Raw genomic sequence first — 114040 nt, 5'->3', positions numbered from 1 at the left:
TCCCTCCCTTAATCTGTATTGAATACTTACACTACAGATCCCTCACTTGAAATATTTTTTTTTTCTTTCCCCAAACTCGAACTCAAGACTTACTTTAAAGCTTCTAAAAATGTTTTATCGTTTGAGTGTGCTTCACTCCAGTTACAGATGGCAGCATAAAGTACAGCACAGTAAATGGCATATTTGTGATTCGGAATCCAGTTTTGCAGATAAAGGAGGTTAAACAGTTCATTTAAATATGCCTCTTTGATATGTAACTGAAATAGATTCAAACACTGAGATTTCCTCACCATTATTACTCCTATTTTCCAACACATTAATTGGATGTAGGTGGTCAAATCAAGAAGATCAGCTTCTCATCATGTGTTCTGATTTTTTTTTTACAGCTAAAAATGCTAATGAATAATTTATGACCAAAAGATTAAATCTTATATGAACAAAACCAGACATACATGCAACATTGTGTAAACATACTCCCACCCTTTCAACTTGCCCAGTTACCTTCAGTCCATCTATGTGCTTACAGGTTTTTCTACAGCAATCAGATCTGCAAGATCTATGACTCATTAAATCTATTGCTATTAGTATGAGCAGGCCATATTTAAATTCCATTTTTCAATGGGTTATGAACCAAAGCGTATTCATTACCAGAACTTCTCCCTTTCTAAAAGCCTGATCCTACAATTGGATCTGATTGGGCACCTCCCTATGGCTATATGTTGCTTTAAGGGGATTCTGCTCGGGTGCATGGGTCCTCTAGAACCAGAGCCTTCAGTCGTAGCATGATAAAGCACTGCAGGATTATAGTAGTTTTCCTAAGACAAATAAAAAAAGACTCATGTATCTTCAAAGCTCATTTGTATCAGTAACATCAAGACCTTACCCCTCAATTTAGAAAAAGAGAAGCAGGAAGCAGTTATCGAGGTGGAGGGATCCAGGCATCCTACGATAAAATTCAGTATTTGCTTTCAGTGCTGCCCTCTTCTTGCCCTACCCAGAGCAGTAGGATGGATGGGATCTGATTGATTAAACCAATTTCAGAACCCTCAGCAAAAAGAGGGTTTCAGTTTAGAAAGTGGTAACAGGAGGACTCTGGGCACGTCTGGAGTGAAAAGTCCACTAGTAAAGCTTCACAAGCTGAGCGATATTTTCCCCCTCTTTGAGAAGTAAATGTGTGATTTGAAAGTCCGCACAGAACGGATTGCCTTCCATGGGACGAGCACTTGACAGCTTAAGGTATTTTGTGAAACTTGTGAGACTTACCTTTCTCCATCTGCATCCTTCACTCTGCTCTAGTGGAAACCTGCACCGCCACACACCCCACTCCCCTCAACCCATCAGCCTGGTGACACAGCCACAGTGTTTGAGCCCACTAATACTGAACGTGCTATAAGTACTCCCAAGCTGTAGGGACTAAGGGGTTAATCCAGCTCACAGGCATACATTAAACTGTGCTAAGAGCATTCCACAGAAATACCATCCTGAGCTAGCAGCCTAGAAGGAATAGCTAACCTGACACATGCTCTGTCTGGGCAACAGACAAATACACTCGCTTCTTAAACTCAGCATCAACAGGGCACTTTGCGGGGCAGTCACGAACGCTTGGAAAGCCATGGGCATAGAAAATGAGCTGTTGTACAGACAGCTGCGTAAAAAAACCCCACCAACCCCGGAAAGCAGTTCATGCAGCGTTGGCTGTGAAAGTTGTACTTTGCTTCAAGCAGACTCACTTTGAGACCGTACCACCTGTCCAAAAGGCAAAAGTATTTCCTCATTTATTTTAAAAGCTGCAGCTCTGCCCCCCCTCCTCTTTGCATAAACATGTGGTATAGACACGCACTTACAGGAGAATAAAGAACCCGCAGTTGTAAGTATCCCAGCCATTGATCTCTATCAGGCTATATAAACCAGCAGCTTTAGCAGTCTCTCAGGAGTTTGCTGTAAAAGCAATTGGAACTGCAATTAACAACAGCACATCTTAGGATAGGGAAAGACTTCTAACTAGAAGCTAATTAGGAGGGCAAACACTGAAGCTTGTTAGCTGAGATGCTAATGAGAATTATACTTGAGTGGCAGCAGACTAGCTATTCAGAGTTAATTAGAAACCTCAGCTGATAGTATATTGCTCTTAAGAGCTTTCAAAACAAACAACTGGAAAAACTGTCCTGCAGCTAAGGATCCAGCATGCCATGTTGGGTAATTCATGGGCACGGGGAACAGCCAGAAAATTACACTCAGGCATCAGAATAACTTAGCAGCATGTGAAAAAGGTAGAGAGGAGGTTTTTAGGGGGTGCACGCCCTCCTGGATTTTCTGCGACAGTTCTGTCCATCGGTGGCAAACCTGATGCCGCGTTACACTCGGCCATTTACACTGCCCGGCGAGAACGGCGTCCAGTTGCACAAGCGGGTGAGCGGGAGGGCTGCCGCACGCCCCAAGCATCCACACCAGTCTTGTGCAGAAGCAGGACAAGGACCTGGGCTGGTTCGACAGCCCCTGACAGCCTTCCTATCCCACCCACCAGCCTCTCCCATCCCAGGCAGGGAAAGCTGCTGGTGTCAGCTGTACCAGGGCGAAGCAGCAGCCGTGTTGCAAGTTGCTTTCACCGTGCCTCTGCCTTCCCGGGGCACGGCAGGGTGTTACTCTCTCCCCCTCTTTGTGCAGCGAGGGGGCGAAGAGTAAATCAAGGCACTTCCAGGGGAAAATCTGTTAAACGTAACATCACCGCAATGGGGATTGTGAAGTGTGGCCTTACCTGGGCTGAGTTGCATGGCTGATTCCTGCTCTGAGCAGAGCCAGGGAGGCAAAGCAGAGGGGCTGCCTGTTTAAATGTTTCCTCTGTGCCTGATTGGAAGCGCAAGAGCCAGTCAGGGGCAGGGGAGAGGCTGCTAAACTCAAAGTAGGTTGCTTGTTTCAGGAAAAGATTGGATACTGGAGAACCTGCAGACTGGTTTGCAGCGCATTCAAACACATGAAAAACGTGTCACAGGGGAGAGAAACACTCCCGAAGAATCAAGGGGATTTTCCGTTTCGCCAAGGCCCTGTTTGCATTAAAAGTTGCAGCGATTTCAGCAAAACCTGGTTTTAATTCTGTTTATTGAAACCAATTGCAAACCCATGTGGATACTCCTAAATAGATTCAGCTTTCCAAAAGAAAAACCATTGCAATGCAGTTTTCAATTAAAGCACACAGAAGAGCACCCACAAACGGTTTTACACCAGTGTAATTGAATAGATTTCAAAGTTTAACTTTAGCTAAACGAATGTGACTTTTAATGCAGATGTGACGTAGCAGTCACTGGCTGATGGTGTGTGAGAGGACGGGGAACTCTGCATGCTGAAACCTCCCTGCAAGAGTCCTGGGAGTGAGTATGTGTAAATACACCCTTCACACAAGCTTTTCAGTGGAAAGTGTGTGAAAGTACCGAGAATTAAAAGTAGACACTAACATTGGCAACTATAATCCATAAATCCATCCATTTCTTAAAGCAAAAAAAATTCCCAGTGCATAAGCAATGTTCTGAAGAGACAAATTTACTTCACAAAAGCTATGGGAACCATCGTTTTCACCTGATGTTTTTGAAGCAAGAGCCCCGGATTGTGGTTATGCAGGTTTAACAGGACTCGTAAATGCTGACTGAAGCTAGAGGCAAAATTCCCCAAACACCAGCGATGTAGCTCTAGGCTTGACCACGCAGCAGCTCGCGGGAGAACCTTTGAATCGTCCCAGCCACATGGCTCAGCTCAGCAGACAGCAGTCCGCCGGTGACCGGGACAGGATCGCGGGTTTGGCAAAGCCATTTCACAAATCCAAAAACTCACCTGCAGCTGGTGCCTGCGATCCCCGCGCTGGCTGGAAGCACCGGCTGGGGGTCCCCTCGCTCAGCGCCTCGCGCAGCCGCTCTGTGCTCGGTGCAAAGTGTAATAAGGTGCTTGGCAACTCAAAGCAGGCTAAATAAAAGACATAGGAAAGACTAAAATGCAAGGAACTTGTATTAATGCTGCAGGGAAGATTTACTAGTGGGGAACTAAGGGTTTAGATAGCAAAACCTCTCAGACAGTCCTAACAAACTGCTGTCAAGCTGGCGCAGGTCCTAGAGGCAATCTAGCCAGCACAGCACAGAGATGAAAGGCAGCTGCCTTCCTCTCCTTCTCAGGGCTTATTCCTTCCACCCCCCCATCGCTTAGTACTTCTGGTAGATTTTCCCCATATCAAAGAACTTTATGGAAGCAACCTTCCCAGAGCTGCAGCCCCAACTGGAAGCAAACCAGGGCAAGGCTCCGGGTGCTTCCCGGGTTCGTATTGCTGACAGTAAGCAGGTACAGCCACAGGCCCAGGTGGGCAGAGCTCAGATTTGGCCATAGACACGTTTGTGTCTGTCCTCCCTCAGTGACCACAGTGCCTGGAGTGGAAGGCTGTGGGTGTCTGTGGGACACTGGTCGCGTACACAGCATCGTCTGCAGGATATGGTATCTCCAAGGAGTGCTGGACAGTAATTCCAGCGCCTGAGTTGACAATGGAAAGTACGTACCTGTACTTAAAAGGTCAGTTTACCCAAGACTGAGCCTTTTTCACAGTTAGCAGGCCATGTTGGTTTTTTTCCTGTGCTTGAGCATATTGATGCTTAGCTTGCTTTACACCAATGATCATGTCTTTACTGATAGCAGAGGAGCACAGCAGTGCCTGCCCTTTCAGCGCTGCAACTGGGCAAACGTACCCTGTCCGCCAGAAGCCTTATCAGCCTGGGCACGGTCAGCCCTAAAGCTGGGATCAGAAGGCACCCTCCTGTGCTACTAGGGGCTGCGTTCATCTGTCCTGAGTGCCACACAAGCTATTCTATCTACCGCTGCATATTGGCTCATCGTACACAATCAGTGTCTACAGGGGAGCACAAGGGTCACCCATTTCTCTGAAATGAAAGCTACCTGAAAATGCTTGCTAAACTTTGTTTTCACCAGATTACCTTCAGCCTTTGGCTTCTGTGCTTTCTCAAACTCTTCTTCGGTTTCTCAACCTCTTTATCAGGACTAATACCTCATGCCCAATAGATGTACTTGGATAGCAGAGCGCTGCATTTGGCCATGGCACAAGTTAGACAAGCAATTCCCAACGTAGCTCGGTGTGCCAGTTTCTCCATCCCTCCTGTCTCCCAGACAGGCATTTTGGTGAGACGTTGTGATGAGCACCTATAACATACTGTGCTGAAACCTCACTGTATTGTATTTGTTTTGGACCAAAACGATCATTGGCTCATGCCAATGCATATATAGGTATGAGCCAGTGGTAGCATACATACAGGGATGCCTATAGTGATAATCCAATAGTAGTGGGTTGGGGGTTTTTTTCAGTATAGATACACATAAGCCTTAGTCCCCACCATGTCGTCAAAAACTCTCCTGGCTGGAACCACAGACCGAAGTGCCGTATTTGCCCTGCAGTGCTCAGGATATGCTCCCTCAGCTCTGAGCACTTGGCTTCCCAGAGTAGGGAGTCTTCTGACCGTGTCTTTCAGCCCCTGGGGAAACTATAGCAAAACTGGGTTCTCCGAATACTTTTTGCTGCCTTGCTGAACAATCTCCTTTCTCCTCAGAAATCCCCAAACACAGCAATCATTTTGCTCCCATTGATTCAGTAGGGTGACATAGTCTTTTCAACATCCTAGCAAGCGTATGCTCCAAACTGTCACTTTCCCGATTTGTTATGTGTGCGCTTAATTCCCATCTTCCCTCTGCAGGGATAAATGCACAACTCTGACCCTGAATTTCATCTATTTACCTTCTCCTGACTGTGATTCCCTTTCAGTATTGCTAGCTCCACGCTGGCTTGCACACAGCATCCAACTCCACAAGAGCCCAATTTTCCTTTCAGGCTGATGATCTCCCGCTGCAGCAGCATCGGCTCCCCCTGCGAAGGAGTCCTCCGCGCCGGCCCTCCTCTCCCAGCCCACGCCGCACACCTGCAGCAAAATGGCACAATCTGTTACAGATTTTACCTCTTTTTCTCCCCCCAGCACTAGGCTGCTGCTTAGCTTGCATTGCGGCTCCCCGGGGACCAGTGGTTTAGCTCTGCAGGACACACTACTCCAGGTCTCCGTCTTGTAATGGTTTTAAATTTTTATCATGCTCAGAGCACTGCCTGCTATCTCTTCTCTTAAGTTTTCATATGCACTGGGGAATTTCCTTTGCTTGGCAAATCTTCATGGGTTTATCAAGGATTATTTCTGGGTTTTCTAATGATGGGGTTTCCAGTAATGCCTCTGAATTTACTTCCCCCCCCAGTAATTCGCAGGCTAAACTCTTACAACTGACATAATGCCCCAGAATTGCAACACTGCACCTTTAGTCTTAGATCACTCACCAGTCCTCTTTTTCTTCAGGGAAGAAAAGAAGGGAGGGAAAAAAAAGTAGTATCAGGAGCAGAAGTCTGTTCTTTGTTGAAGCCTTTGGCCTTGGGTCTTTCACAGGAAAGTCCTGCAGTTCCCTGGAGAACTTGGACAAAACCCCATTCTCTGCTGCCACCTTCACCTCTGTGCCCCCCAAGGGCAGTGGCTGTATCTTGGTTTTCTTGTGCTGCTTACTTCCCTCTACATTTATTTTTTGGTAACCAAGTACAGCTGTTGCACCCCATGGGAGATGACTAAAGGAACCTTCAGCCTAAAGGAACTAGTGAATCCATGATGCTATTTTCCCTATTCTATGAATTATTTGAATTTTTTTTTGTTTGGATATGTATTATTAAAACAATTTGTCCACAGTTTAATATTGGTATGTTTCTGCTTTCACTTGCGTTAAGTAGTCCTGTGTTTTCTGCATGACCTTAATCCCAGCATGCTTGATTTCCAAAACACCCTGTATGCCATTATTACTTTGTCCTTACCGTACTACAATCTTGCCATCATTCGGTTTTCATTTGGCTTCGCTTGCTGCAAGTTTCTCTTCTCTCACATCAGGTTGAGGAAGTCTCCGCAGCCCCACATGCTCATCACTGCATCCCTGCCAACTGCTGTTTACGGGAGCAATGCTGCTTTCCCCGAGCATGCAGTGCTGCTCTCCACTTCACAAATTATTTTTGCTGCTTTGCACTAGTCACACCTGCAAAATCTCACTTTCTGAGTCACCACTTGTGCCTCACCACAGTGCTTTCCATCTCCCTGCGTTCCTCTCGTCTGCTGACTTTTCTCATTCCATTTTATCTCCTCCTCTTTGCATCTTGCCTTTGTACAAACATAGGTGCACTTTTCAAAGTGCTTTTCATTATGTCTCTGAGCTAGCTCATAGATCTTCTTTGCTTGCATACTTCCTTTCCAGAAGTTTTACGTATGGGTAAGTTATACGTATAGGCTGTGGGAGATGGACAGGAGCATCTACATGTTATAGTCTGGGCAGAAGAAAGTTTACTGTGCCCATACCCCACCAAAACAGCAAACAACTGTATTAGTACAATGCTGGGGCAGAGCTAACACACCCTGCTCCACACTGGGGCTTTTTACCCTGGGCCTGATCCTACAAGAAAGGCAGCGCTTGCAGTGATCGCTGGGCTCACATCTGCCAGGGTTATGCTTGTACAAACACCATCAGCAAGGATCACAGACGCTAGTGAGCTAACAAGTTCAAGTACCCTCCAGCATTTTTACTCAAGTTTTCATTCCTGTTAATCACTGCTGAGTTCATCTGTGAAGATTTGTGAACATCAGCCACCTTGCACAGCTTGGCCACATGACTGTTGTTTTTCCTGATTCTTGGTAACACTTGTCAATACTTTTCCTAGCAAACCTCATTAGAGGATTTTTTAATTTTTCCTTCATTTTTCAGAAATAGGATTTTACCTTAGCTTGGCAAGTCTGTTCCTGTTCCTATCCTAATCCTGCTAGAGAATGTGCATCGCTCATTACCCTTAATAACACATCTACTCTTTTTTTGCTTTTCCTTTTTCTGCATGTCTGGCAGTTTCGTAGCTTTCCTCCTGTAAGCTGAATAAAGCTCAGCTTCTGCACTCGTTTCTTTTCCTACAAGTCCAGCTGAGGCAGAAAGCCTAGGAGCCCTCACCGTGCCCTTCATTCACAAAGCAATTCTTAATTCCCGGTTGCATCCACTTGCCACAACCAGCTCACGTCTGCCACCGGGTGCAAGCACAAGAAGGTACCTGCTGGAGAACAACTCCTCGCTTTTATTCCTTTGGCTCTCCTCAACCACGTCCTGAAAGGAGAGTTCTCCCTCTCCAGTATAGAATCCTGTTGCAGAACTCCCTGTCAGAGTACTGTCGTACAAACGTCTGCCTTTTGCCTGCAAGATACCACATGTTGCGAAAAACCCCAGTGAAGTATGTACACATTTAATAACGAAATACCCATTTCACGTTTAGACCCAGACGAAAGGACAGGTAACAGCAACTGGTAGCAGCTTGGATATTGCTGCTTCAGCCTGCTAGGACTGTGTTTTTTCCGTACTATTCTAAATATAAGTCCATACTTCAAATAAAAACATTTCACAAGGAGTTTTATAGTAATTGGGAAAGCTTTCATGTCCCATCTGAAAGGGCTCCTTGAAACAGATTAAGAAAGAAAACATCAAGAAGACATTAGGACCGTACCTCGCTCTTTCATCAGTATATATAGTTCATAATGCACATCAGGTGCCACAGTAACTGCTGTTCAAGGTTAAAGCAAGGTCCTTATGAAAAGGACAATTACTCTTTAGTGACAGATAAGGAGAAGAAAGTCAAAGCCAAACCATATGAGAGGAGAGGCGGGAGTGCTCAAAGTTAAGTGAAAAAGCTACAAAAGCCTTTACCTCGGGAAGAGATCACTTCAGAACCTGGCTGTGAATTCCGGTTTTTATCTGCCACCAATAGTCCCCCGACAGGCTCTCCCTCCCAGCCCTGAAAGGCAGTGGCTGCGCAGCTCGAGCGAGCCCCAGCGCGGAGCAGACCTCTCCTCCGATGGGAAGTCCGCGTGGCTGGTGGGCGCCGGGGGTAGCAGCAGGACATGCAGCTCACAGCTTGACCGAGGGGGCCGTGCTTGCACTGTGCTGGGGTGCTGGGTTTCATTTCAAGTTATTATTAAAAAAAAGCCTGGTTTCAGCATCCTCGTTGGGTACTAAAAGCATAATAAAAGCACATTTTTTGAAAGGAAAATGAGAACCAAAGCTCATGTCCGATATAGCACCAAATCTGCCGGAGAAGGGATGACTCTGCAAAATTACTCAAACATCACTTTGTTCAGACTTGACATAAAAACATATTTGAAGGCTCTTGATAATAGCCTTACTCTTTTTATTATGTATTTATTTTGACATACCCTGATTTGCATTGCAGTTGTTTTCCAGAATCTTTTTACAGATCTAACGTTCTCTCATGATGGAAGACCAGAGAAAAAGATGATAGTGACCAGAAGAAAAAGATGTCTCATCGCATTGTCCAGGAGCGCTAAGTCAGCACACCCGTGAATGCTTACGTTGCCTTCTGGATCCTTGATAGCTTTTGGTTGTGGGACAAACAGCAAAACTTTCAACTTAGGCATGAATCTAGGTGTAGTCATAAAAATTTCATGTATTTTCCTTTATGCAAGTTTCAGAAGTAGTCTTACACCGCAACATTCTCCCCAAAAAATAATTCTTTAAATTCCCTTTCGATAATGCTGTAGCCGTGTGTTGCTCTTAGTCCATAATAAAAAGAGCTCGCAGACCTCTATATGCCAGCAAACATTCCCTCCTAGAACAAGCCCCTCACAGCAGTTTAGCATTTATGTTTCTCAAAGAAATAAGCTAGATCAGCAAAAAAAAAAAAAGTCTTACATCTACAGAGAAGTGTTCTAGTAGGCACAGGTGTATGTTGATTAGATGTGCAATTCTCCCACCCTCTCCTCTCTCCTCTTCCAGCTGACAAAGCTGAACTGGCCAAATTTAAGTTCACCTCTGTGTATTTGGACAATATTTAGCATGAAGGGGCCTGAGGCTTCTCGACACCACCACTGTTTGGCTGCCTCTATCACTGGCCAAGATGCACTCACTACAGAGGTGGAAATACACAAATCAAAAAGCAAAACCCTATGGAAATGAGATTATTTCAATTTTGAAACAAAAAGGAACAAAGAATTGGAAGGGGCTTCTGAGATACCCAAACTTTCACTCTCAGTCAAGCACAAAGGAGCCAGATGTTACTGTGTCAGAAAAAAAAAGTCCAAGACCAGTGTCCTGTCTCTAACAAAGGCTGAGAGTGGTCACCTGGAGATGTGTACAAGAGCAGAACAAGCATACAGGAGAATTCCCAAAGCATTCTCTCAGCCTTCAACTGTTCACAGCTCAGGGACTTCCCAAGGCAGATGTGCTTCCTGTGTATTTAGTAATCTTTAATACTGAGCTCTCTGATCTTGTCTAATCTCCTTCTGAAGCTATCTAAACCTTTAGCATCCAAATATCCATAATTTTAGCAAGTTCTTCAAGTTAACTAGTTGCTAAGTGAAAAACATCTCTCCTTTTGTTTGCTTTCAGCACGGTTCCCCCTAACTTCATGTCATACTTCCTGCACACTGTGAAGGAAGAGCAAAGACAGCGCTGCATGGATAAAGCAATTCTCAGGGCTGTATTCAGCCCCAGTATGACTGTATGTACATAGGACTGAGATATAAAAGCTCAAGGATTGCACAAGACCAAGTCATACCACAGAAATAAGAAACTATCCCTTTCCCAAAAAGCATTTTGGGCAGGAGCCATCTTCATCCTACCAAAACCCTTTTCCTAATGATTTCCCAGACAGCAGGACTGCTAAGCACTACTCAACATTTAAATATTTAGGAATAAGCTGTACAATACTAAATTTCTACAACTGATCTCCAGACAAGCTTTTTGTTTTTTTTTTTTTTTTTTAAAAAAAATCATTATATCAAGAGGTCAGTTTACAAACCCAGAAACCACCAGTGTCTGATAAATCTTAATGTTGCATATGTTGAACTCTGGTACATCACAATTGTCTAACTTAAAAATAATGTCTTTTCAGAGAAATAACTTTCTGGAATGTGATGGAGAAAAATTAATGCAAGAATATTACCTGTGAAAATTCAAAACATCAGGTTGTCACTAGAGAAAAATACAGCAATATGAGGAGGTGCAACTGTAACTAGAAAAAGCAGAAAAAATTTTATTTTTTTGAATGTCAGGAGGGAAAAACACCCCACACTTGCTTTCCTCAGCTAGATGAAAGGCACCAGTATATAAAGAAGATAGATAGTTCTGGCTGATTCTGGACTAGTCATTTACAGGGAGAAATGGTAGTTGACAGAACAAATGAAGTATTTATTTTTTTTATAATTGAATGTAAAGGAACACTCATGTTAAAGTCTAATTATAAAGGTGAAAAACACTACTAAGAAGCAGTTTCAAGTTCTGCAACCTTCCTTCATCTTGCCATCAGAGCTCACTAAAAATGCGTTTCCTTTCCTTGCTGCTCTATAAACACCCATGGAACCAGAGAAAACTCAATGCAAAAGCTGGAAGCAAACTGGGAAAATGCTCTCAAACCTTTAACAACAGGCAGGAAACATTTTCAGGCATAATGTGGTGAAGCAGACACAGCCACTGAAGATGAAGAATAAGATGATGATGCTTCCAATCATTCCTTCACCGGGCTGTACCTTGCAGCCATGTTACATGAAGCCATTTCCTGCTCTCTCTTCAGCTCGAAGGTGCTCAGCCCCTTTCTCAGAAGCTGTCAGCCTGGCTCTGTCCTACAGGGCCCTTGAAAGTGTCATAGGTGCCCCTCTGTCCTTGGGTGCACCACAGCTGTTTGGTTTCAAGGAAGATACCATCTTCAAGGTCCACAAACTGTCTTGACCATATACATCGATGAGAAGGCTGCACGAAGAAAAAGTAATGATACGCAACAGACAGCAATGAACCATCCAATTGCTTGGGGTTGGGATTATTTTTTCATTGCTTTTTTTAATGAACATTGATACTTTTCCCTGTCCATAGCTGGCCATCAGCAGACAAAAAGGTCCTTTACTCATATATAGCACACACCGGGCTGCTGCACGGAATCCTATCCTTGCTTCCTGCATCATGTCCTGGAGATTTAAAGCAGAAAAGCACAAGAAAAAAAACCCCCACATGTCAGACAACCCTCATCACTACCTCTTTTTGGGTCCTGCTAAAACATCAACTCTTGATCATTTTCGTTTGAATGAATGCCCACCTTTCATGACAGGCTTTGAAACTCTTCAAAATATGTCATTTAGGGGTAAATTCTTGTTTATGGCACTCAGCTTCCAAAGTTATTCTGTCTACGTGAGATTTTATAGCCAGTAAAGCATGACTGAGGACATGTGAAATAATAAAATTTGCTCTCCTATTCTGAGATTTTTTTCATGCAATCAAGCTACAGAGAACAATGCAGTTTAATCATCATTAATTTGGGATTGGCATTTATGTTTCATCTAGTGTTAATGCAGTCAAACTGAGAACAAAAGCAGCATATACAACGGAGAGCCAGACCTCACTAAGAAGTTAATAATTAATAACCACTTTGATGATATTTAACCCATCAGCAAAAATGCAAAAGAACATTAAGCACTATAAATCTCACTGCGACAAATTGAGTTCCTCATACTTTCACCAGTACATATGCTCTAGCAATCTTTTCAAGTGCAACACGATAACTCAACATAACTTCTTACTACACTCTATCATCACCACTAGATTCATCATTAATTTCAAAGGTATAATATGCAGTTTGGATTTTTATGGCTCTAAGAAACATAGATTTGCTTAATCCAGTCATCTGAGTCAACTCAACTTTAACCTGACCAAGTTTGCTGTATTTTTCCCATGCAGGGATACTCTCAAACACCACAGCAGGCCAGTGGTACAATTGGAAAACTAACCTGTCAGCATAATATAAGCCTCTGTTTTACCATTGATAATGTAACTTGGTCCCCGATAATGTTTTCTGAAACAGCAGGTTCCTTTCACTTTTACTGTTAATGCTGCCTGCAGGTTTCCCAGCTGCCAGATCATGTTTCTCACATATTTTTAATATTATCAGATCACACTGCAATGGAAACACGTATTACCCACAAGCTCACATTTAAGTAACTGTGCACTATATAAACATGTTGCTTAAGTGAGCATAGGTAGAACCACAAAAGCAGTAAAGAAGCAAAGGTACAGATAGAAGTGTCATTTGTGAAAGCATTTGATTTTGGTATTGGTGAAGATAAGCATCTGAACAATCTTCATAGATTATTACATTAAGTATTAAAAAGTTGCAGATTTATTCAGTCCCCTTCTTAGGATTCACTTCTTCAGGACCCATGGTTCAGTCATAAACTCCAGGTACTTTGGATCACTCAGTCTTATCTTCTGTTACTTAGTCATGTACCAATCTATTGATGACATACAACTTTTATTTTAAAGCATTACCCATGTAAAATATTTATTCTAGGGGTCAGGGCAGAGGAAAGAAGGCAAGAGAAGGAATGAGCTTAAGCCACACTGCCAAGAGATTTAAGGATCAGATGCCTCGAAAGCACTTAAAAATACCTCCCAGCTCTCCAGCATCCAGTGTTCATTTAAAACAGTGTTAGTTTGAAGCAGTTACGAAGGCAAAGAACAATGAGTATGAACGAAGTATAATTAAAAGAATATCTGCCCAAACTTGCCTGAAACAAAAGTTAAAAGATGAATTGTGTTATTTTCATAGATGTTAAATCAAATGCCAAAGATGATATTTGAAATGCCAACATTAACAAGACGTATCAAGAAAAGAAAAGTTAAGTTAGCAAGCTTTACACGTGCATTTCCATTGGATGACAAGACAGATATTTCAATCCTAGAGACGTTTAACAGCAAAATAGGGATGAAAACACACTTAGCACCTCTTCCTCAAGGGGAGAAAGGGGTAGAAAAAAGATGTATTTAAGATTCCCATTTGGGGATGTTATTGCAAGTGTGGGGAACACTGACTTGAAGTTTTACAGTGCACGTAATTCAAGATGAGCTAGTTAGCAAAAACATGCTATTTAAATGGTCTGACTTAACCTGGCTCACAACTCTGTAGGCATCTGGGGCATGGTCAAACCCAACCCTCAGGGATGCATTTTGCTTGGAGACCAAACACTGCAGCCTGGCTGAAAGAACTCCAAAATGTAAATAATGAGGTAAAACAATCAGGTTGCACTCAATCAAAATCTACCCATGACATTTGCAGTTTGAAGGATATGAAAACAGCACCTGGGGTGCGGATTACTCTGCCATGCTTGGATGTATACACCATGGGAAAGAAGAGAAACAAAATTAAGGGAGAATTATGGCTGCAATAGAAGAGCAGGAGGTTTGGCTCAGAAGATATCATTCTATATAGTGTATAAACTTTTGCATGTTCCTACTTCCAACATTTTAACAAACCTAAGAGTTACAAATCTTTTCATCTCTTCAAACAGTTATGCAAAACTTATGCTATAATTATGGTATAATTCTACAAGCAATCAAAGCTTTTTGTCTTGTAACTGAGGTGGAGACAAGCCAATTCCAAAATAATCACTGCAATACTCTTAACAGCTGCACTGACTAAAAAGAAGAAACAAAACAATACCTGTACGGGACAGGAGAGGCAGTGGGAAAAGTAGAAAAGTTATAGTAAGTTAAAAAGTTCTCATCTTCTAAATGCAATGCTTCATCTCCCTGTGCCTGGCCATTCATCTTTAGGGATAATCTTTCCAAAAATTAAAATGGGTATTCTTCTCTGAGTGACAAAAAAAATGAAGACTTTATTATTCAAACAAGTCTTCAACTCTGAAGACAAAGAAACTTACCACCGTACAGTTCTGTTCCTTGGCTCTGTGGCTAAACTAAAAGGTGATAAGACTGGCTGATCATTTGCTACTAACACTGACAAGGAAAAACAAGATATAAAAAAATTATTTTGACTAAGAACGAAACCAGCACGTGCTTTCTACATTAAGCTACTACTGTAAAGCTTATTCCAGAATTTCCAGAGAACAGCCGAGCACAGCAAAGTTAATCAAAACAAGATGTCTCTGAGCAGTTGAGTACTGCAAGAGATCCTCCAGTGTTCAGCAGCAGGACCACCCAGAAATTTCTTTTAAGATACAAGCCTAGCAGCTGGGAAACCAAGCTTAGGCAAGTTAAACCATTTCTTCTCCTGTGTAACACTATCCCCTCCCCCAGGACTGCTGCAGAAAAATACACCCTCATGCACAAATACAGCTGTACACTTAAATTTTGCGTTTTCTGATCTCATCTTGAATCCCAGAGTTTTGGCAAGCATGACTATGAGATACAATTAAAAGCTCAACTGTGATACTTCTTTGTTAATTGCAAACAGCACTATGATTGTGAAGCATTTGCAGAGAGTTCAAGTATTCCTACATATTTTAAAAAATATTCCATATTTGATAGTTGCTGAAAAGAAGAGATACTGGGGAAAAAACTATAGTAAGAATGCATTAAGATTTTTTTTTAAATAACCAGAGAAAAATCACTTACAGTAATAGTTATATTTTATTTTCTCTTTTAGTTTCAATGTGCAGTATTTTCAGCATTTTTTTTTAAACATACATCTAAAATTATATGCTTTCCTTTTCCTTTGAGTACAATTGCTTTTGGGGTTGGGGCTCCAAGCTTTTGCTCATCATTGCCCTCAAACTATACAAGACAACACCACAGGGTGCGTTACCTTATCCTTCGTCAGGTTGATCCAACTTGATGGTATGCACACACAGACTGATGGGAATGATCAGCTCACACAAAATGCACATGACATAAAGCAGCGCATGCTTCACAAAAGCTTTGCAGCATTTATGCCCAGTTAACTTGAATACAGCTAAAACTTGACATACGATAGAAGCTCTCCTGGGTATGACTGTGGGATTCTTAAGATTTTCAATGGATACTTTAAGGTAGCATGCACAAAGAGTTCACCTGAAATCTTAATATTAGGTAAAATTAGCATATTGGTCTTCCCCAAATTTTGCTACATTGCTTTCTCTAGTTCTTACAGCAGCTTGCTTTCACTTTAAAATAATTAAACTACCTAAAAACTACCAAAGTACTTTGCTCTCTTTTAACTTTCATCAGTTGTATCCTTCTAACCAAAATTGTTTTAAAAGTAAAAGAGCAAAGCACCTACCATTGTCACTTATTTGATTTCTACCATTAGTAGAAAGTTCAGTTGGGATTGTACGTGGAAAAAGTCTGCTTTATGCAATGAATGTACTTGAATCAGTTCCCCTTTTTCTCCCACCCCATCTCTTTCAACCACCGGGTAAGATCCCGAATGCCCAAATTTAATTAAACCGCTTATTGCTATATATATTGCTCATTATAACCTAAAATTTCTTTTATTTAGGAAGCATAAATGCTTAGCTATGACAGTTCCACAAAATCGTAAGACAAACCAGGTCTGCTGCTTTTGGAGAACTGCCTTTGCAGTGTTTTTGACACAACCTCCTCATCTGCTATATAAAGTTAACAGCCATTTAAAAAGGAGAATGGTGAGACAGAATGCTCTTAAGGCAAATCTACTAAATATCAACAAATTACTGTTAACCCAAAAGGTTCCACTTGTTCCCCACTTTGTTTGATCTAAATCTGTTCATTCATTACTCAGTGCTTTAGGAATGCTGCTGGTGGTTAAGAAACAAGCAATGTCTTGGTGCTGAGAGGGCATTCCTACCAAAGCAAAAGTAATACACAATCATCTACTAGACGCTTTAGGCAAGAAATGACATCTGAGTATACACTTTAGAGAAGATTTGAATAAACTTACATTCAATTTCAACTGGCAAAGACCATAAATAGTAAAGAAAATACTTTAAATCCCACAAATAAGAACTGGTTTACAATGGGTTGTAGTTTCCAGCTCCTCACTCTTGTACTCAGTGCAAGGGAGGGGGTATGCTGAAATGAAACACAAACTTTATTTAATGGGCCAGTGAGTAGCTGGCCCAAAAACTATTTATAAAAAGTTGGCTAGCATACAGTGTTCTTAAAGGTGGGCCACATTATAGATGTAGCAAAGTAGGTTCTTTGACAAGTGAATCGTAAGTGAAGTTTTAAACATTCATCTGTCTTAAGTATGCTCCCAATCATGCCATACCTCTAATCTTGTAAGGTTGTAAAGAGGCCAGTTCCACTGCAAAGCACATTAAAAGAAACTGTTTCCTTTGGTTAGCTAGGACACCAAATGTAAGTCTTAAGCCCAAACATATTTCTACCTTATTCTCAATGAAAAACTGAACAACCTGAGTTTCAGAATGAGCTTTCTGTCTACAAGTTAAAAACATTCTGTAAAACAAAGTTTTGCCTGAAGTTAATCTCAAGGGACAAGTGATTCTTTCCTTTTTTTTTTTCCCTTTAAATGCAAAATCAGCATTTCTTAGTGGCTGTTGTTTTGTTGTTACTGTCCCCGTTGTGAACCTCTTGGCTCTTGTCACTAGAGGCAGGCAGGAGTGATTTTAAATACAATTTCACTCCAAAAGAAGTGAGGGTGGGGAAAGCGTGTCTAGGAAGTAGACAGCAAAGTGTGCTGCAGGTGAAATGTTAGATTTGAAGCACTACCAGTGTGTGTTTCCACACTAGGAAGACCCTTAAGTTACATTCCCTTCAGGTCACTGGGAATTTTGTAAGAGGAGGTGCCCTTCTTTAGACACTTAGGACACATTTCAGGAGGTATACTATAACAATCTCCAAGAGAAGAAGTTAAAACAGATGGGAGTTATTACTACCAGTGAATCTGTGTGAGGTTAGAACTGACTGCATCAGCTCTAAAGCTTGACTTGAAATGGGTAATGCAAATATTTGCTTGAAGGCCAGCAACAGGCATTTGAGTAAAGAGGGTCTGTCACATCTGATGTTTTTCATTCAGCCATGCTGACTGCTTAATTCAATGTATTCCTTCACTGGTTGGAAAGATTCTATGGCAAGTCCCAAATTGGTTTGGGAAGTTTCATAAAGGGTCTAGCTCCCGCTATCCGAAGGTAAAGTAACCAGCTATTCTGTGTTAATCATGAGGAGCTTAAAATGATGAAGAATTTAACAGTTTGTAACACAACATATACTGTTACATTGTGAGAATGTGACTAACCTGATGCTTAAAAAATATATTAAAATCTATTTTAACATTTGGAAAATAGCTTACAAAAATATCTTCACTTAAAGTATATATCATACAAAAACTGACTGGTGTGTGGGTTTACAGTACAAAACGATTATTGGTGGTTACAAAAGGGAAGAGTGATCTATACTACCCTTAATGAAAACGCAGGGCATTATATCTCACTGCCTTGAATTAGTCTCTTATCAGAATTAAGCTAATTTCCAATATAACTCAAACTTTCAAACAGTATCTATTTTATTAAACCTTTTTCTGAACTCCTGTTCAGTTTCTTTTACAAATCACCACAGTGCTGTGGCCCAAGAAAGAATATTAACCCAGCTAAGGGCAGAAATAATTGCTCTAGATAGTAAGATCTGTAGAGAGCTAAATACAGCAACATCTACAGTTGTTTCTACTGCCCATATTATCAGTTTCCTCTATCAGTTTCTAAAAGGAAGTGATACCAGTGGACAATTCCTTTGTAATCAATTTATGGGCAGAAGCAACAATTTTTGGTCTAGATTGGAATTAGTTTAAATACATGGGTTTAATAAATACAAATATACACATCTGTATACATTAAATGTTGTCACATGTGTATAATTTCAACATATACATTATATACAGAAATACATACAGTACATGCTCCTCCTGACAACACTATCTCATTTTTCCAAGTGTCACCAAAAGGTGTGATAAGAGAATGAAGAGAGGTTAAATATAGGACATGACTGAGAACCAAGGTATCACTTCTCTATAATTAAAGAATTATAACAAATACAACTAAAGACAAATGCTGCACTAGATTTCCCTATGTAATGCTTGAGAATCAATGCGGTTCCCTGGGTGGTGAGTAAAAGCTAAGTCTGGCCCTGTGTGGTGTCCTGAAATTCATGGATATTTTTGTACTGTGTTTGTGTCTAAAGCATTATGTATACAACAGGTAATAAAAGAGGTTGTGAATTAACACCTTAGCCAGTCCCAAAGTAGACCACAGCAGCCTTCTGATTCTTAACTGCTAGCACAAATTTGTTTACATGAGAGTGGTCTGAATCCAGATGACTCCATGTTCTCAGTTAGGAAAGGTCAAATAGTTATTGACTACTGGGGAGCTTGCACCATTTTGTCTCTTAAAATGCTCTGCAGCAAGTAAGAGTAGTTTCTTAAGTATGCAAAAGGCTGATCCAGAGTAACTAGTCCTCTCTTTTACCATTATGTCTCAAAATAAAGGAATTCAAAAGAAGCTACAGCAAAGTGGATCACAAGAATGCCTCCTTAGTACAGTCTCTCAAGACAAATTAATCAACATATTCCAGTTTTAAAGCACTTTAAGAAAAAGTGAGATGCAAAACAAGATGTATTCTGTACATTAAGATGGATTTCCAAAAAGGAACATGAATTCAAGCACAAGGAAAAAAAAATGAGGACAATACAGATGTCAAGACATTCAGTAGCGTGTCTTCTGTTCATCTCAAATTACAGCACAGCTCATGCACCACACATCTTACAATTTTACATACTGTACATGATATAGAAATATTTAAGTTAAAATTTCTTTTACTGATATACTGTACTGAAATTTTAAATCCTGAGAAGAAAAAAGAAAAATGTGTGGTTACGTATGTGCACTATATCTCTGGTATCACCAACACATACACCACAGGATATCAGAAAGTCCAGAGAGAGGAATTACATGCTGGAAGTGTAAATCATGAAAGCCATTTTCTCTTTTCCTTGTTTGGGAGAGACATTAGGAAACAATTTCTATTTTGTACTACATAACAGTATATACAGGTACATAAAACTATAAAGCTTTCTAATGACTGCAGCTTGCAATAACAGTCTTTGTCAGTTTCTTACCAGCTGTACGAGTGGCTTCAGCTGAACATTAGGAAGAAGAGTAATACCAGTCACCTTGCATGTAGTACTTGCTTGTATTTTACAGTTAGTAAGTATGTCTCAGGTTAGTCCCAAACACCACTTGAAAAACACCGACATATTTCTTTCCACGCACAGATGCCTGGTGTCAACAACAACAAGAACTACACTAGACTTTCCAGGTGATTTCCAGTGCTGCAGAGCACTTGTCCATGCATTCTGGAATTAAAACTGACAGGTCCATATTTATCACAAATGCAACCCCAAATACCTTCTTGATCTTGCATTCCCCATAATTCACATCAGATTCCAACACTAGTCATGCAGGTCCATTACACATCAGGATGTTCAACATGCTGTGACCTTGTGGACATTTTGCAAACAGGTTAGTAAGCGATGATATGGGGTTCCTGGAGATGCCACCACCTCAAACACTGACTGAAAGGCCCTCCGATCTAATTCTTCATCTATCTGATGTCGGTAAAAATCTATGGCCACCAAACAGAAGATGTTAACATCCACTTGCTCTGATTTTCCCATTCTGCTGATAATATGTGGAAGACTGAAATATAAGTTAAGGTCATAACATGACAGAAGCTGCTTATCTTTTAGTATAGCAGTTTAAACACTGTTCTGCAATAAAACGGTGTGTTTGAGTTCACCAACAATGTTAAAGTGCAAAATACTGTCACGTAGCAATTAAACTGCTACTACAGAAATCCTGTTTGTTCATTAACTTCACACAATTTGTTATCTCCGAAATTAATTTTAATCTAGCAGTAGTTTTCTTTATCCACTGGAGCAAACAGTGCAAATCCGCACCACAGTTGCAACAGCTGATAGCCAAAAAGCATTGCTGAGATTAAGTCTCATTAGGAAGTTTCAAACATGACATATAGCCACTTTTTTGCCTGGTCATGAAATGCAACAGTTATTTTTTCTGTTTGTTTGGGGGTTGTGTGTGTTTGTTTTTAAATAAACCCCGCACTGATACCACCTATGTGTTTTAGCTGTTCCAACTTATTTGGCTGATGTCATTCCACTGCCAAAGCTCACTATTACTGCAGTGCGGCTCCAGGGCGACAACTGCAAAACACAGTTTGCATGTAGAGGATAGTTTTCTTTAATTTGATGGGTTTTTTTAAAGATGGTTTTCTTTGAGGGTGGTTTTTTTTTTTAATGTATTTTATCTTGCAGAAGGAATGTAGAACAAAGCTTTTAAAGGTCACTGCAAAGCTATCTGGTGAAGCTTTTAAAAAGTCCTTCAAAGTAAGGACTTTCCCAATCATCTTGCATAGTCATAAGGAAGAGATCTTAAACCAGTAGTTTTAGATAACTTCGTTCTTATAATCTGTTTAGAAGTTCTTTTTTCCCCTCAAACCTGAGGCACCAATAGCACAAAGTGATATACGCAACTACTAACTGCAGTAAATCGGCCTTTTTTTCCTGTGTTAAACTTGTACTCTTATCCTTCAAGGCTATTAATGTGCTTTACAGAATCACTATATTTACCCAGAAATAGCACACTATCTTTTTAGGATACATTGCTGAAATCCATTGACTGGTGGAAGCACTGACAAAAAAACAGGAGAGACTCCACATTGCCATTGCCACAGGTGTTCTTTGTGTGAAATTAGAGAGAGACAGCATCACCCAGTCACGGACCATTGAGGACTGTCCAGTACTATGTAGTGTCTGGAATACCTGCAAAAATATTTTACACAGGAATAAAGACATGGTAGATGGACATGGGAAAGAGTTTAGTTTCTCTTGTAAAGGTTCTCTCCAGCTACAAAGCTGAGGTTCGCAAACTGGATTCCTGGAAACAACTCTGAGTCTAAAGAATTAATGAACACAATGCCTAGACATTCTGCAAAAAAGTCAGCCAGGATCCAGCTGGACTAGTGACATCTGTGCCAAACTGAAGTAAGCATACAGAAATGCAAGATTTGTCTGGTGTCTATATTTTTATAGATCAAATGTGGTGCACACATGCGCTCTCAAGTGATGCATGAGTGCTGAAGAGCAAAATACCCAGAAGCCCGACTGAGTCCAGAGGGGCTTGACTATAGAGTTCACAAGGCCAGATGACCTGGCCTGGCTCCTCGAGGTCTAGAGAGCCTGAGCGCCAGGATCACAACTATTAATCTTCTCTTTATTTTCCCATTATCAGTGATTGAACTGTGCTGCTGTAAGCTTTGTCTTCTGGGCAACATGGTGATTCTAGCCCTCCATGTTGCCCGGAAGACAGCTCACAGCAGTACAGCTCAATCACTGCAACTGGTTTGTTAGATCTAACAAAATTGATATTTGCTTGTCCGATTGAGCTGTCAGTTATTTAGAAATCTTCTGAAACACTTAAGAAAAAAAAAATATAAACACTACCTTATAAACTACTGTTGCCATGAATTGCGGGTAAGGCTGCTGATTGGATAAAAATTCTCCAATAACTTTATTCATTACATCTTGTGGGGGGAAAAAATCATCAAGGAACTGTGGAAGGATCCGAGCCACCACTCTAGCTTCAAAAGGAAATCCCTTCCTGATCCTGAAAATAATAAAAAAGAACCTATTTTATGATTGAATTCCAGTAAATATCTTGTTCTTTTCCAATTTAATTAGCAATAGAAAGAACATTTATTTTTTTAATCTCTAGATAGGCAAAAAAGTCTTCAACACTGAGGAATCCAAGTCTTCCTGTAATCTTACTCTAACAGTCTACCCTAAGAGGTCCATCAAAGCTATCAGAAGTTGTTACAGGTGTCGTGTCCTCCTCCCCGCTTTTTTTTTTTAAAATAGTCAACATTTTTTTAAGCTTTGGAATTGCAGAGACAATATTTAATAACAGGAATGCTGAAAAAACTAAACAAGAACAAAAAAGGACAGAGAGATCACTACTCCTAGTTATCAGGAAAGAGACTGTTTATAAGCAAAACACTCATTTCCATTTGTAACATCTTTGCATTTTTTATTCAAGACCAGGATGACCAATATATTGAACAGGAAAAGCAAGTTGTGCTGCACTGTAAAGAGAGGAAAAGATACTCCAACTTAAAGATAATTTTACTTAAATAACACTGATTGGAAAATCTTCCTAATAAAGGCTGTATCTGTTGACATGTCAAGATCAAGTTACCATCATGTTGTTAATTCCCTGCAAAACTTATTTTCTGTTTGTAGTATTTACGTCTGTTTTGCTAACTCCCAGGAGTGATATTTTCAAAAGCACTCCAGCACTGCTCTAGTTCTGTCCTCACTGAATGCAGAAGTGAAACACTTAGCCAGTATTATGGAATAACCACTGAACACTTTAAAAAATGTAAACCATTATCCCACAAACTACTATGCAAAATCTAACATGCTATGCTCATTTCAGACAGCTTGAGATTGTCAGATCAAAACAGGGGGTTTGAAATATTTCCATTAAATGAGTTCCATGTGAATACAGAAGTTTTACTGTATCCTTCCACTGCAATTACTTAACAGCCTTGGAAAGAGCAACACTTGGGTGGGGGAAGGGGAAAAAATGTTTTAAACTCTTAGGGTGGTTTGAAAGATTATTTCCCATAAACTGGATTTATATCCTTGATCATGCAGAAGACATCCTGAAAAGCACTTAAGAGTCTGACCTGAAGGGAGCTGGAAATACATTTATAAAGTTATTATGGGTTTGTGCAACACACAGTATCAGTTAGAACATGTCTGTTTCCCATTTACATTCCTGTACATTTGTGCTGCCTTCAGCAATTCCATCAGTGTTACTGTGTACACTAGAAGTATCAATTTTAAGCAATGGTAAGCAGAAAAACATCATTAATTAAATATTAGAACTGTCAAATAGAGAAGTGACCACACAGTGCCAAACAGAATCATTTCCTTCCCAGTGCCCCATTACACATGTTTTATCCTCTTACCTATCAAAGAGGACAGATACTCGTTCCATAGCTACGATCACAGATTCACTGTCAGGAGCAGCAGGATTTGCATCTGTGGTACGACTGGGGCTAATTTTTTCCTTTCCTAAACCAAAATAATTTGTTACAAGTTTACTGTGAATACTAAAATAAGATCTTTTTATCCTTGGCAACAAAAATAAATGAAGAAAATTAGTACTGTTAGTAAGCTAGTCTCTCAGCACATCAAAGGTATAAAAGAAGTAAATACCTGTGTACATGCAAGTCAGCATTAATCCAAGTGCTGCCATTGCTCTGTGGGGGCTCTGCACATTCACTCTGTCAACACTCAGTTTAACTAGCGATTCACTATCCAGCCTAGAAAGTTGCTCTGAAAGAAGGAGTCGTTCTAATCCTCTCAGGACACAATGATAAATAACAGATGGCGTTGATTCATCACTTCCAGACACCATGACTCCACACATCTGAAATAAAGAAAAAAGCCAACTACCTCTTTTTGAGGTGCATTTAGGTCACCTTTTAGCACCATACCACTGCAGCTAGTATGGAACTGCATAAGGTATTAAGAAAACCTGATGGAACTAAGCCCAAAAGCATACCTACACCACAAATATCAAGTGTTAAAAATAGTTATGTGGTGATCCCAGGTTACATGACCACCTGTGACTGGAGGCATCAGAACATACCTGTATAATTCCTGCAGAAAATTCAGGCCCTACATCAAGTGGGTAATTCTCGATCAAATAGAAAGCAGCTGCACACATTACCAAGATGTGCTGTTGGTTATGGACATTCACACAACTGTAAATAAGCAAAAACACTAGTGGTCACTTATGTCAAAGTTGTCTAGGTCACAAATAGAGACAACATAAACAATCCTTAGAAAGACTAAGTATTTTTTCACATGAAATTTATGCAGTTTTTAAAAATCACACAAAGTATCACACCAAGATGCCATAAAAGCGCACTGGTTATCACAGAAATCCAGTGCAACAACTTTTTCAGCAATATAATTAATATAATTACAAGCTATCATTGCCTGACTTGTTTAGGAGAAATAAACTCCATTACCAATCCTGCGAGTCTTATTCAAAGAGTATGCCTTTTGACAGAAAAATAAGGTTTAGGGAACACAATTTACCAAAGAGACAAAAGTCTGAGCTATCAAACAGTTTTCTCACTCTCAAATATCCTTTTGCTTCTGTAAATCAAACCTAAAATTGGCTGATATTTTCAATGAAAATGCCAAAACCTGCTTGATACAACAGCCCGCTCTAAAATGTACTGGCAACAGCAAACCATAAAGAGCCCTTTTGTTCATACATAAGCATGCAACAATTTGGGGTGGGGGGGGAAGGGGCGAAGAGTCTTACTGCGCTACTCCTCTCAAATTGGAAAGCAGATACTCGCTGATAATTGGAATGAGTTGCTTCGCTGTCTCATCAAGCAAGTCACACTCAAGGATATAAAGAATTCCATGCAGAGCTCCAATCCGACTTGGCATGTGGGTGCTTCTTAGGGTTGATTCCAGCAGTCGACTTACTGGTTCAGCCACAGCTTTATCCTAATACATCCAACGAGAGTATTCATTAGAACTCAACACTGGTTCAATACTGGTGACTCCTGTCTTTTGGAAATATTTGGAACAAATTCAAGAGCAGAAAATATGGCATGAACCAGAGCCTGGCTTAAAACTACTCTGAATAAAGTGTCACAAGATTAATATAATCTGCAAGTCATCTCATCTGATTAACTAGTAAAACTGATGCTACTTTGTTTTACCTGTGAAAAGTTATCTCATGGTTTAAAGCCAAAAAAACCAAGATAAGCATTAGTTCAGCAAGTATTGTGTGCTATTAAGAATCCTCTACATATAGGACTTGGATGGTTGGAGTTTTCTGGCCTTCTAGCTAACCACAAAGGATGCGTCTGTCCAAAACTGACTGGTAGATGCCTATAGTCTGCATCCAAAAGAATACTCTGCCATCCACTCAACTCATAGTACAGCATTCCATTTATTTGTTCTTCGAGACCACTGGCGCTCAGACCTACACATCTTTCTTTCCACCACTCCCATGATCTGGAGGAGGGGATCGAGTGCTCCCTCAGTAAGTCTGCAGACAACACCAAGTTGGGCGGGAGTGTTGATCTGCTCGAGGGTAGGAAGGCTCTGCAGAGGGGAGGCTGGATCGATGGGCCGAGACCAGATGTATGAGATTCAACAAGGCCAAGTGCCAGGTCCTGCACTTGGGTCACAACAACCCCATGCAACGCTACAGGCTTGGGGATGAGTGGCTGGAAAGCTGCCTGGCAGAAAAGGACCTGGGGGTGTTGATCGACAGCCGGCTGAAGATGAGCCGGCAGTGTGCCCAGGTGGCCAAGAAGCATCTTGGCCTGTATCAGAAATAGTGTGGCCAGCAGGAGTAGGGAAGTGATCGTCCCTTTGTACTTGGCACTGGTGAGGCTGCGTCTCGAATACTATGTTCAGTTTTGGGGTCCTTGCTATGAGAAAGATACTGAGGTGCTGGAGCATGTCCAGACAAGAGTGATGGAGGTGAAGGGTCTAGAGAACAAGTCCTGTGAGAAGCGACTGAGGGAACTGGGGTTATTTAGTCTGGAGAAAAGGAGGCTGAGGGGAGATGTATCACTCCCTACAACAACCTGAAAGAAGGTTGTAGTGAGGTGGATGCCGGTCTCTTCTCCCAAGTGACAGGACAAGAAGAAACTGCCTGAAGTTGCACCAGGGGAAGTTTAGATTCGATATTGGGAAAAATTTCTTCACCGAAGGGTTGTCAAGCATTGGAACAGGTTGCCCAGGGAAGTGGTCGAGTCACCATCCCTGGAGGTATTTAAAAGACATGTAGATGTGGCGCTTATGAACATGGTTTAGTGGTGGATTTGGCAGTGTTAGGTTAACGGTTGGACTCAATGACCTTAAGGGTCTTTTCCAACCTAAATGATTCTACAATTCTACATTTAGACTTCAAACATCAAGCTGGCATCAGATACTTCACTCCCTGTTATGAAACTACAAGTTATTGGAATATGCAAAATCTATTCTAAACTGTTAGATTTGAAAAGCCTTTTTCTTACAATCGATTTTAAGTATTTAGTAGAAATTATTTGTTTTACCTTGTCCCTGTATTCATGAAGTACCTAAGATACAGGCCAGTTTTACAGTGTGTGCTCTCTAGTTGATCTTTTTAAGCAGATTTTCTACAAAACTGAGCACAGGACAACAAGCAGCTCTTGATGGAATCAACTTTTTCTCCACTCCCACTAACCTGTTATATTCAGCTGTTTGCTTGTGAGAAGGTGTTATTAGTTCACTGAGTGGGAAATTACAGCCTAGTCAGAACAAGAGAATCTCTAAAATTGCTTCTGCATGTTTGACATCACTTTCACAGCCCTCCCTTGCACAGCTCCTGCTGCAACAGCTACTGGAAGCCCTACTCCAGAAGTCTTTCAAAACTTTTCTTATCACTTTTACCCGTGTAGTTTTATATTAGCATTTCTAGAAACTCTCTGTGAGACTATCTTCTTCCAAAAGAATTTGTAATTTTTTTTTCCTGATTTATCCTACTTTGAAATGTCCATTGGAAAATGCTACTGCTCCCTGGTCTACAGATTTAAAGACAGCAACATATTTTATTAAATAACTTGCATTAATAATGTTCTTTCCCTTAGTGCGGAACGATGCAATGGAGGGAGGAGTAAGGGAAAGAAAAGGGATACCTGACTATCATGCTACATATTCATCACATGCACTGTCCCAGCCTCTCATGAGCCATTCACCTGTAACACAAATCTAGCAATAGCTGTTCCACAGTCCTCATTTCTGGCCTGAAATGTAATAAATGAGTCCAGGGCAAAGTTAATGCTCAACTGAATAACATAAACCAAAAAGCACATTAAATTAAGCTCAAAACTCAAAAAAACCCAAACCAAACTCTTTAAATATGGGGCAGCTGGAGATGATGTCTGCAACTTCTGAAAGCCCAGAATACATATCCTATTACTTCTTATAGCCATGCAGATCAGCTAAGGGATTTTCTTAGAGACAAACCATTCTTACCAAGTACATCAGATTTTGCAGCAGAAGCTAAGGATGAGTTATCCTAGACACTCATGAATTTGCAATAAACATTCAATGAGAATTTCTTACCATTCCGAGAACAGCAGCAGCTTTACAAGTGGCTGGTATCAAATACTGTACAAGAATCTCATCTTCTGATGGATGCACCTTTCGCAATTCTGTCAATGTTGTATACATCATCTCAAACTGATTCCTTTCTGTAAATAAGTCTGATACTGCCAGAAGCTGTACACAAATCAAAATTGAATAAAAAACAGTCCATTAACAGACAGCCAAAAATGGACTCTCCCTTCTGTTATAATTGCCAGCAAAATATTCCTCAATTGATCTATTAAATGCATAAACATTCACTGAAGTGTCTGGAATAATTATTGTTGTCCAGAATTCATTCTACCATCCATCTTGGGTAACAATTACCTCCAAATGGCCCTTTTTGCCAAAAAGTTTACAAAACGAAATCCACTATAGTAAGTAATTCTGGAAAATGAACAAACATTGCCATTTACAATGTACTACAACACCCCAAAACACACAATATATACTCTCTTGCAAAGATAGTTTCATTTTAAGTCTTTTATGATAGTGAATAATGGCTATCAAGACACATTCCACACCTGCGTTCTTTAGTTTTGCTTCTACACTTCAGTAGTCAATTTAATCCTCTAATTCATTGTTGTTCCATCTTCATTTTCTTACAAAGAGATAGGATAAGCAAAATCCTGAAATCTACTTCTAGCAAGCAGTCAAGTAAAATACCAGCTATCATTAAGTAACAATAAGGTGTTTGTAATGTAGTAGCAGAATACGAAATCCAGATGCTTATACAGTTTATATCAGTATAATGTTATAGTTGCTCAAGTTATATTTCTGTACTGCCCATATAATAGAACTGCCAAGAAAAATCAGTGTTTCCCATATATTAAAAGATGCTTTACAAATGCTGCTTAGCTCTGATTATTTGGTAACATATACTCAGTTCTGACTGAATAATAGTTTAGACTTACTGATCGCACCACTTCGCTAATCAAAATGACTGGTGTTCTCTTGCTAGGGTTTGATGGCAATATCCACTGACTATACAGTTCAAGCAAGAACTGAGAACAAGAATGTATATCTACACCAGCCCGATGTTTCCTGCAAGGCACAATAAGCAAGTGTTAAAATGGCTGTTCTTAAGCCCTGCTAAAATACTGAAATAATATTGAAAAAATATTGAATAAATATTGAAATAATACAGTTATTTACCAGCATCCAATTTATAAACCCAGCTTATTGAACTCAACATGAAAAGATAAAAGCTTATCTATAAGTCAATGGGGAGACAAGAAAAAAATAAGACACCTGGTGTTAATAGGAGATGTTGGTGGTGAGGAAGGAGCAGGTATGTCATTTTCATCTTCTTCATCCTCACCCCACTCTTCTTCTCTCAGTGGAGTGATATTATTTCCTAACCATATGGAGTGTATAGAGACCTTGCAACACAAAAAAAAGAAAAGAAAAACAACAGAAAAGAAGCACAACATTTAACATCCTCATATTCAGATTAGAAAAATCTTAGAAGCCCAATATATTTTTCATTTAAATGACAGGCAACACACAGCCTCAATTAAGTGATGTGCAGTTCATGTAAATGTTATTTTTTAAATTTTTTTTTTTTAACCTTTTTGAACATTTTAGTTTAACTCACTTTAAACTGTACAGCACAGTAAAAACAGCAGGACCATGTGCTTAGTACAGCAATACAGGTGAGCCCAGAGAGTTGTGGTGAATACCACCATCACTGGAAGTATTTAAGGAACATGTGGACATGGCATTGTGGGACATGGTTTAGTGGGCATGGTGGCATTGGGTCGATGGTTGGACTTGATGATCTTACGGGTCTTTTCCAACCTTAGTGATTCAGTGATTCTGTGATGCTGAAAGCAGTATCTGGCTAACCTGTAAGCACGCACTAACAATGTGCATTCATCATCCCAACATCAACATACCAGATCTAAATCTAAAGCAAAGTATAAATATTTACAATTCCTATCAAGCAAGAAAATAATTCAGAAAGAACTGCAATGACTGCTGTTTAATAGAAAACACATTCCTAACTCTTCTCAAGCCATAACTCAGTGTATCTGATTGCAATATAACCTTTCTTCCGAAACCAGGCAAGACTAAGATTTCAAGTCCTTTGACTCAGGCTAAATAAACAATTATCTACAAAGAACAAAACTTCTTAGTTGTTCTTTAAGTTTTACTTACAAAATTAAAGTTTCAGAACAATAAGACCTGCTGATGGCATTTCATAAATGATCTGTCTGAAGATTCCAAAACAAAATCAGCACTTCCTGTGTTTCAATATAGGTATTAATTTTTCCTCTGAAGTTATTTATCTTGCATAGCTCAAGCCTTTTTTCTTAGACAAAAATTCACCCTTACATAGAATTCTTTCTCATGTTAAGCAAAAATATACACACATTTATTTATTTTTCAAGCAGGATGTCTAATGTCTAGTATTGTTATAGAGGTAACAGTTTTTGTAAATAATACATAGGGTCTATAAACCTGCAAATACTGAACGTTCAAGCCATTTGGAATCTCAAGAGAACATACAGATGCCTAGAGACAGACAAGTGATCATTTAGTCTTCCCTATGCAAAAGATCCCTCAAGAAAAATAATGTCATCTGAGTTTAGTATTTAAGTTTTTTTCACTAATATATACTATTCAAGTAGTGAAACAAATATTACATTTGAAACTTTATATATAAATTTATGTAAAAACTAATTTTTCAAGGAGATAAATAACTGGATTAGGACTATTTTTTTTATTCACTGCATGTAGTGCTAATTTTCCAGCTAACATCATCCAGGGAAATTTATGTCCCTACACCGGGTTTATTTAAAATGAAAACAACATTGCTTATTTTATGTCCAGTGATTTTTCATTTCCTAAGGACTACTGCAAGCATGCAACAGCAAATTAAAATCCAATAGTTAAAGTGGAAGCTAACACTACAAGGGCTCTTTAAACACACAAGGCTGAAAAGTACAGCTAAACAGCTGACTCATGGGTAGACCTCACACACAAGCAAAAATTCCATGAGAGGTGGGACAGCTGGCTGAGAGGAGTCACCCAGTTATGATCTACCCTGCATCACCCAGAGCTTTTAGTTTACATTTAATGTAAATGCAATGCCTCTTAACTGAATTTTCACAAACTGGAAGAAATGTAATAAAAGTCAAGTTCAAAGTTAAGGTTTTAACAAACCTGTCCCAGTTTATAATCCATATCTCCTATTTCTCGTTCAGTATTGATCTGCAGTAAGAGTTTTTCATGGCTGATAAGAGCACCTGTAACAGAAAAGACAAGTTTTTAAAACATGCATAACAAAGTAGATGTGAAAATGACTTAATTTCCTGCAAACTGGATTCCAAATAAATTCCGAAGGTATCTTTTCTATTTTTTAAATGTAAAAGAAATCCACTCTCCACTTCCCCCGGCACACCGGCACTTACCTGTAGTAGCAGGAGAAAGTGATGGAACAGGGTCCCAAGCTTGGTATAAGTGATGAGTAGCAATATTATCTCTCTTAGATACCATTGCTTGGATTTCTTGTTCAACAATTCCCCTGATAACACTTAGCTTCCTCCCAAACCTAAAAGCCCAACAGAAATCAACTTAAGCAGATTTTCCCTTACGGTTTTGTGCAAGTCTGACTAGCTTACTCAAGCATAGACAAATAACATTGTAATTTTCATTATCAGGTATGCTAAAACTGAGAAATGTTGAGAAATACATTTTGCATGCTGTTTGCTAGATTTTAATAAGATATTGTCCTTTTCAGATACTGTCTTTTAACTCAGTAGGTTCATGATGTTAAGTCCATGTAACTTCTATGTAAACAGATCCATTTGTATACACTTTTGCTTCGAAAATAGAGTCTATACATATTTTTGCTACAGCTAGATTAAGCAATTGTAATTATGTATTAATCACAAGTATATCTTTTCAGCATTTTAGAGCAAGTAAAAAATACCTTGTGTCCAGAGCTTTTAAAGCTTTGTTGCGGGGCTGCTGTTCCAAACAGCTAACTGCTGGATTGCCTGCAACAGGTATTGTCATTGCACTCAGCACCAAGGAAGTTATGGCTTGTACTGCAAGAACATTAATTTGGGTCCTCTCTGTATCTTCCTGTAAAATGAATTTACTGTAATTTGAATTGTAAAAAACAGAACCCTGAAAGTCCTGAGTATCAGTTTGTCACCTTCCACTAAATTATCATTAATAAGCCCGACATCTAGACTTCTACCCCTCCAGAAATCTAGCTGACATAAGCAATGCACACAAAGCACTGAGACTGTAGTGGCAACACATCCTTCCATCTCATCAGCCATTCTGCATGCATCCTCTCTTATCCCAACAGCATTAAAACCTCAATATGTCCATTTGGGACCCTTCAAAGTGTTTAGTTTCTTTCTTTGCATCTACCCATTCCTTACCTGTTGAAATAAAGCATCAAATAAGACCAAATCTGAGTTGGAAACCTTTCAGAGAAGGATCCATGTTAACTGTTTTTAGTAACTGCCCGTTTAGGAACAAAACTCAACCTCATCATGAATTTTCAAGCAGCATTTTTCTGGGCATTGTTATCCAGATGCATCCAGTTTCTTCTAAACCAGAATGCTACACATTCAGTATTTAGCACCACTGTAAAAGTGTGAGAAAACTGTAACACAACTTTCTTAAAATATTTGGTTAGATTCAATCTATTATTCATAGTTGAGGGACTGCCATTTTTCCCCCAATAGAAGTATTTGGAACTAGACACAGTGCGTCAAGTGCTTTGCCACTGTAAATCATCACCACTGTAGCAGTCTGTTTCTTTTTCTTAAAAAAAAAAAAAATCTTAAAATAAACTTCTGGCACTGTGGGTTGTAAATTACCCTCCCTGTGTTGATGGTAGGAAGAATCTTCGCAGTACATTTAGCTTTTTTGCTCAGAACTGTTTATCATCAGTACTTTCACTAAATCAGATTTTTTACAAACTAAAATCAGAACAGCAGCACAAACACTTGCAGATTCTGAAAGGGAAGATGCTTTGCACTTTTTTTTTTCATTGTATAGATTCTGATTCCTTCCTGAAAGCATCAGACCACAAGAGAGTCTGAACCTTTTTAGATAATATAAGATGGTAACAAATTTTCAACTTTTTTTTTTTAAAAGAATATTGTATTTTTATTTCAGAAAATATTAACATACTGAAATTTTTAATAGTGCTTAAAATGTTTACAATTTTGAACATATTAGTTTTCCTTGGAAAGTAAAGGAGCAGTATTACTCCTGTTCTACAAATAAATGCTCTGTACGTGACAAATAAGGAACTACCAATAGCTAGGTTGCCTTAAGTCTGATCCAACATGGCTACTACGTAGAAAAGAGTTAAGACAAAAATTCTGCAGGCTGCACAACAAGTGTCCAAGTCACTCTAACAGAAAATGCTAACCCAGGGAAGAGGGATGATGACGCCCTACTCCTTTTTGGAGTCTGACACCTAGGAAGCAAGGGAAACAAACCCCTTTGTCTGCTACCCAGGATCCACTATTCATAGGCATCTACCCTCTGAATTCTTCAAAATGCTTTAGGCTGTGCACCTACCATCAGGACCGTTTGCAATTTGGGAGTGAATGCTATATGAGCTTAGGGAAAAAAAAAAAACCAACTTTCAGATCAAAGAGCTAGAACCTAGTAAAATCAGTTCGCTAGCAGGTTAAGACAAAGACGGAAAGTCTCTTTCATGATAGCTAAGTTCACTCATCTTTGTTTTTCGTATAGATAAATTTCTTCGGCTGATCCCTGAACGCCCTCCACTGAATTTTGAACACTTACCTGAGGCATCCAAGTTAGAAGCCCAGATATCCAATATACAGTCTACAACTGGGAGCCAGAGAGACATGGGCATGCATCTCCAGGTCAATTTCTAGTCAAGAATCTTACAAAAAGTCTTACCAAAGAAATTCCCCTTGAAGCCTGATTATTAGATAGCACAGATAATTGCAGTAATACATACCAGTTACAGTCAACTAGTGTATTTCCTAGAGGTACAGTTCTCTCACACATTGTTTCTCTCAAAGTTTTTGGATTCCTATTGTGCCTAAAGCCAAATATCTAATCAAGTAAACTTTGAACTGTGTGCATGTTGACTGAGATATTAATATAAAGTCGAAACAGCTTCACTAAATTTTTTCCATACTATTTAAATGCTTGCAGAAGGTTTAAGCCAGAAGATGTCACAGAACTCATAGGGATATGAAGACAAGGAAATATAAAACAGAAATAAATTTCCTAGTTTTCATCACTACTTTTCTACTTCACAGGTTTATTAATAGAAACATTTTTCTTAGTTTAAGTAAAATTTAATTTAAAAAATTCAGTGAAAGACATCACCTCTTGTTGGTTCTCCTCTTGGTCCATTACAATAGGCTGAGTTACAAGCACACCAAGCAAAGTAGCCCAAGTCTCTTCAAACTGAGTACGGCTGATCCATCCTATGGAAACAGAGATAGCCATTTATGTCTTAATACAAACTTAAACATGGAACAGCATTAAAAAACAATACATCGTTTCCATAGATTTAGTTTCGTACCATTTCCTATTTGTTTTGGCATTTTTTATAATCACTACAGCTTAAAATTCAAACTGTTCTATTTTAGGAAGTGATGAACCCATTAGAAGGGTTCTACACATTATTATTTAAAAGGTCCTGTTCGGATTGTTTCTTATACACATTTAAATATTTCGATTGTCCAATTTGCAAAGCATTGAGATCAGGTTTTCACAACACAAAATCATCCAGAAAATTGGCCAATTCTCACATGAAAATAAGTCATGGAGATTCCCATCATGATCCAAGAAATCTTCATGCCCTAAAAGCAAAGTGAATGAATTGCCTAGAAATAGGCCATTAAACTTCAAGCATTTCTCAAAAAGTTTTTCCAAACAGATTTTTACCTATAAAATACTGCAGAGGATTCCTGAATAATACCTTCCAGTTTATACTAATGATATCTACAGAATCAAAAATGAGAATGTAATCTTAGGCATTATAGCGATCAAACAGAAATCAGTGCTACACCACAAGTCAGTCAGTTAACCTGTAGATCGTGGGGCGGCGGGGGAAACACACCGAAAACCCAAAGAACTTTCGTAAGCCTATGGAAAATTTGATGCATTACCCTTGACAATCTCATCTGTTGACAAAGACTTGAACTCTTAAGCACCACTGCTCTCAATCAGTAAACCCTTACATATCCAGAAGCTTTAAAGTGACAGCATCTCATTTAAAATATTGAGAGTGGGGCATTAAAGTCTATTTATATACTATGCATGAATAAAAAAAGGGGGAAGCAAAATATTCTCAAACATACTACCAAGTGTATGCACCAGAAAACAAGTAGCCATTCTGTAAAAGCACACTGAAATCACCTCCCTGAATTGGAATAGTTTTTGGCTTTATTTCTGTAATTAATATTTTTTTCCCTGCTTTAAGCAAAATGCAAGAATTACTGCAGCACAATTACTAACCTGCTCTGAAATATTACTTCTCTTCCACATAAGCAACAGAAGTAAACAAATGGTACCAGATTCAGTTATTCAGTAACTTCACAACACAGGTAAAAGCCCAATAAGAGCCAACTATATTAATTTTCAATTTTGTACATACCAAGTGTATTAATGCGATAGATGAACTCCTTAAAGATTTCTTTTTCTTGAAGAAATTCTACTGGGATTTCAGGAAAAACTGTGCCAAAGTCACCTGCAGGCTTTGGTGACCAGCCTAATTTCCAGACCTGAAGAAATATAAAAGAAGCTCTACTTACCCAAAACAGAAATAGTATTAACATGACAGCTATAAATACATATGCACCATTCAAAAGCAATGAGACGTCAGTAAATACTGTAATTCTCCAAATACAAAAAAAAACTTAGAGAAAGATCAAATACCTAACACAGTTACTATACATTTTACACTGTATTTCTAATTTTGGAGGGGCGTTTCTCAGTACGAATTAATTATTCAGTCCTACTGTCCAAGTTTGGATACGAAAGCAAGTAAGTTCCTGTAATATATTTCAGTTTAGAATTTAAGTGCCAGGTGACTCCTAGATTGTGCAGAAATGATGCTGAAAGGTAATTCAGGGAAAACAGTTCACATACTATTGATGCCTGGAAAAAGCATGAAGATACATCTGAGAGTGGGCAAAAAAAGTCTCAAATCAAAAAAATCAGTATCTTTTGACATCCCCTCAAAAACAGCGTGCTGAGAAACAGAGAAAGGCCAGAGAAATGGCCTTGCATATATTAGGAAACCCCCTTTTGCGCTACCTAATAAGCATCTAGAAATGTTTCCAATCATGGGTTTGAAGTTATCAAAACAAAGTCATTTCACAGTACTAACAATACATGGAGGTAATCACAAGGTGTTCTTAAATCCATGTTACATCAGCCAAGAAGAAAATGTTGAAATACCTTGTCCAAAGCATCCAAGATGAGTTAGGAAATAACGGTAACATGCAATCCAAAAGTATCTGCATGGTGTACCATGGTATGGTACCACACACAAATACCTGAGTTAGTTCAGACACTACTTCAAACATCTCAGCACCACTGCATTATTGTGGCACTTAGCATGACAAAAAATGAATTTTTTAGTTCAGGTGTCACAAAGAAAGTAGCAGTATAGATTTTGCACTCTTTCCAGGGTAAGCAATCCCACTAGGCAGGAGGAAATATTAGCCTTAACAAAGCACCCAAGTCACTGCTTGCTTTTTCTTTCTTTAACTACCAGCTGGACATTCTTTCACATAAGAACGTAAGGAGCAACTACGCTCCTTTCTAATCAAATGTCTGATCCCAAAGTGGACTCTTATTTGGAATTTTTACAATGTTTTGCTAGTCAGTGTTTAAAAAGACCAACTAGCTGATCGAACTAACTAAAGGTTGAAGTCCTACTGACATAAAACTTAAGATGCAGCACCATGTTTGGTTTTCACAAAGTTGTTCAATAGCTTTTAAAGTCCTGACAACAAAGCATAATAAACATACCAAGGGAGGTACTCTTGTGTAACTGTTCACTAGAGGCAGCCTTGCTAAACTGATGATGATGTTCTTGAGGACCGGAGTAAGAAATGCTGGGATACTGCTGTTTCTTTTGTGCCCCAGTGCCAAGACAGTCTGTAAGCATTCCACCATCTCAGCTACCATTTCACAAGCTGCAGTAATGTGTTTAGTTTCTTTGTTGGGAGAAAAAGAAATTCAGTTTTACAAATCTATTCAAAAGACACATGATTTAAAAAGATACAGAAAACCAAAAAATGCTTAATGAAAGAGTATGTAAGCTAAAAAGGACAAAACCACAGTAAGGATGTAAACAAAGAAATACTCTACAATATTTCAGCTAGTCGAAGAGTACTGCTACCACCCTCCCTGCAATGGCTTGCATTGTTTGCCAGTCTCAGTGCTGGAGATTACCAGTACCTGCGATCTGCCAGCAGAGCAGCTCAAATGCTAACATCAGCAAGAACAGGCCACACTGAATAGAGCGTTAGCTATAATTTAAAGTGACCAAACTCATCTGTTCTATGAGAAAACAGTCTCATAGCTGGGTCTACACTACACCTAACAAGCAGGTAATTTCTGTAGATGGAAGTGGTATCTTACTGTACCAGCATAGCTGGATATGGAAGTCAATGCTGTCCACACTCACAGACTACACTTGACCTTCACATCAACATAGTGCTCCAATACTGTAGAAGGGCAGATAATTAATCTGCCATTCTTCAGAAGAAGATTAACAAGTCTACCTCTCCCACATGAAATTCAAAAATCCCACACCGCTTTAAAAAGCTCAGTCTGCAGCATGCTGCATAGCTAACAGAATCCCCCAAAAGAAAAATCTGCATTAATATTTAACTTTCAAGAAAAATCAACTATACCTGTTAAAAATATGTCAACCTACATTTAATAAACATTTATCAAATACAAATAAGGTCTCAGATGAACTGTCATTCTTAAAAAAATAGTAATGGAAAGGGTACCTACAAATATTTCTTCAGTGAAAGTTTAAAGCAAACATTGTTTACTTACTCTGCTTGTTTGAGTCAACTTCACCCTCACTTAAGCCTTTTGAAGTGTTCTTCTTTCTTTCAGGACTAAGAAGTTGATTACCAGGTTCAACTGCAACTGAATTAGACAAAAAATATTTAGAAGACGCAGCCATTATGTATCTTATATTCCATTTTTCTCCTCAAAATCACATAGCAGTCAAATATTTACATCTCTCCAAGGCACCTCCCAAGTTCAAAAGAAGTGAGAAATTAAACCAGTAAAAATAAATTTGTCAAAGAAATAATTAAAAAGGACTCAGAGGAAATATTCCAGCCACCTAGCATTTGATCAGTGATGACTGACAATTTATTAAAAAAATTCTCATAGGTGTTCAAATTGGACTTACCTGCTTCTATGATAAATCTAATGCAATTAATTAAGGAGCAAGCATATGTCACGTTAACTGCAGAAGCTAGCAAATTCCAGAGACTAGGCTGCTGTAAAGTCAGACAGCAACAATCCAGAGCAGCTTGAAGATCTATACTTAATGGAATCCGGTCATGCACTAAATGCCATGATAGTGCCTGTGCAAAAAATAAAAATTTCCCATTAACAGCAAGCTCTCAAGGAACAACAACTTAAAACTAAAGGTGTGGGGGTTTTTGTTGTTTTTTTTTTTTACTCAGCAATATGTAGAATTTTATTAGCAAGTTGTATTGATTTTTTTCCCCGAGAGAACAGAATTTATTTTAAGTACATGAAAATTACAAGCATTATATAGTGTCTATTCAGTATCCCAAAAATCAGTGCAGGGCCATTCTCCCAAATGCCAAGATCATTCCATCATTCAATCAACCTCTCCTTGTAAAAAGCTGCCCTTGTCCCATAAGCCCATCTAATTTACTAGAACGGGCCAAATAAAATAACCACTGAAGAAATTTCTACAGTTAAGACAAGAAGATTGTCCAGATCAAAAGTTACTCAATGGTGACCAGTTTAAGTCAAAGTTGCTCCCTTTCCCAACATTTCATCACATCTTTAATTATGCTGTAGTTTCTCACCTCTACTGACATAACCACGAATTTCAGGATATCATCCTCTTTGTCAGGAGGAACACGGAGACCAGCTGGTAGTTTTGAGAGTAACAACAAATACTGAGCCAGGGCACGACAAAGTGTCATCACAGACTGATACATCACCTCATCTCCTATAAAATAAGACTAGATGAAATACAGCAGTTTGAGGTTTTTTCCCCCCTCAATAAATGTTTTTCAGAATTATTTCATAAGTACTTTTATGCCAAGTATCTTGATTTTTGTTAAATAGTAAGTTCATGTATTCACAAGACATCTGCAAAGTACCTTTGCAGAGGAGAGAATAAACTTAAAAAGACCATTATTTCTATTACCAAAGATATCACTTAGTTTCTTCCAGTAGGCTGATGGCTCAGTTGGTAATAGTGGTTGAAAAACCTGGTGGTTGGCAGGAAGGTTTTGTATTGTGGTAGACACATGATCCAGAGTTACCTTCCGAGCTGTTTCAAAGAAACTACTTTTCTGGTCTTTTGACATTTCATTCATGCCAAGGCTTAAACAAGGCGCTAACAAGCTTAAGTTGAATTCCTGAAATTAAAAAAAGTAAACAAAAAGTAAATAAAAACTAAAGAAATTGCTTTTAAAGAGAAGCTAAGTATCTGAGGGAACTATTCTGACATACTAATATGGTGCTAAATTAATGAGTTAGTTAATTAACTAATTATGACCTCTGCTCTATTACAGTGTAACTATACGATAATTAAGACCATATTTGTTCCACATTTAAATTCCAACCACTACTGTACTGGAAAAGAAAAATCAATATGCTTATTCCAGAATTTCAGAACAGTATGTGAAAAAAGCTTAAAGATGACCTATATACAAGGAATTGTCAAGTAATAAGTTCTCAAACAAGTCAAACAAAAATCTTAAAAACAGTTTCTACTATTACTTCTGCATACCATCAGCAAATGCAACGTAGAGAATTTGAACAAAATACATTCTTAGAAAACAAAGTAAGAGATACAAGTTGTCCTTTACGCCAGATTTACTATCTGTGGCCTGTTCATGGCGTATTGCAAGTCATCTAGCACAGATATTTAAAAGGTTACAGAAATATCTGGCCTGTAAGAGACTGTATGGCAAAACGAGAAGAGTATGTACAATGGTAAAACTGGATTTTTGTGATTGCAATACATAAACTAACCTTCACTTCCACTCTATACACCCAACCTGTACTACTTGAAAGCTACTGTTAGCAGCATTGCTAGACACAGAAGTGAAACATATCTACTATTTCAGTTTCCAAAATTAAATGAAATTCAAGAAGTGAACTACCAGTATTATATAAATTTGAAGTGTTTACATTTAAGAATCTAATCTATTAATACTACCAGTAAGAACATCAGAAATAATTACATCCTTTTCAGCTGATGGTGTTTCATCTGACAAAGAAGTTACCTTGCTGGTCATGAAGGAGTTCAGGTCAGGCTGAGGAATCCTATTTACCAGCTCCGCGCCTTCTAGCAGTGCTGAGTCAGACTTGATGCAACACTGTGACCTCACTAGTGACACATACCAGTCCTTTAATAATTAAAAAAAGAAATTACATATTTGTTTTCAGAAAATACAGTTCCAGGGGCAGGGAAAGACTTGCTCATTGGCATTGAACCGTGGTTCGTTTAAGAGATCACTAGTCCACATTAATGTCAAAAAAACCATAAAGAAAAAAGCAAGGCAAAACAGACAACTGGTGAATGGACCATCTTAAAATAGACCAACAGATGTTCACTGGCAAGTTGTCCATTTCCATAGAGCCTGGACAGAAAATGAGGAAAAAAGCTTAACATTTAGCACAGGTGTATGTATTAGTATCCTAAAGCTGAGGAGAGTATCTAGAAAAAAACTGGAATACTCAGTAGTCAACCAAACATAACAGTAATAGCAAAAAACCAATACTATAACCAAGGAAGAAAAATCTTCAGATTCAAATGAATCAGCAGATGAAGATAACCTCTATCTTTTAACACTCATTGAAATCACAGAACCACAGAATCACTAAGGTTGGAAAAGACCTGTAAGATCATCAAGTCCAACCATTACAAAAAACAAAACAAAAAAAACCCAAACCCCACACAAAAAAAACTCCACCCCCACACGAAAACCACCACAATGACACATCCACACGCTCCTTGAATACCTCCAGGGAGGGTGACTCCACTACCTCCCTGGGCAGTCTATTCCAGTGTGTTACCACTGTCTCAGTAAAGAAATTTTTCCTAATCTCCAATCTAAACCTCTCCTGGCACAACTTGAGGCCATTTCCTCTTGTCCTATCCCTTGTCACTTGGGAAAAGAGACCAGCACCCACCTCTCTGCAACCCCCTTTCAGGTAGTTGTAGAGAGCGATAAGGTCTCCCCTCAGCCTCCTCTTCTCCAGACTGAACAACCCCAGTTCCCTCAGCCGCTCCTCATCAGACTTGTGCTCCAGACCCCTCACCAGCTTCATTACCCTTCTCTGGACACGCTCCAGCACCTCAATGTCCTTCTTGTAGTGAGGGGCCCAAAACTGAACACAGTATTCGGGGGGCAGCCTCACCAGAGCCAAGTACAGAGGCACGATCACTTCCCTCATCCTTCTGGCCACACTATTTCCGATACAGGCCAGGATGCCATTGGCCTTCTTGGCCACCTGGGCACACTGCTGGCTCATATCCAGCCGGCTGTCAATCAACACCCCCAGGTCCTTTTCTGCAGGGCAGCTTTCCAGCTACTCGTCCCCAAGCCTGTAGTGTTGCCCGGGGTTGTTGTGGCCAAAGTGTAGAACCCGGCACTTGGCCTTGTTGAACTTCATCCAATTGGCCTTGGCCCATCGATCCAGCCTGTCCAGATCCCTATGCAGAGCCTTCCTACCCTCAAGCAGATCTTTTAACACTCATTGAAATAATTGAAGACCATCACACATCATTGCAAATTTACTCCTTAAATTATTAGCAATGAGCCTACAGGCTACAGGTTAATAACATAACTAATTTAGCTAAGGAATATAAAAAGGCTCAGTTATCCCTTTCCTGTGCTTTCTTTCTCATAACTGGACATCCTGAATTTGCTGATATTAATTAGAATGCAACTAAGCCTGTCAGAGTTCAAGGAGCATCTGGACGATGCTCTTAGTCATATGGTCTAGCTTTATGCAGTCCTGCGAGGAGCAAGTAGTTGGCCTTGATGATCCTTATGGGTCCCTTCCAACTTGATACATTCTATGATTCTGTGAACTACGTAGGGGTTGTGGAGGAAGCATACAAAAACTACTTCTTTTGTGCAGGATTTACAGTTACAGAGGAAGGAGGAGATTTTTTTTGGCTAATGTGAAGACAAAGCCAAGCGTAAATGGTTTCTGGGCACAAACAGTATTTCCTCCTGCTGTCTGAGTAGCTCTCAATCTCTCTCTTAGGTCAATGGGTTCCTCAACTACTTATCAGTCTCCTCCAAACTGTCAGCTAATCAAATAATTTTTGCCTCAGTTACACACATTTCATATTACTGTGTATCACTGTAGAACACAAAGGAATAAAAAGGAGAAATTCTGTGCCATGGGACAAACTAGAAAGAGTAGAAGACACAGGCCCTAAAAGTCTTGCTCTTAGTCTCCCACCCCGCATCTAAGTACATGAAAGACAGAAACAGTTAAGTAGTCATGTTTGTTGTCTGAAGGTAATTTAAAGCTGAGAAGTAGCAACCAAGAAGTAATGCTTAATTTTTAAGAAACAACCAACAGTTATCAGCAAATGAATAAAACTGATCACTGCAGTAAAAACATCAAGAAAACAAGAGTATATATATGTCTCTACTGAACCTTATATAAAAATTTCCATTAAAGCTATGCAAAGAAACAACACTTGATAGTTTTTCACAGCACCGTCAACGTAAAAAACATGTACATGCATGCTACTTATTCATCCTAAGCTCAACAGTCAGCCAACACATATGAAATCATTCACTGATCTATATTTGAGATTCATTGACAATTCTGAGAACATTAACTGCATAGTAAAAATAAGCTGTATTTAAATATTTTGTAATGAGCAAAAGCTTATTTAAAGCCAAGGCACTTTTAGTGACTCTTTCTAAGCATAATCTTACTTTGTCTAGAATTACATTCTCTAAAGCTGGTTGGTCTTCTCCATCTAGTGGGTGTGAGGTAACCAGAGGTGAAGGACTAGTTGTGTCTGGTGCTACCATAAGACGAAACCTATCCAAGAGCGAGTAAAGTCTTTGGTGTCTGAAAACAGAAGAACACATCAGCAGAGAGCTAACTTACTCAGTTTTGTAAATCATTTAAAAATAGAAAGACATCCAGTGAGCCAATTCTAATCCTGGGAGAGAAAAGCAGTAGAGTCTTAAATTCTCTGTTGGTTATATGCAGTCATATGATGCAAAAACTGCAAATTTCACCAGCTATCAGTAGCCACAACAAATGAACTCAGCACCACCAACAATAAAGATGTAAATTTAATTTAGATTTAAGATTTGTACATGCTTAAGCATAAAATGCAAACTGTTCAATTTTCTTTATATATATTTTCTTTCTATCTTTTTAGTGAGTAAAAAGAATCAAATTTAGCATACAGATGATTATATTGCAGACAAATATATTCTAACTAAACAAGAATCCACTAAAATGGAACTTCTTTTTTCTTAAATATATTAGGAATTCCAGTTTGTGGATTTATGTCAGTGTCAGGAGTTCGTGTTTTTTTGTTTGTTTGGGTTTTTTATTTTGGTGTTTTGTGGGGGGGTTTGGGTTGTTTTGTTTTGTTTTTTTTTTTTTTTTTAATTTCATTACCGCTATCAAGAACTTGTATAAAGTAATTTGGAGACTCTGGAATTAAAAATTCAAATGTAACATTACCTATGAAGGAACATTACTATCAATCTTCTCCAGCCTTGGGATTTAGATTCTTTCCCCCTACTACGTTCTTATTTCAGTCAACTGATACTAACCACACACAGCAATGACATTAAGATGAGTAAATAAGGCTCTTTCCAACATTAAATAAAGCTTTTTCAAAAATTAACTTATTTTCTCCTCTTTATAGTAGCAGTTTACTTTTAAACTGCCGGCAGACTAAACAGTTAAAACTTAACACAGTTGTCAGGGCAGGGGGGGAACAAACCAAAAAACAAGCCCACCCAGCTTGGACTCAAAATTCTGCAAAAGTTTGAGGAAAATAAAGCTGTTTTCAGTAATGTAGTATTGGTCAAGGAATTAATTTGTGGTTGCTGTCTCTCAAAAGTTAAATACTGAGCAAATGTGGGAGAGAATTTGATGCTTTTGAGCCTTTAGCTTGCTTTAATTCTTAAGTAGATTGCAAATTCAACTCATCCAACACGACTGTCCTTTTGCCAGAATATGCCTGCATCTCATAAGAGGTGCTTTACTCCTGTTTTATCTCCAAAAAGGGCCCGCTATCTTATCTTTAAGAAAAAACCCAAACAGGAAAACACAGTGAACACAATTAGTACAGAACATTACTTAGTTTAGCATTTTAACACATATTGGTATCATTTACCTTGTTGCTAATCCACTGTTTTGAAGGTATTCCTGAATTCTATCCAGTTCTTCAACTGGTAACTGAGTAATGCTGTTCTATAGAAAAGAGTCACAAGAATTTTATAGGCCAAAAATGAGTAAAATACCCATAGGTGCTTTGAACGGATTAGGAAAATTATAGACAAAGTGAAATGTAAAGATTCATGTATCTATATATTGAAAAAAAAATTTCCTCACAGTGAAATCACTTAAACATCATCATATTTTGATGTTCTTTGAATCATTACACTTGATTATACTGCTAGCACTACCCAATCTTATTTACAAATGAATATATTTATCTTTACCTGTAATGTTGCAGCCAAAAGCATTTCTACCCGACGGCAAGCCAGTGTGTCAACCATGCGAGCAAGCACACGGAATGGAGTACACAGAAGCTTATCAACATATAATGTTAAGACAGCCCCAGACTGGCTGAGATGTATTCCCTCTAAGCACTGTAAAGTCTTCTTCAGAGTTGTGGGCTAGATGTTGAAACAAAAACAGACAAAAGAAGCACAATCAATTGGAACACAAAGATCTTAAAGCTAAAGGGAAAGGCATTTAGAAAAAAACCTATAGCAGACAACTAGTTGAACAATATAATCACCTGTATATGAATGGGTCTGAGTTACTGGGTTATTTAATCAATATGAACACTACGGTGTTTGATGTCTAACTGTAAAAGCTTACTCGTATGAAGAGCAAGCAAAAAGTAGGAAGCAAAACTTTTAAGGAAAAAAGCTAGACAGACATAGGTGGTATTGTAGAAAGCTTTGAACACAGTGAGAAGCTTGAACTCTTGCTGGAAGAGGGTAGGAACATGAGCATAGTCAAGACAAAAGACAGTACAGAAATCCTGACAAGCATCAGAGATTTCTTGAGCACATGTTTAATCACAGAAACAGTAATCGCTACTCAGAATTAAAAAGGGGTGCAAAGAATTTTAAATTTTTTATTTTTTAAATATGAATACCAATTCAGCACCAATAATCCAAAGGGAGAAACACAAACAAACTGGTTTGACTCATGGAACCAATCTTGTTTTAGAGCAAACTGTAAATATCAGCTATTTTAACTTTACTGACTTTTCTGATAGTCACCAAACATTTCACAGAATGACTACATCTTCCATTCAAACATGTTTAGTTTAGTTTGTTGTACCAATTCTCAGACACTAAAGCCCAGATTCATCTCACCTAACTTTAAAGTGTTTTACTCACATGCTTAAAGCACCAATGCAGTTGCACTAGATTTGCACAGAGACAACGGGAAGAGACAGGAAACCTTACCAGGCTACTCAGGGTGCATAGATCCCCCATTAGCTCTAGAGGAAGCCCAGGAAATTACATTTTCCATCCAGTGAGTTCCCAAGATTAAGAGGGATGCATACAACCTTAGATTCCCGTAAAGTATCACCCACTCCTTTTAATTTGAAAACTACACTGAATTTCTGAAGCAGTATTTCCCTCACCCCGAGGCTACAACTTGTGGGGCAGATCAATGGGAAAGGCATGAGCTTGCAAATCATTTTCATGTTGTTAGGAGCTATGAAGATGGACTGGTTCCTATTCCTGTCTCTAGTTAGTAGTTCCGTTATTTATGCTACCAAGGTACTGAAATCAAAGACAAAAGTTACAGCTTTAAGTTACCCTTCAGATATTTATTATGTGGGGGTAATACCCAGGAAGGAAGAAAAGCAACTTAACCAACTCTGCCTGAATTCATAGATTTGATGGATTGGAACACATCTGATACTTAAATTGCTGATATATTAAAAATGCAAACAGTGAACCTTGTAAAGAAGTGACTTTAAAAATAAAATTAGAATTTGATAAATGACCCAGAAATGTCAGAATTTGCATACTTATCAGTTAAACTTATGATGAAATATAAGTGACTTTATTCTTTTTAAAAAGTCAAAAAGTTAAACTTACAGCTGCGAGATTCTCACACCGTGACTGAATGGCCTGGATGAAGAGACCACTGGCTGCTGAATTCCTGTGAACAGCACTAATAAAGTCTTGTACTGGAGGCTCATGGGACAGATTAATCAAGTCTTGAACATGATTCACAATAAGCCACGTCAAGTGTTCTGAATCATGTAGGTTTTGACACTAAAGGAGAAAAAAAATAAAAATCTGATTTCAGTAATACCCATGTTAAGGGTCTAATTACTAAAAACTTTATCTGACACAACATGAAGTTTTTCATATATAATTCTGGTAACTATTTTAAAATAATGGCATAAAGTGTCTATAATTTAATATCACCATCATTATTTTTACATGATAAGTTTTCCAAATGTCTTTGATCCTGTGGCAAATTAAGATATTTATAATGAACTGGTAAATTATTTTTTTTTAACACGAAAAGTCCAGGTTAGAAACAAGTAAATTGAGAAGGTCGATTCAAAGATGCTGCTTTTAATGAAATGCTGTTTGAAATAAACATGCACACACAAAGTCTTCTTGTCCAATGTGACTTTCCATTTAGGCTTCTTTTAAAAGATTTATTACTACTGGCTGTTAACACAAGATGAATAGATTTGCTTTCCAGAAATTAAAGAGATCTGTCAAGAATTAATTTTAAACGTACAGAGGCTATGTGTATAACAACAAGTAATGCAACGCAACATGAAAAGCTCTGTAGAGCTAATCAGGTGAGGCTGAGAGGCTGACACTCCCCAGGTTTTGAAGGGTTTTACTGTGGACTACCTCTAATCTGATTCTGGTGACTGAACGTCCATTAGTACTTGAAGCACTTCTTAAACATAGCTTTCGGTTTAGTTGAATCTGAAAGAAATGCAGTTTTCTTGCCCCAAAACCGCTCTGCAATGCAAACCAAAGTGCAATACTAGGTATTACGGGAAGATTCACTTCAAAAGTTCCCAATGAACTAAAATGCTAGTATTGAGGAAGCAAGAGGCCAAAGCCACAGGAACTGCTCTCATTAGAGAGCCAAAATGGAAACGTTAATGTAAAACCTCTCCTCTTAAGGTATAGAGACAGAAATTTGTTGTCTCCCAGACATTGTGCGCTGATAGTGATATTGGAATTCTAACACTACTTAGTATGTTCCTAGCACCTCACAAGTAAGAGATACAATACCCAGCAGATAATTCTATTACCCACCAGGTATCCTTAACAAGCCAAGAGAACTGTCAGTTCAGAATAGAAACAAAATGCCAAATGACGTCATACCTAAGCTTACAGAAGCACCACCTGAAAATAAAATTACTAGTTTCACAAGTCTTCATTTTTTTCACTCGTGAACCAGACAGATTCAGTTAATGCACATCAGTAATAAAAGACTGTCAGCATAAATAAGTAACTCAAAACCCTAGTTATAAAATTCATTAAAACTTACAACATAGTCACAAAAAAGAATGAGCGCTCCTCTTCTCACTATCTCTCGATTGCACATGCCACGTTTCGATTCTGAATCCGATTCATCACTATCTCCAAATATCTGAGGGCTAAGCAATTTAGTAGTAGAAAGACTGTGTCTCCTGCAAGAAGCACATTATATTTTATTACTACATTTTATTACTATGGTTACTGAAACATTAACAATCAAATTGCATGGAATTTCCTACCAATGTCTTTACATAATATTTATTTCCCTAGAAACTTCATTCAAACATTATACTACTTTGAAGTAGACACTTCGCTTTCCATGAGCTCTTTACTTTCTAACAATTGTACTATAACTTTTTTGTTCCATGCTTATTACTTCCTTGGACAGCCTGAAGAACTTTTAAATAACCTGTTTAGCTCTTCAGAAGAAAAACACGGGCTATTGCATCTCTGGTAGGATAACAGAACGTAATACTATATTTTCTTCTCAAGCCAAACCAGTGTTCTTGAGCACTTGGTCTAGTGTCAGACTGAAAGTGATGCCCAACCCAGAAAAAACAGAGGTGATATTGGTAAATCAAAAAAGGTAACTGCAACAAATAGCAGATGTCACCTTAGCTGTTTTAGTTGCCCTACTTTGCTCAGAAGCCTGGTAATTTCATGTTTCCTCAAATTACAATAACATTTTTTCACATCATGAGGTTGAACTGAGGCAAGAACCTCACATTTGAGCAAGTACTGACCCACTCACGTTGTAGAGCAAGATTAGTCTTCCCTAACATTCACTGCACAAGCATCAGAAATTTCTCTCAAGTCAGTTGTTAATCTCCCTCTACAGTTAACACAGAGGGATACCCACCCACACAGGGGGTTATCTTCCTTACCCCCAGAGGATGAATCATTCCAATGCCTGACAGGTGGGATGAACTAACTTCAGACTAAGAGAACACTAATTTTAGACCAAATCTCTAAATTTCAGATAACTGACATTAAGCGAGGGTACTATGGTGCCTGATGCTAATGAATCAGCATGGTGCTGATACTATGTTTTGATAGCATTTAGTAATAGACCCACTGAGAACAGAGAACAGATATAACTATAGTTTACTGATCAGATTGTATTTGCATAAAGACAACAGTGTATATCATCTGCCCTGGTTGGTTATTTGCTAGAAGGTGAAATACGAAGTCTCTATAGAGAGTATGAAATCTGAAATACTAAATATTTTGTTACAGTTATTTCCATAATTTTAATTAAACGTGGTACACAGATGAAGCTTTCTTGGCTTAACAGTGGAGAGATTACCTGGCAGTTCTTTTGAGGAACAACTGACCGCAGGACACATTTCCTTAGTTTGAAGGACATACTGATATCAGAACAGACAATACGTATACATGTAAAGTAAATGCAGAGCTATCTATTTCAGAATCCAAATAGTACTATTCAAGAGGATGACAGGCTTAGCAGATAAAAAGCTAGATTTTTAAAAAATATAATTTTAGCAAATAATAGTTGAGACACACTACTACTACTAGGGATCAAAAACAAATCTTACTTTGGGGTTTGATGCACTTCTGACCACCAGTTGTAGTTGGTATAATTGACAAGAAGCAGGATTTGACACCAGAGGAGAACTAAAGAAGGATGAGTGGGAATCATGGACTGAACAAGGTCACTCAAACTTTCAAGGGTATAGAAACTCCCATCAGATCCATCTCCTGTAAAAAGTCTGGTGGCTGCAGCTGTGATTCTTCTAAACATCCCTAAAAACAATAAAAGCATGTTAGAGTAACTATGCTCTAGTCTGAATTCTGAAGTCTTAAAATCATTCAGAGTACCCTGAGAATACAAATCTTGTTTCATAAGCCACTGCCATTCCTGGAAGAAAGGTATACCCTAAGTGGTTTTACAGATGTAGGGCAGATCATGGAGTTTGCTTGAGGGCAGTGTGTAAACCAGTAATGACCAGCTCCCAGATTCAATAAATAATGCTTTAAATCAGACTAGAATTGTAATGAAACTTATCTTCTCAACTTTTTCTCTGTCATGCATCAAAAAGTTTCTGACATGTGAAAGCCTTTACCAAATTTAAAATTGTTAATTATAGACCAGGATTTTGGGGGTTGTTGTTTTTGTTTTGTTTATAAAGTAAACCACAGAAGTTCTAATTAAGAACCAGGCTGTAACTACTATTCTACAAGCTAAAGATTGCTTACAAGTCTCCTACTTCAGATGAGAGTATCCCAAATAAATTTAGTTGAAACTAAACTCATACCCTTCCATACAATTTCTAAAAGTGCAAAAAGTAAATGCTTTTAACTGGAGAAAAGTCATTATCCTGCACACTGAACACTCAGCACAAAAGGTGCATTTCTGCTTTCTGACTCGATTTCTGTATTCATATGCCAAAATGAACGGAGGGAAAACAAGGAAAATGGGCAAACTTAAAGTTGCCTAAAGGTATAGGACTTTTTGAGTTTCTAAGAGAAGATAAGAGCAGGGAAAAAAGGGTTTCTTCAGAACCAGTCAGAAACCAAAAGCTAATCAGAATAATGAAGGAGATCCGTAGTGTTGCTTGCTTGCATTACCAGATATACAGAAGAATGAAGCTGTAAATTCCACAGCCATGTGGACCAGTTTAAGTTGCCCCCAGGACCCATAAATACACAATGTAAAGAGAAAAGAATGGGAAAAATAACAGTCTTAAAACTCGGGTTCCACTTACTAACAAACCAGTGCTATTCCCAGTCCAGCTTCCTGCATTTGCAGTAATTGCACCATCTAGTGACTTTCTACAGTCATGAAAGCCACTGCATGCTAATCTTTTCACTTTGTCCATGCCTTTTATTTCTACTAACTTCAAAGTAGCACACTGAAAATGTTCATTTCTAATCTAGTAGCTTCCTATAGTTGAATACATAGGGGTCAGCAATGCTCACATTTTGAAAAAACTATAATGGGTGAGAAGACAAAACATCCAAGTAGAACAGTGGTCAAAAATGACAGAAGACCTTAGTCTATGTTCCCAGGCACAAGTCACTATAAGCTGCACCTGTAGTTAGGAGAATAAAACTTTAAGAGAAAAAAATATAGAGGCTTTAACTGAACAAAAGTATTACAAGACCAGGTACTTAGTTAACCCTAAGCCTAAACCTCAAAGAAAATGCTACAACATGAAAATACTCTGTTACACCATACCAGGTAACCACATTACTACTAACACTTAGAGTTGATTTGTAGTCTCAAATTCATTTCTAGAGATCATGCAATACACATAACCAAGGGCTCTGTATAAGTATTTTAATATTTAGTTTTAATTTTGCAGGAACATCTCTACATAGTTCCTGGCAAGACTCACAGTGCAGCTTGGAAGCAGCAGAACTAGCTGAGCCTTCCCCATCCTTTATCCCCAGCTCCCAACGTGGAAGAACCTGCTTCCCTGATTTGATGCCTGATTTCAATTACCAGCTTGATTTTCTGATTTCATTGGTCTTGGCTTGAAACCATTTAATCACTTACTCCAAATCACCTTGGCATAAGGAATACAGAGAAACTGTCCGAGCAGCCAGGGATCGATTAGGAAAGCTAAAGCCCTGATAGAATTAAATCCGGCCAGGGACATCAAGGGCAACAAGAAAAGCTTCTATAGGTACATCAGTGATAAACGGAAGACTAGGGAAAATGTGGGCCCTCTCCAGAAGGAAATGGGAGACCTGGTTACCCGGGATATGGAGAAGGCTGAGATACTCAACAACCTTTTTGCCCCAGTCTTCACCGGCAAGTGCTCAAGCCCCACCGCCCAAGTCGCAGAAGGCAAAGGCAGGAACTGGGAGAATTAAAAACCACCCACTGTAGGAGAAGATCAAGTTTGAGACCATCTAAGGAACCTGGAGCTGTGCAAGTTCATGGGACCTGATGAGATGCATCCAAGGGTCGTGAGGGAACTGGCAGATAAAGTTGCTAAGCCACTATCCATCATGTTTGAGAAGTCAGGGCAGTCAAGTGAAGTTCCCACTGACTGGAAAAGGGGAAACATAACCCCCATTTTTAAAAAGAGAGAAAAATGGAAGACCTGGGGAATTACAGGCCAGTCAGCCTCACCTCTGTGCCAACCAAGATCATAGAGCAGATCCTCCTGGAAACTATGCTAGGACACATGGAAAATAAGGAGATGATTGGTGACAGCCAACATGGCTTCACTAAGGGCAAATCGTGCCTGACAAATTTGGTGGCCGTCTACGATGGGGTTACAGCATTGGCGGATAAGGGAAGAGCAACTGACCTCACCTACCTGGACTTGTGCAAATCATTTGACACTGTCCCTCACGACATCTTTGTCTCTAAATTGGAGAGACATGGATTTGATGGGTGGACCACTTAGTGGATAAGGAACTGGTTGAATGGTTGCACTCAAAGAGTTGCAGTCAACGCCTCAATGTCCAAGTGGAGACCAGTGACAAGTGGCGTTCCGCAGGGGTCAGTATTGGGACCAGCACTGTTTAACATCTTTGTCAGCGACATGGACAGTGGGATTAAGTGCACCCTCAGCAGGTTTGCTGGTGACACCAAACTGAGTGTTGAGGTGGACAGGCTGGAGGGAAAGGATGCCATCCAGTTGGACCTTGACACGCTTGAGGGGTGTGCCCGTGCAAACCTCATGATGTTCAACGAGGCCAAGTGCAAGGTCCTGTGCCTGGGTTGGGGCAATCCCAAGCACAAACACAGGCTGGGCAGAGAATGGGCTGAGAGCAGCCCTGAGGAGAAGGACTTGGGGGTCTTGGTGGACGAGAAGCTCAACGTGAGCCGGCAACATGCGCTTGCAGCCCAGAAAGCCAGCTGTATCCTGGGCTGCATCAAAAGAATGACCAGCACGTTGAGGGAGCTGCTTCTGCCCCTCTACTCCACTCTCATGAGACCCCACCTGGAGGACTGCATCTACCTCTGGGGCCCCCAACATAAGGACATGGACCTGTTGGAGCAAGTCCAGAGGAGGGCCACAAAGATGATCAGAGGGCTGGAGCACCTCTCCTACGAGGACAGGCTGAGAGAGTTGGGGTTGTTCAGCCTGGAGAAAAGAAGGCTTTGGGGAGACCTTCTAGCAGCCTTCCAGTACCTGAAGGGGGCCTACAAGAAACCTGGAGAGGGACTTCTTACAAGGGCATGTAGTGACAGGACAAGGGGTAGGGGCTTTAAGCTGAAAGAGGGTAGATTTAGGTCAGATATTAGGAAGAAATTCTTCACCATGAGGGTGGTGAGGCACTGGAACAGGTTGCCCAGAGAAGTTGTGGATGCCCCAATCCTGGAAGCATTCAAGGCCAGGTTGGACGGGGCTTTGAGCAACCTGGTCTAGTGGAAGGTGGCCCTGCCCATGGCCAGGGAGGTTGGAACTAGATGGTCTTGAAGGTCCTTTCCAACCCAAACCATTCTAGGATTCTATGAAAAAGAAAAAAGATTAGAGGTTGTTGGGACACAATGCAGCACAGAATCATGGTATAGATCTAACAGTATTCTGTATGCACTTTTTTGTTATTTGCATCTGTTAAGTAGTGAAGTACTGTAACTCCCATTTCACACTTGAGGCCATAGAATGCAGAGTTCCTTGTCCCATATCTGTAAGGAAGTCTATGAAGAACCAGGGACTTGTGCCAAGACCTTTTAAATAGCAGCCAACCACTGTTGGATTTCAGCTGCAGGGTGAAAGTCAGAAGGCAAAAAGGACAGTCATAATAAAGAAAGAATAAAAGAAAGGGAAGATAATGCCACTGTTAGGAAAAAAAGACTAAGGAATCAGGCTAAGTAGTTATTAAAGTGCCAGAGATCGGATGTCTAGCAGAAGACACCTAAGGCAGAATTCACAAACGTGAAGAAAGGAGCTCAAGAGCAGCTAGCTGGAACAGTACTACCTTTCCTACTTCTCTGGTTTTGGTTTTTGGTTAGTTGTTTGTGGGGATTTTAGTATGTTTTTATTAATTATGACAAAAACCAGAAACCTACCTTGTCATGAGTCTGAACCAGCGGTCTATAAGTCAGTATTTTAAAACTGGACATACCTACCAACCTCCAAACTGAGAAAAAACATGAGAAATACAGCCACAAATTTGGAATGCTTTGCATTTTTGGACTGGAAACTTTTAGACAGTTAAAAGGAGAGATGAAATGTCACTAGTTATATTTTGTTCCACATAGACAAAGGAAATGTAAAAATGTAAAAAAAATTGCATGCACAAGCACAAAGTTTGGGAGGTTCTTTATACTAAGTAGGATACAATGTCTCCAGCACCTATGTATTCCTTCTCAGTAGTTCAACGCATTCAACAGTTGTCTCAGAACTGAAAAACTCCTCTGTCACTGCATGCTGCAACACAAAGCATTGTTTAAACTATTACCTGATTTGAAGATATGTATTAAGCACATAAGCAGCGTGCCCAGCTCCTGGCAGTAGAAAGTATGTTGCTGCTCATTCATGTCCACTTTCAATTGTTTGGTAACAATATCTTCCAGTAGAATGCCAACCAGTTGTAATAAGAACCTTGAAAAACCATGTATACAATCAACAGAAAAACTATCAATGCAACATCTTCTAGAATAAGATGAGATTTGCCTATGAAACTCAGTAAGTTTGAAAAATAAGATACGAAGCCCTTGTCCATTCATCCTAAATAGGATGCTAAACTAAATGCTACAGAACAGGTTGACCTAAAACATATATGATGCTATAGGTACAGAGACATGATCACAAGCACTTCAATAATTACATATTGGACCTGGGTTATCTACTCATCAGCTAAAGTCATGATAACATGCATACACCAGCCCACCTCACTCACACAGCAAACATTCAAAATACTATGGTGCCTTTATAGCTATCTGCAACGAGCTAAAAAACACTCTGTGACAGTTACTGCAGCTCAGCTGAGGAGGGGTAACTCAGCAAGTCACAGTAATTCATCTGTTTACAACCTCATCTATCCACACTCTACCACACAGGTTCCATATCAAACCTCCAGCCAGGGGAAAAACAAAAGATCAAAAGAAACACTAAAAAAGGGCATTTGAAGAAAGCCATCCTTGCTCCTGGCCATAATTGTTCCTCAAGTCACTCCTGTTGGACATAAGGTCACATTAAGGGAGTCCAGAAGCCCCTTTTCCCTCTACCCATCACTCTCACAGTGAGCTGAATGATAAGAAACAGCATTTTCTTTGTACCTGAAGTTCCATACTTGACTAAAAAGTTCTTTTCGTAAACAAACAGCTATTTCAAATGCTTCCCACCACATTAAAACATAATGCCTTAATGACAAACATTGTATGCCAACATAATACCATTGCCATCTCTCCACACTTTTGGCTGAAGTTTCATCACTCTCTGAGGACATCAGCATGGGAAGCTAACTAGACAAAGCTAGCTCTTCAAAAACAGGAAATAAAGAGCAGGAGTAACTTAATAGATTTGAATCCATCTGCTGGCAAGGTTCTAGTACAGAACTTGGGGTCTTACTAAGGGGATGACTCATCTTTCAGACTCCACACAGGGAGGAAGGAGAAGGTTAACCACTTAAATTTTGGGACCTGATTTTAGTAAGTCCAAGATTCACCCATTTTAACAGCTCCATCAGGTCCTTCACTTGGCTCAAGAAGAGGTATCAGAACAGTCCAAAGTCCCTACTACAAACTGCTCATCTCCTCCCTCTACTGTCCACCTCATTATTACTTCCTGCACACACACTCCTCCCATATCAGCTTATTAACAGACTTTATTCCTATCAGATAACAGTTCTGTATGTGCGTATATATTGCATAATATATTTGTAATTTCTCAGAAATCTTCAACTTTCCTCCAAGTATTCAAAAGACAAGATACCTAGAAAATGTCTCTTCAGGCAGATATTTAGCCTGTTTAACCTCAGTGCGATCCTCTGGTACGGCTACATTATTTTCTCCACATCTCAGTCTGTTAATTGCTTGACACGAAATCAAATATGGTGAGAAGGAAAGCTCTTGTATACGGGATAGAACAATGTCTTCTGTTGACTGTGAAATCAGAACTCTAAGAATAGCTAAAATTCCAGAAATCCATAGCTGGACAGTGCTCACTGATGCCTAACACAAACACAGAAAAGCAGATTATTAATACAGTGAATATGGTTGACAGTTACCTTGAGAATAGCATTTTGGAAGACCTGAACATAGAAGTTATTTCCTGCTTGCTCCATTCTCAAATAGGTCTGATTTTATGCAACAGCTAATGAAAATGTTTAACTTGAAAAGTATTTAACACAACATAGGAATGCATTCAACTTTTCTAAAGCAAGTCTTAAAAAAAGAAGAATTAACATATTCTCAACTATAAAAACAGTACAAATACTTGAATAAGAAAAAAGTGATTTACCTATTAAATTGCTTTCTAGAATTTATTGCAACAGTATGTTTCTCTACCTTCCTGATCCTCGAATTAAAAAAATAAAGGCAAGTAATCCATAAGCAAACATTCCTGTAGAAAGTGCTCCTAGCTGGTAAATCTTATTAGTTCGAATGAATTCTTTCCTAAAATCTGCTTCAGTTACTTTAACGCCACATTGCAAAATATGAAAAAGAAACACATTTTGCATGAAAGACACCAGATTCTCTCTTGCCTGGAAACAATCGCTTTTACTACTTATCTAGAAACACCTCACCTGCTTTAGCAGGTTCCCACCTGCTTACCATTGTTTTAGGAGTAACAAACATACTCCTTAAAAGCATGTCCACAGGGCGAAGGGATGAAGGAGCCAAAATTTCAAACAAAGTGTTCAGTACTCCCAGAGCATCATGAGAGTCTATATGCATCTGTAAAAGAAAAAACACAAAATTAATTTTCAACTATCCACTAAAGACAACTGCAACACAAAATTACTATTTCATGTTTAAAACATTTCTGTGACAACCGGTGTGTAATAAAATTGTCCTTTACAGTACAAAATTTACAGCAACCACAATCTATGAAAGGTAAATGAAATTTTTATTGCAGGCCTTCCTATGCAGGAGGTTTGAGAACATGGACAAAAATCTATCATATGAAATTCAATACACATACCACATATATTTTATTAGGAGAAATACGCCATATTCAGAGAAAGAGACCAAAAGGCTGACTCGTCATAAAATTTAAAAAAACCTTTCCTCCTCCCTGCACATCCTACCAGGCATATTTATAGAGAGCAATGCTGGTCATGAATAAACTTAAGCAGATAACTAGGAGAAAAAAAAATTGCTAATCATCAGATAACTGAACAGCTACAATGGTATTACACAGCAGCAACAGGGGCAGGACACCTTTCTTGATCAGTTTTTTAGTTAAATTGTAAAACAGTCAACCACAAAAAGCAAAGGACTGGAATCAAAATCTGAATTACTATCTTGCCTAAATAATTTGATAGTTGAGCATGTGCACAGATGCTCAACTGTATCTGTTCCAATTGCCAGCATTTTAGCTTCGCTCAAAAACTGTTGTGTGACCCGCAACACTGCCCACTCTCCCCAACCATGAGATCTCCTCAGGGGAATGGAGATCTGCCATCACAGAGTCAAGAATATTAAGGGCACAATTTCACTAGGTTTACTTTTTATCCTTGAAGCAAGTGTTTCTAATTCCAGGAAAGCTGTATCGAAGACAAGTCCTCTGATGCTTAGGGAGCAGCACTGAAAATCTTTTTCCTAAACGGAGTCTTCTTTTCTTCCCAGATACAAAGGGCCTACTCTCCTTCCCCAGTGTGCCGTTCAATAAGAGACCTATGCACACACTAGAGGGAGTCCAGCAGAAAGCCACATGGAGGGTTACAGGCTTGGAGCGTCTGTCATACAAGGGATAGCTGAGATTGTTCACCCTGGAGAAGGCTCGGGGGATCTTTTATCAATGTGTACAAGTATCTGACCAGGGGAAGCAGGACGAGGAGGCGACACAAGTACAGAAGGAAGAGCCAGAATCTTTTCATAGGTATTCAGTACCAGGATGAAAGACAATAGGCAGAAGTTGAAATACAGGAAATTCCATTTAAATACAGATCTTATACTGGGAGAGGTTGCCTAGAGAGGTTATGGAGGCTCCATCCTTGGAGACCGCCAAAACTTGACTGGACATGGTCCTAAGCAACCTGCTCCAGCAGACCCTGCTTTGAGCAGAAGACAGTATCTAGAGGTCCATTTCAACCTCAGCTATTCCATGATTTATTAATGCTGTTTCAGACTATGTCTTTTCATTCTTCTCACTAAGAAACAATGCAATCAGACCACTGCAGTTAAGAAAAAATAATTCTGACATTCTATAAACATGGGAGAATCTTCATACCATTTTGTAAGTGCCCCGATATAATCATATATGTAAGAAGTAGAATAAGCTTCCTCTGGAAACAGCCTCAAAGATAACTGCATATACTTCATGCATTTAAACATGATGTTCATCTCTTCAAAGACTTAGTTTACCTTGCAGTAATTGTTTTTTCAGAATGGCAGCCACACTTTCAAGAAAATCTGTCTTCATAAAAAAAATCAACTACCCAAAGCCATTATTGATACATACATTATTAAAATTATTTTAGATGTTTATGGACAAAAATATTCATATAACAACCTGTTGTTTTGCAAGCATTGGGAGAATAATGTCAGCTATTTGCCGGGACAATCTTTTCCATTTGTCTTCATTTTCTTTATGACACTGTTGCAATACTAAGATGAACATTTCTAGCACCTGAGGAAAAGTCCAAAAAAATGCAAGTAAATAGGAAACATTTCATAATACCATAATGGGAAAAATATTTACTGTTTCACCCATCTGCCAAAAAGCAAAAAGAAAAGAAAACCCACATGAGAAGTCACACAACATTTTTAAAATCCCATTTTCAGGTGAAAATCTTTTTCTTAGTTATGACTTTTTTTTTTTTTTTAAAGAATTTTCCAGTTACTTTTATAAACTAGAAAAAATGCTTGCTTGGTCCTTTTTAAATGGCATTTGTCAAAAGACTACTCAAACAACTGGGAAAAGGATAGTAAATCTAAATGCCGCATCACATACTCCACAAAAAGGGGAATATGGAAGACAGCAATTTCTCAAACGTATAGTCTTTCTTCACTCTAGCTCAAATAACGTTTAAATTTGGTTAAGAAAACAGAATAGACATTTTTATGGAGCTTATTCACCTGACATATGTCACTTTCATATAAAAGTTTATAGGAGAGCATATAATGGAGCACACCAACAGCAAGGACCACTTCTAGTAGCTGAATGTGTTATCAGTTTGAGGGTTAGAGAGACCACACTTTCAAGGATAGACAGGCCGTAAGACACAGCAAGCAGAAATGTTAATATATGGACTGGGAAGTGGGACGGAAGAATCTGGTTCAGAAAACCAGTTAGATGGAGCACTTGCAGAAGTTCAAGTAGTTCAGATTCAGAAACGCAGGCAATTAAAAAAAAAATAAAAAGATATCACCAGATGACTTTCTTCCCAAAAAGCTTTCTCATGAGAGAGGAGATAAGAGCGATTCTGAGCTGAATGACTTGAACTCTGGAGCTCCATGCACAGTAGCTACAGTTGTAACAGAAAAAAGTTAAAGACTGCAGCTCTTGGAGCCTCTCAAATTACAGGGGCATCACTACAGAACATCCCAGCCACAGCCAGGGAACAAGAGAACTGCCCAGGGGTTAGTTTATAGATACTGCACCAGCAGAACAGGACAGAATAAGAACTACAAATAGGATAGTGTGGGAAGAGCAGTGCATGGGTGGTCTTTAATAGGTTAAGTGTGTCAGAAGGGGATCTGATAGCAATTGCAGTACCTTACATAACACAACGTTATTCATTATTTCACATCATGTGTCTACAGAGTGTCATTTCATATAGTTATATTAGTCATTTTATGATTATAAACCTACAAATTCAAAAGAAAATGTGGATACACAAAATTACCCCAATCTGAACATGCAGTTCTAACAAATTATTTTGACAAGATATACTGACTTTTTTCCAACTATTCTCAGAAAATACATTGCTTACATTAGCATACACTAGAATTGCATTTTCACATGATGAAAGGAAAAGCACATTAAGTTTGTTAAGCACCTGAATAAGCAATAAGATCCCATGTTAATTATGTCACTTCTCTTAAAATTACTTTTATGTTTTTCTTTTAAACAAAGTGTATTGAAGAAAGTAATTCTCGTACTCCTACAAGGCAGAAACATGTTTTCCAGAGCCATGAGGTCTGGGGCAAAGTATTAAGTCCTAACAACTGTCTAACTACCTTACTCAAATAATTCCTACTTTGAAGTGTTACTGAAGAGATTGCTATTGTACAGCAATACCTAAATCATCTCTATAGAGCATGTTTCCTACTTTTAATCCTGTCTTCTCTTCCACTTTTACCCCCATTCTTTTAAGTTTCTTGAACCCTAATTCATGACAAATCTTCCGCTAACCTTCTGTTTATTTAATCTGCAACGCAACCAAGATTGTGATCCTAACTGAAGCTTTTCAGTGCTTTGTTACCTAGGCTTGACTATAAAATCCCACAGACATGTTATTTGACTTCAAATACTGATCTGTAGTGCAGAACCTTTCCCCTACCCCAAAAATCTTTGCATACTCTCTCTATAAGGAAAGATCACACACAGAGTCCAGAGCTATTCAAGTTTTGTACAGAAAATCATTAACATTCCCTGAAGCATTTTAGCAGTCAAAGCAATGTTACCCTTTTATAGACAGTGAACAGGGACACTTTGTCCCCCTTTCTTACCTGATGGTACTGAATAAGTCTCAGCAGCATTGACACTACCACCTCTTTTTGTGTTTCCAATTCTTTTCCAGCATCAGCTTTATTTGTTCCTCTTAACACAAAGAGATCATGAACGATGGGTTGCAGAGCTGGTATTGCTGAAATGAGATTTGTTTGTTTTAGCATAAGACAAGTCACTCTCAAACAGTGTTGCCTTGTTCTAACAGTCCAGCTACTAGAAGTAATCTGTGCTTTAGTTTGTTAAAGGTTTTACCCATCCCTAAAAAAACCCAAAACCAAACCTGAAACTTACCATGCATAATGATGTCTATCTTTTTACTTCTAGTACAAAATTTATATTATGGACACATTTATCCATTCTCATAGAGCTAAACTAGATATTTTTGTAAAGTATTTCTCAGCAGAATCATTGGGAAGTATGACAGAGATGCTGAAAGTGGACGGAAAGGGAAGGGGACTAAAAATAAAAATCAAAGCCTTTAAAGTACTGCTATGTGGTGAACTTATTACCTAATAAAGTTTCAAATAAAAGCTTTGTTGCTATTATGTACAATGCAAAATATGGGGTAGCAGTGTTAGTAGGGTACAATAAACTTCCCGAAGGAATTAAGCGAGACTTATTTCAAGTATTCAAACTTTAAAAGCTAGTGTCTTCTGGAACAATCAGTATGACTACAGTTTTCTATAGCTTAGTATTCAATACTGTTTTTATTGCTGAACTAGTGCTAATACTAGTGTTGGGGCTTTTTTTTTTTTTTTTTAAAAATTACCATGTGTAACAGCTTTCCTCCCACTGGCCATGATACCATCACACAGCTGAATGATCTTAGGAATTCCGATTATCTGTTTGGAATGATACCGCTCATAAGACAGCAACACCAGGAAAAAAAAGATATTAGGAATAATTGCTTCAGACTCCCTGAAAACAAAAAATTAAAAGTGTCAAGTTTGAATTACACAACTCTGTTCAGTAAAAATGAATCTTTTTACAGTAAGATGACTTTTTTTAAGAATGTGTTATTCTGCTTTCATATAGTATTTCTGTAATTATTGTGCCCTGTTCTTTACCATGGTTTTTTCTTCCAAGGGATTTCTTTCAACCTTTGACAATTACACAGTTACTAACATTAAAACATACTATCTAATGCACATGACACATTGGAGTATTTCTGTAGGAGACCCACAGAGCAAAAAACCCACTTATCTCTTCATACAAACTCAAGTGTAAGAAAAAACAGAAATAGCTGACAAAAAAATTCTACTGTTAGGTACTATACAAAATGCACTAGGTGATCAGAATACAAACAGATTCACCCTGAGTCCACAATAGGAAGAAGTAGCTCTCTCTTCAGCAATGAAATCCTAGCAATGAAGTGCTGATTCCTGAAAGCATAGCTTGTGGGGGTGGGGGCGGGTTATGGGCAGACAGTCCCAAAGGAATGGTTTTGCAATACCAAATGGAGAAACAGCACAACATAGCTTAATATTTTTTTTCCCAAGCTACTTCCCAACCTCTTCAGCCACATGGAATCTAAATCATCTGAAAGGGCTACCACTAGAGCCAGGGAACAAACAAGCACATTGCCCAGAATGTAACTCTCTCTTTCTCACAAGGCAGAAGTAACCAACAAAACTAATAACTACATGCTTCAGAGTAAGACAGTAGTAAACCCGCACTGTTCAAAGGTTCTTTGCTAATTTCATACCTGAACTGTCCTACTTCAATGTATTCAAACTGCTTTAGCACAAATCCAATAAACACCTAAAGAGAGAATAAAATGTACAACAGAGAAATTAATTCCCATTTGAAATCATTTTGACGGGGTTATAAAAGTGCATGTTTCAGATGGAGAGAAAGGAAAGACAGGCACTGAAAATCATTTATACTTATAGTTCATTTGAATGTTATGAAGTGTTCCCTCTACAGTTATAGAAGATCTTGAGAATCTTGATGTTAGACCTTATTATGGTTTGCATGAACTTATTCCACATTTTACCTGTAGTCTATATATTTAAGTAAAACTTTCTCTCTCACTCATGTAACATAGACTATTTGAGGCATTACAGTCAAGAAGTTAAGAATCAACCAAAAATCTTGCTCTACCCCAAGACAAAATCCAAAGTATCCACACATTGAAAAGATTTATCTGTGTACAAACTTACAGGAAAGTTATGTATTGCAACTCATACTAGTTTATAAACCAGAAAATACTGTAGTAAATAAAACACTTAAATTTTATATTACAAATTTACTGCTTATATGGACAACCACACAGACTACTTGATTTGCCACTAGCTTCTCCCCCCATTAAAATCAAATAATGGTTGTGAACCATGATGCTCACCACTATCAGTCATATAGAAGTCCACACTCTCAATACAGAAAGAAGGTATTTCTATTTGTATGTGAAGTTTTATTTAACAACACGGACTGTATTGTCCACATCATTTTATTCCTAAAGTTAATCTGATTAACAGTTCTTAAGTAGTTTTTGCAGAGCTTAGTGTATTGGGTTTGTGTGGCAGCGCTTTGGTAGCAGGGGGGGCTACAGGGGTGGCTTCTGCGAGAAGCTGCTAGAAGCTTCTCCTATGTCTGATAGAGCCAATGCCAGCCGACTCCAAGACGGATCTGCCACTGGCTAAGGCTGAGCTAATCAGCAACAGTGGTAGCGCCTCTGTGATAACATATTTAAGAAGGGCTGAAAAACCAGGAAGAGGCAGCCAGAGAAGAGAGGAGTGAGAATATGTGAGAGAAACAACTCTGCAGACACCAAGGTCAGTGCAGAAGGAGGGGGAGGAGAGGCTCCAGGCGCCGGAGCAGAGATTCCCCTGCAGCCCGTGGTGAAGACCATGGTGAAGCAGGTTGTCCCCCTGCAGCCCATGGAGGTCCACGGTGGAGCAGATATCCACCTGCAGCCCGTGGAGGACCCCACGCTGGAGCAGGTGGATGCCTGAAGGAGGCTGTGATCCTGTGGGAAGCCCATGCTGGAGCAGGCTCCTGGCAGAACCTGTGGAGCCGTGGAGAGAGGAGCCCACGCTGGAGCAGGTTTGCTGGCAGGACTTGCGATCCCGAGGGGGACCCACGCTGGAGCAGTCTGTTCCTGAAGGACTGCACCCCGTGGAACGGACCCATGCTGGAGCAGTTCATGAAGAACTGCAGCCCGTGGGAAGAACCCACGTTGGAGAAGTTCGTGGAGAACTGTCTCCTGTGGGAGGGACCCCACGCTGGAGCAGGGGAAGAGTGTGAGGAGGAAGGAGCGGCAGAAACAACATGTGATGAACTGACCGCAACCCCCATTCCCCATCCCCCTGTGCCGCTCGGGGGGGAAGAGGTTCGGGAGTGAAGTTGAGCCCGGGAAGAAGGGAGGGGTGGGGGGGAAGGTGTTGCTTTTTAAGATTTGGTTTTACTTCTCATTATCCTACTCTGATTTTGATTGGTAATAAATTAAACTAATTTCCCCAAGTCAAGTCTATTTTGCCCATGATGGTAATTGGTGAGTGATCTCCCTATGTCCTTATCTCGACCTACGAGCCTTTTCCTCATATTTTCTCTCCCCTGTCCAGCTGAGGAAGGGGAGTGAGTGAGCAGCTGTGTGGTGATTAGTCCGGCTGGGCTTAAACCACGACACTTAGAAAGTAATTTACATCCAATAGAAAACCAGAAATCTGATGCTTCTTGTGCTTGGGGGGGAGGGTGGGCCAGGGCACGGAATTGAGTCTCACCCTCCTTTAAGGCTTTGTTTTCCCATATAGTACAATGAATGGATTGTTGCAAGTATTTTTGCTGTAAATATTAAGCCTGCTGGCAAGATCCCTGTATTACAAATTTGCAAAAATGGTGGGGTACCAACCTGATCCGAATCCAGAAGACAGTAGTTAACTCGTAGCTGAACCAGTTGAGCAAGCAAGTCTAATACTTGTCTCTGCAGCTGTACCGATGTTGTTGTAGTATATTGTTTCAATGCTTTTATGACAAGGGGTTCAAATAAACGAATGTGATTGTGAATAGCATTCTGTAATAGAGAGATTTTAAAGTAATCTAATATCTGAACACGTCTCTGATTCAAAACTAAATTACATTTTAAAAGGAAGAAAAATGGTTTAAATCTAAGGTACTGCTCTTTCGGGAGTACATAGATAGAAGTACCTTATCAGCACGATGTTTTGCTGCACTGGTAATGCTAGTTTTCAGCTGTGTAGAAACTTTTTGCAGCACATCAAACCATCTGCCATAAAAAAACAAAAACCCCATACACATTTAAAAAACAGAGGGACAAACACATTCTCCTTAGATGCATGTTATTTTACCAATGCCAACTTTTCTTTATCTACTTGACTGCTTCAAGAATCTTAGTAAAACAAAAGAGCAACAGAGACAACCAACAGTACACTTTGATCAGATCACATAGATCTGTGGACAACAAACATCTAGTAGAGAAAGAATTTCTGGTCTTTGCTTAGTCATCCTTCTACCTTTCCTTTAAGGCTACTGACTATCTGCTATAATCAGCAAATTAATGAAATAGTTTTGAGTACAAGCATTTAAAACTATTATGCTTTTAAAAAACCTTAAGTGATACCTATTTTAATGATTTAGCTTTGATTTGGAAAACACATTAGTCATAATCAATACAGCACTGCATTCAGGATCTCACTAGCAAGACAAATTACTCTGATTAAGTCTACAAGAAATAATACACAATACTGTAATTTCAAGTTACTTAGCTCCCCTCTGATACTTGCATTTATGAAAAACAATAAAAAGAGATTCTAGTTCAAGTTAACATTATATCATAAGGGAAGAAAGTTACCCTGAAGCATCGTGTTCCTGCTCAGCCTGAACCATGTTCCTTAGACTAGCATCAGCAAGGGCCTGAGTAAAATGTGTGTATGGTGCCATGAAGCAATAATGATAGAGACCAGGTCTCAAATTGGAAGAACCTAAGCGTTGAGCTTTGCCTTGAGCTTTGTTGGGGTTTGAAGACAAGCCATCGTACTGAGAAGCCAGATTTGTCCCAAACAATGTTTTCAATAACTAGAGAAGAAAATTGGAAGGAAAAAAGTTAACATTTCAGGAAAAACAAGTTGACTCCTCATCTACCCAAAGGACTTAAGAGGAAAGGTCGAAGTGCAAACTGTGGATCATGTAGTCAAATACAAGACAGAAGAAAGCTGGAAAAAAAACCAATTCACACCTCACCCAAAAAGATATGATTGTTTTTGCAACGGAAGCTATTTCCAAGTGACAACTCAAAATAATCTACTAAAGCTCGCCTCCCACAAAAATTAAGCTTTGACAACTTGAACCCAAACATTTAACTGGAAGCCTGCAAGAAATCCAACAGTAAGGCAGTTCTTTGCTTTCCAGGTTTTTGATGTAGTTAACTGGCTACAGAACACATTTGGGAAGGTAGGAAACAAACTTGTTTTCTGAGCATTGGCTAACATAATTCTTTGAACAGGAAGCAGTTCAGGAAGAAAGTATATTATTCAGATGGTATCAAGTTTCAGAACAAGTCATGAAAATTAAAGAAAACATGCTCTGTTTGCTCTACCTGGGCTACCGTTTCCTCACACTGCTTCCCTTAAAAGAATGGCCAGTCTTAGTATCCAATTGATAACCACAGGACATCAGGATTAACCTTCCATTAACACACAAAAAATTACCTCCTTACCTGCTGTACACAAACTGTTGCCATTGTTGGTTCTCTATTGAAACATGATTTTAGGTATCCCAAAATTTCTTCCACACACTAGAAAAGCAGAAAAACAGGTGCACCTAATTGCATTTTTCTTCATTATGTAAAGCATTACCATGAGAACTGGACAATAGCACAGGTTTTTTTACTAAGTAAAACTACACTAATTTAAGGGAAATTGTGAAAGTATGTAAAGAAATAAAAATGCAAGATCTGCCTCCTAGTCTTAAAATACCACAATATGCCTAACACGACAGTTAAGGAGAAAAAATATCAAGACATAGGAGAGGAAGGGGAGCAGTATGCCTTCTGACATTTTGTCTATTTAACATGAGTATCTGTAAACATATTAGTATAGTAAGAATGACTGAAGGCAAACCATTTTGCTGGAAAGAAAAATCTCCACATGAAATTTTAACAGTAAAAAAATTACTCCAGTTTTCAACAGCAGCAATTCAACTCAGAAAATCTGCTTTAGCACTTTATCCAACATCGTGGCATCACAACGCTTTTAGGACTACTGTTTTTCTCAACAGTACCAATTTTAAAATGATATGTACTTTTTCCCAGTAAGGACCACAGATATTGGACAACTTAACTACAAAAGAAAAACCACACAAATCTTGTACCTTTCCAATGTCCTGAAGAGTAGCCAGTTCCAAGATTTGTGACAGAACATCTAAGGCAGACCGTAAGAAACATCCAAACTTTTCATTACTGTTCTGGAGATCCAAAGTAACCTGGTCCCAAAAAGTAAAAACACACCGTTTCTTAACAATTACTTGACAAGGAGATAAAAATTACGTAAAGAGGGTATTGACACAAAATCATCTTTTGCCTAGAATTTCAGCATAGTTCCATCAACAGCACAATCAATACCATTTGGTGACAGCTTAGACTGCCTTATGAATTGCTGGAAAGGTACGACGTCATTTTGACTAAGAAAAAGAAAGGGGTCTTCTAGATTGAGAAAGTTACAGCATCTGGGAAGGCCTAGGATGTTGACAAGTAATGAAAAAGGGATAATGTATATCTCGAAACACAGTAGGTATGTGGGACGTGGCTTGATGGGCATGGTGGTGTGTGGTGTGTTTTTTTGTTTGTGGGGGGTTTTTTTGTTTGTTTTTTTGTTTATGGTTGGACTAGATGATCTGACAGGTCTTTTCCAACCTTAGTGAGTCTGTGATTCTGTATAGTAAGAATACACCCCCTGAAGCATACAAATCAGATCAACAAGCCCCTAGGCAATGCATCTTTATTATCTGAATTAACGATGAAAAAGCTTACCCGTACTGGAATAAACTGTGGAGAGAACAGACATTGGGACCCATTTGACGTTGCCAAGCCAGTGAAGGGTCATTTGGTGCCAGCATTAGTGACAGCAGAGAAACAAGCAATAGGATGACAATGCTTATCAGGGGTTTTTATTTGGTCATTTTTTGTTTTTATTGGTGGTGGTTATGATTTTGTGTGTGTGTGTGTATATAAACTGTTTATACAGGCAAACAAGCAAGTCTCAATACAAGCAGAGCCATGTTTAAAAGAAATGCATAGTGACTGCCCAACCACATTCGAATTCAATCAAACGATATCATGCAGTACCTTATAATTAGCATGGGTTGCTTTCAAGACATCATATAACTTCAGATATGATGGAAGATGATAAAAGCTTCCTACTGAAGATGATTTACTTGTTGGAACAGGCCCAGTAGCATCAGTTTGCCTAGTAGCTTAAAAGTGTATTATAGATTAGAACAACATACTTTTTTCTAGGGTGCTTATGACATGTATACTCAACATAATTTACCATATCTGAATTATTAGACAACATAAATTTTTTGATCCACACGCATATTTTAAACTGCAAAAAACACATGCTGTACAACCAGAAAATGAACTAGCATTCCAACAAACTAGCCCTCTGAGATGAGACATTAACCCAGAGGGCTTATTATTGAAGTGCAAGTACAATTTACAAAACAGAATTAACACCCATTTCCTTCATTCATTACTAAGAAAAAAAAGTTTTCAAGATTCAGAATCTTGTTTCCAAGAGCAATGTAAGCTACTCCTGCCAAAAGCTGCAAAGCAACTTTCAAACTTCTTTTAAGTAAAATACATGCAGAAATTACTTCTTAATTTCAGTCAATAGCTGAGTAGATTCAGAAAAAGTGAGGAAAAGGATTCAGAAGTACCCTGCTTCTGAAAAGTACAGTTAATTGCAATAAAAAACAAAACAGCAAAGAAGCCCCCACCGGCAGCTGCCTTTCTTGCAATGCAGTACTGAAAAGAACTTCTGACAATAGGTCTGCCAGCCTTTTGAACTAAAACTTCAGAAAACAAGTTACCCGGTTTTATTTTTTGTGTCTATGCCATAACCATACTTAGGTGTGGATGATAGGTGGGGGGGTTAATAGGAGTAAGTGTGCTTACCTGGACTCGTTTCACCACCCTTTTTAGGGCTCATTGGCACAGATGCCTGTTCAACAGACTCCCTCTCCTTCCCCTTCCTCCGAATTGGACTAAGGGAAGGTGGGTTTGTGAGAGAAGGTAACGCTGCCTAGAATAAAAAAAAACTTTATTAATTTTCCATACACAAGTAGCTTTTCTTCTTCTACAGAAATACAAGCATATTAACCTTTTGTTTAAAGTCCCCTTTATTTGACTGTCAGGTAAATTAAAATGTCTCAACTCTCAGGTTCAGGACATGAATTTCCTGAGTGAAAAGGCAGACGTTTAATATATTCCCTACTTTCATTCTCAACTTCAGCATAAGCCAATGAGATGGAAATACAGCTCAATGACTAAAGTTTCTTTTGATTCCAAAGGAGTGTCAAAAATATTTTCACATTCTTAAAATATGAAGAAATCCCTAATACAAATAACTTTGCCTTACAGTCACTAAATCAGTCTCAAAGTGTAGATGCCTCAAAACAAAACAAAAAAACAAAAACCCAAACCCAAAAGTACCTAATATGAGCTGTTTCAGAAGTCAAAATATTTTGCAGCATATTCAAAAGATAGAAGAGTTACATTAAGCTCCAAAAGGAGGTCAGTGCATTACAGCTAGCCAGCCAACCCAGAAGTCAACAGATGTTTGCCAGAGTATGCAATCCAATACTCCATTTACTATATACACTGCTCACTGAATTGACGTTTCAAGTGAAGTCACCAGGAACGAAAGGTTCAAAATTTAAGGCAATATTACAAACACTACAGAACTAAACAAAAATCTGTTACATGAAAGAACAATATGCATGTTCTTTTCATGTTACTTGCTTTCCTACCCATAGTGGAGTTCTATTATCAAGGTATTAGATAGTTACCTGTATCAACTCTAAAATGCAGAGCCTTGAAGAGGTCTGTATCACAACAATATTTAAGTCACACAATTTTATTTATTTATTTTTAATACACACCTTCACTGCTGGGCCAGGAGCAACATCATCCATTACATGTGCACAAATATTAATGACCTTCAGCAGATGAGAAAAGAGCTGTTCTACTAAAGTAACAAGAGTTCGATCTGCCAGAGCCGGCCAGGGTTCCTCCTGCTTTGCAGCACCTTGGTTTGAATCTTCTTCAGTGTTCCAGGGATTCTTTAAGCACTTGGGAGCACTTGCTACAACAGGAATCACATTATTTAAGGAAGATAAAAACTCAGAATTAAGCATCAGAAAATTTTAGAGGCATATCATCTCTATACAAACAAAAATTCAAATAGGGAAAAGTGAGCCTGTATTTTCAAAACCAGCCGTAGGTGCATAGTTTTAAACAACAACAAAAATTGTTAATTCTTTGTATCCAGCCTGTACTAAGCATACTGCACATTCCCTTTGGCAAATAGAAGAAATTTGCAACTTGGAGGCAGTATGTTTTCAAACCTCCCGCAGACAAGATGCTCCTTTATTTCTTCTGCTCTTCTCAATGTTACAAATATTTTGTGTGCAATCAGAATAGGGTGAGATATGGGCCTGACACTCATAGTAAAAATAACAAGACAATCCTACTTTTCTTGCTCTGCCCTACCTGCAAGCAAGTTTCCAGTCAAAATCAAAGCATCCTGATGTGCAGAGAGGTCCAGGGGGAACCATGCTGATGAAAGGAGAGACAGGACCATGCTGGCCATTCCAATGGTGCAGCCCTTCTGAGCTTCATCTGAAGGACTTGGCTGGGAAACACTGGAAGTTTAATTTTGGAATGTCATGACTTGTTTTTCCCCCCTTTTGGTAAGTTTAAAGTCTTAAGAAAACTAACAATTAAGTAGACTGCGAATCTATTAAAAAAAAATCAGTACTACAGAAATACACATTTAACACTCAAGGATAACTTTATAAACATTTGCAGCAGAGACCTGACAATACTTTGTATTCTGGAAGAGCCATTACTTTTGGTTTTTTAAAATACCAAATACCAAAGCTGCTAGTGACACCTACTGATAAACTGAAGAATTCCGTATTTAATTGCTAACCAGTATGGTCCTGAACCATCTTCAGTTAAAAGGCTTGCACACATGCAAGGTAGGAATGGGAGACATAAGCTGTAGTATTGCAAAGTAACAAGATATTGTTTTAAAATGCCAAGAATTTAATTAAACAATTGTAATCAATCAAATAATCTAGATTTATGGGTAGACTCTATCCAAGATCGTAATTTGCTGCTGCATTCCATATTTTCCTTTACAATAATTTTAAAATCAGATTTTCCACACACAACTTAAGTTTCAAAAAGAGCAGGCAGACATTAGCAAAAGATGTTTGTCAGAAAGCTATGTGAATTACATACACCATTTCAAAGCTGTAAGACCTGCACAATACTACTAACTTCCTTACAGAAAAAGACTTTATGCAACTGATAAAGGATTCTTTCAGGATATTTTTTTAATTAAAAAAAAGTCTTCTGATGTAGTTACTCTGGTCTAATACAACTAGAGCAATTTCAGAAAATAAAATTTACACCAAGTATAGCTATTATTTTGATAAAGCTACACAGGTAATTACAGTGCCTTCCATTTTTTTTTTTTTTAAATAGTATTTTCATATGCAAGTGTTCTTTACTTTACATACAGTTAGAAACCCATTAATTAATCCATGTTGAGTTGTACAGAGTTGGAATGCAGCAATTCCAATTGCTTTTTAATCATAAGAACAACAATACTTAAGACAGAAAAGAATTTGGCAAATATTCTTAATACCCAAAATGATAAATGCAGTATCAGCATGATAATTCCACAAAAATAAAATGACAATCCAAGTTAGTATGAATATAGGCTGAAAATTTGTAAAGAAGGAATTAAAGGAAAGGGCAAATGCTATGTCATTGCATCACTGCATCTTAAAAATAGCTCTTTTTTAAGCTGGGTAGAGCAGAACACACATTGTTGCAATTCTGCATTGATTTTATTTTCCAGCTAAGTACTGCTCACATCCTAACCTGCTTCATTTGTTAAAACTGGACCTATAGCTCAAAAGGCATCTTTTAGAATGCATATGCAGAGCATGCCACACTTATGGCCAGCAAGGGAAGAAAGGGCATGCCAGCAGGAAAAGCAGCTGGGGAAGGTTGCTTTGTTGTTGTTGTTGGGTTTTGGAGTTTTGTTTTGTTTTTAAAATAAGAAATTTTGCAGTAGTGTTTCAGGATACCCGAAGAATAAAATAAGAATAAAGACACAACGACAGCAATGAAGAAAACATCATTTGTGTTGATTAAATCTATTTAAAAACCAAACAGCTCTACACATGCACATCTTCAGTAGCTAGTTTTACAGCTCACGTGGCACAGCACATTGATAATCAGAGGCAAGATCAAAGCTTTAGAGTTGCCAACTGTACAGTTACATTCTGAAGACTTTCTTCAGAATGTAAGCACTTTCAGGCTATCATATATTACCTAAGTATTACAGATATCTCATTTTCTGTTCCCACTGAGTGTGCCAAATGAGAACAATTTAAATGCACCTGGCGCTCTTATAGTTATAAATGCAATTATGAAACAGCTTCCTTTACCCACTGTTTTTAAACATAAACATGAGATCAAGATGAAAAGGATGATGGTCTGATTTTATAGAGATACTGCAAGACACAATATCCTGAAAATAAACATTCTTTCAAAAGCATGGAAAATTTTCTCCTATTACTTATTTTGATAGACGCTGACCATACGTATTACAGCAGATGCAGCCAATCCCTGTGACAAATGCTGTGATTCCACAGATGACAAAGTGCTGAAACTTAATATCATGATAACCTGATGTTACAGTCTTATGTATAAAGTTCTTAAATAACTGCTAAGATAAGCTTAAGAGCATATATCTAAACCAGGACTTCTGATACCTAAATAAGTGTACTTCTATTTCGCAAACATGACTTTCAGAAGCTTGAGTAACAGATGACGGAACATACCCACAGTGCCATCCCATGCTCCAGGTGCAGACTGGAAATGTTGTGGAGAGAAGACACAAAGCTTCACAGCAGCCAAACTGAAAAAGTTAACACCAAGAATTGAATCAGTTTCATCACTGCAAGAGTTAGCAACAACAAAGTATCTTAAGAGCAAGAATTAAATATATTACTATTGCCATTGCCACAGTACCAAAGCTGCAGACACCAATATAGCCAGGAAATAACTAAAAATTTAAAAAGCAAGCAAAAAAAAGGAAAAAAGTCCTCCACTATAGCAATGACAAAAACTCACCGTAAGTGCTCTTGTAGTGGATATTGTCAATGCATGGGAAATTGCTGCAATAACCCTTGAGAGATTGTTTTCCATAGTGACATCTGTTGGACTTTGCAGCATATTGTAACCTCTATATGTTCTGAAATAAAAATATTTATACCACTAAAACATGTACTTAAAAAAACCGAACACCTCAATCAAAAATTAGTGTAGCTTAAATTACTATTACATATTTTATAGGTTGCTTATAAAATACAAAAATCAGAGAATAGTCTTAATACCACCTTATATATTTCAGTATTTTTACTTCAGTACTAGCAAACGCAATTTAGTTTATAAATAAAATCTTTGTTAGCAAACAAACAGTAGATCAACTCTCAATACCTAACTAGGTGCCCTAGAAATCACCACCAATTTAGCATTAGTCTTTGCTTTTGCTCAAATCCATCTAACATTTTTGCATGTTCACAAACTTTGGCTTATTGCTGTAAAAATACTATTGCTGTAGAAAAATAACTATTTTGTATTTGAAATAACACAGTGTCCACAAAGTTCTATTGTTTCTGTACTACAGTATATAAATCTTGAGTGACACGATCAAGATCATGTATGGGAAGGTATATAATTAAAAACTTGTATGACAAATGGATAGAAGCAAAGGACCCCCATAAATATATATAACTAATACTGTCCATAATTCAAGATATCTAAACAGAAGAGTTTAGGAAATTATAGTTGGCAGCAAAAATACAGCAACAAGATCACACTATCAAAATTAGAATGCAGTACAGACTTCTGCAACCACAATCATTAAACAGGATGTGAAGAGTTATAAATCCTGATCAACGTACCTGAATAATAATAATATATACATATGATTAGCTTGCAAATCTGCACTTACTTGTGCAATTTAATGGACAAACAGGGTGACCTCATGATGAAAAGAGGAAAGTTTATCACAGAACAATGACTCCCTATGATCAACGTGTGAGCACATCACTAGTAACTCACACGCCAGTTTATCCTTTAAACACGAGTCTGTTTCTGTGGGGCCTAAAACTACCACAGATGCTCATACAGGTTGGAAAAAGAATTCATAAGCACATGGACTGGCAGAATTTAAATATGATTCTAGGCATGATGACTTGAAATTTGGGTCCATGTTCCTTTTAAAGCAAGACAAGTCACATAACATACCTGGTGATAGTGCTCACTGCAAAGTGAGATGGAGGCTGTGTTTCATGCATTAGTAGTTTCAGGTAGACACTGCTTTGGTCTCTTGCTACTGCCACAACTGGATCAGCCTGTCCTTGATCACAGTTATAAAATAGCTTTGGAACAAGCCTTAATGATAATTGTCAAAAAGGAAAAGTATTATTCAGAAATTATTTAAGATACAGTTTAAAGTACATTTAAAATATATTTAACATACAATTCAAAAGCTGCATACACCAATCACACCTATCAAATTGTAAATAAAAACTGTTACTAAAACTCATATTGTTAAGCTGAATTCATCTTTATGCAACTGCTCTTCATTATAAACAAGGAGCTCAAAGCACGATAAAGGAACTGCTCTAGGCACATGGTAGTTAAAAAAATACCTCTTCTAGAGATACCTACCTATACACACACTACAGTGACCACTTCGCTACAGAGTATTTCTCTCTCAGTGTTTCCTTATCTCCCCAGATATTTTCCCCATGGATATCTGTGTTAACTGAAAACTAATTTCTACCTGAAAAGGACAATTTTTCACCACCTGATGGCTATGCAGCAAAACTCAAACATACAATAAGATCCAGTCTTCTTGAACAACAAGATTTTCAACTTAGACAACAGTACACATTTTTTTTGTAAGTTCGCTAACAGTACTTCCAAAGAATGCCCATACCGGATGTTTCAAGGGGCTTTTGCAAGCTTGTAGCACATTTCTTGGGCAGTTAAGTCTTTTCCAACCTTAACAAGCATGCTGTCACTAAGTCAACATGAAGATACGGAAAAACTCCAACTTGTTACCACTCAGTTAACAAACTGACTCCATTTCAAAATCAACAAATAATAACTATATTATATAACAAATAATAAAAGCAACAAATACTAATTATGATACAACAGTTAATTTCTCTGTTGAGCTGTTTCTGCAATACAAATGCTTTTAAGTAGCAGATTTTTTTAAGGTTTCATTGTCCTTTTTTTGTTATTAGGAATGGACAGCAATTAATAGTCTGAAAAACTAGGAAAAAGACTCCTCTGATAATAAAATATTCCAGGAATTCAGTATTAGATGCTCCCAACTTCTTTAAACATAAAACTTAAGTCCGTGAATTCTAATAAATAAACTACCAACTAATCCTTACTGTTTGGTGCATTTATCTGGACAACAATTGTAACTGTAGAAGGTTACAGCAAACAGCTACTTTTTAAACAAGATTAGCTACTTAACTATAATTAGTGAGGATGAAAGTTTTAAGATACACTGCTCGTAACCATGTGGAAATGACAATGTTTGGGAGTTAGGACAACTCGGTAGAACTACAATATTTTAAGTCCATCAACCACTGTCAGGATTCTGAACAAATCACCTCAACATGCAGAAAACTAACTTGAAGCTGAAACTGAAAATGACCCCCAGCATGTCACACAGTTAAATGTAACTGTAATGCTAATAAAAAGCAAAGCACAATTGCCTGATGATTCAGAATGATGCATGCTCCAGGTACCATAAAGTGGCATTTGTCTTCCATCCCTCATTTAAACAAACAAAAAAACCAAACCTAAGGGATTATTTTAATTATAGGTACACAGTAACATGTCAATATCTTTCTAAACTCCTTTTCTTTAAAAAAAACAACTTATATACCTCATTAATGAAGCTGAAGCTACATGTCTCACTCTTGGATCTTCATCTCCAAGCAGACATATTACAACATTATTAAGCACTCTCTCCTGAAGTTTTAGTCGCTAGAAAATAAGTTAAAACAGTAAAGTTCATTGAACATTTTCATCATTTGACCAGATTGTTGAAAGATAGTTAACTAAGTGACATTTCATCGATTATAAAAGTCTGTAAGACAATCTTTACCTTAACATTGCCAAATACACCACTTAAATACATAAATGCCAAAAAGTTTTAAAAAAACACAACAAAAACTACACATGTACAGAGAACACTAAGATATCTGAATGTCAGTAGTAAAATATCTTTCCAATTGTAAGAAGTCTCAGAACATGAGCTTACTTACACAAAAAATAACTATCAGTGTTGACAGAATTCAAACATGAAGTGCTGAAATTGCACTGGTACCTTAATCCAGAAACACAATATACTGATTGAATAATTTACTTACACCAGTGTAATGATGACCACCTCTGTGCAAGCTCTCAGTTTTTCCTTCCAAGAAGCTGACTAGCCTATGGTAAAACAGAGTTTAGAGTACATTAGATAACATTAAAGGTTATTTCTCCCTTCAGTGCTCTGAGGGTTCTTTTTGTTTATTTTTTTTTTTAAAAACACCACTGCAGGGAAAATGAAAGAAATAAACACACTTTCAGCTATCTTTAGAAGAGGTAAGCTATTTGCTAAACGAACACTTCTGTAACACTAGCCAGATAGTACTTTTCTTTAGTTAAAAAAACATTTATACATTGTGATTGTAATTGGATTTTTTTCCCCATGCACATAAAACCCAGACTGTTTTGAAAAGATGGTAACACATTCCAAATATCACTATTCAGAAAGAGTCCAATTTTGTATGACTAAGGATAACTTGAAGAATTTTCATGTAAACACCTTTTGTCTTTCAGCTTGGAAGAACCTGTAGAGAATGAGGGAACGCAAGAAAAGGAAGTAAAGTCATATTCATTCCAGTATAAGAGAAGCTGAGCAACAGAAGAGAGCTGATAATAATTGAGAACAAGTCAGGGACTTTTTCTTTAAAAAACACACATGACTGGACACAAAATCCAAGTTAGTTTCCAGATTATATGGTCTCTCTCTGATCACAGTTTTACAGAAGACTTCATGAAACAGACCACTGAACTAGAAACTCCTATACAGTGTTACTAGGATTCGGCTTGGTAGAAGTCAATGGTAACTTGACAAAGGAATTCATACATTCCTTCCATGAATGATTGGTCTGAATTAGTTTTATGAAACTCATTAATGTTTCAGAATAAACTGCTCCATTTTGGTTCCAGCTTCCTATACACAGCATCTTTGCACTGCAGATACAACACCCATGGAAAAATATAAACACTTACCGAAAATCTACCTCTGCAAGGGTTTCCAGAAGTTCTGTCCTTACTAGCCAATATGAGCTATTCTTCAGCGTAAGGAGGTCAACAATTAATTGTAAACCTAGTTCACTGTAACTGCTGCTACATAAGCTCATGATGCAATGCTGAGAAGAAAAAACAGCTTCCAGTTATATTACAGAAGAGGTTCTCTGAATCAAAGTATGTAAGTGATCATAAAAATCTGTTTATTTAGAATACAAAAACATTATTGCTTAAGAGTCAGGAGAAAGTACCAGAGCTAGGTATTTTGCAAGGCTAGAACACTAGCTTCAAGTGAACTGCTAAAACCTGCTGCTGAATTTAAACTCTGAAGAAGAACAAAAGCCTCAGAGATCAGAAGACAATCCTCCAAAGAGTAAGGTCTAAAACTCACAGGGCTTAAACACCACAAACACTATATTCTTATCTGTTCAAAACCACTCTCTGCTAATTTCCACAGAGTGTTTTTAGATACCTGGTTCTGATTTCCGGAAGTTTTTCAAAAAGTCGTATCTCCTCATTTTAATGACTGTTCAACTGTACACAGAATGTGTGATCTTTGGAAAAATGGTATCGAATTCTGCACTTCTATGTCTTTTTTAACTACACAAAAACATACTTTCTCATTCAGGGATTAACAACCCAAAATGCTTTTGAGCATTTCTGCCAAGAGATATGAAGTCAGGCTACATTATATACTGAGAGAAAGAAAAAGTCAAAATTGACTAGTATAAGTTGCCTGAACTGAACAATTCTAGTGAAGAATTCTAAAAAGCCGTAACCCTAAGTGTAATCATACATGAAACCACTATATACAAATAATAATATCATGAACAGAAGGTTAAAAGAATAGCATCATTGAAGTAACTGGACTTCCTTCCCTCAGCTGCACCACAGACCCCTCCTCTTAGCACATGAAATTATACTTTCCATACATTAACTATCTGCATTTTACCAAAAGCTATGCTTTGCCTCACTGACCCATAAGCTGCAATACAGTCAGCCACCCTGTGCCACTCCGATGAATTAATTTCCCTTGGCCTCCAATTCGTCCTTGTTCTTCTACTTTTTTTTTAAAAATTCCTCAAGGAGAAGCTCACTCCTTCACCCCTCTGCCTTTTCACAGAACACCTTCCACATATTTTGTTACAGAAATAAAATTCACACGCTCTAAATTCCACTCACAAATTCTGCTATCATCTCTATTTTAACAATTGCCTGACGGAACTTTCACCCAATTTGAAACACTTTGCTGAGACTTTCCTACCTTTTAAAAACTACTATTTCAGAAAACAATCACTATTTCACTTGCCATTTCTCCCATTTAATTTTAGCTCTTCAAATACAGGCTACAACCAGGTGTTACGTGTTCACACTTCCCTGTTTAGGCTAGATATCCTTTCTGTCTAATGTACTCATCCTATTCTTGGTTAATCACAGAATCATTAAGGTTGGAGAAAACCTGCAAGATCACCAAGTCCAACCATCAACTGAAAGAAGCTTAAATCCAACCACCGTAGCTATATAGTGCTTTCTGTAACGAGGTCAGCAGCATGTTCATTAGTGGCTTTCAAACCAGGATAATGTAACATTACAGCTCATACCAGTACATTTATGACTAGCAATATCATTATTAGATTATGCTGCTATGCGATCTAACCAACATAATTATTTTCCAGCTCTTTGTTCCTCCATTTCTGTGCCTGAATCCATCTTTTCTACAATAAAGTTCTTGGAGAAGTCATTTTTTGCTACATGTTTATACACCTGAGAACAGCAGGATCCTAGTCAACGAGTAACACCCCTGTGATCTGTGGTGGTACAAATAAATTACTACTTCTGCTTACCCTCACAGCTGTACAAGCCAGTTTGCATGTAACAGAGGACTCATCTTTCAGCATTTTCTGTAACAGAGGTATGCAGTCTACCAAGGAAAAGAGATTACCTAACAAAAAAAGAATTTAGAGCAATGAAACAAAAGAAAATTTTGATTACATTAGAAAAAAAAGACACGCTTAAAATAAATTGTTACCTGTTGAGCTTCTGACATTTATTAGCCATTTTTCCACATCGAAGCGGGATTTAATTAGAATGGAGTTGACAATTGTTCCACACAGAATAGCAGTAGCTCCTCTAATCTGGGGATCTCCATGGTCAATGTAGTTCAGAATATCTGATACATACTGCTCCTCTAAGAAAATAAGTTACAACTACTTTATTTTAAAAATACTAGTCTTAGACTTAACTGATCCCTACAAATGTTTCAGTGGAGGTACCAATTATTGTACAACCAATGTCAGCATATACACAATATGCCCGCCTTAGTTCTACCCTTCAGAGATCCCTTGCATGTAACCTACAGATCATTCACACCATCCAGACCACTGATCACATAAAAACACTAGTGATTTATTTCAATTGTACACAAAATGCTCTGGAGAAATCACAGAATGATAGGGGTTGGAAGGGACCTCTGGAGATCATCTAGTCCAACCCCCCCACCAGAGCAGGTTCACCTAGAGCAGATTGCACAGGAATGTGTCCAGGCGAGTTTTGAATATCTCCAGAGAAGGAGACTCCACAACCTCTCTGGGCAGCTTGTTCCAGCGCTCTGCCACCCTCAAAGTAAAGAATTTCCTCCTCAAATCTAAGAAGAGTTTTGGTCGACACTCCACCTTCGCAACTATCAGTACCAAACCAGTTGAATACTCCAGGTCTCTGCTGATCATATTGCAGCATTCATAAAAAATAAACCTAACAGCTTAGAAACCATCTGTAAGATAGACTGAAATAAATTAGAAGAAACCACTCAAAAGATAAAGAAACCACTTCTACATAGCAGTTGTACTAAAACAGCTTAAAGTTGTCAGAAGCTGTACAAGTTCATCCACTGAAACTCGTATTAGAAAAAACCTCACCACATGCACTATGAGTGTGGACAGCATGTTCATTCCTATTGGTGCAATATTTATTTGCAAATACTAAACTGGATTTAGAGTTTTCAGATGCTACCTCACTTATTTGAAAACCCAAACACACCATTAAAATGGAATATGTGAACTGCAACATACCATACTCTTCTCCCATTGCTTCAAGGGGTGTTTTATACAGCTTACTGAAGAAAGACTCAGGGTGAAGTGCAACGGCCGCTCCAACACAACTCACTGCTAGGGCTTTTACACTGACTCTCACATCTCTATCAGGAACTAAAGCTAAGGAGAAGGAAAAAAAAGGGGGAGGGGGCATATTTAAAAGCTTCCTGAATTGTTTTTAAGTTAATTAATAGCTCTGTATGATATAAATAGTTTAGCCTGGACAAAAAACATGAAGACAGAGCAAGTAGTTCCAGTTCATCAGAGGCAGCAGTTATATACAGCTTTGTTTTTCAAAGAAGAAAAAAAAATATCTAATAACCCCACACACTTTCAACTCACTTCCTTCATTGCTGAGAATACAGCTACTACACTGTCTTTCCAAGAACACTACATGAGCAGGGCACGTGAACAAACAACAGTTTAGAAAAGGGAAAAAGAACCAACGTCTTAAATGCTCACTTCAGTCATATATATAATGACACATACACACATGCCTGTGACATGGAATTCCCAGTGAAAAAAATGGAAGCAGCAGCGTATACCATAAAGGCATTCTGGAAAATCCCTACTGACATTTTATTACTATGCTGAAAAGGTAAATAACTCCTCTTTTGAGCCCCAACAGCCTCCTGTAACAATCAGTTACTGTCAAAAAGCTTCTCTTTGACAGTCACACGTGAAAAAAAACCCATCAAAAATGGCCATGCTAACTTATGCAAATGCTGTAATATGTTAAAAGTTGAGAAAAAAGTTCAACTTGAGATTTCAGCTAGGTCTTTGAAAACCTTATGTCAATTCTCTGCTTTACTACAGCCGAATCATTTAAAAATCTGAAGTTACGTTTCCCGAACGCAAATGGGTACAACAACATTTCCTCTACCTGAAGTATATTAAAAAAAATTAACATGGAATTCAAACACAACTGAGTGATAAAGCTAAAAAAGATACTTTTAATCTTGTTTTAATTAAAACAAATTAGGCATTATAAACAAAATCAATTCGAAAAATATTAAGACAAGGACTTGAAAGAACTGTATTCTTGTGAAATTGTTTTTAGGAGTTTCCGCAGAATGGACTGCAACTCAGAAAACTATTTCCTTACTGAGGTATTGATACTTTTACAGTAGACAAACTGGGCACCCAACACTGATAAAAAGAGATACTGATATTAGATTGTCTTCACAGCTTCATACAATCTATAAACAGGTTAAGTCTCATAAGAACTTAGAATTTGTAAATGTAATGAAGCATTTGACTTATGGGTTAAGTTACCGTAACACTTCTTTAGATGCCCAATGGTACAAAATGGGATTAATTGTAAAATGGCATAATTTAAGTGTTTTTAGGTTTTTCTGTACTCTGGTGTGATCATTTAAATCAGGACTGTCACAGAAAAACCCCATCCCCAAAATCTCCAATAAAGTGAGATTAAAAACCAGACAGAGTAACCTGATCACATTTCCAACTTTGTACATTGAGAGACACAATGAATCAACGAGTCTTGAACAGAAACTTACCTCCTTTCTCCCCAGTAAGTAGAAAAGATGCTGACAGAAGTCTAACGCAGTGCACTAAAGGAGCAGAATTTCCATCGGTATAGTGACCTATGTCTCCCTTTACCCTGGATGGCTATTGAAGGCAAATCACAATTTTTATACAGATAAAAATTAATCTTCAGTTTAAATAAAATATTAAGCACAACAAGATTTAGAAATACAGCACATCCACAAATGTATAAAGGTTGTAATACAAAATGTGTTTAATACATATTCCAAATAAGGCCTTAAAAATGTAATGCTTTCAGAAAGTTTGTATCCCATACCAGAATTGGTTTAATTTTATCACAGAAACAACAATCATTCTATAGATTTTCTGAATTACCCAGACTTGCTGTTTGCATCTGAAGGAGTCCAATAAACTACTTTTGTCACCGAACAGTGATCTTTAGAAACTTTGTATGAGAAGCAATATATACTACGTTGTTTCCAAAGGTTGACGACCTTCTGTAGTTTCACGTTTAGAGTTCCCCAGTTGCCCAAGCTGATCTAACTCTGCCTGCAACAACCCAAACTCCTTTTGCCCCAGTTCAGAACAAGGTCCAAAGTCAAAAAAAAGTAAGAGGTAATCGGTAACCTGTGGTTAGAATGGCATGAGCCTCTCTGCAGAAAGAGCGGCTCAGAGAGTACGACATAATAACTTCTGAGGAGATCATGAACTTACCTACACAGCTAGCAACCAGCACAAAGATATTTTGGGTAATAAAGTATCAGTGTATCTTACTAATGCATAGACAAAAGGGGTTTGTGTTCTCAGCAGTTTGTATTCTGTTATGGTTTTGCTGGTGATTGCATTCAGGATATCAACACTTGTGTATTCACCCCATGTTAAATGCAATTCAGGCTATAACTCAGATTTACTATTCAACCTTAGTTATTTTGACCTATAATGAAGTACACCACATACACAGGCTACCCATATTTACCACTAATTTACATGATCATAACTGTAACTTTTTTTTTTTTAAACTTAGTTGTTTTAAACTTTAAACCAGACCACTGTGACTACTTCTCACCTTATTTTCATGATCACCAGGATCTGCTGCATCTTCTTTTGATGTAAATCTATCTACGCTGCTATCAGAAGGCTGCCTACTATGGCTCATGGTTTTCAACAGGTGAGGCTGTTGAAGAGCTTTAGAAAAAGGCAATTCATAAAATACCATTTCAGATGCAAATTAAAAGCACTTAAATTGAACTTAATTATAGAAACATCAAAAATAGCAGTAATCAAAACAAGTGATTCATTAGAAGTGTTGCAATATATTCCTTATTTTACATTTCAACCTAGTTATTTGTTTCTCATATCCATTACGTGAGTCTTCGGTCCCTTGGAAGTTAAACAGTAGATACACCTGTAACACCTGCCTTAAAGGTTTCACCAGTTCTGTGTGTCCCATCCCCCTGCCATTTATCAACATACCAACAGAAGAATTTCTGAAAGACTCTGACGAATCATCTTGGAGAACATTTGCAGCCTCATCTTCCTCATCCTGCAGCTGGCCAATCTGCATTCCAGAATACTGCCCTTCAGCACCCTCCAAAACCTACACAGTGCAAGGACAGGACTTAAAATAACTTCGCTTAACACACAGTATTAAATCTCAAACATGCGGTGTTAGTAATCTAAAAATAATTTGAAAGCAAATATGAGCCTGATAAACATTAGTGTACAGCTGCATGCAGGCCCCAAAGCAGTTCCCCTCCTCCAGCAGCATTTGGGCTGTTAGAGGCCATAGTTACATCTGATGGTCTCCCACTTGAGCCATGAACTTGGACATTAACAGTAAGAAAGTCAAACACTTGGTTCATTGCCTCCCCTGCAGCTCTCCTTGCTCCCTTATTCCAAACACAACTGTCCCTCTATCTCAGCAGTTACAAATCACAACTAATACATTTACTGTCACACATTGAGCTTGTGCCTTGCTGTCAAAGTATCCCATAACCACACTTGTCCTGGATGTGTAAAGTCAAACCGAGAACACATAGCGTAGGACAAAAAAGGACAAATAAGTTTGAACATTTAAATTCCTTCATTCTAAACTACTAAAAAGGATGCTTCTAGAAGAGAGTTTGACTCTTGGTACCAATGCAATATACAGGCAGTAGGTATATGGAAAAATAACCACAAAAGACAGAAAAATTGATAATGTTAATAAAAGACAGTAAAAAAACATTTCATTGTAAGTTTATCAGAAGACACAAGATACTTCTTCAGTTATTCCTTGACTTTACTAGCCCCTGGAAGTTGTTCATTAAAAAGCCCATGTGTGAATAAGTGGGACAACCACTTAGCCTGTCAATTAGGGAAAAATAATTTTACTTGTAATTACTGCTTGTAAACAGCATGCAAACTGACATATGCAACACTCTGACAAGAATTTGCTACAAATGCATCTTGTCAATAAACGCCTGCTCACTTTGGGCTCTGCACTGCCTACATTTAATTCAGAGACAGTGCAATTATCATCACTCCTTTGGTTCTTGAATCCTCACACTTGCAGGAGTATTTCCTTATCATAATTGTAAATTTACGATTTTTTGTAGTGGTAAGAGACTATTACTCTTCCAAAGTTACTACCAGCAGCCGTAAGTCAAAAGTTTGATAGTGTTTGAATAGAAGAACTTAAGAAATCCTAAGTTTTCCCCTTTTTGCATTTTCTGCTCTTGCTCCCAGTAATTATATTTTTGCTGGTTTTATTACAACCTCACAATACACTTGCCTAAGAGAGACAAATTTCTTAAAATAGCTATATCGCATGCACATTTAAAGTATTAGACATGTAACTGCTGCATTAGTAAATCATGCAGTATTTGCTCAGTATAGAAGAAATCCTTAAGATGGAATAAAAAGGAAAAAAATTAGTTGTGTTGCCAAATGAAAAAGCACAGGCAGAAAACAATGTGAAGCATTAGTTTCAAAAGTATTCCTCTATCATTCCAAATAGACTGTTCACCCTTTAACACTTCCATTAGTTCTCCTGCATCAAAACAATTAAAATATCTATACAAAATGAAGGATGTGCTATTAAGAGGAAATACTTAGGTCCAGCCTTTGATACTGACATTCTTCCAGTGACTGACAATCTGTTATGCCTTCATATGACCTACCCAGTGAACACACTGATTATAGCTTTGTAGTTTTTAATTACTGCTGAAGCGAAAGTGTTAAAAGGAGGTCAAGCTCTCCAACAGAGGTGTGAGCTGCTGACCTTTCCATTGTTACTAGCTGAGGATGGAAAAGTAGAAGACGAGTAAGTAGATGACTCCAAGTCTGGACCCTCCATGGAAGAGCTCTGAGATATGTCAGGCCCCTCAGTAGAAGGGGATCCCCCCTCTGCCCGTTGCACACTTACAATTTCAGAACTGTCCGAAGGGGTTACAGCAGAGTCTGGACCTTCTGTAGTAGTCTGAGAGCTATCACTAATTGGTGAGGAAGCCTGTGTACCATCATTCAAGTCCATAGTGGGATCTGACTGGACAGCACTGATCTGGCTGGAGCTTCGACTAAGCACATCATCTTCTTCCCCTTCAGTAGCTGTACTTGTCAAATCACAGCTTGTCATCTCTACAGAGTCTGACTGCAACGTATGTTGAGAACGTGGCTGCTCAGTAATGATATCATGTCCGGTAGAATCAGCAGCTGAACTCCCTACTGACCCCACTGTCGATACACCTGATGAAGAAGCTAGTTCACTGGTTATCTCACCCTTCATAGAAGCTGCAAAAATCACAGACATGAGTCAATCAAGCGTTTAAATTCGTGTTTCACTCTTGATATGGACATCACATACTAAGCCACATATTAAACTAGTGTAAGGAAAGTGTATAACTAAACAGTTAAACTACAGGTAGGGAAATAAGCATCTGTAAGATCCCATTCCATCTACACCAGTAGTTCAGTATGACAGCCTACCCATTAAAAAAAAAACGCAGTCAACTTCATTAGGTAAGAATAAGTTTTGTACCCAGAAGCATACATGGTTTCAGTTTTGTTAGCATGTCTTTTGAGTGCCCATCCACTTCCTAGTCACCATAACAAATAACTTTTATATTTTAAACAGAGCAATAAAAGAATCTTTGTTGGCGACATGGACAACATGACGACACTAAGCTGAGTGGTGCGGTCGACACGCTGGAGGGAAGGGATGCCATCCAATTGGACCTTGACACGCTTGAGAGGTGTGCCTGTGCAAACCTCATGATGTTCAACGAGGCCAAGTGCAAGGTCCTGTGCCTGGGTCGGGGCAATCCCAAGCACAAACACAGGCTGGGCAGAGAATGGGCTGAGAGCAACCCTGAGAAGAAGGACTTGGGGGTCTTGGTGGACGAGAAGCTCAACGTGAGCCGGCAACATGCGCTTGCAGCCCAGAAAGCCAGCTGTATCCTGGGCTGCATCAAAAGAATGACCAGCACGTTGAGGGAGCTGCTTCTGCCCCTCTACTCCACTCTCATGAGACCCCACCTGGAGGACTGCATCCACCTCTGGGGCCCCCAACATAAGAAGGACATGGACCTGTTGGAGCAAGTCCAGAGGAGGGCCACAAAAATGATCAGAGGGCTGGAGCACCTCTCCTACGAGGACAGGCTGAGAGAGTTGGGGTTGTTCAGCCTGGAGAAAAGAAGGCTTTGGGGAGACCTTCTAGCAGCCTTCCAGTACCTGAAGGGGGCCTACAAGAAACCTGGAGAGGGACTTCTTACAAGGGCATGTAGTGACAGGACAAGGGGTAATGGCTTTAAGCTGAAAGAGGGTAGATTTAGGTCAGATATTAGGAAGAAATTCTTCACCATGAGGGTGGTGAGGCACTGGAACAGGTTGCCCAGAGAAGTTGTGGATGCCCCAATCCTGGAAGCATTCAAGGCCAGGTTGGATGGGGCTTTGAGCAACCTGGTCTAGTGGAAGGTGGCCCTGCCCATGGCCAGGGAGGTTGGAACTAGATGGTCTTGAAGGTCCTTTCCAACCCAAACCATTCTAGGATTCCATTCTATGAATGGATTTGTAATGTATAGTAACACAGGTTGATTGCACTGCTAAAGGGAAAGTCAGCTACCTGCAAACGATGCAGCACTGACATCTGATCGGGTTTCAGGATCATCCTCCAAACCTTCTTCTTCACCAAGAAGTATTTTACCTGAGAATTGATATAAGAAAAACCTTTACAGAGTTTTCCAAAACTACAGTCAACTTGAAATGCTGAACAGTTGAAGCCAGTTAGGTGTGAAATCTATTTTTAAAAAGTGTATCCAAATAATTTTTCAAAGCTATGACAGATAACAGATGGAAAAGAGAAAGGAATGAAGAAAGTGAATATCCAGTCTCTCACTATCTGATCAGGAGAGAAACAGACAGCAGTGACAAGGTAACACACAGTTAAATAATTTCATTTAACAGTGTAACAATTCAGCCTTACTTTACACCCCTACACACAGAGAAGCATTAGAGCTAGAGAAGTTTCACACACGGCCCACAGCAGAAGCCTACTACTCTATACAGTAGTAGACTGCAATACAACTTCAAGCAGGAACTGGGGATAGGCTTGATTTTTCCCTTCTTTCTACAATGGAGAGCAGCAGGAAATGAACAATTCACAATTTGAAATTAAACCTGTACAAAACACAAAATTGTGAACAGATTTCTTCAAATTTGTTTATGCCATTTGTTTTTTAGACCACAAAATCTTCATACCATGATCTTGAAAGAGGATAGAAGCTGATGACTCATACATGTTTTCCACTGAGTGAAGGAAAGGTGTTTTAACAAGTACTTTAATTGAATTTACACTATTATTAGGACTTCAAAGTTACACTGAAGGCTACTAACAATTCAAAGTCTCAACATGATGATTTACCCTTTTTCATTTAAAAGTGTTATGTGTCGTTATTCTGATTTGTTGCATTCTGTCTCACCTTTGGATGCTGCAGCAATATCAACTTTCAGAACACCCTTTCTTTCACTCTATCGTTTCTAAACTAGAAATTATTACTGCATCCGTAAGCACTATTTCATTCAGCTCTACCCACTATTTCACATTTAGGTATATTATTAAAGCATATAGGTATATTCTTTAAGCATTATGAGATTCCTTGCACACAAAAATGAGAGAGGACAAATTTGGAAAAAGTGTAAGATAGTTCCTATAACAGTCCTTTAAGTTTGTATAATCTTAGTCTTAAACTATTTTTCCTTGAAGTTTTTCTTTTCAGTATTGCACATCTCCCTGCTTACTATGCTTGCACTGACTGCACTACACTCAAACATGGTTCCAACATTTTGCTCATCTAAAACAGGCGATCAAACTGTTACACAGTTGTATCTAGCATGATTCTAGTATTGATATGACTGGTTTTAAGCAAAGTGTAAACGTATAACTAGATGTGAAGTACTTTCATGCACAAACTGGGAAAAGAATACTTCAGAGCAAATTCTATTATTTAAAATCCTGCTAAATGAATTACCTATTGAAGAAATTAAAATATACACAGTTAAGACACAAAATGAATAGCATTAATCATCAAGAACAGAAAAAGAAATAAAAAGCATCATATCAAAGCATGCAAACATACACGTGCATTAGTGAAAGAAGAAGAAAAGAAAACAGGCCTAAGAAAACCATGAAGGTTAACTATTTTGTGAGTTACATTAAAGGTTAAGTATTACCATCAAAAGGAAGAATGCCCTGTTCAGAGAGATTATTTTTAGATGTGCTCTTTAAAAGTGAAAATTGCATCTATATGCATCACCATAATTTTGCCCATGAACTACAGCAAAAATAAGAATCATACTGATTTGAATATTTTTTGAATATGTTGATTGCAGTATCAGAAATCGCATCAGAATTCTTTTAAGATTTACAGTGATTAAGCTCAGCTGATAACACAAAGGCAATTGTGAAGGAAGACTGAAGTTCAGCAAGACAATGGAGTGGGGAGGGGAAGAAAAAAACCAAAAAAATTGGAAAGGAATGCAATTAAATGAGTTGTTTTTTAAAATAATCACCTTTATGCTTTCTCGCAAGAACAGGGCTGCATGAAGACCCCCCTCCAGCTGCAAATCACAGAAAGTAACACATCAGGGCAAAGACAGAGCTGCTGAAATCATGAAGGAATTTGAATAGCCACAAATGGGAAGAAAAAAAAACCAAAAACCAAAGCCAGGAAGAAACAGCAAACTTGTTGCTTTTGAAGTCCAAGTTTTTTAGATCATTTGCCATCAAATGACTTTTTATTTTTCTATGCCACTTGTGCAAATTCTGCCTTTAAAAAAAAAAATGCTCTAAATTTCACTGCTATGATTGCTTCCGGCTAATGAATTACCTTCTAATAGCAGCAATATTAGAATGATCTGTTAGTTCAATACAGAAGTCCTTATGGAAATCCAGTCAGAGATTGATTCTTTTGAAGCAGATTAAGTAGCAGTTAAGACACAATTTTAAGAACAGGCACTTCACAGATAAGAACACTGATAGCTGATTTGAGAAGTTATGGATAAACTTAAGTCATGCTTTAATTTCATGCTGAGTTTGGTATTCAGCAAGGAGCTATCAGTTAACATGAATTCGATTAGATCAGCTTTTTTGTTTCCACAGTTGTCAGATGCTTGGTGAGAAGAACATTAGTTTGGGGCTGAGGGGGGAGGGGGTGGGGGGGTGGGGCGCAATCTGTCACCACAGTTAACTTGCTCTGTGTAACCAAAAAAACCCATCAAGAAACACTGTAAAAAAAAAATACTCGCATTTGTTATTACTCAATGAATGTATAACCACTTAAAGAAGGGAGGGGAAAAAACCTTTTACTGTACCTGGGGGAAAAAAAGTCATGCAAAACTATACATTTCATTTTATCCTTCATACTTTTGGCTAACACTGAGAAATAGAGGTGGTTATGTATGTTCATCTCCTTTTACTCGAATTACCAAAAATATAGCTTACCTATAAGTTCCGCTATACTCCCACTGCGGTTCCTGCTGGCAGATTCATCTTTGGATACACTGACCTGTGCAATGCCCCCTGAAGTGGTCAGGGCATGGAGAAGTTCAGGTGGTGGCGTTCTGAAGAGCTGTTGTAATAATTCTAAAGCTCCAGTCACAACATTATGGTCCTGATGCTGGGTATAATGCAGAGTCAATTCATAAACCTAAAACCCAACAAAGTACTGGAGTAAATCTCTATGAAGACACAATATACTACATTTCCTCTCACATACCACATTAAATTTCAGCAATGCATAAAAAAAAAGTGACTGACATTTGCTATATCTAATCTTTACCACACTCTTCCAAGGGGAAAATGTCAATGAATTGTAGCCATTCAACTGCCTTTTTGGTACAAGTCTGTTGTTTCTATTTATTGCTATAGTAGGAGGAATCACATCAAAGACTACCATGATGATTATGAAGTTCTTCAGCTCCTTTGGGAACACCTAAAAAAGTACTGCTGATGCATTTTTCTGGATTTCTGGTCATTAACATTATTTATCAATAATTCCAGCCATTGGACCAACTAACTATCACTTACCAAGATTAACAGGAATTTGAGAAAAGAATTCAGAATGTTCAACATCAAAGTAGTGCTGTATCATACTATACGCAAGATTTATTTCTTTTACTTCCAATTAGTACTCTTCAGGTTAGGGTTATTATTCATATTTTACCTGTACAAGTTGTTCTGGTGAAGGTGAAATCTCTGTCTCTTTTCTTGTTACGCCGAAACTGCCTTTCAGGCTGGTATCCTTTACTTGTTGTTGCAATAAAGGTATGAGATACCTTAGTGTAAGTAAAACACCCAGAATTAAAAGAGTAGGATGATCCTCTTCTACAGGAACCAACAAGCCTGGGGGTAGAAAAGAAGCAGACAAGTCACTTACTGAAAGGGGTTAGTTTCAAGACAAATGTTATTTCATGTAGTCCACATAATAGCTTCTTTAAAAAAAACAAAAACCAAAACAATAAAACATAGTAGCAACTTAAGAATGCCTGCTACATATAGAAACATTTGAAAATACGCATTATTTAATATTCCTGACAATGACATAAGCCATATGGGAGAATGGTCAGAGGACCCTCTCTCACCTTCCCTGTTCCCTACCTCTTTTTGCTCAATAAAAAGACAAAAAAATTTCTTCATAATACCTGATGCTTTCACCCAGTGATCTAGACTCTCTTGCTCCCCTCACCTGCCTCCTCTCTCCACTTGGCAGTTTAATTAAGGCCAAACATAATTCCCTCGCACACACGCTACTATTCTAATGAACGACATTTACACTTTTGCCTCCTCCCTCAAGTATTGGGAACCTTGTTCCATATACCTACCTGCTAATCACAGAGTCACACCCAAAACATATTAAGAACAAATATATGTTATGCAAGAAAACACAATGTTCAATGTGGAAAAAAATAATCAGAATTAATTCATGAAGTTCCTATCAGTGGTCCTGTCTGAATTCATTACCATTGCCAGGACATTATAAAATATCACCTTTGAGGCAGGAAAGAATGGTATGTGCATAAAAGTACACCATTTTCAAGTCACACAGAGTGTGGAAAGTCACTATGTAGCATTTGAATTTTTCATCTGTTCTTAAAAGAAGCAAGGCTAACAGGATAATGCTCTATGTATCTGTCAGTCTTCCTTACCACTCCTTTTGCAATATAGCCTACATAGTAAAGAACCCCTTGTCAGTAACAAAACTGAGGCAAAAGTTTCCACTACAGTCCAGACAAGCGTCTCATCACGAGTTGCAAAACACCCCAAAGACCACGCAAACTTCCCAGCTGAAGAAATACGGAAGTACTACATGACACAAAGTTGTGTGCTTTTAAATTAAAAAAATTCCATCTCTCATCTAAGTTAGGTTTTAAACAAAGAATCTACATGGTACTTCTAAAACAGTTACAGGGTATGCATTCATGACCCAGAGAATAGCAGTCATATCCTGCACCTCAGACCTGCTGCACTAACAACCAAGCTGCTGAACAATGCAAGTCTTCACAGGCTCTTGAGCAAGTTCTTCCAGAATCCGTAGACCTCCTCATTTTCCAACAGGCTACTTGCTTCCCTAGCTTTGGCTGTTTCTTTTCAACATTACTCAATCAGCATTGCAGCACACACAGAGATATAAATAGCTTTAGTCATATCTTGATCTAACTTAACACAGAATAGAGAAAGCATTAGCAGTGTAACTGGTAGTCTAAGCAACCTTGCTTTGCCTGAAAACCTCTCACATAAGAGAAGTGTCTTACATGGAAAAAAAATTTCATGTTACTTATACCTAAAGCAAATTTAATTTATTTTCCCAAATCTTACCTAAAAGTACATTCAATAACCAGGCATAAAAATACTGCATTCTTCGAGAATGTTGACAGATGCTTACTGCTGATCCTGCTGCTGTTCGACGGATAGTAGGAGAACTGGATTTAAGATTAGCTATGAAAGCCTTCAACAAAACCTAAAACCAAAAGATATCTTACTTAACTTTTTATAAGAAAGAAAAGGAGACAGAAGTGAATAAAGAAGTCAGCAAATGTGTTTTTCACTCATTCAAAGCATTACTTAACGTACATCAAGCAAGGGCAACTTTTGCCTTAATTCAGACATGCAGCTATAACATGTGACTGATAATGCTGATAGCTTACTATGCTTTGAGATATAACAGGGAGCACTAATAGGTTAAAGAGATACCTTAATCTCATTGTCGTTTGCAAAATTGCCAAACGCTGCCATGATTTTTGGTATTGCCGCAGCTAGTGTCTCTTGCACTGATTCTTCGGGTCTCTTACTTATTCGTGTTAGACAGGGCAAAAGGTTCACTAAGTATGGCCTAAGTAAGGCAAAGGAGAAAAACTAATTTGAGATTAGAACTGTACCCATCTAAACATTTTTAATACATACTCAAATTCTGTGGTATTACTAAATCATAAAAAATGTACCTGTTAGCTACATAGAATGTAAAAAAAAAGACAATAGTCTTCTGGATACAGTTTGCTGACATTAAGACAGAACTAAAGAGAAGAATACACTTAAAAAAAATACAAGTCATTGTCTTCACAAGTTTTTCCCCCCGCTTCCCCTACAGTCATGTACAGCACAGAACTAAAACTCTGCTAAAGGAAAACCAGCTAATCAAATAAAGCTATTTCAGAGACAATAATGTGACAGGAATTCTTCCAACCTCCCAATTATATATTTAAAACTTGAGAACATTTTGTTAACATCTAAATTTTGTTAAGTGTTCTTTGGAAAGTTCATTACGAGGATGTGTTTACCTGCATTTTTGAGGCCGAACTAGATGGGCAAGCTCAGCAAATCTCCAGAGTGCAGCACGTAGACTTCTGGAAGCACCATTCTAGACAGAGTACACAATTGTTACATGTCATCAAGCAAAACCATTTCCTAAAAAATACCTATGTTGTACAATAGTATACAGTTTTATACTGTAGACAGAGTATATAATTGTTACATTTCATTAACCAAAACCATTTCCTAAAAATACCTATAATATACAATAGCATACAGTTTTGTACCATTTTACTTAAAAAGGTAAAAAAAAAAAAATGTAAGGTGTCTGGAAGCCATAAATTTCCTTTAGCCAAAAGGAAGTCAAGTCAGCTCCATGGCTGCCTTCGTTTTTCTAGCTGATACTAGGAATTTTCCGAGTGACCCAAAATGAATAATAAAGAACACCAAGAAAGAGAAGGAAATGTCCGAGATCTCCACTCTGCTGAAATCAGCTTAAAATACCACAGAGAAAGTCATCAACCAACAAAGAAACACTGATGATATGGAAGTCTAAAAATCACTGGAACACTTGCAGAGATAGAATGCGGCATAAAATTGACAGCAGTGGAGATATGCAAATGAATAATGTTCAGCTCCTGAGTGCACAAAAAAAAAAATCCACGTATTGATCTGTATCACTTCATAATGGCTTGCATGCTGAAGTTTAATATTTAGTTGTCTGTACTGACACCTTCAGTTGTGCACCTGACTTGAGCCAGAATGCCTTTAGACCCAGTGTCTAAGGATATAGTTCAGCTCCTCAGTATTGTTGGAAATACAGAAAACTGTGGAAGTCAACGGTTGTCTAGGAGAAATTGTGTTCGAACCTAACCAAAACGCTTCTCAAATCAAGTCCCTCTGAAGACAGAGCTGAGATGTTTAGAAACTGTCGTTTCTTTCTTATTTTCTTTAGCTAGTATATCAAAGGCTCACGGTCTTGTTAGCATAACAAGTAAAAAAAATTGCATCTGAATTACAAGATGTGCATTTTTGAGGTTCAGAGCCAAACAACAGATTCTGGCATGGCTCCTGAAGTGATCCAACTGATGCACAAACAAAATTCAGTCTGCTGGGTACTTCTGTTATGCCTGCTAACTCTCTCTCTTGACTCTGCCATGAATCTGAGAGTAACTATTCAAGAAGCACACGCCACCTGAACAACAAAATATTTCCTCCTGCACCTGGTCATAATGTGCAGAAACTTCAGAGCTATTTTTGTTTATGCTGGCTGTTTTTTGTTAATTAGCTAGACATCCATTTCCATACCCTCAAAAATTTTTCATGACTTTAATGTACAACAATACAGTAAGATATTCAAACAGGACCTACAAGTAGTCCACATCTGACAGAATAAAATCTACCCACATTGCTTTTGTTACTTATTTTATTTTCTAGAGTCCTATAATTCCCAAAGAAATGTAATAAAAAGCATTAGCATTACTGCCCGACAAATAACACCTGTATTTTCTCTCTCTATAAGCCTTGATATATGTTTATAGATGTAAGAGACATTATTTCAGTGATACTGTCCTGAACACAGCATCTTCCTTTTGTAGTCATATACTTAAAAAAGGCTATTATTAAAATTCTTCCCGTGGACATAATTAAATTGTGACTTTTAGCACAAAGGGAGATGCTTCAGTATTTTTACCTATGCTTCTTACAGAAGCTGCAAGTACAAATCACACATTCACGAAACAAAGTAGTTACGACTTGTATCAGGTCACTTCAGGTCTTGATCAAATGACTGCCCCAAGAAGTTACGTCAAATTAAGAATGTCACCATCCTTCACCTACTTTTCACAACCCTTTTGCTTGTAGTTATTTTTTCCAGCTCAGTCAGTGGAGTAAACATCATGAATATGCCTTATTCGTTTGGGTGCAGAGTCACTAAGGTTAACTCAGACCACAGTTCACACCAAATGCTCACACATTTTCTGCCAGATAAGCTTTCAGAAGTGGTTAAATCTAAACAATGGGGCCAATAGTGAGGAACTGGGTAGAATAATGCATTAAATAGTCACAGAGCCTTCCAAAGCGATGCTTTGACCTTGATCTTAAAAGACGTAGCATTTATTTACACTAATGCCACATTCCAATATACTAAAACACTTACTAAATACCATATTTCAAAAGGACATGAAAGTAAGAAACTCACCTTTTTAATCTCTTTATACAGTTCTAATTGTAACCTAGGAAGATTGGAATCCATCAAAGCCTGCAATAAAATGCATTGAAAACATACTGTATCAGAGCAGAGGCACTTAACAGGCAATACAACTGCTTCAAAAAAAGGCACAGAATTATCTAACTGCCCCTATATTCGATGTATAACAGGGAACTGCTAAATAATGAAGAGAGACACCTTTATTTTTCACACAAACACAAAACAGAAATGTCGACAAATTCCACAAAGTCTAAGCATTACTTGCAGTTAATTTTGACCGCTTTACCCATTCTACCTAAAAAAGGCCATATGGGATCAGACTACAAGCAGAGCCAGCCTGACGTGCTTTTTGGCAACTGCTAGGAATAGATACTCATGAATAGAATATTAAAACACAAAAATAGTATTCACAAGCAGTGAGAGGTCTTCCCTGCTATACATGCTCACCATTAAGTAGCCTCCTACTATTTCTCAAACTGAGGCTGTATTTGTACCATCACCTTTAAGAGCCCTTGAAAAACCCTGCTTTCATGAATTAGCCTATTTTCTGCACCCATTTTTTACAAGGTGTTCTGGACACCAGAAGTATCACATCCCAGGATCTAATCAAGTATAGTGCAACAGAGCATACATTGTAGTTTGAACCTGCAGTCTGGCTAAGAACTAGGGTACATGAAATGAAAGTAAGCACCAAGAAGTAGCAATTTTCTCTTTACCTCAACTTGATCATTCTCCCTCCATCTTTAAAATGGCAGAGAAGAAAAAATATGAAAATAGTTCCGCTATATATAATCTCTTCCTACGGAGTATTTTGTATACATACAATTACTCTTTTGTTTTTTTCCTAGTGCATACTACTATTTATGAACATTGCCACCACCACTTCCTCAGATGAAATGAGATCTTCATACAATGTGTAAGTGCCTACATTATGGATTTATACAGTGCTATAATGTTTAGTATTTCATACTTCATTCCTTGCCCAATAATTTAATAATTTCTAATTTTCTATCTGCCTTCTTGACCACCAACCATTAAGCTCACATCTTCCTGGGATTACTCTTACATGGCACACACTGATGTAGAGGCCACAACTGCTTAAGCATGGTCAGTGAAGTGCCTGTGGCTCCTCCAGAGCATGATTCCCCTAGCCTAAAATTGTATGCCTCAAAACTTCACTTCCCCCAGGTATACCAGTCATTATAATAAAATGGCATTACCTTCCCCAGGAAATCTTATCTGGCTTGTTTTTTTGTATTGTCATAAGCACACCAACTATTAACTGCAGGTGCCTAGATGACAGTAGGTAGGGATATAGCTCACTTGCTTCACAGAAGTTAATTTTTATCGGAAGTTCACTGCCCCTGTATGTAAGGATATCAAGCAACACCAAAAGGTACCAGCTTCAAGGGTAAATTGTCCTTACAACACACTCAACTGGAACAACTCTTTTTACTAGCATATACCTGTATTTTTGGCAGGCTAGAATCTAAAACGTCATCCCAATCAGAAAAAATTATAAGCACAGTCAACTCTAGATTACTACAAATAATAAATCCCAATTACTGAGACCAACTGTACTCCAATGTGCGTGAACAGTCCCACCAGTATTATTAGCACAGAGAATACTACAACATCGTACATCAGCTTCAGAAACAAGACAGCTTCAGTAACACCTTACCCACAGAAACCTGGTAACTACCAGCTTGGTATTTTTCCTTTTAAATAAAGGTAGCGCCAAAGCTATTTAAACTTTGAGCCATTTATGCTGTCTGTGAGGTTCTGACAGGTAAGTGTAGTGATACTGAAAGATGACCTACAGAGTGTTTATCTAAACTTATTTACTGTTTTAGTTTACAGCCTTGTCTACACAGAAGTGTTAGCATTTTAATTATACTAATGAGCATAAACTCCAGACAGACACACAGTTACACAAGTAATGCTTACATCTATATTCTTTTATTTGAAGAGAGAAAATAGAAAGCATCTTTCTAGCAACAGAATTAGTCTCTAAAATGCCTGAGGTACTAAAAAAGCTGAACGTTGACTAATACACAAGTTTAGGGGCCTGACGCCTCTGTTTCACTCATCACAAGCATCACTGCTACTTGCACGTCCAAAAATAAAACTGCACATCTTTTTGTCTCTGCATTTATACAGGAGAGCGCCTCTGCCTAACAACTACGTTGCTTCCATACAGCATAAAACATAGAAACAGAATACAAACTATGACCAGCTTTAATAACAGTCTGATACATCCATGTGGTTGGAATATCACAACTGTTACCATTTCATAGCTGTGACCAACTAGCAAGCTTAATGACTGATAGAAGACTCCATCATTTAAAGTCACTTTAATCTTCAAAACAAAGCAAACTACCGTACAAAGATTTGGAAAAAAAAAAATTAAAGTTTTCCAAGTTACCTTGAAACATGCCAGAAAACAACAATATTAAATAGATGGGTGAATTAAAGAGGTCAATTTTATACCAAGCCTACAGAAGAGTTTGGTAGAAAGAAGCAAGTAAGTTTGCATTCTTTACAACTGTTTCAGAGCACCTTTTAAAGCAAATTAAGTTACATAATGGTGTATGCATTTCATAGAGGGCTAAACTCCTGCAAATGGAAAAACATTTAAATCAGAATGAATAGAGCAAAGTGCTACAGGGCAAAACAAAAAAAGCAAAAGATACTTGTACTTCCTCATTTGCTATCATTATGGAATACACTACATAAATCAGTAAGCTTTCTCCATACAACTTTCAGCCACAAGCTCAACCCCCAAAACTTTATTCATTCAGCTATCAAACAAATAGCACTTAACTGAGAGAAATCCCTACAGAAATAGGGATGTTTTGTTTGCTTTCCTCAACACACCCCTTCATGCTAAAGAAAATTATTATTTGCATATTTCTAAAGCACTTAAACTTTGCATTATCTAGATTGATTATGCAGGTACATTACATTGACTCAAAGGTCAGGTATTTCAGAAAACAGGAAAAAGAAAAAAAAGAAAAAAGAAAGGGCAGGTGAAGGTAAACCTGTCCTGGAAGCAGCATCTCACAGCAATTATTCAAGTTCATTTTAAGATAATTTCAATCAAGATTTAGACCTTGCCTGACCTCAAATGAATGCCTGCCTGCTGTTCTCCAACAAGCCCGTCATTCTGGATCACAGTAGGGTAATAAGCAATCTCCAGAACACCATATTTATCCTAATTATTGCCTAAAAGCTCCTCGTCCAAGTCTCAACAAATCACACTACCTGAATTACAGCATACTACTACTTTGGAATGGAAAGCCACTACATCTTTCAGCTTTTTAATAAAATTTTCACCTTTCCTCATGTTAAGTATCCTTATGTTTACAGAACAATAATAGAGTATTCCTCCCATACAAGATGATTTTAGAAAAGCCCACATTCGTGTTTTGGTTAACTTGAAGAGAACAAAGTTAATGAACGACTGAAGAAAAGAATAGATTAGAACAATGAACAACAGAAGACAAGTTAAATTTCTTGACCTGGGCATAAAAAGCTCTCCCAAAAGCACATAGAGAATTTAGTAAAGATGCTTACTTAACCTCTTACATTATGAGATATTATCAACAATAAGAAAAGCAACTAAAAGAACTTCAGTGTGAATTCATACAGGACACTGCATCAGAAAGAGGTAAAAATCTGGTAGTACAGTGTATAAAAGTTCTTACTTTAATAACTTTATTAAGGCATTCATCAGCAACCATCCGGACATCAGATTCTGCATCCTCACTGCAGAGAAGAAAGAGTTCCATAGCAATCCCCAGCAGTTTCTGAAATTCCGGAGAATTTCTAAATAAACAAACATTAGAAAATTACAACACGCACTATGAAGAACAACCACCAATGCCATTTTTCAGGGGGTTTCAGAATCCAGCTACACATATATTATACACAGTTATACAAGAGAAGACATTCAGTGGATTAAAGCACTTCATTAAGAGTTGGGAGATCATTTCCCTGCTCTTTCCTACATAAACTGGCAAGGTATTTGACCTCTGTGCCTCAGTTTCTCTGAGGTAGAAGGATAATGCTTACTCTACCAATGCTTAAACAAAATTACTTCTTAGATTTTGGGTTGGTTGAAAAAAAAAAATTGTGCCATTTCACTTTTAAACAGAAGTTGAGCATTTAAAAATCTGCAATTATCAGGAAGCCTCCAAATAACTAACACTCCAAAGTAGCTATTCATATTAATGCCACAAATTAAAGGCATTGTCTTACCTTAAAGACTGAGCAACTATGTTTTCACATATTGTTAGGCAATGATTCACTCGATCTTTCTTGGTAGTTGAAAGTTCTTTCTTTCTAAAAGAAGAACACAATGATAATGAATTGAGATAAGACTTCAGAAGTTGAGAAGTGACCGTTTAAACACTCTTGCTAGAGTAGTGTCTAATGATTATACAAGAAAGAGATGCGCTCTTCTGGTCATTATATAAAACAGCCGTATGCCAACTACCTGCAGTTCCAGGACTTCATATACTTGCTGCTGCTGAGTGCATGCAGGCACACAAGCAAAGATAAGGATACAAACTTAGAAAAAGAATGAACCACTTAACACGGATTGTCGTATTAATTCCATAACTTTCTCAGTGAAAGTGTTTGGGAAACAAAACTGAAGAATGAAGAGGAATAAAGGGAAAGGAAGGAAAAAGTGGAGCAGACCTAGAACAAAGCTGAGATAAAGAAACTGTTAGAAAGAAAAAAGTTGGGGAAAATAAGCCACGAGAACAAGTCTTTCAGACCTAAAAATACCACTTTTAAGAAGACCTTCCTCACACATACTATCACCTTAGACTTCTTTTGTCTGCCAAGTTCCTGAAACTTGGAGTTCTATCAAATTGACCATTTTGTATCTGAAGTGGAAAGGATGTTGAGGCAATCCTATCATATGCTACATTCCTCCAAATGGTTTTGTAATTATAAAAATAGCGAAGCTCTAGGCACAACCTATGCCCATCAAGAATAATATCCATGTTGTAACAATTTGTATAGTCCAGGGAAGGCCAAGGTTAGTCAACTCACAGAAAACAAGCGTAAAACAAAGAGAATAAAATTCACAGAATTAAAGAATGCATATCTACAAGTGATGCACAGCACAATATGGAAAGCTCCTATTTTGCAAAATTTGTTTAACATTCACTTCAACATGATATAGGCACCTATAACCCTTTACGGCTGAGTCTAGAACAGAAACTTCTTCCCTGCTCCACCCCCAACAAGGGAATTGAAAAAGAGAGAGATTCACACCTATGACTGAAATTTTATTTCATTGTATGCAATGTCTCTTACTCTTAGCTTTACTGACATAGAATCACTTCTAGGAAAGCAGACATGACTTTTAAATAATTAACCAGTAGCAATACTGGAGCCAAACTGCACACCCAGAGGTACCTCTCCTGGGTCTGTTTCACAACAAGGAGGTACCTGCTTCTTCACTCATGTTCAGAGAATCTTCCCTTTTGTTTTCCAAGTGAAAACTGATCATCTGTATTTAGTATTTAGTTTTCTGTCTTAGCAAAAATAGCAAAACCATCAAATAGCAAAACAGTGTTTCTGAACTAGAAGTTGGAAAACGATGTGAACAGCCTTGAGACAGCGTAATTTAATGGGCTTACTGGCTACTTGCTGTTGGTCCTTGATGTTGTCTTAAGTAGATTAAACTATTTCAAAACACACTGTTAGACAAAAATTTTGAAGAATTAAGCTGTAACATTTAAGAGCTTTAGCTTAAATAATAGAACAGTTTTTGAGAAAAGTAATTCTTTGTAAGTACCCCCGTCCTTTTTCTTCCATGAGGTTGGAAGTGGGGGGGTTGAAAAGTGTTTGCTACCAAAGTTTCAATTTCTCTCCCAAGGATGCTCTGATCTCACTCCAGAAATGCCTCCCCTTTTAAAAAGTTTAAGGAATAGTTCTGAACGAAACCATTTTTTCTTTTATAATTCGGTTGTATTTTGCTTAGGTCAGCTTCAGCGTTCCTCAAAGAGGATCTCTCCTTTGGCTTGTGTTCTTAAGCAACTGGCAGAATATGAGTTGCCAGTCTGAATTTGATCAAGATATACGTCTCTATCTTGAAAAAGCACCACAGAGTCTTTAACAGCACTTTCAGATCACCTCTAACAGAACAGCAAATACTTCCTAAAGTGTCCAACTGATTTTGCAACTTAAGTACCATTAATGTGAACAGGCACCTAAGAAACTGAATAAATAATTTCAGCTTTTATGATAATTTTACCTAGCATTGCCCACATCTCTTATGAGCACCATTTTCAGCATGCATTCAACCCAAGAAGAGAACGGGCACATATGAACTTGCCCATAAGCTCACTATTTCAGATACAAAACACATTAAAGATCTTGCTGAATAAGACTGCTTTCAGAATAAAGTTCTTCATTATCTACACATAATATAGCTCTGAGCAAGGCAGGCACTAGTGTTCTATACTACTCAAGACTAGTACAGATCAATCTCTTCAGCAGATTTCTGTAAATGGAGAGCTCACCTAACTGAAATAAATAACTTAAAAAATTAAAAAAGGCCTGAATAGAGAAAATTTAATGTGAAAACTTAGAAGGAATGCATATAGTTAACAAGTTACCATTTAAACTGAAATAATAGAAACTAGAGGTGAAGACTATCAGTTACTATCCAAAGGGAAAGAAGAACAAACATTCAGCTGAGTTTGCTGTACTGACTCTTTCATCTGCCATTTGATTATTCAACTTCCAAAAAAAAAAAAATCAGCCTTTAAAGGAATAAAAGAAAAGGTGGAAGACAAACACTTAAGGTATATCATGCACGCACATACATTTTTCTGGGCCTACAGAGAGACGATAACAGATCAGTATCTGGAGATAGAACACATGACTTTTTTATATATTTTTTTTTTAAAAAAAGCTCTATTCAGAAGGATTAGGAAGTCCTCAGGCAAAACTGTTGATGAGCGTACCCAGGGGGACAAAAACAGCATCACATATTTCTTAGAAGAGAGCTGAAGTACCAAGCCCCAAGTGTAAGGTCATTTCAGTTTGATGAATAACAGCAGGCAGGAGATACTGGAAGTAGCAGTTATCTACAAGAAAGCTTCATCTCACAGGCAGAGGAGTTTCAACTTCTGCATGCTTCTACAGATAATCTCTAGCCAAGAAGATTAATAAACAAAATAAGAAAACCAGCAAGCCCAGATGATTTTGCACTCCAGGTCCTGATGAGCTGGCTACAAAGAGATGCAGCTCACTGATGCTAATTTTTATTACGCCTTGGAATTAAGGATGTGTAAAAAGAGTACAGAAGCTCTAAAGCTGAAACAGCATTAAGAAAAAGGGCCAAGCCAGATGGCTTAACATTAAGCTTGAGAAAAGTAATGGGAAACTCAAAAGAGTTTCTATTAATAACAAACAGAAATATGAGCGAATCAAGAAATAAACTAAGCCCAAATATGGTGGACACTTCAAACAATGTGTAGTAACACAGGAAATGATGGATAGTCAAGTAGAGTAGAACAGGTCTACAACACACCCTAGAAACGGTAAATCCAAACAACCATCTAGGAACCACCACTGACAAGCAGAGCAGTAGGTATTATCCACATAGTTCATGTGGTCTTCAATTAAGCAAAAAATTCATGATACCTCTACATATAGCAGTGATGAAACTAATCTACGATCACAGCTTCAGTCAAACAAAAAAATCCAGAGATGTTCATGAGTATAGAAAAATGGATATTGCTGGAGAGCTCTTTGGCTCTTGCTGCACCTTTTGCTGTAAAGGTAATGGTTAGAATCAAATGTAAGGAGACAAATAAAATCAGAAATAGGGGACAATTACAAACAATTAAAATTATTAACTATTAGAAAAAGTTAACATGAGAAAAAGTGAAGAATCCACCTTTGGATTAATCATATCAAAGAAACATTAGCAAGCCATTTTCTCAACTCACTGATAAGAGGTAAAAATGAATAAAACATAAAATACAGGATGTTGTGTGACAGCCCATCTGCTTTTTAGTTTCACTGAGTAAACTCTGAATTTTTACAGGATACTAGTCAAATTCTAAGTTAGTGGGAGCTTTGTAATCCAAAACAAAACACCCAACACCAACCAAAATTTAAGGGTCTAAAAAAATCTAAAAACAGATATGGAAGAAAATAAGGTGCCTCAGCAGAAGTGTATAGAAGCAATATGATGACAGAGTGTTCAACCTAAGTTTTCATGGAAGAAAAAAAAACAACCGGAAGAAATAAGAGAGAGGGCCAGAAACTGACATCTGACTGTAATGCATAATAAAAGCATAACACATGATTATTGCTGATTAAAATCTCCCAAAACAGAAAAAGCTCTAACCTTCTTTGTAAAAGCTAATTCAATTAATATTTTCATAAAAAATTGAAGCCAGAATATCAGTTTTATTGAGAGATCAGAAGTCACTGTCTTACAATGAAGTGAAGAAAAACTTCAGTACACATTGTGCAAACAATTAAGTCTTCTCTGCACCAATCTCTGTTATCTTAAAACACGTCATAGCAGGAGACAGACAGTCCTTAGTAGGACTCATCCACTAACCAGATGTAGAATGCTCAGTTTCTACCAAAAATACTTAAAAGGCCATTTTTGCCTACTCCAACAGGAAAGATTTTAATTATTTTTGACCATTTAGAGGTAACATTGTGTTGTTGTAATTTAAGGTAGCTTATTTCGGGAAAGAAAAACAAGAAGTAGAGGTGGGTAGTTAGTTTTACCTTCACTGTAGCAAAAGTCCAACAAAAAAATGTATAACACCACCTGTAATAACGAGATTACTCTGTAACTTGAGGAATGACAGCTTCTCACTTGTCTAATTTAGGCAACAGGACAATTTTGATCTAATGGACAATGTCAAATAGATATCTAATGAAACAATTCAAGAGCAAACCAGTAGCATTTATGCTATGACATCCACCAATTAATTTATTCTTTCATTACTGACAGGTAAGCTCACATCTTTTTACAACAGAGGAGCAGATAGAACAATAGGAAGTTACCACACAGAACTACAAAAAATTTAAGTGTTATTTTTAGAAAACCACAATGAAGATGAATACCTCTCCCCAAATGCAAGGGAAACACAGAGGCAGTTTTCCTTTTCAGCCCACTACAAACAGAAAAAAATAAAATATGCAGACAGTATTGTGAATTACATTCAAGATGTCACCTGGTATTTCACTAAAAGTTTTGGAAACTTCAGCAAAGACTGCCACAATATCATTTCATAGGCTTTCATGAGGCTTAGTGCTACTACTGAATTTGTATAGCTCCTGAAAGCATGCAGTACCATCAGCTTTCTGAAAACATACAGTCTATTTTTAAACACAAAACAAAGTCAACAAGGACAACTACAACCCTAATTTTTTAATGTTTTGATTTGAGCATGCCTAAATTCAGACCCCCAAATAAAGCGTAACATCCCTCAGCAAGCATCACAAATAATTTTCATTACTTTCTCTTGAAACACCATGATCTATCTCATCAGTAACGTTCTAGACATACTTTTTTCAACTACATAAAGACTAGAAATACATAGCCATCTATCCTCCATGTCACACAAAGTACTAGCATTAAAAATGCACATAACAGAGCAATTAGTACCTGCAGAACAGTAAGGCATCTAAAAACAATTAGCTCATGAAGCAAATTAGTTTTTTCATCTATTATGCCCCAAAAGCGCGAAAATGCCTTAAGATTGTTTGAGACAGCACTCTCCAAACAGCAGCAACCATGATAATTTAGTTGGCATCCATATCAGAATGTACTGCAAGAGCAAGTGGCCAAGAGCCCAGCTCCACTGCTTAGCATCCTCTGCCAAAACACTACACAACTGCCAATTTAGAAGTTACCTGCTCCTCAACCGTTCTGCCTCTCCTGTCTCCCCAAAGAGCTGGAGAAAAAGCAATAGTGCGACTCATGTATTTATCCCATAAAAATCTTAAGTGTCTTTTCACCTGCTCAATGAAGGTTATTTTTAGAGATGCAAATGTAAGGGGCAGCACTGTGGTACTGAACAGCTCCTCACCCTCGCCCTCCAGCAATGCCTCCCGATGGGAAACCTTAATATCACACAGATGTAATGCATTTGCCCCTAGCATTTAAGGGAGCAAAAGGGTATCAGAAATATTTAAACTAATTCCTTTTAGGTCTTTGCACGGCAAGTCATAGCACAAGACTTTGAATGAAGTTTGTTATAAATAAACATCCACATCAACTCCCCTCAGATGCATTAGGCTTAGTGCTTTAAGTTATGCTTTGAGGTTTTTGCTTTTTTTCCAGCAGTGTATTAGCTGAAGGTAAGGTTTTACTTCCTAGAACCAGCCGGTGAAACCCATATAGCATTCTTGTATCTCCCGTTCGTGGCCCATACTGCTGTATTTTCAAATGTGCTTGCCCAGAAAGTTACTCCTAGCTTAAACTTAAATAGAAAGCAGGCAGCACTCCCAGACACGTCTACAGCAATAGCCTCCTGCCAATGACAGGGAAGAACCCCGGGACTAACTCCTCCGGGGACTACCAGCTGCCTCGCAGGCTGTCAGCAGTTCCAGAGCGGCAGCGGCTTGGCGGGGCGGCCTCCCCCCGGGGCAGGGGAGGATGTCGCCGAAGCGTTTCGGGAGCCCTCCCAGTCCCCGGGTGCGGGTCACTCACGGTCTCTGGAGCGGCTCCTCGGGGATGGCAGCCGGGCCCTGCTGCTGCTGGAAGGAGCGCAACGACTCGAAAGCCTTCATCAGCTTCTCCATGGTAGCCATGTCCGCTCCGCCCGCGCCGGCGGCACCGACCCGCCACTCCGACCCGCCCTCTCACAGGCGCCCGGCAGCGCCCGCCTTCCTCTTCGCGGGCCCGACTCTCCTTCTCCTTCTCCCGGACTCGCTCTCTCCCGCTCGCCCGGCGCACTCAAGCCAGCCGAGGCGCCGCCGCCACCTCACACCGCGACGCCCGTCACTGCCGCAATGAATGAGGGAGACGCCGCAGGGGTCCGCGAGCACTCCCCAGCAGCCCCGCCGCCATCTTGAATCCGTCCCGTCAGTCCTCACGCCGCTGCCCCGCCCCCGCCCCCGCCCCCTTCCCGGGCTGCCCCGCCCACCCAGATCAAGGTCCCAGCCCTTGGGCTCAGCTACGCAGGACACGCATGCGCGGACCACAACCCCCAGCCTGGTGTCACGCGCACCCTCATGTACACACACACACACACACACACACACACACGTACACACACACGTACACACACACACACACACACACACGTACACACACACACGCACGCACACACACACACACACACACAGGCACGCGGGCTAGGTAAGGGGCGGGGCAGCAGGAAGAGCGACAAGCTCTCTGTCCACTCAGAAAGAGGGCTCCATCCCTTCCCGAATGTGGATCAGGCAGACACCAGCGCGTGACCAGGACCAAGGGCGCTCCCGCCGCGACTGAGCGGGGATGGGGGCGCTGGGTCCTAGAGCCCGCCGGCCGGCAGCAGGGCGGCGCCCCCTGCTGGGGAGGAGGCGGCCGCCGCGCGCACGGAAGGTGATAAGTGCCCCGATCCCGGAGCGATGGCGATACGCGGTTTGTCTCCTCACGCAGAGCGGCATGGGCCCGAAAACAGCCCTCGGAGGGGAAGCCCCACTCCCACCCTCGGCTCCGTCCCTGGCAGGGGCGGTGCCAGCGCTCCCCTTTCCCGGGAGCGAGACGGCAACGGATGCAGCAGCTCCTGCTGCCCCCCCCGTGCGCCGAGCGCCCGCCGCGCCGGCCCTGTAAGAACCTGAAACCGCGCACGTGGGACCCCGATCCCCAACCCAGCCAAGGCACGCGCTCCAGATGCCTATACGTCAAGTACGCGTAACAGGTAACCCCTGCAGCCCCCCCCCTCGTTACCAGCGCGCCCACTTAGTAGACAGGTGCTTGCCCAGGGCGCGAGCAGCACGGCCGTTTGATTTTAGGCTGGGTGTAGAAACGAGGGAACACTTCCAGGAACAGAACACTTAACGCTTGGCAACGTACCCACTAGCCAGACTTTCAGGGCTCCTCCGTGCTTTACCAGAGGATACTTCCTGCACTTTTAAAGCAGACGTTACACAGTATACAAGACAGTATACGTAATTAAATCCTTGATTCTATTACTAAGCACTTCATAAAAAAATCAACACTATTGTGAACTTTCCAATTACAACCACTGATTTTAATATATCTAGTTGCCGATACACTTTTTAAAATGACAGCTGGTAAGAACTGGCAATTCAACCTGTATCTCAAACACGTGAAATGGGTTCCAGCAATGGAAATGGAGAACAGCTCTTAGAACTTGTAAGAAAAGAAATTCCCAGCAATGACTTAATATGTAACTTGGTTATTCCTAGCAGGGATGGACAAAAGAAATGAAGCTCGTGTCTTTGGATGCTCAGGCCAACATAAGTCATGACAGAGCCACCTTACTGATGAAATTCTTGCCAAATACTCAGTAAAACAGTGCTCTGCCAGTTAACTTTGTTAGCGTGTTAATAAAAGAAGATGAACCATTTCAAACATTCCTCTGAAAGTAAACCTAGCTATAGTACTGAAAGCAATTCAACTTCTAGCAAAACCCCTATTTCATTATAAATGTGTAACAAAATCTGAGCTTTTAAGGTAAAAAGAGTATTGCTCCTGATTATTTTATGATAAAGCTTGCAGAGAGTTTTCACTGGAACATACAGATGATCATGAATTTTTGATTTAGCAAATGATACATGAAAAAAAGATGACAGCGTAGCTGGAATGCTGCATACACTATGTGATAATTGCATGTGCCACTCCACACTTTGAAACACATTTAAGCACATTAAAAAGAGCATAAGCTCTTATCAAAGATCAAACAAGCCACCAACCAAGTCAGTCTTTGCAAACCTGTTTTGACGCTTTAGATCAAAAAGTGCGCCAGGCCCCTAAGGGTTGCTGACTCAAAGCGCACTCCTCTTTGTTCTTGTCTTTCTGAATGGTATTGGCAGTATAAGCCCTCTGGCTCATTCACCACGAGTTGGGGTAACTGCAAGAGAAGTCAGGGCTATCAGGTTTTTCTTCAGCAAGTCCCTCATCAGTAGGTTCTCCCAATTCAAATTTACTGATTGACAGTTTTGAATGTATCATGTCACTGGTCATGTTCAAATAGCAGCTCCACAAACAGCTGCACTGGCGAAAATTAAGTGATGTAAAACTGGCAAGGGGCAAGAACAAGCAGGCAGGGTTAGAGAATGGGCATTTTTATAAAGCCATCATTACCACAATGAAAAATAGTCACAATCTCAGTGGAGTAATAGTGAATACCTAAAAGGTTATATGTAATTTAGTGGATGACAATGAATTCATCTCAACCTCCTGGAGAAGAAGAGAAGAAGGAAAAAAAAAAAAAAAAAGAAACATGCTTTTATCTTGTCTGTAAGAGAGACATGAACATCATGAACCTGAAAAGATTTCCTAAACACAGGCTACCTAGGCATAGGTTACCTCTTGATTTAATATTTTTAAGAACAGGTTGGACAAGCACACCAAGAATATTTTTCTCCCTGTCCTGAAGTCACACTTAGGCCAGCATTTCTGCATTTCCACAGACAATTCAGCAGGTAATTGGTACTACTCAGATAATCCAATAGACTTCATGAGACTGCTGGCCCATGTAGTTCAACATATGCACAGATAATCTGCAAAATGCCATAGCACAGTTGTATCATTGTTAAAGTCACTTAATTTGAGGCTGTTTTGTATAGTAATTGAGTGCTTAGCCCTTCAACTCATGTCATAAAATTACACCGAAAGCCTTTGCATAAACAGGGCAAAATGTTAAAAATACAAGCAGCCTACTGTTGAAAAGTATTTGATACAAAATCCCATAAATCTAACTATAACACAAAGTATAAATTCTCTCAAGGAGAATGAAGTCTGGTTACTTTCCTTTGGCAATAGTAGAAAATTCAGTATGCGTGATAAGGCTGATGACAAGTAGAGCTACAGCTACTGCTGACCAATCTTGCATTCACGTTCATCGTGTTATCACAGTAAGCATGCTAATGAAAAACAGTCCATCCTGACAATTCTGTCTTTTCACACAGAAATTTATGTAGAAATGAAGAGTAAGACCATAAGATAAGGTATCAATTGAGCAAATACAACAGAACTAGGGCATTTTTTCCTGGATCTGACAATCTTACATTGGTAAAGAACTTACAGCATGTAGTACACATTTCCTGCTTCAACAAATTGTGATTTTTTTTTTTAATTACAATTTTTCTTTTCTATCCTGGCTACCATGACAGACATGGTAAATAAATCACATTAGACAGTAATACATGTGGTTGAGATACGTGGCAGTGTTTTGCTTTTATTTCAGGAATAACAATGCTAGAACATCCAGGAAAACAGCTCATACAAGAACAGTTCAGTGGTTGGGAGATACTGGAACTAACACATCACATTTAACAGTCAGCTTCGCTATAATTGGAAAGACTTTTGGTGTTTTGGACACATGTGGAACATGAGAAAAGTTACCTACATCTCATGTGCAAAACTTAAGTTACACCATAAGAACAATTATGAAAGAAAAATGAGTTGTACATTCAGCAGAAGAGACATCATCATCACCAAAATGAGCCAGGCCGGTACTTCAAATCACAGTAAACATAAATTTAGCTTAAATATTCTTTCCATTAATTTTTTTTAATTCCATTTTTTGAGTACTTCCTAAAGAGAAGTAGTTTCTGAAAATCTATACTAAAGTTAAGGTGATAATTCCAATGTTAAATTAGCGTAATACTAAATTGTAAACCAAAGCAAAATAATACTACTTCTGTTGACTTATCTTAGTAACTTGTAAACAAGTATTCTTCGTTTGTACAAACGGCAATGAGAAATTTCTCACATAAGTATTGTTTGAAAAATAATTGAAGTGCATTCTAAAAATGGGGGTTTAGTTGTTTTTAATAGCTTCTATCACTGATTTCTCAAATTAGACATAATTTTATTCTGCGATGGAGGTAATTCTCTTTCATAATCAAAGACCTTCACATCTATTGTTTTAAGAATGATTTGGAAAAAAAAAGACATATAACACCTCCTATTAAAGGCTAAGATTTGTCAGTAGCGCTCTCTTTGTTACGGAAATACCACAGTTTTTTCCCTATTTTTTATTATTATACAGTAATTATTTTTAAGTGCTCATTTTTTCAACTGAGACTGTTTTGTTGTTATAATCCAGAAACATAACACCATCTCTATTATGAACACTACACCTCTGGAAAAAAAAAAAAGGTGACAAGTTTTTTAACAGAAAGAGAACAACCCTGAGGCATGAAGATTCTAGTCTGTTGGTCACAACATTCAAAAATACTAAGTAAACCAATAAGATACTGGTACATTGTTTCACAGTTTCTGCATTTTGAGCTAAATATATAGATTCATGAGGTATGCACAAGCAGACATTAAGACTTAGATACACAAATGCTTGGGAACACAAGCCACAGAAAAGGAGGGTTGATCTCATGCAAGTAACTCCACAGAATTCCATAGATCTTTCCACATCTTGCACCAGTAGAACAAAGCAGGCAGGCTGTTGGATTGCCTCACTGCTATTAAAGCCTTCTAACACATGGATCTAGAATCTGAATTCATGGAGGTGTAATGAAGTCATACTGAATGACAAGAATTTACATTGGCTTTTTTCTTTTTTTAAACAGCTTCATGGAAATAAAAGTCTACATAATCAGCGTACACAACTTGCTGCCTTCCCCCTTCTTTGTCTCAGTTGTCCTCTACAAAAATCAAGAGCAAAGTTCCTATTAAGTCTATCACACCACTTTATTTTGTTTTCAGGTGCTCTCCCTTCTCCTTACCCTTTCCCCGCTTTCAAAATGCATCTCCAAGCTACTAATACTCCAGTAAAGACATTTAACCAATGTTAGTCACCTTAGATTAAACAGCATAACATCTTGATCTCCATGTACTGTATAAGGAGAGTTATGTTGATCTTTCCAGTTTCTTGTCTTTTCTAATTCATTAGGGGATTCACATTAGACAATATCTAGTCATTATTATGTGGTTCTATTTCTAGCCAAAAAGAACGAATTTGTAGTAGAAAACTGCCATCTTGAGCCTACTGGAAAAAAAAAAACCCACAACAACAAAACAAAAAAAACCCCACAACCCAAACCCAACAGAATTTAGGTCCTAATCCTGCAAACATGTAGTTACTCAAAAACAATCCAACAGTATTATTCAGAACATAAAAAAACCCAAACCTGTGAAATGAAACTAAATAAAGCTTCATAAAAATGAACAAATCCTCCACTTTTTTGCATGGTTGGAGTTCCTTGTCCAAAGAAGCAAACGTATAAATAACCACTTCTTAGGAACAGCTTCCTTTTTCTCTTCATCTAGCTTTTCTTCACAGATCCCTGGAGAATAAGTGTTAAGTCTCAGCACTCCAAAATAGAAGAGTTGACTTTATTTATTATTTTTAAGTTAAAATCCCTCCCCCTCTAACATGGAAAGAAAATTTGAAATACATGATAAACAGAATTTCAGAATTTTTTTTTATTTGTTAGAGCCAATTCCTGTATTTTCTTCATAAAAATTACTCAGCTTGTGCCCATGGTATTCTTGACCAAATTTCAAGTTGCTCTAAGCAGACATTAAATCCAGACTGTCACCCCATCCATATATCTAGTGTTAATAAGGTCACCTTTGCAGCAAACCTAAGATCTTAAAAAATTAAACCCCTAATCAGAGAAACATGATCACTTCTCCAACCAGGTAGGTATTTATAAAACACTTTTGTTACTTCCCTATTTCTCCATTCCCATCTTTTTAGAGTCCTTCCATTATTGTGGTACCTAATAAAGAGGGTCAGGTCAGACCATGCCAGCTCATTGTGTCACACATAATGGTTCCAGCCAACACCCTTACTTCAGATATTTCTCCTTCTGTCAAGCCTCCCATCCCTTCACTATTGCATCAGACTATCTTCCAGTAATTAATTCAAACTCTCCCTCTGCTGATTTCTCCCTTTGTACCTTCTACAGCAGTCATTTTGCTGTCCTCTGCTGTTTTAGATATCAAGAAAAATGCACTGAAAACACAGGAAAAGTCTCATTCCTCATTTCTGTGGCACAGTAGCCAAGAGGAACAATTTCAGATAGACACCAGCTCAGCCTCAGTAGGATTCTGTAACGTACTGGTTTTCCAACTTTTTTCACATTCTAGCTCATTAAAACATTTGTCACTAGAGACAAAATACTGTGAATTAAAACAGTAGGCTTGAGTATCAAATTTATTTTGTGAGCTTCTCAGAAGCAGCTTAAATTTCTTCCAGTGGGTCTGCAGATAACAAGCGGAAACCTATTTGAGGTAGAGGGATATTCAGTTGCTCTGTGTGTATATAATACATGTGTGGTCTGGTTGGCACCCTAGAGATTTGAGAGGAAAAACAATGCATGCTCAGTGGCGACAATTCTTCAGAATACAGAACAAAATACATAACAAAAGTCGTGTCTCCAACTCCAAGCGCATTCCATTATATTTCAAATCCCTAACTCAAATTTTGAAAACAGAAGAGCCTTTTAATGAAATGTGTTCTGTAAATTCATTCTCATACACAGATTGATAGTTTTACCGGAAACTTCAGAAAATAAAAAGAAAGTTTGGCATACTTTTGAGTCTAGAACAGAAGTTTGACAAGCTTTCAAGCAGCTGGAAACAGTTTTACTAATGAACATCAGGTAATCATAACTAAAACTTCAAGACCAGCTCCACATCTGTGTCAAGCAATCATTAAAGGCAGGTTTTAATGTTTTAAGTTTTTAAAGATTATAAGGAACGATTATTTACATAATTAAATTTGATACTTAATACTACCTTGTCCTTCCCTCAGTGGCAGTGATTGCTGTCAATCCTACAACATTGCGTATTACAACATAATAAGCAGAGAGGAGGTTAGTAAGAAGAGCCCATGCTTTGTTTTTTAACCCATTATAAAACTGTAACATCCTACATGGAGTTGTAAACAATTTCATTTACAGAAAAAGATAAAAAGGTGTCCCCAAAGGTAAAAAGAAATCCTTTTAGTAAAGACAACAAAGTACTCAAAATATAGTTATAAAATTTTGGCATAGGTCTACTTGCATGGTCCATGCCAAGAAACTGTATGGAGAGGACATGTAAGATGGGTAGAAAGGAGAAGAATGGGGTAATACCGTTTGTTACAGGATTAAGCTAAATGTTCAGAATTCTCTATATATAGAAATACATTTTACAGAGCTAGATAGTAAAGAGCAATTCATAATAGCTGGCCACAGCGCACTGAATTCCTTTTTCCTTAGCAGTTCCTTGAGAGATACATTAGGTAATAGCACTGCCATGCTGCCGGA

General features: G+C 38.4%; 1 protein-coding gene across 1 annotated transcript; it reads right to left on the bottom strand.

The window, feature by feature from the left end:
* Positions 1-17403: 17403 nt before the first annotated feature.
* On the bottom strand, positions 17404-106402 carry HTT (huntingtin). Its single transcript, XM_059817950.1, has 67 exons — positions 106302-106402; positions 99851-99934; positions 99298-99418; positions 95582-95641; positions 93411-93490; positions 92827-92965; positions 92452-92593; positions 90800-90978; positions 90079-90283; positions 89148-89195; positions 87202-87282; positions 85507-85871; positions 83574-83697; positions 83167-83285; positions 82112-82223; positions 80571-80711; positions 79532-79690; positions 79347-79444; positions 77485-77624; positions 76572-76635; positions 76085-76185; positions 74419-74565; positions 73240-73360; positions 72948-73024; positions 70576-70727; positions 69966-70168; positions 68980-69106; positions 68149-68276; positions 67176-67286; positions 66523-66600; positions 65659-65882; positions 64995-65073; positions 64699-64860; positions 62554-62609; positions 61618-61766; positions 60848-60984; positions 58686-58802; positions 56783-56905; positions 55941-56179; positions 54466-54608; positions 49635-49842; positions 48089-48230; positions 46657-46836; positions 45028-45204; positions 44700-44776; positions 43270-43408; positions 40588-40710; positions 39501-39714; positions 39154-39299; positions 38499-38676; positions 38132-38227; positions 37091-37278; positions 35709-35835; positions 34433-34533; positions 32025-32179; positions 31504-31643; positions 31256-31338; positions 29339-29469; positions 29002-29131; positions 28067-28222; positions 25275-25465; positions 24588-24702; positions 24152-24365; positions 23902-24007; positions 22373-22535; positions 21531-21691; positions 17404-20549 (listed from the first exon to the last, which is right to left on the bottom strand). The coding sequence occupies exons 1-67, from the start codon at positions 106400-106402 to the stop codon at positions 20336-20338; spliced, it is 9291 nt and encodes a 3096-aa protein (XP_059673933.1). The 3' UTR covers positions 17404-20335.
* Between the last annotated feature and the right edge of the window lie 7638 nt (positions 106403-114040).

This window comes from Gavia stellata, chromosome 5 (genome assembly GCF_030936135.1).
Source record: "Gavia stellata isolate bGavSte3 chromosome 5, bGavSte3.hap2, whole genome shotgun sequence".
Classification (NCBI taxonomy): Eukaryota; Metazoa; Chordata; class Aves; order Gaviiformes; family Gaviidae; genus Gavia; species Gavia stellata.
The sequence above is the reverse complement of the archived record's forward strand: the minus strand, read 5'-3'. Positions and strand labels throughout refer to the sequence as shown.

Coding starts and splice junctions, on each gene's coding strand:
- HTT (XM_059817950.1), bottom strand. CDS start 106,402: ATGGCTACCATGGAGAAGCTGATGAAGGCTTTCGAGTCGTTGCGCTCC. Junction 95,642..99,297: donor GCCTTAATAAAGTTATTAAA/GTAAGAACTTTT, acceptor ATTTTATTGCAG/GCTTTGATGGATTCCAATCT. Junction 92,594..92,826: donor CAAACGACAATGAGATTAAG/GTATCTCTTTAA, acceptor TTTTGGTTTTAG/GTTTTGTTGAAGGCTTTCAT.